At 31.7% G+C, this 144179-nt stretch overlaps 4 protein-coding genes across 12 annotated transcripts; 2 read left to right on the top strand and 2 right to left on the bottom strand.

Moving 5' to 3' along the window:
* Positions 1–16507: 16507 nt before the first annotated feature.
* On the bottom strand, positions 16508–40857 carry LOC139521796 (drebrin-like protein B). Of its 2 annotated transcripts, XM_071315426.1 has the most exons (13): positions 40258–40857; positions 34943–34998; positions 33910–34022; positions 31282–31356; positions 29889–30032; positions 29389–29466; positions 28827–28913; positions 25476–25595; positions 25037–25117; positions 24617–24723; positions 22206–22618; positions 19658–19825; positions 16508–18431 (listed from the first exon to the last, which is right to left on the bottom strand). In XM_071315426.1, exons 1-13 carry the CDS (start codon positions 40338–40340, stop codon positions 18292–18294), a joined length of 1665 nt encoding a protein of 554 aa, XP_071171527.1. In that variant the 5' UTR covers positions 40341–40857; the 3' UTR covers positions 16508–18291. The 2 variants fall into 2 exon arrangements, with proteins under 2 accessions (XP_071171527.1, XP_071171529.1); XM_071315428.1 differs by lacking the exon at positions 28827–28913 and having other exon boundaries at positions 40258–40776.
* Positions 40614–53578, top strand: LOC139521795 (rho-related BTB domain-containing protein 2-like). Of its 2 annotated transcripts, none has more exons than XM_071315424.1 (9): positions 40614–40739; positions 42148–42369; positions 43503–43606; positions 45438–45629; positions 46590–47410; positions 48488–48606; positions 50020–50259; positions 50821–50969; positions 51518–53578. In XM_071315424.1, exons 2-9 carry the CDS (start codon positions 42178–42180, stop codon positions 51693–51695), a joined length of 1995 nt encoding a protein of 664 aa, XP_071171525.1. In that variant the 5' UTR covers positions 40614–40739; positions 42148–42177; the 3' UTR covers positions 51696–53578. The 2 variants fall into 2 exon arrangements, with proteins under 2 accessions (XP_071171525.1, XP_071171526.1); XM_071315425.1 differs by having other exon boundaries at positions 40655–41222; positions 41310–42369.
* Positions 53579–74831: 21253 nt separating this feature from the next.
* LOC139519309 (SH3 and PX domain-containing protein 2B-like) lies at positions 74832–101893 on the bottom strand. 6 transcript variants are annotated; one of them, XM_071311288.1, is made up of 12 exons: positions 101680–101893; positions 100187–100267; positions 99786–99861; positions 96148–96224; positions 90838–90935; positions 84572–84717; positions 82441–82551; positions 81512–81629; positions 80184–80442; positions 78605–78721; positions 77673–77780; positions 74832–76969 (listed from the first exon to the last, which is right to left on the bottom strand). In XM_071311288.1, the coding sequence occupies exons 1-12, from the start codon at positions 101755–101757 to the stop codon at positions 74939–74941; spliced, it is 3300 nt and encodes a 1099-aa protein (XP_071167389.1). In that variant the 5' UTR covers positions 101758–101893; the 3' UTR covers positions 74832–74938. The 6 variants fall into 6 exon arrangements, with proteins under 6 accessions (XP_071167389.1, XP_071167390.1, XP_071167394.1 ...); XM_071311289.1 differs by lacking the exons at positions 99786–99861; positions 100187–100267; positions 101680–101893 and adding an exon at positions 96695–96736; XM_071311293.1 differs by lacking the exons at positions 96148–96224; positions 99786–99861; positions 100187–100267; positions 101680–101893 and adding an exon at positions 91186–91323.
* On the top strand, positions 88614–136948 carry LOC139519310 (uncharacterized). 2 transcript variants are annotated; one of them, XM_071311295.1, is made up of 15 exons: positions 88614–88687; positions 106859–107094; positions 108796–108894; positions 113317–113485; positions 115250–115478; positions 116118–116202; positions 118182–118265; positions 120051–120208; positions 121704–121759; positions 122884–123004; positions 126020–126172; positions 127489–127666; positions 129778–129885; positions 133664–134341; positions 136606–136948. In XM_071311295.1, exons 3-15 carry the CDS (start codon positions 108844–108846, stop codon positions 136636–136638), a joined length of 2103 nt encoding a protein of 700 aa, XP_071167396.1. In that variant the 5' UTR covers positions 88614–88687; positions 106859–107094; positions 108796–108843; the 3' UTR covers positions 136639–136948. The 2 variants fall into 2 exon arrangements, with proteins under 2 accessions (XP_071167396.1, XP_071167395.1); XM_071311294.1 differs by lacking the exon at positions 88614–88687 and adding an exon at positions 104361–104448.
* The last annotated feature ends 7231 nt before the right edge of the window (positions 136949–144179 follow it).

The following is a 144179-nucleotide window of genomic DNA, read 5'->3' as shown; positions in this document are numbered from 1 at the left end:
CAGCACATACAGTTTTGTTAATCATAATCTAATATACACTTTCCATATAATTGGGAACCAGTAGGCACATTATACAGACATACACACACAAATGTCTTAAAATTTAAAAAAACACCGTCATACAAAAACATTTGATAAAGACACCAACAAAAAAGTTTATGTCGTTAATATTACATACGATATTGTAATCAAGTTCCATTTGCACTTCCCTGATTAAATTAAAATTATGTAAAATAATTTAAAATACATTTGTACAAAAGTAAACAAATTGAAAGCACTTTAAAAAGTGCATGCGTCGAATCGTACTTCTGCACCCCTCCGCATTATGAACGCCTAAAAGCCAGGACCCGATAGCTAAACGCACTAATATCGAGTTACGTCAAAAGCGAAATGACCGTTATAAGAATTTATAAGTTCGGTGGTCAGTATTGCGATCGGACGTTTTACCTGTAACACATGAATATGTACGTTCCAAACACTAAAGCAAATATTAATTTTTAAACCAACGAAAAATTGTGTCAAACCGGGCTTTTAAATACTTGGGTTTTAGTGTTTCCGATTAAGGCTTATCCATTAAAACGTTTAAGACATGTTTTATTTTTCATTTACTATTCATATTGACTTTGAAGAAAGAGTCTTGTTGATAAAAGTAAATTTGTTTTCATTCGTCCTCTTAATGTGAGTCTTTTCATCTGACACAAGATTGTCTTTAAAGTATTTACTTTGATTCGCGCTTCAACAACACTTAGACCTTCATAACCCCTTGGAATAATGCACCGAAACAAACTAATTATTTATCAAATATGATAATAATTGAATTACTAATGACTCATTAATTCTGATAAATGGTTAAATCTAAAAAGCAGAAGTGTGTTTAAACTTATTTAGCATTTAAAAAACTAATTAATATTGTGTTCTGTATCAGTAGGAACTATCAAGTCTTTTTCTTAGAATCATGCAGAAGTCTCTATATAACCACTTTTAAGAAAAAAGAAACACAGATATAAAAAAGAAGATGTGGTATGATTGTCAATGATACAGCTGTCCACAAGAGACCAAAATGACACAGAAATTAACAACTATAGGTCACCATAAGGCATTCAACAATTAGCAAAGCCTATACCACGTAGTCAGCTATAAAAGGCCCCGAAATGACAATGTAAAACAATTCAAACGAGAAAACTGACGGCTTTATCTATATAAATAGATTAACATGACAATAAACGAAAAACAAATATGTAACACATAAACAAACGACAACCACTGAATTACAGGCTCCTGACTTGGGACAGGCAAATACATACATAATGTGGCGGGGTAAACATGTAAGCGAGATTCCAACCCCCTAACATTAGTTCAAGATTGAGTAAACATCGTACTATTCACGTTTTCATCATCCGAATTTTCAATCATTTAATCTTAGATTAATACTACTTTTACAATTTGAATAATTTCCTATAACACATCAATTCCTTGAATTATTCTCATCTACTATGAGAACTTCAAATTATCTTGTATTCATAGAATAATTGTAAGCATGGCTAGTATCAGAGATCTTAGCAAGTATGAAAAAATGGTAAAAATAAAATATTAAAGTGAAAATTAATAAAAATAAAAATAGATAAATAAATTAATGAACAAATAAATAAATTAAAAAATAAATAATAAAAAAATAAAAATAAATAAAAATAAATAAATAAATAAATAAATAAATAAATAAATAAATAAATAAATAAATAAATAAATAAATATTTTTTTAACATTACTTTCATGTCTTTGTAAGCGGTATGAAAATGCATAATTATTTGAATTTGTTCCTGATTATTTAATTATACACATGGGGTTTCTTGTTACTCTTAAAACATCCTAGTTAGTCTGATGTCTATCAAACACATTTTAAGAGACTTTTTACATTAGCTTCCTTTATCCACAGTATCTAAATTTAATCAAGTAGATCTCTTAAGAGTATCGTTCACTCTCCAATAATTTACCCTTAAACAGCTTAAAGATTCTCCACAACGACATCAATAAAGATCTTAGCATAATCTCCTTTCATTTTATATAGCAGTTAATATTTGGATTTTGTCCCCAGGGGAAACCAAAAAGCACTAAGTGCACAATTTTCTTTTGCTTTTAGATACGTTAAATCCAGGACACAGGGAAAACGTGCGAGATGAAAATACGTTCTGTCGATTTATGTTGAAAGTAAAGGATTGTTCTCGCCAAAAACCAATTAAATCGACATCCCCATTAAGTCCAATGACAGTTTCTTGATGTCCAGTTGTAGGCTTTCGTTGGAAAGCTCCCTTTAAGTTTAAGTATTATACAATTTGCTTCAGATAATTTTAAGTCGTATTTAATGCGCTATTGAACGCAATCAAACATTTTAATCTCGGTATTTGGTTGGGTTCATGTTGCTTTATCTTGAAGTTTTCTATGAAGTGTTTTTGTGGCTGTTGTTCTGACCATGCTCTGGTTTGCATTCATTGTCTCATTTTTTACTTTGTTTTGTATTCTTCAAAATGCAGAATGCCTTCTCAATATTGAATTGCTAAAAAAATAGAGGAACATGTCAGAATTCTTTCAATTATTAAATTTGAAAGTGAACAAGTATTTGTTGAATGATCTAAATCTTTTTGTGCATATAAGGGAGGAACAATTGACCCTATCATTCCATGATTGCCGTACATCATGGCGAGTTGAATGAACGATATATTTTATTGCCATTATGGTACGGTTCAAGGTGGCATAATTTTCATCCTTCATTATTTTCTTATTGTTCGATAAAACTGATATTTTATATTCCATTCTATTGGTGTAAAACTAAATTATCAACGGAGAATAATGAATCAAGAGAAGTAGAATCGTATTGGTTCGGAACATAACGGTACTTTAACATTTAAAAATTTTGCAATAAAAAGATGAAATTTAAGTACAAAATAATTAAGTGTAGTTTTCCCTTTTCCGACAATTTTCAACCATTATTGCTAGAAAATCAGGAGACTGGTTTTCGAAAGTATTTTATGACTTAGACATGTCTTACGGTGGTCGTAGTTAGATATGTTTCCGAAAGTGTCCCAAGGTACGATATATCATATCTTCCGTCGTAACCTTAGGACACCTCGCAAAATGACTTTTGATGGTCTAATAATTATCAACTACTTTTTTATTACCAGTTCTTTAGTTTATATTTATTTATATAGTGGATTGAAAACAAGTTATTGCAACTTATAAAAATTCCTTTTTCACTTTGCGGGTGCGAATTCTGCTTTGTAGAAAAAAAAACTCATCATAGATACCAGTACTAAATTTAGTATATACGCCAGACGCGCGTTTTGTCTACAAAAGACTCATCAAAAAAGTTAAAAGGCCAATAAAGTACGAAGTTGAAGAGCATTAACCTGCTCTTTTTCGAAATCTACTAGCCAAGGGTATCTTTTACGTGCAAGAGATATTGCTTTCTTAACACCGGTCAGCCATTTATCGTCCCCATCCCAGGGACTATCATCATTTCTCAAGACCATACTAGCAAAATGATAATTACTGGTTCTTGTCGTGTATAATTTCATATTCATTACATTTACAACAATAGTTGTGTTCCTCAGTCGGATAAATAGTAAATATTTGATCTTTTCCATCTCGTCAAAATCTCCTGCGACGTAAAATTTTGAGTCCTTTTTCTTATTTTGGATAATATACATATATTATTCTTATCCCTTTCCTTACATAAAACATTATTAAAAACGTTCGTGCACGGGTATTTCGTTAAGGGGGTACTTGATTTACGAATCTTAAAATAGTTAACAATGAAATAACACTTCATGAATACATGATAATGCATAAACTCTAAGTTCACGATTTATAAAATATATTTTTTTCCTCATATATATAGCTTCATGTTCATTATATGGAGAGAAAAAATATTAAAATATTCGTAAATAATAATTTTTTTAATAATTATTGTATTTATATTTATAATTTTTATATGTTTTTTTTTTTTTTTTTTTTTAATCATTATTAAATATAAATTTAAAATGTTTACTTATGACAGTCAAAGAGTTTCATAGGTATGTTTATCTTAGACCAGTTTTGATTAATATTCTATGACATATCAGATGATAGTCATTAGATGGTCATAAAATTTGTCCTAAAATAAATCTTACGACATATCTTAGGATATTTTCGAAAACCAGGCCCATAGTGACTATGATTTAACGAAAAATAAATTTGTAGAGCAAATATTTCGGATCAGCATTGCATGTTTTACTTTTGTTTGTATAAAATATTAAAAAAAAAACATTTACACAAAGGAAGTAAAATATAAGAATGATACAAATTATTGTCATAAATCTAAATGAATCTAGACAAAACCCTATAATAAGAATTTGTATCAAATAATGAAAAAAGTATTTTCAAAAATATCGAGGTCTAAGATCAATTAGAAGGAGGAAAGTCCATAAAACCAAATAAACGTTCTTTTATATCAACCAACGAAACGAATGGAAAACAACTACCACATGTGTCATATTCCTAACTTGTTTCAGGCTTTACCCCCAGGTTGGCTAAACCTGGTTTTATAGCTACCTTGACTTGAATGACAGTTTCAAATATTCTAGGTACGGATGTTGTTTATAATCTAATTACGTGATATAGTTTTATTTTATGTGTCTTTGTAAATTATTAACCTTTACTGTTTAATCCATTTTTTGTCGTAGCCTGATATCTACTTATCCCGCCATTTTTTGTTGTTGTTCTGTGGGTTCATTTTATGTATTCTTGTAATTCATTTTTGTGTGTGTGCATTGTCTATATGCCATTTTGTTTTTCTTATTTGACACATTTGTTTGTTTTTATAGTGATTATTATTACGGTTTATCCTGGGACTATTATAACATCTCATATGAGTATAATTGTTCCAGGTATATTACAACGTTGACTGCTGTAGCCCTATTTTTGACATTTTTACCTATGACGTCTGTTTGTTAAGACGGCGTGCACAAAGCTGAGTCCGCAAACGTAACGTCTTCAAATTACTAAAACCATTTACGACGACGGCATTTTCCCCAAGAAATCAAGCGCGTAACAAAAACACTGGACACTTAGTTTATTAAATAACTTTAAATATTTACGTTCAACATATTTCTTTTTTCTTTCGAACAAAAAAGTGCAGCAAATGCGCATTCTGGAAATATAAATGAATATATGCTAAGAGCAGTGAAATGAAATGATTAGCGACTATGTCGTTGACCCTTTTCAGAAAATAGCATTAAAACGTCATTTCTTTAGATTGTAACATAATAGCTGGACATTAAAAAAATGCAGGTCTTCAGTCTAAACAATCGAATCATTCATATTTTTCAGATTATTTTAAACCTCTGGTTATGCACATTTGGAATACCAAGTTATTTTGAAAATAAAAATATTGCAATTACATATTTTTCTTGCCGATTCTTCCATTTCGATTATTAGTCCTTCCAAATTACTACTTCTTACACATAACGAAGATCATTCCAAACTTATCTACCATGATCGTTTTTGATTGTTTTTGCGATGAATTTCGTGTGATGTGCGACTCCGAATCCGAAAAATTCTATTATACGAAAATACAGGAAAATACGTTGAATTTGTATAAGTTTTAGGTCAAGAACTCTAATTTATACTTATTTATGTTACAAGTTACACCGTATTTTTGCCGTTTTCTATATGTCCGTTTCATACTTTATAAATTAAATTTTAATTTACCTTACTAGTAATGTGGATTTTAATGGCATGCATTCATCATTTTATCATAAAAAAAAATCTTTTTCTTATTCTTATTCAAAAATATTTTAAACACGGTTGTATAAAACTATTTAAAAAGTGCATTTTATAGTTGCCGTCAATTTTGTGCACGCCGTCTATGTTTACACATAATTGTCAATATAATGGAATTTTATGTGACTGTATATTTCCAATTTCTATTATACAAGTGACAAGTTTGGCTAGCTATAAAACCAGTTTTAATCCACCACTTTCAACATAAGAAAATGCCCATACAAACAGTCGTTTTCTATTCGTTTTATGTGTTTGCCATTTGATAAGGGACTTTTTAATTGGAATTTTCCTTGGAGTTCGGTATAATTGTTGTTTTATCTTTTTTTTTCGTTATATTTACAAAAATGGCCGTTTGAAATAACATATTGAATATGAGAGGAAAATGACGAATTTGACGAAAAATGAGAAGGTAATATGAACTTCCTGAAGAAGGAGTAACATTGTTGTGTCGATCCGTCAAATAATGGTCTGCAACAATATTGTGTCGATCCGTCAAATAATGGTATGCAACAATAGTGTGTCGATCCGTCAAATAATGGTATGCAACAATAGTGTGTCGATCCGTCAAATAATGGTATGCAACAATAGTGTGTCGATGCGTCAAATGGTGATTTTCAACATTTTGTGTCGATGCGTCAAAGAATTGTATGCATGTGTTAATTAAATAATCAAAACCTTCTTGTACAAACACCAAAAATTATTTTTATTCGAAACAAAAATAATATTATATTTTAAAGTGGAGAATATTTAGCAAAGAAACAGTATTTTCCTATTCAATCAAACAAAATCCTATAATTTATCAAATTTACATCTACATTACTAATTTCTTCTTTCTCAAATCCTTGTTTTGGGAATATCTTTCCAAAATCTCTCCATAGATTAATAGTGTGGCATAACCCCACATCTAATAACCCACCTACACAAGCGCATACTGATTTCCATACTACATAGACATAAAATAAAAAATGAGCACATACACACATCGAAACAATCAACAACAACAAAACAAGGCTTATCGTTCTCATGAATCGTACAAAAAGTCCAAATCAATAGTACTATTAAGTATTTTTGTTTTTGTCTTAAAACCTAATTTTAACATTTATTTACGTTTGAAAAAAATAAAAAGGATTCCGTGAGTTGTTAATTGATTTCTATAAAAATGCTGAAGATTTACAAGAATTAATTGAATCATTACTTAAATGGTACGAAAACCCACAAACACCAGACAAGAGATAATAGCCTATTTAGTAGCCGATGAGTTGATCTAATTTCTCACTACATTGGATAATTTTCCTGTGTCAATGAGATTACAATCGTGACAAGTGTCAATTTGGAGCCAGAGAAGCCATGTTTATGCAATTTTCAAGCCGAAATATTTGTCACTTCCGATTTCCTGATCTTGAATTATCTAAAATCATTAATGACGTGTTTAAGAAGATTGTCTTTAAGTTATTCGATCATGAAGAAAAAGAAATTGCTCAAGGGCTTAAATGACTCTGATTTCATCAGCAGACGACATCCTTATTAGCAAACGATAAGGAATCTGTTAGTTGATGCAATTACACCATTTTATCAATTGTCAGAAAAGTTTTGACGGTAATTAAACTCGAAACAGCGCTAATCTCTCGGCTGGAGGATTTTTGGAGTTTCAATTAATCCATAAACTGGTAAAAGTTCATAAAGATGAAACGTCAGTTAAAGTCATTTGTGCTGACTTTTCAGTTGGTTGATTATCACGAACTTAGATAAACATCTTTGTCTGTATATGGGAATAACTGTTCTTGTTGAGCTATGCAACTATAACCATTCTTGTGTACTGATTTCATATTTCAAATATAAAATGATTTTTTTGTAGTTTATCGTAAACAGAAAAGGTATATATAAAGGATTAATTTGGATGTATTTTATTCCTCATGGACGAATATAAAGAGTACAACCATACAATATTAATTTTATTTGTATCATTTGAATTCCTTTCATATGATTGGTTACAAACGCTTCCGGTACTGATTGTTTTGGCCGGTTATTTTGTTCAGTCGAACAAGTTTCATAACCAAATAGACTATAAACAACATTGCGGCTTGAATCAATTATTTCCTCTTGTTCATGGTATTTTCTGTTTTTTTCTCCGACTTATACATTTTCTCTGCTTTTAACTTACAAATTCAAAACGACAGTTGCTAAAAACAAATAAGAAAAAAAAAAGTTTTTTCTGGAGTTGAATGATTTCTAAATTTGCCTATTCACTCACAACTTTTGACTTTTATTCATTTGTTTGTGAATAGGTCAAGCTTATAAAACAAATACAATCGGAAAATGCGCTTACACATATCACAAGTCACGTATAAATTCAATCGAGTATATATTTTTTTTTATATCACATGAACTCCAAAAAAAAACCGCGAGTTCCGGTACGTCGACATGACATCCCCTGCTGTGCAGGCTTGATCTGTTATTGAATTTTAATCATGACAAAATCAGTTATAATGTCGGAAGTATGATAATCCATGTGAAAAATGACAGTTTGCTAATGAAGACCTTTGGTTGCCAAACCAATACTGTTTAGTTTTTTCTTCATCATTTCAACTATTAACATTTGTTTTTATCTTATCTCCTATTGTTTTTGAAAGAACAGCCCAAAACAGCAAAACAACGTAATATCTACATGAATGGGGCAACAACTACAAAACAGTTTGTAAACTTTTCTAATTTTCTGATATATATTTATTAAATCTTGTCTTGCTGATTGTTTAAAACATATCTCTTAGCTAATACCTTGCTCCTATCTTTGACCATAAAAAAAAGTACAGAAATGGTGAAAATAAAATCATCATAGTTACCAGGACTAAACTTTGTATATACGCCAGACGCGCGTTTCGTCTACAAAAGACTCATCAGTGACGCTCGAATCCAAAAAAGTCAAAAAGGCCAAATAAAGTCCGAAGTTGAAGAGCATTGAGGACCAAAATTTCTAAGTTTTGCCAAATTCAGCTAAGGTAATCTATGCCTGAGGTAGAAAAGTATCTCAAAAATTCAATATTTTGTAAACAGTTAATTTATAAATGTAACCATATTAATGATAATTCATGTCAGCACAAAAGTGCTTACTACTGGGCTGGTGATACCCTCGGGGGAAATAAATCTCAATTGATAGTTCAGGAGCTATAACTCAAACCAGAGTTGGCTGATTTGTCTGGAAATTTCACGATAGACATATTATCATATGCTTATCTTTTTTTGCACTTACATGTTGAACTAAAACGGGTGGTTATTTTTCCAATTTAAGGGTAGCTACATCTTCTTTTTTTTTGCAATTACACATTTTACTAAGGTTATAAGTAAATAGTTTTAAAGATAATAGTGAAAAGCTGTAAGGGCAATAACTCTAAATGGGTCGACATATTTTTCAAAATCTTTTACGGTAGAAAGAGCTGGTCGTGTTTACAGTTTTTATCGTTTTTTTCCCCATTTCACCAAACAGATAAACTAATGATTATAGCCTTGTAAAATATAGGTTTATATAATCCTGGTATCTTTGATAACTATTTGCAACCTATTTTTGTTATGTTTTATAGATCCTTGTTAAAGATATATACTAACCTTAAGAGACTTCACCTGCATATAAGATATACATTTTCCGTTTGTTTTGTTTTTCAAGATCTTGCACATCCTCCTTAGACTTTGTAAAACGTCACCAATGTCTGAGCAGCAGGTTGATGAACAAGGGGTGTGTCAAATAACGTCTCGTCCTTTTTTCTTAACAACGTTCATCGGAAGGTACCAAGACCTTGTTGATAAATATTCCGTTTAAACTTCACAAATACCGGTAATACGCGATGGTCTTGAAATATAGATGCTGTGTACTGACGTTGTTTATCATCTTAATAACGGGTTATAGTAGTCGTTACTACTTTTACTGTTTAGTCTGGTTTTGTTTATATGATGTCCATTTGACGTGGCTCTGTATACATCCCGTCATTGTGTTATTTTTCTATGATAATTTTTGTTATTCTTGTGTTTCCTTTTTGTTAATGTGCTTTGTTATTATGACTTGTTTGTGTTTCTTTTAGGACATACAACATGGCTCTGTGCTTATACATCCCGTCATTGTGTAATTGTGCTATTGTAAATTATTGTATTCTTGTCTTTCATTTTTGCTAATGTGCTCTGTCTGTATGCCTTTTTGTGCTTCTTTGTTACATTTTTATAGTGATTTAGATTATAACATAAAGATGACTACTGTACCAATATTTTTGTCATTTTAACCTATTATGTCTGTTTATCTTGTTCACACGTCGTTGTCCATATAATGGAATTCGATGCAACTGCCATACGAGTGAGAGGTTAAGCTAGCTTTTAATCTAGGTTTAATCCAACATTTTCTACATGAGAAAATGCATGTACCAAGTCATTTATATATCCATTGTTATTCGTTCGTTTGATGTGTTTGAGCTTTTGATTTTCCCATTTGATTAGGGATTAAGGGAAGTTCTAAATTCTCTAATTATCAATTTGTCTTGAAAGTCAGTATTTTTGTTATGATTTTTACTAAATTGATTACGGCTATTCGAGTGCTGCACTTCTCTCTGTCTCACAAGCATTTTCAATACTATAAATTTCACTGGTTAAACTAATTGGTCATCAATTAGACGAGACGATCATCTTTGTCAAAGAGTGCAGTTATTTGACATATCGGGTACCCACTCTATTAGCTTTCGTTACATATCGCACTTCGTATCACAGTTAGTTTTGCTCTTTTTTTCAGATGAGTCATAATTAATACAACATGTATAGTTAAACCTTGAAGGCAATGATAACAAGACCCATGTGGATTATCTTAAATAATTTTCAAAAATTTACTAATGACAGATCAGGGGTTGGTTGGAGGTTGTTGATTACTTCATTGAGAAATTATTGGATTATTTGTGTTTATCGCCACTTTTAACGATATATGCTATTTCGTGGCTTCCTTTTTTATTGGTGGAGGAAGCTGGAGTGAACCACGACCATTGGGAGGAAAACTGACCATCCTAGTCAATTATGATTGAAGTTGATTTCACCTGCTACATTAAATAGGATTTGAACTCACAACCTCAGTGTTGCCTGGCTTGTTAAACAGAAGTTCGACTACCCGGCCATGGCCCCATATAATCGATTATTGACTAAATGTTCATAGTTACAATCTCAAATAAATTTTAGATATTTAATAAACAGTTGCGTCACCAGTTTCCCATTGTGTCCAATCTATCTTTGGAAAGCTAAAGTCCACTGTTAAAGGTTTACCTCTAAATTTCTAAAGTCGATATAATTTCTGCAAAAGGTCATTTGAATTTTCATTATCAGTTTAATCTGACGACGGGCTTTTAAATAAACAGCTTATCAGTAAAAAGTAGTCACAAAAATACGGAATCCGTTGCAAATTCAAAACGGGAAGTCCCTAACTAAATGTCAAAATCAAAAACTTAAACACTTCAACTATTTTGATATGAGGGTCACTGATGAGTCTTATGCAGACAAAACACGCGTCTGGCGTACTAAATTATAATCCTGGTACCTTTGATAACTATATTCAAACGAATGGATAACAACTAACTAGGTAAAGGCATTTTGTTAAGTAGAAAATGGTGTATTAAACCTGGTTTTATAGCCATCTAACATCTCTTTCCCGTATGACAGTCGCCACAAAATTCCATTCCATTTAAAACGATATGTGAACAAAACAAACAGACTTATTAACATTGTCTTTTAAACTAACATTATAGTAAAACCAATTTTAAATTGTTTTCATAGTTCAGACTGCTTCAGCTTTTTCTAATAATGCAGTTTCATTTATCTATGAGTGTATATCTTGGTGGACATAGACACACGTATATCTGGATAAACAGACACGGTAGTTGTTAATGTCTGTGTCATTTTAGTCTCTTGTGGACAGTTGTCTCATTAGCAATCATACCACATCTTCTTTTTTATATATTGTTACACATATTTCTGAATCAAAATATATGTATACATTTGATGAATAAACGAAAACTATATAATCACGATAGACAGACAAGGGTAAATATTGATGGAAAAACATGGATATGTATATTTCTGAATGGACAAACATATGTATCTGGATGGAAAATGGTCATCTATATACTAGTAGGCAGACATTTTTACACTTTTTTATATGTTCAAACAAAGTGTGATACATTTCAGGAATATGATCATTTGTTCACTTGGCCATTATATGTAAGCAAAATAATGTATTGGAAATCTCAAAGATTAGGTGTATTACCACCAAATCATAGTACGTCACATCCAGTTGCATACGAAAATAGGTCGATCAAGTGAAACTGTGAGCTTCTGCTCACTGATGATACCACCACCCAAATACTTGACGGTAAAAAGGAATTGTTGAGTGATGAATCTGATAACATATCACACGATAAAGCCGACTTGCATAAATCCGGAAACCAAGTTTCAGAAATCTTTGTTATGTAGTTCGTGAGAAAAATGTGACGAAAATTTTCAACTTGGATGCCATGTGTAAAATTAAATGATGTTAGTATTTAATATAATTGGTAAACAGGAAGTTGTTAAGGGATGAATCTGACAACGCAGATGTCATGTGTAAAATGATGTAAGTGTTCGGTAAACAGGAATTTGTTGAGAGATGAATCTGAAAACGAATCAAACGGTATAGCTGACTTATATAAACCCTGAACCATATTTCAGAAATCCTTGTAATGTATTTCCTGAGAAAATTGCGACGAAAAATATTCATGGGACGGACATAAGAATGGATTCACAGACAGAAGTAAAACAGTATACCCCCACTTTTTAAAGCGGGGGTATAAACAAATATTCTCTTGAATTTGATAGTTGTGGAAAATTTACCCTACGTTTCATTGCAGTAAAACATTTCTGGATCATAAAAATATATCTTGTGTTTTTCAAAGCTCCATTTTTTTTATTGGGGTTTTTATAGAATATGTTAAGGTTACATGGTTACTAATGCTTGTACACTATAGAATATGTTAAGGTTACATGGTTACTAATGCTTGTACACTATAGAATATGTTAAGGTTACATGGTTACTAAACCTTGTACACAAATAAAAAAGAAGTTAAATTTGATTGGTTACATTCCAGTGATGGTTATTATCTTATATGAAATGAAATGTTATGTAAAATTTTGTCTATAGTACTAGACAGGATAAAATTTTACTCATGCCGAGTATTTCTTTTTTTGACACAAAGATAAATTCTACACAATTTTCTGAAAAGTGAAAATTTAACAAAGACTAATAGGGGAAAATCAATGGGAGTATTACACCTTTATGAGTGATGAATGAAGTAACTCATCCCACAGTATAGCACACTCACATGAAGCATTACTAAATTTCAACAAGCACTGATAAGTAGTTCCTGTGAAAAATGCAACACAAATTGCATGGGACAGACAGACAGGCGGACGATGTAAATTAATTATTAATTACAATAGACATGCATTGTATTCACACAAGACTCATTCAATCCATAACACTTTGAAGGCCAAATCAATTGGGAAGTTCGAAAGCATTTAAATCCAAAATTGGCACTGACCTGGATAAGGAAATAAAATTTATACTAGATACTCTGAAACTCATTTAGCCTAAGTTTGGCTGAAATTGATACAGCAGTTTCAAAGGAGAAGATTTTTTAAAGTAAGTCAACATGATGAACAAATTGTGAAAAAAGTCTTTAAAGGGCAATAACTCCTTAAGGGGTCAATTGACAATTTTGGTCAAATTGACTTAATTGAAGATCTTACTTTGCTGAACATTATTGCTTTTTACAGTTTATTTCTATCTATAATTATATTCAAGATAATAAACAAAAACAGCAAAATTTCCTTAAAATTATCAATTCAGGGGCAGCAACCCAACAACAGGTTGTCTGATTCATCTGAAAATTTTAGGGCAGATAGATCTTGACCTGATAAACAATATTACCCAACGTCAGATTTGCTCTAAATGCTTTGGTTTTTGAGTTATAAGCCAAAAACTGCATTTGACCCCTATGTTCTATTTTTAGCAATGGCGACCATGTTTGTTGATAGATCATAACTTCGGATACAATTTACAAACAAGATACCCTAAGGAACATTCAGTTAAAGTTTGGAAGTATTTGGCCCAGTAGTTTCAGAGGAGAAGATTTTTGTAAAAGATTACTAAGATTTACGAAAAATGGTTAAAAATTGACTATAAAGGGCAATAACTCCTAAAGGGGTCAACTGATCATTTCCGTCATGTTGACTTATTTGTAAATCTTACTTTGCTGAACATTATTGCTGTTTACAGTTTATCTCTATCTATAATAATATTCAAGATAATAACCAAAAACAGCAAAATTTCTTTAAAATTACCAATTCAGGGGCAGTAACCCAACAACAGGTTGTCTGATTCATCTGAAAATTTCAGGGCAGATAGATCTTGACCTGATAAACAATATTATCCATGTCAGATTTGCTCTAAATGCTTTGGTTTTTGAGTTATAAGCCAAAAACTGCATTTGACCTCTATGTTCTACTTTTAGAAATGGCGACCATGTTTGTTGATAGATCACAACTTCGGATACAATTTACAAACTAGATACCCTAAGGAACATTCAATTAAAGTTTTGAAGTATTTGGCCCAGTAGTTTCAGAGGGGAAGATTTTTGTAAAAGATTACTAAGATTTACGAAAAATGGTTAAAAAACTACTGGGCCAAATACTTTCAAACTTTAACTGAATGTTCCTTAGGGTATCTAATTTATAAATTGTATCCGAAGTTTTGATCTATCAACAAACATGGTCGCCATTGCTAAAAATAGAACATAGGGGTCAAATGCAGTTTTTGGCTTATAACTCAAAAACCAAAGCATTTAGAGCAAATCTGATATGAGTAAAATTGTTCTTCAGGTCAACATCTATCTGCCCTGAAATTTTCAGATGAATCGGACATTCCGTTGTTGGGTTACTGCCCCTGAAATGGTAATTTTAAGGAAATTTTGCTGTTTTTGGTTATTATCTTGAATATTATTATAGATAGAGATAAACTGTTACAGCAATAATGTTCAGCAAAGTAAGAACTAAAAATAAGTCAGTATGACCAAAATAGTCAATTGACCACTTTAGGAGTTATTGCCCTTTATAGTCAATTTTTAACCATTTTTCGTAAATCTTAGTAATCTTTTAGAAAAATCTGCTCCTCTAAAACTACTGGGCCAAATTTAACCAAACTTAGCCATAATCATCATTGGGGTATCTAGTTAAAAAATGTGTCCAGTAACTTGGCCAACAAACCAAGATGGACGCCATGGCTAAAAATAGAACATGGGGGTAAAATGCAGTTTTTGGCTTATAACTCAAAAACCAAAGCATTAAGAGCAAATCTGACAGGAAGTAAAATTATTGATCAGGTCACGATCTATCTGCCCTTGAATTTTCAGATGAATCGGATAATTGGTTGTTAGGTTGCTGCCCCTGAATTGGTAATTTTGAGAAAATTTTGTTGTTTTTTTGTTATTATCTTGAATATTATTATAGATAGAGGTAAACTGTTAACAGCAATAATGTACAGCAAAGTAAGAACTAAAAATAAGTCAGAATGACCAAAATAGTCAATTGACCCCCTAAGGAGTTATTGCCCTTCATAGTCAATTTTTAACAATTTTCTTAAAATTTGAAGATTTTCAATAACATTTTCCACAGAAAGTACTGTTATAGATAGAGATAATTGTAGGCAGCAAGAATGTTTAGTAAAGTGAGATCTACAAACACATCACCATCACCAAAACACAATTTTGTCATGAATCCATCTGTGTCCATTGTTTAATATTCACATAGACCAAGGTGAGCGACACAGGCTCTTTAGAGCCTCTAGTTTCATCAGGAATTGGCTTGAAACAGTTTTAAAAATTTAAAACTTTTAATTATAACAAACCATTGTTTATTAGTTTATTTCCCATCAATCATTCTGTCCATTTTAGTCATTTGAATTTTTATTAGAAGTGAATATATATTTTTGCAATTAAGAAAGAATCCACATTACAATAAGATAAGTTTTTTAATTGGTTTACGTTGAAAAAGTACATTTTCAAAACCCTGTGTTGAAAAATACTTTAAAAATTGATCAAAAGGCACTCTAAAACGTTTTATCTTCAATGCCCTATAACCTCTGTTTCAACTTACAAAATGGCCCATAACAACATTTTTCAATTTTTTTTGTTGACACTTTAAAGTTTAAAGCTGTTGGTCCAGATTTATGTCTTACAAGGATAGTTGGTAACATTTACTAGAAGATTTTTTGCTTTTTTCTGTTTTTTTGAAACATGTTCAGAAACGGCAACATAATTTCGAAAACATATAAACTGCAGTTTAAATAAAATTGTGCAAATTAAGAGACCCATATTATTTAATTTGAGCTCATTTTATCCTCATACTGGAAAAGCAAGTTTCCTTCTAAAGACCTGTTGTAAATGCAATTTTCAACAATAGTGCTTTATAAATGTTCATTTTCCCCCACCATACCTTAATATGAAATTATTCAAACTACTCTTCTAATCTTTCCATGAGTGATTTCCATCACTTTGATTATTACTATGTGATCAAAGCTACTGGAAATGCAACATCCTCATAATACCACGAGAATCTGTATTTTTAGCAGCTTAAATATAAGACATAATACTTTACAATTCTTTATTTACAAAATCATCGTACTGGTTTTATCATACATCACTCACATACCATGTATTCTTAACAAATTAAATGTCTATGAAATTCTTTTAAAATGCACCAATTATTTATTTGCATAGAACATACATGTGTTTCAACATCTTCTCTTCAAGCTTTCAGTTAATATGAACTGATTATAAAAATAATACAAATTATGTATATATACCATAAAAAAAGAGTCAACAGGTATGATAAGCACTAACTTCTAAAGACTAAGACTATTTTCAAAAGGCTTTTATATAATGTTCTATCTTAATATGCAAAGTATAGATTTCTTTTGAACTAGTTGTATACAATCATACAATTTAAATACAACAACCATTAAAAAAAAAGTGCTGCAAATATTACTGAAATATCTTACACATGTTGATTTTTAACTGCAATTTGCAAACAACTAAAATTTTCATGTTTCCACAGTAAATATACTATCATTTAAACAGTTTAACCACATCAATTCTTCAATTATTTGGATCATATTCTATACAGTCAGCTTAATAAATATCAAATATAAAGTAGTTAAAACATACTTCTACATGCAAATCATGAAATCATAAAAAACATTCAACACCAAAAAAAAATCCCAATTTATGAGTATACCATTCCAAATGTGCTTACATTCAATCACCATAAATCTACTGATATAGTTTTCAGTAGTGCAACCATGACTTTCATTTATTTTATTCAAAATAATTTCAAAATTTACGTCATAATTCATTGAATTATGATAAAATATCTAAAAACAGAAAAAGAAAATCATACCTGAACTTTGTCAATGTGGATTTCAGTTAATGTTCATATTATAGGGCATCTCTTATTTCAGAAAACTGAAAAATCATTATGAACATAAAAACATACATTTATATCAAGTACATAAAAAGCTTGCCACAAAAAAAAATCCATAACAAATTAGGTTTTTTAAATGTACTGGTATACCAATTCTAAATCAAGAGTAAGAAACAAAATGAACTTGCTTAAAAATAAATCTGGTTATTTTAACTGTACTTTTAAATCTAATATGTAAGAAAAAGCCATTTAGATACATGGATTTGTTAATTCAATTGTGAATTATAACTTACATAAACAGTTTTTGTCACAAATGTAACTGTACTATCAAATCTCTGATATGTAAGAAAAGGCCATTTAAATAAATTCATGGATTTGTCATTTTAATAGTGAATTATAACTCACATGAATAGTTGTCACTAATCATATTGAGACGTAAACATTGAGTCAGTGTATAAAATGAAGCAACGCTTAATATAGCTATAAAATGAGCAAATGTTTATAAAGTAATCAATCCAGTTGATTTGGTCACATAATAAAATATAAAAGTACATGAAGGATCTCAAATATACAACTAACATCAACTTTGTGACAATAATCAAACCTAGATAGCTCTAGATAAAATTCTAAGTACTTCATGTGATATTATTGATATATTCTGATTTTACTTTGATAAGTTGGTTTTCAGTTAAAAATGCTCAATGAGAAATCTGATTTATTATTCAAATTTGAAATGAAGAAATTTAGGGAATAACTATAAAAAAATATGTTGAAATCCAAAACTGACAATATGACAAATAAATGGAAATTTATTGCAATGTCAGATTTCAATGCAATCTTGATTATAAATAAAAACCTGGTATTAAATTACTATACAGAATCCTGTTTTTAAAATAAATTTCCAATCTATGTGTTGATAATAAGTAATGAAACTTTTGCATTATATTAAATTTATTCCACGACTTCCACATAATTAGCAGGAAACATTCCAGTATGTCCACTTGGTCCTGTTCCTGTCCACCATCCTTCGTCAATCATTTCTACATTTGTTATAATATCACCAGGGTCAAAGCTTATCTCTGTGTCATCAGCTGTTAATAATAGAAACATAAACATTTGTAAAGTTAAACTTGGAACCATTACTTCATTTTCATTCTATTATATGGATATGCATACAATTTTTATAAAATTAAGGGAATGATAGGGGTTTGCTACTGTAAATTCAGAAATTATTGTGATGTTTTTATTATTGCGAAAAATGTGACAGGGTTATAATCGCAATAAATAAAACTAGCATTTTGAAACTTTTGATATGAACTAAAGAGGATTTTTCTGAATATCTCAAAAATTAAAATCGCATTTTAGTCTAAAATGACAAAATCGCAATAATTTATAATATATGCATGCAATGATTTCTGAATTTACAGTAATTAAATAGTCAACTTTCAATTTTTTTTTCTCATTCCTAGAGTATGAATAGAATAGAATAGAATAGAATATTTTTATTTACCAAATTAGGGCCCCAGGAGGGCATATAGCATAAAGACAATATTATTATTAAACAATAACATATGCAATACACAGACAATAAAAGATATGTAACAAGTGTTATAAAAATAATAAAATAAAATAATATACTACAGAAAATACACTCAACAAAATAGTAGCAGTGTATTAACATTCAATGAATACTATATTGACTATTATGTGATAGAGTTGTATAATTTCTTCAATAAATGTGTGTGTAGATAAGAAATATGATGTCTTTCTGCAGCAGGTGACAGCAATATTCTGAAACTTTTATATCTATTTCAATGGAAATTCTTATTTATTAATATATTGATCAATGTCCAAACTGGTCAACTGATCAGATGCATTTAATTTGTTTCCATATATATCCTACACTTGAAGCTAATTTTGTTTCCATATTTTAACTGCAACTCGGCTTTGCTCATCCCCTGTTTACAGTCATAATTTACTCTACATTCCACAAAACTGTTAAATAAAATTGAGACAGGAAATGGGGAATGTGTCAAAGAGACATCAACCCGACCATAGAACAGACAACAGCCAAAGGCCACCAATGGGTCTTAAATGCAGCGAGAAATTTCTGCATCCAGAGGCTTCCCTCAGCTGGACCCTAAACAAATATGTATACTAGTTCGGTGATAATGGATGTCATACTAAACTCCCAATTATAAACAAGAAACTAAAATAAAAAATCATACAAGACTAACAAACGCCAGAGGCTCCTGACTTTGGACAGGCATTAAATGTTCATTTAACCAGTAATCTGTTAATTATTATGTTTACTTACTTGCTTGATAGTCATACAGTGCTGTAACTGTTGCAGTGCCACCTGGTGTTCCTGCTGGTGCCCCTGTGTATTGTTGGTCGTCTGTAGGTTGTTCTTCTTGTTGATAGTTTTGTTCATCATATTGAACAGTTTCTTCATGTTGAACAGCTGGAATTGATGTTTCTGGCTCTAAAAATTAAAGCATTTATAATGTGTTAAACTGTTAAATTTAATAAATGCTGTTAAATTGTTCATACACTGTTATAAAATTCTCAACAAAAAAAGTCTTTAGTTCTAGGACCACATTATTTTTTAACCCCAAAAATTAGGTTCTGCTCTTACTCTCCTAAACAAATGGCCCATCACTCTGAGGTCAGTAAAATTTAAAGAACAAAAATTAAAAAACTGAAAATCTTTTTCTATTATACATTGTTTTCAAGATTTTTTTTTTTAAAGTTTAATAATATGGTGACATAATAAATTAATAAGAGAAGAAATTTATCAGGGTGTCTGCTGGCTGTTACAATTTTTTTCATTTTGCCAAAAAATTATAATTGTGGCAATTAAAATCATGACTGGTGAAAGAATTTGGTAAATGAAATAGAAATGTTCAACTTTGTCCATCTTGTAAATTTTGTTTCAGATTTCTCTAACTTTGAACTCGTCAGGGGTATCTATTTCGACAGAAATCAATAATCAGCTGATTGAATTTGATACAAATTGGCAACAAAGGTCTATTAATGTGATTATAATACTATTTTATGAAAATGAGAAGTAAAATGGTGTCACATGTCTACTTAAAGTTTCTTTTTCCAATTTGATAAAAAAAATAGTTTTGAAGAGGGTATGTTCTTTACTTCGTTTAATCTGCACACCTATCTTAAGCAACATTTTGGGTCTCCAGGGTTTTAGGTTTAAAAAATGGCTATCGCAAAGAAAACTGTTGTTTGAGGAAATTGGCCAAAAGTTAAAAGATTTATATAACTTGTCCTTTAATAAGGCAGGACATATCTAATATACTGAAGCTCTGAAGCTTGATCTTTAGTTCCCAGAAGTCAAATTTTACAGTATCATTAAAAAATCATGAGAAATTTTTGTTCTAATATAGTGGTCGTATATAACAATGTAGATTATGAAACAGATATGAAGAGTAATACTAAAAGAAACAACAATGCTGGAAACTTGATTTTTGTGTTAGCAAGAAGGAAAACAAGTCCTTAATAACAATCAGTTTATGTTACATATAGTTAGCAAAAAAAATTGAGAGTGGCAAACCAAATTTTGTTTAGGCGAAATAAAACATTGACCCTAGGAAAACCCTGAATACATATTTATTTATTTTAACAAGTTTCTAATAATCAACATAAAACATGTACAGACATTTGTTTTCCCTCCCCATGTAAAGACATGTACAGACATTTGTTTTCCCTCCCCATGTAAAGACATGTACAGACATTTGTTTTCCCTCCTTATGTGAAATACAATGTTTTCCCTCCCCATGTGAAATACAATGTTTTCCCTCCCCATGACAAATACAATGTTACCATCTAATAATCAACATAAAACATGTACAGACATTTGTTTTCCCTCCCCATGTAAAGACATGTACAGACATTTGTGTTCCCTTCCCATGTGAAATACAGTACAGACATTTGTTTTCCCTCCCCATGTAAAGACATGTACAGATATTTGTGTTCCCTCTCCATGTAAAGACATGTACAGATATTTGTGTTCCCTTCCCATGTGAAATACAGTACAGACATTTGTTTTCCCTCCCCATGTGAAATACAGTACAGACATTTGTTTTCCCTCCCCATGTAAAGACATGTACAAATATTTGTGTTCCCTTCCCATGTGAAATACAGTACAGACATTTGTTTTCCCTCCCCATGTAAAGACATGTACAAATATTTGTGTTCCCTTCCCATGTGAAATACATACAGACATTTGTTTTCCCTCCCCATGTAAAGACATGTACAAATATTTGTGTCCCCTTCCCATGTGAAATACAGTACAGACATTTGTTTTCCCTCCCCATGTGAAATACTAAAGACATTTGTGTTCCCTTCCCATGTGAAATACAGTACAGACATTTGTTCCCCCCCCCCCCCCCCCCATGTGAAATACATACAGACATTTGTTTTCCCTCCCCATTTGAAATACTAAAGACATTTGTGTTCCCTTCCCATGTGAAATACAGTACAGACATTTGTTTTCCCTCCCCATGTGAAATACATACAGACATTTGTTTTCCCTCCCCATGTAAAGACATGTACAAATATTTGTGTTCCCTTCCCATGTGAAATACAGTACAGACATTTGTTTTCCCTCCCCATGTGAAATACTAAAGACATTTGTGTTCCCTTCCCATGTGAAATACAGTACAGACATTTGTTTTCCCTCCCTATGTGAAATACTAAAGACATTTGTTTTCCCTCCCCATGTGAAATACTAAAGACATTTGTTTTCCCTCCCCATGTGAAATACTAAAGACATTTGTTTTCCCTCCCCATGTGAAATACATACAGACATTTGTTTTCCCCCTTCCCCATGTGAAATACAATCTTACCATCCTCCCATACATCCACATCTTGTTCTTCATCTGAATCTTGTCTCTGAGGCATTCCTTCTGCTAACAAATTTCTGGTTTTGGGTGTACTCTCTGTTGATGGGGGCGGTGATGTTTGTCTGGGTGGTGAAGGACTTCGGGGTGGTGGTGATGGCTCCCTGGGAGGGGGTGAAGGCTCTCTTGGTGGAGGTGATGGTTCCCTCCGTGGTGGTGATTGCTGTCGTGGAGGGGGTGATGGTTCTCTCCTTGGTGGTGATGGATCCCGCCGTGGTGGTGATGGCTGTCGCCTAGGAGGTGATGGCTGTCGACCAGGAGGTGGACTTCGCTCCTCTTCTCTTGGTAACTGTATTGGTTGTTTTCTGGTTGGTTGATCATTGTTTTCTCCTTGAGACAGGAAATCTCCTCTCAGCTTCCTATAAAAAGTAATAACACATGAATATTTCTTCAAGATGATTTCAGATATATCAATTTAAGTCCATACTTAAGGAGGCTCGCGGGCACAAGATTTTCAGAAAAAATTAAACATTAATTTTTCATTACAAATTTTATTGATTACCTTAAATAGCTGTTACTTTATCATATGGTACAAAAGTCATTCCAAAAAATCAATTCGTGTTGGCCCCAGCGGACTTTTAAAATGTAGATATCATTGAAAAAGCTTCAAATTATCTCCCTTTGGTGCAAAAATGCCATTTTTTGGCATAAAAATTGAAATATCTTTTTTAACTCATCGGTGACCTATATTTTTTATTGTTGTTTTCGAATAAGCTGTACATAGACTAAATAATTGTAAAATTTAAGCGAATTCTGTAATTTAGTTCTTTTTTTATTTCGATATTACCGCTATTTCTCCTATTAGTTCAACAGAAAAAAAGGACATTAACAAAAATGTATGCTCCTTTCGAAGGCAGATTGTGAGCGTAAATGAACGGTGACCCCATTTTTTTATTTCATTTTTCTATTACGTATAAGATAAAGTTCATTTATAGAAAAATATAGAGAAATCCTATATTAAATAAAAAATTTCATTTAGACCCGCGAGCCCCCTTAAATATATATAATTATCAAAATAATGTGTTTCATTTCATTTTTTTGTTTTAAATCATGACATAAACTATCTAAAATGATTGGAATGTTTGTTACAAGTAGTTTTTAAAAGAAACATTTATGGTACCTCGATTATACCATAATAACAAACAGCTACACAAGGAGCTTATGATACCTCCTTCTTTTGCATATAAAAAGAATAAAATGGCCCTGTAGAAAAAGTTGCCTGATAATAACTAAAGGCATATAAATATAACCTAAAATATTACTGTAAAAAGTTCCATAACTCTGGATAATTAGACTAGTAAGTTTTAGAAATCGAAAAGGAGCCAACATTCACTTATCCCAACAACAATCTTAATAAAGAGCTAAGTAGACTAAATGAGTGTTATCTGAAAAATTACCTTATATCTGAAATGATTAAAAGCTGATAATTCTGGAATATAATATCAATATTTTCAAAGTCAAAAGCTCTTCAATTCTCAAAAATTTTCCGGAACAGTTGTTGATTTTATTTATAATCAATGTGATTCATTTGGTCTCAGTTCTTTGTTGGTCAAAATTTAATTATGATGTCAATTTTCCTACAGTGACATCAAGAAAAAGGTGATCATGTCACATTTAAAGAACACATCCTTTAGCAGACATTTGAATGATAAAGTTAAAGATTGTCTACATATAATGGAAAATCGAAACAGATTCCTCCACCAAAACATGTTTGACACACTGTTTCTCCACACTTGACAATTGAATATTAAATATTTAAAAAGCTAGGCAATCCTCATATCATAAATATCTAAATTTAAGTGTCTTGAAAAGGGAAAATTGTATAAACAACAAGAATGTGTCCATAGTACACAGATTCCCCACTCATATTATCATTTTCTATGTTTAGTGGACTGTGAAATTGTGGTAAAAACTCTAATTTGGCATTTAAATTAGAAAGATCATATCATAGGAAACATGTATCCTAAGTTTCAAGTTGATTGGACTTCAACTTCATCAAAAACTACCTTGACCAAAAACTTTAACCTGAAGCGGGACAAACGGTTGAAAGGACGGACACACAGACCAGAAAACATAATGCCCCTCTACTATCGTAGGTGGGGCATAAAAATCACATCCTCTGGTTTAATCACTGCTAGATTTGCAAATTTTTACTTGGCTTATAAAATCTTTAAAAATGGGGATTTTTTTCATTTGAGGATTGCCACGAATGTTGGAAAATTCATCATTTCAAAGAAGCTTCATTTAGTAGTTTATCTTTTCACACAATAAACTTGTATATATTTGATTAGCAAAGAAGTGATAGAATAAATGCTTACAACAAAGAACTAGCTAACTAAAAGAAGTACATTTAATACCTTGGAGGTGGTGGTGCTCGCCTTGAATCTTCATCTGTTTGTGATTCTCGCCTCTTAAATAAATTTCTGGCATTGGAAGCTGATGTGGAAGCTAATTTAGTGGCCTCCTACAAAATTTTAGGTTCCTTATATTTTATGTGTACTGCTATGCATTATTGACTATACCAAATCTCTCATTTCATTAAAGTTCTTGTATATGACATTGTATTGTATAGGGAAACCAATATCAGGATCTTTCCATGTTTCTATAAAACTAATCTGAGTACAAAGTTCATTTGAATGTGTGTTCACTTTTAAAATTGTAGTTCTGATTGATTAACAGTTGATGCCTTCTTATTTTGCAATCTTCATAACTTATGGAATTGGAGAAAAAAATAAAATGTTCACAGACACAGTAATAATATAAATGTATGGACTTACTGCAGCTCTTTCCTTCCTCATTATTTCACTCCTATGAGCCCTTTCTTCTTCATCCTTCACCTGACTGCTCTGTTCAACTTCCTATAATAAATATATGAGCATTGTGAATAAGTTTCAAAACATTTGATTGAGACAAACTAAAGTTAAAGAAGAGAAACGAAAAATGCCAGCAATTTTTCTACTTGTAAAGGGACATAACTTTAGAATGGTAAAAGTGAGGCCACCAAAATTAAAACTTGACCTGTGTTGTGAGAAAATAAGCATTGTGTATAAGTTTCATAACATTTGGTTACGGCAAACTAAAATTAAAGACAGAAACCAATTTTGAGACATAAGGAGGGACAGACAGACAGACAAGGGTAAAACTTAATGCCTCCTTTGCCATGGAGGGGGCATAACAATATGTAAAACATTTAAGCATTTTCCAATAATTATTTACCCATCTTTTCTTTTCTTCTTCATTATCTATCTGACTAGCTCTTCTTTCTCTGACTTTTTGTTCATGAACTACTTTCATTCTCTCTTTCACCACTTTGTCCCTGTCTTCTGCCTCTTTTTTCTGAAGTTATAATAGTTTTTTTATTTATTTGACTGCATAATGGCAAACTATTGTGTTAAAGAATAGATACAAAAATGGATATAATACCTATTCTTAACCCATAAAATCTAGTCTTTCTATGGAAGATTGTTATTAGACAATATATAAAACATACAACAATCAAACATATATTTTCCTTACATTGAATATGTTTTCAAAATCTTTATTGCATTTATGAACTATTAAAGAACATATCATGTACATTTTATGCATATCGAAGTAACTTAGATAACAACTGCCATATTCCAGACTTGGTACAGGCATTATTCTTATGTCTCATTGTGGATAAAAAATCACTTTAAAAGTCATTATTTTTCAAAGGTTATGGCTGCAACAATTTCTTACTACATGTATATTATTTCTTAAAGAATACATATAAGTGTCATTATCAAACTGTTGATTCGTTTTTCAAAATTTTCTAGTTCAAGGTAATACATCTATAATCAACTTTTTTCCTCTCCGTCATAGACATGACTTTTTCTAATTCAAAATTTAATGTATGTCTCAAGAATAAATAAATCTAATAAAACTTTTTCAAAATCTAATAATTATGGCTAGACCAAAATCTCAGAAATTATGGCTAGACCAAAATCTCAGTAAAAAAGTAACTTGAATATTTATAGAAATCCAAGCATAATACTTCGTAATCACATGTTTTTAAAATTCTTTCTGAGTTGCTCAGTAAAAAGTATCAGTTAGTAAGACTTTCTAAATATAGATTTTAATCTTGTAATTATGAATAAATTGAGATCTGTGGTATGTTTCAATGAGTTGGTATTTCAACAACATGAAAAAAGTGTTCCAATATGACACCATGTCCTAATCCTGCTATCACATTTCAATGTCCATGAACTTGACAATCAAAGTCAAAAACCATGATTTGGCATATACCTTAAAAAGATTCACATCATAATTTACATGTGTTCTACATTTTAAGTTGATGTGACCAAAACTTCATCTTAAAGCAAATTTAACCTTAACTTTAACTTGATAAAGGACTAGCAAATGGATAGATGCTCGGTCCAGGAAATATATAGGCTCCCTATTGAGACTAAATGAAAATGTGGTGGTATATTAACTCACCTGAGCACTCAAATATAAAATCTGATTAAAAGGATATCTGGAGTCAAAGTGAATGAGAAAGAAACCTAGCAACACAAATTTAAGAATGCAAATAGAAATGCAATTTCTTGATATAGAAAAAATATCTATGTAAAGCTACGATGAACATCAAAACCATTTATAAAAAGAGGCATTCTTGTATTTTTCACACAATTGATCAGTAATGCTTTATACAGATATAAGAAGATGTGGTGTGAGTGCCAATGAGTCCATAATGAATTTGTACATTGTATATATAAGTAATATTGTATAAATTTGAAATAAGAAGACAGGTAAACAAATTTCAACATAAAACGAAACTTGATTATGGAATTTAAGTTCTGAGCATTAGATAACATGAGTCAATGGAAAATCGGTTTAAATAGCAAGGCATAAATTTCAAAGATTTTATGAAGTATTAATTGATGATGATGGTGCGCTAATAAATATAAGGCAAAATCAGTATTTTTTCCGTTTAAAAAGGAACCCAACTCAAAACAGTAAAAGTATAGCTACCGAAATTCAAATATGGTCTGTGTTTGTTAATAATGCGGATTGAGTAAATTCTTAGACAATTACTGTGATTCAAAGCATTGTGTTTTGTGTTTTATAAAATTTGCATGATTTTAACATAAGTAAGAGTAAGGAAACGAAATAATCTAAAAATTATAAAGGGGCATAACACTAGAACAGCGAGTAAATTACTCCAAAATGTGATCTCTGTAGGTGATTTTTGGTTCTCAGTTTTGTGTATGAGCTTTATAAAACTGGAATCAAACTTAAGTTGGAAATTCAGAAACAAAAATGGGACAGAGGGAAGGATGGATGTTCCAGGGTAACACTGTTAGCCCCCTTCACCTAGCAGGGGGCACTACAAATAGTTCAACAGCAAGTTACACTAGAAAATAAAATAAAGTTATAACAATATATTGTATAAATATGCATACATTAAAGAAGTAAATAGCCTCACTCAACTAGAATTCTACTTAAAAATACTGTATAAAGCTACACAAACAAAGATTACAGTTTCTAGGGCAAGCTTTCAAATTTTAGTTGAGAAAAAGAGGTAATTTTCATTTATTTTTCACTAAAAATTATATCAATACTTTTAACGTTTGTAAAAGAATTGATTAATTCTCAGACTTTGATGACTTTAGGATTTATTTTGTTCATTTGTACAATTACTTGATAAGTTAAATGGGGTATCAGTCTCTCAGAGACTGTGTATTATAGTTTTTTTTAATGATTTGACAATATGCTATGTCTGTAAGAATATAAATGTGGATAGATTCTAGATCTAAATAAATAAAAGATATGTGTAAAACATTTTTTTAAATTATTAGTCAGAAAAAAACCACAAAAATATCAAATTAGTAGTATTAGTAAAAATGACACCAGTAGTATATCATTAAAATCCTGGTATAATGTAAAATATTCATGCTAAATAATGAACTTAACATACAGAGATAAATTTTATCAGATATTAGTATTTGGAACATGTTAAACATGCATTCAAGATGTATTTATATCACTGAGAGAGAACATCATGTCAATAATAAATCACATAAAGTAAACAAGAAAATCAATCTTTTCTTTTTATAAATGCAGAAAACAATTAAATTCACACATAATATAAAAATATGCTCATGTATAAATTCTCATCATAATTACTGAAAAATTTGAATTTTTTGAGATTTAAATATCATTGCAAGAAATTGCCTTAGCAAAAATAAAAAATTGTATTTTAAATTTCTATAGTATATATTTGTATATAGTATATCTTAAAATTGCTATAATTAATATCACTTTTGTGTTTATTTTAATAAATGCATGCAAACATTATTGAATTTACAAATAAACAAAAATTTTATCTTTGTCACAGTAGTAAATTTTTTTAAGTAATCTTTTTATGAGTTGCATACATATATGAACAAATAATTGTATACAGTATAAGAAAGGAGACACCAAATAGATAGAAAAGAAGACCAAAGTACCTTGAATAAATTTCAAACAAAACAAGATAAGCATGCACTACATAAATAGGATACATCTACAAGAAACAAAGTGAAGCCGTTCAACACACTGTGTTACCTCACGTTCCCTCCTCTCTTGGTCAAGTCTCTTTTTTTCTAACCCTGATTTCTTCTTTTCTTCTTCAACTCTTCTTTGTTCTTCTTTCTGATCATTTATTGATGGACAGAACATTTTTAGATCAATTAACACATATATGTTTTCAGTATGTGCAAACCTTACCATTTTGTGGTACACTTTTCAGTATACGCAAACATTACCATTTTGGGGTACATTTTTCAGCAATTATCCAGTGTTTTCTTCAAGCACCACATGGGTGACGAGCAAATGATTTGTTTTAAACTTGTGTATAATGTCTTCCATGTGCTAAGGTTAAAGGTTTAATGTGTAGATGTAATACAGGTAAGGTATCTTTTTCTATTAATCAAGGTAAATCAGGAAGAAATGTGCACAGCTTTGAATAAAATGTTTTGGAAATGGTTTTGGCTTTATTGGGTGGTTTTTTTTCAAGACTCCAATTATATTGTGATAAAAAAAAATGGATCCTAGCATAAATGAACTGAGGAATGATCTTATTTTCAATAACAGTGTATTGAATTAAGGGAACATAAAATGATATTACCTCTTTTTCTGCCCAAAACTGATCTCTCTGTTTTGTGTTAATATCTCTAGCTGCAACTGTTCTCTGGTAAACTGATCCCTACAACAAGGAAATAAAATTGTATTTAAGAGCACTTCATTTTTTTTTTATTTCAAACTAAATGTTACGATACAAGAAGCATATATTTATAGATTATCTTTGATTTTCTAGCTTGAGCCAGTTCGGCAATCTTTTTGCAAATCATTCAAAAGGAAGGATTATATTTGTGTGCATATCTATAAAAAAATATTTACAGAAACAGATTCCACTACCAAATCTTGTGTAAAACAATATTTTTCCACTCTCAACATTTTTTTAATTTTAAATATTTCAAACGCTTGTGGAGCCTAGCATTTTAAATTTAAAATTTAAATGTCACGACTGGATAAATATCTTATCACACTAGTGACAGTGGTAAAATCTATATTTATCAAACATGATATCACAATTTCTACAGCATATTATATTAAAACAAAACAAACCACAGGTGCTGGACTATCATCTTTAGGTTTAGGTTTTTCTTTATGGAAGCTGTAGTTTGATCCTGAAGATTTTGCCACTTTCTTTGTCACATCATCTGGATCTATGTCTTCTTCTGTTCTGGCATTAATAACTACATGTATACCCTAGAAAATAGATCATTAATAACTACATGTCTACCCTAGAAAATAGAGCATTAATAACTACATGTCTACCCTAGAAAATAGAGCATTAATAACTACATGTATACCCTAGAAAATAGATCATTAACAACTACATGTATACCCTAGAACATAGAGCATTAATAACTACATGTACACCATAGAAAATAGAGCATTAATAACTACATGTCTACCCTAGAAAATAGATCATTAATAACTACATGTACACCATGAACATAGAGCATTAATAACTACATGTATACCCTAGAACATAGAGCATTAATTACATGTCTACCCTAGAAAATAGAGCATTAATAACTACATGTCTACCCTAGAACATAGAGCATTAATAACTACATGTCTACCCTAGAACATAGAGCATTAATAACTACATGTCTACCCTAGAAAATAGAGCATTAATAACTACATGTCTACCCTAGAAAATAGAGCATTAATAACTACATGTCTACCCTAGAAAATAGAGCATTAATAACTACATGTCTACCCTAGAAAATAGAGCATTAATAACTACATGTCTACCCTAGAAAATAGAGCATTATTTAATAACTACATGTATACCCTAGAAAATAGAGCATTAACAACTACATGTATACCCTAGAAAATAGAGATTTATTTAATAACTACATGTAACCCCTAGAAAAAGAAACATTACACAGACTATGAATTAGACTAAAAATTAAAATATGATTCAAATGATGTAGAAAAAATACTTCACTATTAGCAGTCAATTTCGTCAAAATAAGCTATAAAAGCAACGTTAATTTAATATTGACATGCAAGTCAATAAGACAAATCATTTGAATTAACAGAATTTCCCATGCATTGTTAATTGTTTCTTTTGGACTTTCGTAATTTTGATATATGTGAAAGTATGTTTTCAATTAAATATGATTTTTGTCAAATCAGTAAACATGATTTTGACAGCTAATGCCCCTTTTATAAATAAAAATCATTTTAACTAGAACATTGAAAACTATATGTATACCCTATAAAATAGAGCAATGAAAACTTTGTGTTTATCCTATAAAATAGAGCATTCATTTATATGTATATGCTCTAGACAATAAAGCATTTGAAACTTTGTGTAAGTGTTTCAATGTATGGTTAAGTTCTTTATGATTGGATTGTAATGTTAGATATATGAAGCTAACCAATATTAATCTGTGTGTATTGTGTACAATATTTATTCAGTTTTACCAAACACATTTCTTACCCTAAAAAATTTCTGAATATCTGGTAAATGGTTTGCACATTTAAACTTCATGGATTCTGGTGCTGCTTCACCTTGCTACAAATAGAATTATATAGATTTATTATCTGGCAGTATACATATAAAACAAGATTTCTTCTAAAAACTAGATATCCTGGTCATTCAATGGTCCATTAATATTTCTCTTAACCATGTTGACAGACAGGAATAAAATTCATAAATCAAGGTCAGGAAGCCCTTATATCAAAGATTTACCTAATACATATTTTTTTATCCTGAAATATCTTTATTTGGTGTATCTGTGATTTTTTTGGTGTTTGAGTTTTTGATTTTTCCATTTGATTAGAGAATTTCCATTTTGAATTTTCCTTTGAGTTCAGTATTTTTGTGATTTTACTTTTTAAATATTATTGGATTTCTAAATATTTTGAACCAATTATATCATCACATTGAGTTTTAAATGAAAATTGTTTTACATATGTTTAAGTGACAGAAATTGTGTATTATTGTGTAATGTCTCCACCTTATAATGGTAATATTGACAGATATAACATACATTCCTGGTAGAAGGTATGATAAGGTGATGACTTACCTATACTATAGCCTACAGCACAGTGTTATATGTCATGTAATATGTACTCAAAGTAGATTATCTTGTACTCTTACATGTATCATAATGTATCATGTATACAACACTCTATTTAATCAAATGGTATTTATAAAAGTATGAAATGTTTTTAATATTCATACTTAAAGCAATATGTGTAGCCTGTATAGTGTCAGAGATACATACATGTTATATACATGTATGCTTTCAACAAATGATACAAATGTATACATAATTTTTTTTTGCAGACACAAATGCAATATTTGTATACCTGCATAATTTAACTGATTAAAGAAAATTTTATAAAGGATGTAATTCATTTCTCAGACATGAATAAATGATCATAATGAAGAATATTTCCTTAACGTTTTTTGTTTGAAAATTACAGGAAATAGGGAATTACAACTAAAGAGAGATCTATTCAGAATTCTATGTAGTTTCCTTTCCTTTCAATTCAGTTTATGGTTTAATTAGATATTAGAAGATCAGGTATGAGTGTCAATGAGATAACTCTCTCATCCAAGCCCCAATTTGTAAAAGTAAAACATTAATAAGTACCCAGTTAAGAATACATAGACAATAAAAGTGATTTACTGATGACAATGAGTGCTTTGAGATACACATTGACAGTAATTGACAACTAGACATAATCTCAGTGTATTTACATGGACAAAGTAACAGAGTTGCCAATCTGGGGTATGATATTATCAGGTGTGCCTGTTTTTAATGTAATTGGATGGATGATTTGCAATAAGAGTACCCCACTCCAGCTTCGTACACCAATAAAAACTGTCTTCATGATGAAATAGCACAAAAGTGCAGGAAACAGCATTAATACCAATCAATCAATCAATACAAATAAGGATCCCCATTACCAGTGTGTTTTGTCTTAGTATTGTATGGTATTTTGTCTAGCTTAAATAATGCCTTACTTCAAAGTGTAAATATTCTAAGTTAATATTTTAGTATAACATATGAATCCTCTGGGAGTTACCTACTGAGGTCATGAATACATAATTTGATAGATTTATCCTATGTTCTAAGATACATGTACTTACCCAGTTAATGAGTACATATTTTGGTAGATTTGTATTGAGATCCAGTATGAGGTATTTATCCCCTAAATGAGTACATATTTTGGTAGATTTGTATTTGCACAGTCTATAAGATACTCACCCAGTTAATGAGTACATATTTTGTAGATTTGTATTGGGATCCAGTATAAGATACTCACCAAGTTAATGAGTACATATTTTGGTAGATTTGTATTGGGATCCAGTATAAGATACTCACCCAGTTAATGAGTACATATTTTGGTAGGTGGTTTTCTCCGGGCACTCAGGCTTCCGCCACCAATAAAAACTGGCTGCCACGAAATAGCCTAAATGCTGTGCTATAAAGAGGCGTTAAAACACCAAAAATCAAATCAAATCATATTTTGGTATATTTGCATTGGGATCCAGTGTAAGATACTCACCCGTTTAATGAGTACATATTTTGGTAGATTTGTATTAGGATCCAGTATGAGGTAATCACCAAAATAATGAGTACATATTTTGGAAGATTTGTATTGGGATCCAGTATGAGGTACTCACCCAATTAATAAGTACATATTTTGGTAAATTTGTATCGGGATCCAGTATAAAATACTCACCAAGTTAATGAGTACATATTTAGGTAGATCTGTATTGGGATCCAGTATGAGGTACATGTACTTACCCAGTTAATGGGTATATATTTTTGTAGATTTGTATTGGGATCCAGTATAAGATACTCACCAAGTTAATGAGTACATATTTTGGTAGATTGGTATTGGGATCAAGTATAGGATACTCACCCAGTTAATAAGTACAAATGAGTACATATTTTGGAAGATTTGTATTGGGATCCAGTATAAGATACTCACCCAGTTATTAAGTACATATTTTGGTAGATTCGTATTGGGATCCAGTATAGGATACTCACCCAGTGAATAAGTACATATTTTGGTAGATTCGTATTGGGATCCAGTATAAGATACTTACCCAGTTAATGAGTACATATTTTGGTAGATTTGTATTGGGATCCAGTATTTTGCAGTAAGCGTACATGATCTTGGAACCATTCAGACTATCCGACATCTCTTCAAGTCCACCTTCTACAATTTACAAATAAGCTATTTTCAAAACCTATAAAACATTTTGTAATTTTGCAAAAACTCCTTTCAATCATATAAAATAAAAGCTAAAGTAAACAATCCATGTATTGTGTACACATTTATTAACTGAGGTATCTAGTTATTGTTCAGTTAGGTTGTTGGGTGTCTGTTTCATTTACATTTACACACATCTCCTTTTTGTTGACAAAGCGATCCTACATTCCGTCGTCGTCAGCGTCCAAATATTCACTCTGTGGTTAAAGTTTTTGAAATTTTAATAACTTTCTTAATCTATCCTGGATTTCTACCAAACTTGGACAGAAGCTTGTTTATGATCATAAGATAGTGTCCAGAAATAAAATTCCTGTTTTTCCGTATTTTACTTGTAAATGGACTTTTCTTCCAGTTAACAGTTAACACTAGATACAGTCTGCAGTTAAAGCTTTTAAAACATTTATAACATTCATAAACTATTCTAAATTTTTAACAAACTTGGACAGAAGCATCTTACAATCAAAAGATAGTATTGAGATTATTTTTATTGATTTTTTTCCTCATTTTTGTTGAGCCTGCGATTAACAGCAAAAGTAGGCGAGACACTGGGTTAACCCCAGAACCCTTACGAAATTTTTATTCATATTTATCATGTTTATTGTATGACTAAATGGACCATGTTTCAGATATTTTTGTCATATTCAATGGTCCTTTCTTCTCATTGTATCATCAAATGAACCTTTACAACAGTACCTGTATATAGTTATGTTTAGTTAACACATCTATACTGATGGATTTTTATATCTTAATTTAGGTAACAAATGTGTCTATTTTATTTGAAATTGATATTCTTAATGATAATTCAAGCCATGGTAGCATTGTCAATGATTGTTAATTTTACTCTGTAAATACAAAATGTACTATACCTCCAGTTTCCACACATTTGAGGACTGGTGTCTGAACTTCATATCCAAAAACTGCCCTGCAAGATAAATTTGTGGTGACTTTAACCTTCCAGACATAAAATGGCCTGAGCAAAATATATCTGGCTCAATGTATTCTAAGGAGCTGAATGAAGCATTTATAGATATGCTGAACAACTTAGGCATTGAACAAATGGTTGATTTTCCAACTAGGAAAGATAATTACTTGACCTTTTCTGCACAAACCAACCTGCATTAATAACAAAAATAAAATCTATACCAGGTATATCTGACCATGATATTGTTTTAGTGGATGCAATCTGCAAGCCCAAAAGATCTAAACAATCACAACATAAAATTTATTTATGGAAAAAGGTAGATATTAAAAAGATAAAAGACGTAACAGCTAGTCAACTAAAGCCAATTGATGAGAATAGAGCTAAAAAATAACAAAAGAACGGAGTTGCAATGTCCACAATGTTGATAATATTTCAAATGTCCAAAGGCATTATAAACTAAACACATTTTGCTTTATAAATATTAAAGAGAAATGAAGGCTTTTGCCCAAAAGCAATGCAATTTCCAATATAATCAATTTTTCCAAGGTGCATACCTCTTTAAAATAACATTTTATCTGCACTGATTTTCAATATTGTCAGATACATTGTGTACATTTCTGATATAAACCATTATACATGTTGGCAAGAATTGTGCATGTGTAAGAGCTTATAATGTAATTTTCAAATAATAAGTACATTGTATTTCCAAGGGACATTACTTTTCATCAAAGAGCATGATTGCTCTGAGGGATACAATTCAATTGTCATTGTTTTCATTGATACATCATTTGTACATGTATTAGTATAATACTATTATTTTCAAAAATCAACTGCAAATGTAAAAAGATTACGTAATCTGAATAGTTATTCAACTTTAGCCCATCATCGATACAAGTGTATGAATAATGTAATTATTGTGTTCTATTTTTGAACTATCATTTCCAAGTTTACTTTCCACAGCAGTCACTGAGAGTGAGAGAAGGTATTTCACTTCGTACCTTATCGCCTCTTTTTCTATGTGAATTCTAGGAGGAATCCCATTTCTAACTCTTAAAATATTTAATTTCCTTTGGGTCAGTGGGCATTACTCCTTTTCGTACACATTCCTCTGTTTAAATTGCAATCGCGTTTAAATTGCAATTGCTTTTAATATAATATGACGTCTATCGACAGAACGAGTTAATCTTTCTCGACATATCGTCATATTTTGATTCAGAATTGACAAAAGTATAAGGGAGACACCTCGAAGTGATAATATGGAAGACTCCATTTCGGCTGACGGGGGTGTTCTAGTTACACCTTTACGTTGTGGACTACATTTACCTTAATTCAAATGATGCATATGATTTAAAATTATGCAACAACAATAACCCTCAATAGCAGACAGACATAGAAAGGATCTCATGAGTTTCAAATTAATCAATGAAGTTTGGAATCCAGAGCAATCATTCAATCTGATACCCCTTGAAGTCAAGAAAACTATACGCATGGGCATAATTACCTAAACAAACCCAAGACTTGTAATTTGTAGCAAGGATGTACATTCAATTTTAATTACACGACCTAGATGGTTTTCCATTTCTTTATGGAAGTACAATATCAAATATCAGTTTCATAACAGTGATATATAAGAAAACCAGATGCTCCGCAGGGCGTAGCTTTATACGACCGCAGAGGTTGAACCCTGAACGATTGGGGCAAGTATGGACACAACATTCAAGCTGGATTCAGCTCTAAATTTGGATTGTGATTAAATAGTTGACACAGCATAGGTTTCTGACACAGAATGAATGTGTTCTAATGAACTTAAAATTTTTGTTTTCTCTTAGAGCAATTCACTATGCTGTTGAATATTAATCCTCTCAAAAAAATGTTTGAAGAAATTTTCTTTTTTATTTATGAAATTTCAAATGAGAAAAATTGAACCCAATTTTTTTAATCACATCCCCCTTTCCCTTATTCCAAAACTAATCTCAATTAAAATTTCTAATGGAGTTTGCAACAATAACTACTCATTTAAATACATCATAAAATATTAAGATGTAAAAAAACTGCTTGTTATCACTGAATGGTAAAGATAATTTTAATTTATCAGTTGGTAGTAAAAAGTGAATATACATTGTATATTGTATATAACAAAGATTTAAGTTGATTCTGGACAAAGAAAGTTAACTCTAATTAAAAAAAAATCTTTCTATTGCACAATATTTTGCAATTAGATATTTCTTGCTTACTATTCTGGACAAAGAAAGATAACTCTAATTAAAAAAAAATTTGCTATTTCACAATATTGTGCAATTAGATATTTCTTGCCATTAGTTTAAACATATTTATTTATAGTGGATTGGGAAACAAGTTTTGCAACTTATATTAATCCCTTTCCACTTTGCGGGTGCGAGTGCTGCCTTGTAGCGGCATTAGCCTACTCTTTTTCGAAATCTACAAGGGTGTCTTTAACGTGCAAGAGATGTGGCTCTCTCTTAACACGGGTCAGCCATTTATCGTCCCTTTCCAACGGACTATCATCGTTTCCTCAAAACCATACTCTCAAATGGTGTCAAGGGAGAGCCGAAAATTGAGTTCCTGACATTTTCATCCCAAACGGGAATCGAACCAGGAACCTTTGTGTTAGTAGTCCGATGCACTAACCACTACACCACGGCTTTCTTGCCATTGCGCAATACTGTGCAATTGAAAAGACTTGCTATTGCACAATACTTAATATAATAATTTGAGATCCTGATTTGGACCAACTTGAAAACTGGGCCCATAATAAAAAATCTAAGTACATTTTTGGATTCAGCATATCAAAGAACCCCAAGATTTCAATTTTTGTTAAAATCAGACAAAGTTTAATTTTGGACCCTTTGGACTTTAGTGTAGACCAATTTGAAAACAGGACCAAAAATGAAGAATCTACATACACAGTTAGATTTGGTATATGAAAGAACCCCATTTATTCAATTTTAGATGAAATCAAACAAAGTTTAATTTTGGACCCCGATTTGGACCAACTTGAAAACTGGGCCAATAATCAAGAATCTACATTGTAAGTACATTTTTAGATTCAGCATATCAAAGAACCTAACTGATTCATTTTTTGTCAAAATCAAACTAAGTTTAATTTTGGACCCTTTGGACCTTAATGTAGACCAATTTGAAAATGGGACCAAAAGTTAAGAATCTACATACACAGTCATGACAGTTAGATTCGGCATATCAAAGAACCCCAATTATTCAATTTTGATGAAATCAAACAAAGTTTAATTTTGGACCCTTTGGGCCCCTTATTCTGTTGGGATCAAAACTCCCAAAATCAATACCAACCTTCCTTTTATGGTCATAAACCTTGTGTTTAAATTTCATAGATTTCTATTTACTTATACTAACGTTATGGTGCGAAAACCAAGAAAAATGCTTATTTGGGTCCCTTTTTGGCCCCTAATTCCTAAACTGTTGGGACCTAAACTCCCAAAATCAATACCAACCTTCCTTTTGTAGTCATTAACATTGTGTTTAAATTTCATTGATTTCTATTTACTTATACTAAAGTTATTGTGCGAAAACCAAGAATAATGCTTATTTGGGCCCTTTTTTGGCCCCTAATTCCTAAACTATTGAAACCAAAACTCCCAAAATCAATCCCAACCGTTCTTTTGTGGTCATAAACCTTGTGTCAAAATTTCATAGATTTCTATTAACTTAAACTAAAGTTATAGTGCGAAAACCAAGAAAATGCTTATTTGGGCCCTTTTTGGCCCCTAATTCCTAAAATGTTGGGACCAAAACTCCCAAAATCAATACCAACCTTCCTTTTGTGGTCATAAACCTTGTGTTAAAATTTCATAGATTTCCATTCACTTTTACTAAAGTTAGAGTGCGAAACCTAAAAGTATTCGGACGACGACGACGACGCCAACGTGATAGCAATATACGACGAAAATTTTTTCAAATTTTGCGGTCGTATAAAAACTACTTCAGTTACAGTAATAGATTTATCGGAATTCAGAGAACTCTCATATTTTATCAAAACTGGGGAATTCCCTCTGACTTGTTTCTAAATTTATAAAATCACTAAATATAAACAGGGGCATAGCTAGGTATTCAGTCAACTGTAGGCACCAAACGTAGGGGCCCTGGTAGGGGGTTCAGCGGGGCGATTAGCCCCCCGACTGAAAACGGTTTTCAGCGTTTTAGCTGCAAATTTTATGTACAAAAATATTGGTTATTTAATCATTATAATTATAATATACATGATGAAAAGCTCGAAGAATTATGAATAAACTATCAATCTTTTGAATCTTAAACCTTCACCTTAGCCACACAAACACATACAGACATAGTCGATGCCTAACAAAATTCAAGAAATTCGTATTTCTTTATATCCTCTACTGTAAAATCCCTACCTGCTTAGGAATTTTGAATAATTGTGGCCATTACACGCAGATTTGAGAGTACTCAAAATTACTGAAAGCCAGTTGATTGATTGATTTTTTTACAACCAGTGTCAATTATTTATGAGTTCAGGACCGTTGATTTTTTTTTTTTTACAATAAATACAACTTGGAGCTAGGTCCTGTAATAGGTGTCATCCAGGACTCAAAATATAGATATAATATATATATATACAAACTGATCATATTTAAACTGACATGACTGAGGACCCCTAGCACATTAAGCTATTCCCTCTTTGCAAGTAATCATATGAATGTAATCATAAAGAATCCTACAATAAATCATGATTACACCAATTTATACATTATAATCAATTACATTTTGATTCTGAACTTACATGATCATGATTACATATGATAACATTGTAAAATGTAATCGATTACAACTGATAATGATTAGTTAATATAATTTTCCCGCTCCTGCCCCACTACCAACTGAGGTAAAGGATTACACCGCCTGCCCAGCAAATAGAGGGCAGTTAATCACACATTACATTATAAATCTGTAGCCAGGCAATGATAGGTAAGGGGACACACTGATCATGCTGTTAGTGATACACAAAATATCTGCAGAATCTCTAAAAAAAAATATTTTCCAGTACGATTTTTATTTATCTACATAGTATTAAAATGATCAAAAGGACGATAAACCGTAAGGGAAAATTAATGCATGCATTGTATGAATAATATAATGAATCATCCGTCACTTCACGCGGAAGTCTTTTGATACTTTCACAGATATTTCAGTGTAATTGCATTAATTAGTAAACCTCTTTACAAAACATAAGAAAGTGTAAATGCTCACCAATCTACATTATTTTTATCACTGACTACTTCGTTATACGCCTGTAAAAGGGCTTCTTTATTTTTCCGCAAATCTATCGCCATCCTCCCTTTGCAGGTGCTTGTGTAATACGTCACCAATTTTGGGCTAACCAACGGAAATAGTTTTGGGCACTTCTTAGTTCACACAAAACGAAGTCTTTCAAAATGTTTTGTTCAATCCTTCTCTAAATTGTTCCTTTTAAGATTTTTTTTTCAAAATTTGCAATATTAATGCCGATACATTTTATAATTATCACCATAAATATTGTATTGTATAAATATTCAAATTTTAAATTTTGTTTATTGAAAATGCAGTAGGTAAACCGGAGTAAACCTAATTACAGAACAATTTCATATTTAAAGAATCAAGCGAAGCCTTTGTTGATAAATAATCCGACAACGAAATAAACAACGTTTTGTTTGAACACGTATAAATTTGATGCGAGGAAACAAAGATGACAGGTTTTATTTCAAACATTATCTTTTGATAAATACTGATTTACTCAGTATCTGATCAGATTATTTTGAATCTTTTGTTAGATGGTCACATCTTGCGATGATGAGTCACATAAAAGGAGAGGGAATAAAACGCATCCAAGCGTAAATTTATTTCCATATGTACATGTGACAACAACATGTATAGCTTTATATCAATATTAATTGTCTTTAATTAATCAAAGATGTACAATAAAATACATTATAAAAATGTTTCTGATTTGAAAGTTTACATTTCCTCATTGACATTGTGAGGTGGGGGGGGGGGGGGGGGGGGGTTCTTATCTCGGAACCTGCTTATTGTTTAGTGAGAATCCTGTATCCAGATTCTTGTTGCCATAAAAGCACATCTAACTTTCTGTGTCCATCCTGACTTTGTTTCCTGTTTACACACTTAATTATTTGACTTTCACATGTCACACTTAAAATTATCTGCCAATCCTGTGTCATGTACATGTATATAGCAACTCCCAAGTTACACCGTATGGTGGTGCGTCTGACAGAGGCGAAACTTACAGATTAGGTAACAGGTAACAGGCTAAGACCCTAATGTGACCCACCTCATTATGATTGACTTGGGAGAGTGCCTATGATGGAACATTTTGAAGTGATATATATATTAGGCTAGGAATGCCCACACTTTGTAGTGATACCTGAAATTATCAAGTCATCTTCTGGTTTTCTGATGAAACAAAGAAAAGACACAAATACAGCCTGACAAATCTGTAATCAGGTTAGCTTCATAATGACGAAAATATCAGCTGCTGGGCACAATGTGAAGGCTTTTTTATCTCGTTCGCTGATAATCAGTACATATTTGTCATGAATATTTCTGGGTAATCCCCATTATGACCATCTTATACAAATATATTTAATTTACAGTATGGACTTAACTTGTCATCCTGAATCTTAAGCAGTTATAATTAGAATATGAAATTAAAAAAGATACCTATTCCATGTATTCATGTACATTGTAAGTTGGGGACACCCTTAAAATACACGTATTTGTCTACTTTTAGAGCATAAAACTGTCTTCAGAAAATGCAATTATGCCTCTGCTTATGATGTGTGTTCTTAGAAAGCATCTAAATATAATGTCACTTAATTTTTTAAGGAAACAAGTGACATATTATGATCAAATAACCAACATAATGATGAAAAGGAAAACATTTTAAATGCATTTATGTTTATAAGTACATTGTACATGAACATGTATACTTTATTTTTTTGAACATTTTTTGCATTTAAATTTAACCACATATATACTTATTGTTGACTCAAATAACACTCCATGAAATCATTGAGAAACACAATAATTAGGGTTCATGTTATACATGTACATGTAAGTATAAATCTTTGCTTTTTTCATTGACAGGTTTAACAAGATAAACATTTGACTATAACAATGGTTCAAACAGCAAATCTACCAAAAGATAATTATGAGTTTGTGAAATGTGTGGTGGTTGGTGATGGAGGTGTTGGTAAAACTTGTCTGACATGTGCCTGGTCAGTTGGCACTACATACAAACTGGAAAGCCTGGTCAAGTCACATGTATCGACAGTGTTTGCTATTGATCATTTCATAAAAGATAAACAGGTATGCTGTTCTGTATATAAAATGAGAAAGTAGAAGGTACATGTACATTTTTGGGTTTATATGCATCTATAAACTTGAATAGAAAATTAAATGTGGATGGTGAGATTTTGAACATGCTTGATATTGACCTTTATGAAAGAGAAAATACCTGTTTAAAATGTATTAGGTGAATGCAATTTGACTGTAGGGTCATTGAAGTGATAGACATTTATCCAATTCTAGGAACAAACAAGACTAATAAAATTGAGAATGGAAATGGGGAATGGGGAATGTATCAAAGAGACAACAACCCGACCATAGAAAAAACAACAGCAGAAGGTCACCAACCGGTCTTCAATGTAACGAGAAATTCCCGCACCAGGAGGCGTCCTTCAGCTGGCCCCTAAACAAATATATACTAGTTCAGTGATAATGAACGCCATACTAATTTCCAAATTGTACACAAGAAACTAAAATTAAAATAATACAAGACTAACAAAGACCAGAGGCTCCTGACTTGGGACAGGCGCAAAAATGCGGTGGGGTTAAACATGTTTATGAGATCTCAACCCTCCCTTATACCTCTAGCCAATGTAGAAAAGTAAACGCATAACAATACGTACATTTAAAATTCAATTCAAGAGAATTCTGAGTCTGATGTCAGAAGATGTAACCAAAGAAAATAAACAAAATGACAATTATACATAAATAACAACAGACTACTAGCAGTTAACTGACATGCCAGATCCAGATGTCAGGAACAGTAAAGAACACATGCACCACCCAAAATTGTTTTTTAACTGCAAATATAGAAAATACTTTAATTATCTTTCCATACATGTGTAGCTGCTAATGAATAAAATATTTTAAAGTGAAATAGCAATCTTTAATTGAAAAACATACTGCAAACTTAAAAGATTAAAAGATAAAGTTTATTAAAGATATAATCTTCTTCCTCCTCCCCCAATGATCTTTTCAAGAAAAGAAGTACAGTATATTTTTTGTATCCAGATTTTTTTGTGTAAGATCAATTATTGTGTAAACTGTTATTTTAATAACATTTAGGTTTCTGATAGATCTTGGTTTAATTGTTTAAGATTTTGTATAGGTATCTTACAAGTCTTGTTATAACTGTTTTTAAAATATGTTTGTAGGTATCTGACAGATCTTGGTGTAATGTGGATGGGGTACCAGTTTGTTTACATCTCTGGGATACATTTGGTTACCATGATAAAGATAGGGGATTTGCTTATAAAGGGTATGTTTTGGAAAAAATAATAAAGAGAAGTTGTAGGATAAAAAGTTAAATATCGAGAAAATTTGATTAATAAAAGATAATTAATTATGATAGATTTGAACATTAAGATTCAACATATCTTACAAATTAACCATAATTTATCAACTGGTAAATGCTAAACAATGAATTGTTGTCATCAATTTTGTATATATATGTGGGTATAGCAATGCCTTATTACAAAAAAATCTTTATTTGAAATGAATTAATACACGTAGGATGAAAAAAGGTAAACATTCACAATATAAAAAGTTAGTGTTATGAATTGATGGAAGCATTTAGCATTTCATAAAAAAAGAAAACTTGGTCAACAATGTAGACAGCAAATTAAAGTGATCCTTATAATTTGTTGTAGCTGGTTTGATACACAAAAGATTCAAGATTTAACGACTGTAATTAGCAACTAATATGATAGCCAATTATTTTATACATGGGAGATAATTTTGCACAATTGCTCTGTTCTTTCATAAATTTAAAGTGATTGGCTACATTAATATTACATTGTTATACAATCCAGCAATTATGGTTAGATAAATTATTCAATCAACCATTGATACATGGTTGAAGGCAACATTTCAGGTTACATCCTAGGTTAATAAAATTGGAATATCAGGTTTTACAGAAGAATTTTAAAAGCACTTGAACTATTCAAAAATCAAATAGGGGAATATTGTACAGACTTTGATATGATTTATCTGTACTTCATTTTGTACTTATATTAGTGCTAGGAAAAGAAGAAAGTTTTGACAATATATGTATGGAAGATCATTTAGTATTCATTATAAAACATTCAATGTATAAGTGTAACAGCCACTATGTTCCGTCAGTTACTTTGTTCTGGCAGAACTTTTCAACAAGTTATTTCGTTCCGATGGAACTTTCCAACTACCGGTAGTTGTTTTATTCCGAGTGCAGTCGAAAAGTTCTGGAAAAAAGTAGCTAGTTGAAAAGTCCTGGAACAATGTAGCTAGTTAAATAGTTCTGGCCGAACAGAATTTCTAGTTACATCGTTTCGGAACAAATCAGCTAGTCTGGTATTTTAGATTTGTTATTGGTTGGAACAACAACTATATATAAACAGAACTGTGTGACTAGTTGATAAGTTCTGTTTGAACTTTTAAGCTAGTTTGCTATTTCCAGTTTGGGCTAATTCGCTGATGAAGGAGGAACTTTGTAGCTATTTGATAAGTTCCATTTGGCATTTGTGGCTATAGTGTCTTGTAGTCTCTTGGTTCAATGATGATATGTTCTTCCCTTTTTTAGTCAATTCTCTGAATGCAGCTGTCTGACTAGTTGATAAGTTCCGTTGGTAATTTTGACTTGTTTGTTAGTTTCACTATAGACTTATTTGGCAAAGAGGAACTTTGTGACCAGTTAATAAGTTCCGTTTGACTTTTGTGGCTAGTATCTTTTTTACCCTTTGAAAAGGTTCATAGACAATATTTCGCGCTTTAACTTTGCTTCAATTCTCCAAATGGAACTTTGTGACTGGTTGATAAGTTCCGTTGGAAATTTTGGTCAGTTTGTTAGTTCCGGTTTTGACTAATTTGGCAAAAAGGAACTTTTCCGTTGGAACATTTCAACTAGTCACTTTGTTCCGGTGGAACTTTTAAACCAGAGGAAGAACAAAGTAACTAGTTAATAAGTTCCTCTGGAACTTTTCAGCTAGTAAATAGTTATCAAAGGTACCAGGATAAAAATTTAACTAGACATATTTAACAAAAGAATCATACAAACATGGTTAATTCAAACTTAACTTGTATATTTTATCCATTTTCTGTCTCTTTATTTACAGGGCAGATGTAGTTTTGCTTTGCTTCAGTGTTGTCAAACCTTCATCTTTGGACAGTGTCATTAGATTTTGGGTTTCAGAGATAAAGTCAAAAAGTAGCACAACACCTATAGTGCTGGTTGGTACACAGGCTGACATGAGATACAATTGTTATGACGATGGCTACAAAGCTATGGACAAAGGTCTGGTGTACAAGTAAGTTGTGTGGGAGGTTGAAGGTTAACATAAATATATAACTTTACTGTTTGTAACATGTACTTGTGATACACTCGCAGATATGGATAGACTATTTACTACATATTTGAGAGAATCTATGTGCTGATGAAGATAATATGTGTGTCCAAAAATTTCTGATATAGACAAACTGTAAATTCAGAATTTAGTGGTTGAATTTAAAATGGGATTTTTCAAGAATTGACAAAAAAGGGAGATTAATTATTGCGATTTCAGAAAAATATGCATACAGATACATCTATCAGATATCAGAATGTAAGATCTTATTATTGCTATACTCACCCAGTCGCATTATTCGCATAAATTGAAACCTCGCAATAATTTCTGAATTTACAGTATTTCAAAATAATATCTCTGAAATTCGCCTCTTTCAGAATCTATAGGACTATGGGTAATCTTATTGTTTGTACACCTAAATGAAAATAATGTCACGTCATTCGTTGAATTTCAATTGTTTAGAATGTTTTTAGCCAATCACAACATTTTGGTGTATGCTTTTGAAAATATTACCCAGAATGCATTAGATTCTGAAACAGTGAATTGTATAAACGTAAAATTCTCACTGTACATTGTACGTAAGAAAAAAATGAAGAAGGAAACCTATATTTTTATGGTAAACTATTGGTAGAGTGTTCATCTATGATTTAAAAAGAGTTTCATTGACATATATAATGGATACACAAAAACTCTGTTCAGCAAAAACAAAAGAACAGCAAGACAAGAATTTTAACACAAACAAATTCCATTTAACCCAATAGTCTTATTGCATTAATTTATGACAATGATTATAATTAATGACAATGATTATAATTCATGACAATGATTATAATTCATGACAATGATTATGATAAATGACAATGTCAGATTATGATAAATGCAGCTATTGGTTGTATATGAAAAAAACAATATTTTTTTTTTTAGGGAAGTAAAACCAGAACATATTATTTTACCAGAAAAAGGGAGAACAGTTGCAAAGCAGATAGGTGCACCATACTATGAAACAAGTGTTTTAACACATCATGGTGTGGATGATGTCTTTTTTAATGTAATCAGGGCAGCCATGATTGAAAGAAGAAAGATAAAATTTTGGAGTCCACAACTACGCAGAATAAAATATCCACTTATCCAGAAGCCAATGGAATGGCCAATGAGATTGTTTCCAGAGATAAAAGTCCCTGAGAGTACAATAAATGAAGAACTAGCTGAGATACATACCAGACAAAACGTTGGAGATTTGTTGGTTAGTGTGCGGGATGTCTGTTTTACAGCTCATAGGGTAATACTGGCTTCCTCATGTCAAATAATTGAAGAAATTTTAATGGCAGACTATTGTAGTCATGACAACTCTGCTGTCAAAACTTCCGAGACAACACAGCAGACAGCATTTTGCCATGACATTAAATTACCAGGATTTGAAACTATTGAATACAAGCAGTGTCAGGACCCATTCAATAGGATGCATGGAGAAATGATAACTGTATTAACCATAGCAAGGGAAGTAACTCCTCTTGCTTTGCAATATGTTTTAGAGTATTTATATACTGGCACAGTAAAAGAAGACTTTGATATCTTACCAGAAGCAAAAAAAGCTGCTGAGCTTCTCCAGTTAAAGGATTTGCTTTTGCAGATTTCTAATCTTCAGTCAAATGAAGCTTTCCTGAACTCAAAATTACAAAAGCAATTTAGACATGATAGATGTGATGCTTTAAAAAGAATCGCTATTCACAAAGAAGCATTTACAGGTAACAATCTTGACATTACTTAAGAATGTTCGCTAGTCTGTTTTAGAATAACAAGTTTTTTAAAAACTGCTTTAAATTGATATTATATAAATAAAGAAACAAAAAAAAGCAGAAAAAGTTAAGGGTTCGTGTGCTTATTTTTGAGATCTACGCAATTTAAAATTTGGTGGCAAATAATTCTCTCTAGATTTTTCATACACTTAACATTGGTACCTTTCTTCTTTCAAAAAACAATGTAAAAATAACAAATGTTTAGTAATATTTTCTAAGATGACATTTTACACTATATGTAATCAAATTATGGAGACGAAGTAGAAGTTAGTAGGCTCAATTTCTAATGGCACTACATGTGCATGGATAAAACCTGAGGATTCCAAATATCTGACAAAGTATAATACTCTTCATAATTTTATCATCCTTTTTCTTACATTTGATCAAAACAGAGATATTAAATGTACAGTCTAGTATGGAAAATACAGTTTTCTCTCGTCTCAAAATTGGTTGACTTCAAATCCACATTAGTCAAAATAGTTTGCAGTACATGTACATAAGTTGAAATACAGTAATTTATATAAATTTATTCTGTGGGAGTAAAATTTAGAATTGTCCAAATTTCAACTGAATTAATTAAAAACATTTCACCGAATAATTTAATATGTGGTAACTGAAGAGAAAGCTACAGTTTTTCCAGTGATAATCATATACATATTTTATTGTTAAGCAAGATCAGATATAATCATTAAACCAATGTAAACTAACGATAGACTTGGGAAAATGGAGATGTTTTTAATATAGTTGTGTGCAAAGGAAGTCGAAAGATATCAAATTTATGGCCTAGAATCATTTGCCTCCCCCTTTTTTAGAAAACATTACTTCACTTTAAAAAAATGATCATTCTTTACTTGGGGTTATAGTTGATCCCCATTAGGTATCTTCTTTGCTTCCAAGGGAGGACAGGAGTGTATGACTCTGTTCATCTGTGTGTAACTTACATGTAGTAATGTATACAGTTCTTAAAGGATTTTAACGAAATTAATACATTTTTTTGTACATTATACATTGAAAACTTGTTTTCAGATGTGAAGTTTTCCTTGGATGATGATGTTGTAAGTGCCCACAAACCATTATTAATGGCACGTTGTGACATGATGGCTGCCATGTTTACAGCTAACTTCATGGAGGCTTCTGCTCCTGTGGTATGTTCAAGATTTTTTAATTAATATGATGCCATATAAAAAGTTTGCATTTACAATATGATGATACATGTATGTTACACCAATTACTAGAGACAGTAGATGACAACAGAACTGCTGACAATGTTTTTTTAAGTTTTTTTGAAAAAAGAAAACAACAATCAAAATGTAAATTGTGGACTGAACAGTCAAGAAAAGGATGTCTATTTAGAACCTTCAACAATAGAATCTATTGTGGAAATATGCAATTGCTCTATATTAAGTATAACATGAGGTGGTAAAATATTAGTCATCATTGTTTAATTAAATTCTGAAGAAAAATAGTCATTTACAAATTGTAATTTCTATACATGTACCTTGTTCCAGATGTTTAGTCAAAAGTTAACACATGTCTATCTGTTGTCGACAGGTGTGACTGTTGATGTGTTCCATTTCATTAAATTTCAGATCCCCTGATCCCGAAATCTTGGGCTTAAAAACATGAAATCCTGGGGTCCCGAAGTTAAAGAAATTTAAATCCTGACATCCCGAAATTGAAAAAAGAATTTCCTGGATCCCGAAAGGATCAATCTTGAAATCCTGAGCTTAAAAACACCTGATCCTGATGGCCCGAAAAAGGTCCTGCCCCCCCCCCCCCCTCTACCGTGTGTGACTGTTGATGTGTTCTATTTTCATTAAATTTCAGATCCCCTTACCAGGTGTGACTATAGATATGTTCACTGTTCATTCAATTTCACATCTCTTTACCAGGTGTGACTGTCACTGTTGATGTGTTTCATGTTTTATTAAACTTCAGATCCCCTTAAAAGATGCGACTGAAGATGTGTTCCATGTTCATTAAATTCCAGATCCCCTTACCAAGTGTGACTGAAGATGTGTTCCATGTTCATTAAATTCCAGATCCCCTTACCAAGTGTGACTGAAGATGTGTTCCATGTTCATTAAATTTCAGATCCCCTTACCAAGTGTGACAGTTGATGAGTTCAATTTTCATTAAATTTCAGATTCCCTTAGTAGGTGTGACTGTTGATATGTTCGATGTGATGTTCATTAAATTTCAGATCCACTTACCAGGTGTGACTGTTGATTTGTTCCATGTTCATTATATTTCAGATCCCTTTACCAGGTTGTGATGTGTTCCATGCTCATTAAATTTCAGATCCACTTACCAGGTGTGATTGTTGATGTGTTCCATGTTTATTTAATTTCAGGTCCCCTTAACTGGTGTGACTTGATGGGTTCCATGTTCTATTAGATCTCAGATCCCCTTACTAGATGTGACTTGATGTGCTCCATGCTCATTAAATTTCAGATCCACTTACCAGGTGTGATTGTTGATGTGTTCCATGTTCATTAAATTTCAGATCCCCTTACAAGGTGCGACTGTTTATGTGCTCCATTCTGATTAAATTTCAGATCCCCTTACCAGGTGTGACTGCTGATGTGTTCAAAGTTTTACAAGAGTTTCTGTACACTGGTTGTGTAACAAATGTAATGGATGTAGATTGTTTGGCCTTGATAGAAGTGGCCAACAGGTTCTGTCTTCCAAGGTTTGTCAAGTTGATAGAGAATGCCATTGTAGAACAGTTCCTGATGTGGGATGACCAGAAAGTCAACATTTTAGAAGATGTCATCTTGTTGATAGAACCATCACATGTAAGCAAGCAGTAGATATGTTTAATTATATAGAATATTGTTCTGCAATATTATGTGAGTCATCAAAATATCATGTTCTTTACTTAAGCTAGTGTAAGTAATTTTGTTAGACAACAGCAGGCCAAGCATTACTTCATACATGAGTGTAAATACATTGCTTTCAAGGTTTGTGATTCAAAATGTAATAGTGCACCATCACAATTTGTTCAAGATCAAATTCTCTATTAATTGTACCCTTCCCCTTTGCAGTTCTGATTTTTAAAAAGTCTATAATTATATATAGAAACAATATATTATAAATTTTCAGTATTAAAAAATTATGCAAAGTTAAAATGTTTGTCTTTGGGACCTAAGTGGTACTGCAGGATTGTAATGGACCTTGAAAGCTGAAGAATTCAAGGGAAACAGACCATTCACTTTTAAATTCTATCACAGAATTAAGTCCAACACTTATTGAACAAATGCAGACATCATGGACATTTTGCCCACATGTGTAATTTTCATTGTGAAGTCATTTGTCAGCAACCCTTGAAAACTGAGAGACTCTTTGTTTTTTTCCAGTTACACAACGCATACCAGCTTGCTGCCTGGTGTTTGGAATATGTTTGTCAACATTATCCAGAAGCATGGAAATACAACAAACACTACATGCAGGCATTATGCAAAGACAATCTGAAATTTTTGGAGAAAAACAGATGGCCTCCAGCATGGTAAATTAATATTTTATAAAAATATATTTAACGCAAATCTTCTGAATTATCAGTTAATTTAAGTGTCATTACTTCTAACTACAGCTCCTTGACAATGTATGGTATTGTAATCAACTATAATACCAGGATTCCAACCTTAGAATATATAGTTTTTTTTCTTTATACTTTTACCGGTACATTGTATTTAAATATTTCTTAAAGAACCATGTTTTTTTTATAAAGCATTATTAAAACATTATGAATTTTGAAATGTTCTCAAATACATACTACAGGCTGGCGAAAGGATGATTCAAGAATTTTAAATAGAGCTAAAACTTGCGGGGCTGACTGACTTCTTAGACAAGTCAAATCCCAATCAAATTCAGTATAAGGGAGACAATTTGTATTTCACATGTCGCACAGGTAATAAAAATGGTGACTGACAATGAAAATCAAGGTTTTGTTGAAACGTCACAGGACTAATACTGTCGACGATTTATTTATAAATATTACAATATGTATAATTTGAAAGAATCTAACTGTATGTATATCCAACATTAATTTTGCAGGTATGTAAATGAATATGAGTTGTATAACAATGCTATCAATGAAGACAGCAAGAAGAGACTAATACAGAGGCAGGCGCAGTTCACCCGATTACAGCGTTGTACAACATCATGTCTTTGCTTCAGACGACCTTCAAGATTTTCATTTGAAGATACTGATATAGAAGAAGTGCAGGGTTGAATATGAAAAAAGACTCCCTTTTTTTATGATAAAAGCCAGTTGATCAACAATAATAGCATTGCATTGGTTACCATTTGAGGTTTGCTCATCTGCAGTTTCCATGGCAACTGTATCTGGTGTGTTCAGCAAATGTTGTCATGGACCATTGTTATTATTTTAGAATTTTTAGCTTTAGAGATTTTATTAGCAACTATGTTAAATTTAAATACTCATTAAATACAATGTCCCTGTGGTTTAGATTATTTGATATCAGTGATATTAGGCCAAAATTTAAATTTAAGAAAAAAGCTAAATATCAAAACTAATTTTATAAAAAATATTAATCAAATAAAGATTATAAGCTGTCAATTTTTCTTTTTAAAGCAAATGACCACATACTTAACAGCATAGATTGATTAATGTATGTTAAATGGGCATGTTCTTGAAAGTTCTGTAACTAATGCAAGGGCTTTAACAATCAAACAAGAATATCTGTATTGAATATTATAAAGAACATGATAGTTTATGTATTTTTTTGTTAGTTACAATAAATTGATATAAAAATGTTTTTCTCAGGTTAAAAATCTGCTCTATAATGAGTTATTTGAATAAGGAATCTATTAATTTTGAAAATGACAAAACTTTTGGTCTGTATGAGTTCATACAATCATAAATTTCAAGCAATACTGCACATAAAATATAGTAGAATATTGCCACTTATAATATGTTATTTTTTCTGTACAATAAATTGAAAAATTGAATATTGAAATTTCTTAAAAGTTGAGTTGTAAAGTCAGTAACATGTAAAACAAATTTGTATGATATTTTTTTTATTTTTTTTTTTTATCTCTGCACTGTTTATCATGCTTATGAGGGTGAAATAAAGTTTGTGTTAGGGTATATATTTTTTGGGTTAAAGGCAATGTGCATTACTTGTAATTTTTGTTGGTTTATATAGTAAACAGCAATACTTTTACAGTTCCTATTTAAAAGGCCTTTATGACAAGCAATATTTTGCAGTTACTGTATATGTTTATAAAGCTTTTATGCCATTCAAATATTTATTTACTCTATTTCCAAAGTCATGTCAGGTCAAGGCCTTTTAAGTTATTTCCTTTTTAATTTGATTTTATACAAATATACATCTTACAAAATTAAAACACTAAAATTTAGTACACTAGTTTTAAAATAAAAGTTTTGTTACCAACATTCACATCTTTAAGAACTTTATATATATATTGATTCATAATTTATGAAATCTTTTTTTTTTACCTCTGTCTTAATTAGTGATACTTGTTGAAAGTCTGTTAATGCAAGTTTGTTGGTATTATTTTAGCAGGAATCCTACAACACACACATACACATATTTAACCATAACCTTTTGTAATGTCAAATATTACAAATAAAATATAAAGCTACCAACAATAAGGTTCCATAGTTCAATTTTCATTTTATATTTTTTTTAAAGTCTGAGAGATAGTTTTTTTTTTAATTTGAATGGCAAAATGCTTTTTACTGACTGTATATAAATCTATATATATACTTTGTATTAATTTATATGGTATTTGGTATTATTTATGTTATGCTGTTGTTCCTCATTCATACTGGCTTATCAGTCATGATTTCTGGTTCATATTTGTTGTCAGTGGTGAAATGTTGGCTATGTTGTTTCCTTTGTATGATTTTTATTTTAATTGTTTTTAATATCTGAATTTTATTTACTAAAGACAACATCTACATTTATTGACAAAGGTATGATGATAATCATATTGAGGACAAAAAATGAGTCCTGAGTGCTTTTTCTGTATTTTTTATAATGAATTTGAAATTCCAATGAGAGTGCTAATTTTTTCTCACAAATTTTGATAGTGCTTCTGTTTGCTCAAGTGCTAAAACTAACAAAACTTACATTGATAGAGCTTCTATCTGCTAAGTCCAAGTGCTTTAACTAACAATAATTAAATTGATAGTTCTTCTAATAAGTCTATGTGCTTTAACTAACAATAATTACATTGGTAGTGCTTCTATACTAGTGCTTCTTGGTCATTTAATAAAATAAAGTGCTTCTGTTAATAACTTTCTAAAGTCACAGAAAAAATGGAGATTTTTAGACATGAGACCAGAAATTTGTTGTTTTGAATGCCTGTACTCTGCCAGTACCAAATCAACTCAGAACTGGTGTGTTGTTATGATGTTATTCAGATGTTAAAGGAGTTGGTTCAGTAAGACCCCTTTTTGGCCCCAAAATATAACAGTTTTACAAAATTGTTAAAATGTAAACTTTTAGTTATCTATTGGAAAGTAGATTGCTTCAGCTACATAAGTATGGACTGTTTTTTACAATACAATGCACATATATCTGGTACTAGCATCATTAAGTCATGCTAAATTACTGAAATCTTCACATATTTAGCATTTTAGTTAAATTTTAGACGGTTTCTGTCTTAAATGAGAGTGGCTGCATCTGTGTTCATTCTTAATATTGAAATGCAAGTTGTATTTGATAATAATACATAGCATATATAAAGGTTGAGGATGAAAACGGATTCGGTCACTTTCATTTTTGACCAAAACCATCTGAAAAGTGACGTTTTGTTTGTGCATATTTGATAGATTATTCATATTTAAGCGTAAACCAGAGCGTTTTTAATGACTTAATCAGTTAAAGTCTTTCACATAAACTAATTGAATCAACTGAAATAGACATTTTATTGTTTAAAAAGTTTCCAAAACTTTTCTTCAGATGGACCTGAAATTTGAGGCCAAAATCTGCCCTTACCGGACCTACTCCTTTACTAGTGGATGTTTTTGAATTAGTGAAAAACAGTTTTGATATAAATGTGCCAATAAATTTGGTGTAGGTGTATTGTTACAATTTAAATACAGCTGTTAAATTTACTTGCCAATTTGTTTTTGATTAGTGATTTTTTTTTAAGTGTGCCAAAGGAATATAAATTAGTCTTTATCTGTAAACTTTTATCAAAAATCAAACATGATTGTTATTAACATTGATTTTTAGCGTTTTTACTGTTTTTTATCGTTGACATTTTTATTGACACCTGAAATATTTACCTTTGGATTAATGTTATTGAATCTTTTTATTGTTTTCTGAAAGAAAGACAATTATTGATGAACACTCTGATGAACAAATATATATCTTTCTTCTGATAAAGATGTGATATTTTAAAATTTGCTAGTTAAAAAATTAGGGAAACACAGGAGAAGTAATCAACCCAGTAATACATGATTAGGAATGTCCTGAGATTTATAATGTTCATTTAGATAAATTATAATCTGGTCAATTTGGTTTTAAACACTAAGCTTGCTACTCCCTTATGAAAGAATATTATCAATGGTTTTAGACCCTCTTTTCTTGTAGAACTGTTTTGGTCACAAAAGCTCTTGTAGACCTCCTTTGGTTACAACACCCTCTATGTATTTAATATTTGGGAATAACTTAGATCTGTGCTTCAATGTTTTTTGTTTGTTAGTCTTTGTTAGGTTTTTTGGGCTTCATGCAGATTTGATCTGCCAAGTCATTTAAAGCTTATTCTTATATTGTGCTATTTTACCACTGTTCCTGGTTGGGAAGGATTGGGCCTGATGGCAATATGTTAAACCCTGCCAACTCTAGTATGTGCCAGGCTCAAGTCATGACTCATAAAGTTTGTGATTCATAGGTTGTGTTTGGTTGCTGTCTGTCATATTTTTCTTCATTTATTGTTTTATCACCAATCAGGTTGTTGATTTTTCTTGTTGAATTTTCATGACTGGGCCTTTTATAGCGCCAAAGGGTATGGGTTTTTCTATTGTTGAAGGCTGTACAGTGAATTATAATAGCTTACATCCATACCATGTAGTCTCTGGTGGATAGTTGTCTCATTGCAACCAAACCAAATCATTTTTGATAGTATCTGTAATTTCCAAATTACTAGTATTTAAATTATGTTCTATTGCTTCGTCATTGTCAATCTTATTAAGTATTAATTTCAAGAAATAAAAGGTGTTTCCTCATAGAATGGTATGTTTATTTTAGTTTCAAGTCTCTTCACCATTAGATACATCTTTACATTTCTGTTTCGTTTTTTGTAAAGTTTTTGCAAGGAGGAAGAGACTTGTTACATGATATGTTTTTGGAACTTCAATGTTTGTGAACTTATTGATGATTTTAAGTCATTGGGTTGCTGTCTCATTGACCAATATATCACATCTCTGATTTGATTTATGTTCAATAAAAGGTTGTTATATTGTTTACAAATGTTTCTTTAATCAAATTAAAAAAATAAAATCTCTTGTGAATCTGGTCCTCAACCTATAGCCTTTATTATGTATTATATGTGAGACATGTAGTATATTGAACTGCAATTTTTTTTTTAATCAATTGTAGAAGACCTTTGGAAGCAAAATTTGCAACTCTTTTCTTATAAATGGTACTTGAATTGAAATGTTTAAATATAATTTGCATATTGTGTACTATTAAATAACTGTAATAAGCAATTTTCAACTTATTTACTTGTCAAATTTCGAAGGACATACATATCATAGTGCCCTTCTTATGTATGTAAGTTGAATTTTTGATTTTTTTAAAGTAATTTTCTCAATCTTGCATATTTTCAGTGAAATGTGTAGAAGACTCTGCATTAAAATACACTTTCAAATCATTGAGTTTAACCATTAGTAAGATTTTGACACCAGCCGGTGATTATATTAAATATCTAGTCAGTAGAAGGTTTGGATTAATGAAAGATTGTTCAAAGAAAATGTGCATTATAAAAAGATATGTAGAATATTGTAAGTTTTAGAAAGTTAAAGTGAATGGCTTTTGTTTGATTGTTATGGTAAGGGTAACTGCTAGATATAATTTTTATTCACCATTTGTCTTTCCAGCAATATTACTACTTTTAAAAATGTTATTGTTAATAGTTAATGACGATTTTTTTGAAAATAATCATTTTATTTCACAGATTATATTGTGATAATCCACTATATGTAGCTTAGAAGTAGAAATATAATCATTTCAATATCATGTATTCTTTATTTAGTTGGTATAGTTTTGATGGGCTAAGGATCAAAATTTGTGTTTTATATATAAAAAGTGATAGTTTTAGAAGAATGAAACAAATTATGACAAGATTTAGATAAAGGAAGTTATTCTATGATATTATTTTTTGTTATTTTATTTTCCTTGTTATATAAGGGTATTTCTTTATTTTATAAATCAGTCTTCTATTTATCATGTTTATGATATATTCTATATCTCACATAGCTTTGTCATTTTCTTTTGTCCACAGTTGGAGTAGGAACAGAAAGTGGGGTATTCTTCTATATGAAGTTCCCACCCCAGTGTTTAAAATGTATTTATAATCAGAAGAACTGAAAATATATGTAGTACCTTTGGAAACTGATTGAAATTATATACTAGTTATATGGAAGTACTGGACTAATCATGATTGACACGTTGAAGTTATTAGATAAGAGTGAAAGTACTGGACTAATCATGATTGACACGTTGAAGTTAGATTAGAGTGAAAGTACTGGACTAATCATGATTGACATGTTGAAGTTAGATTAGAGTGAAAGTACTGGACTAATCATGATTGACATGTTGAAGTAACAAAGTGTATCTAAGTTGAAGTGTAGGAAAACACATTGTGTTCATTGTAAGACAATCATTGTCATCTATCAAAACAACCATAGGTCTTCTTTTGTTTATGAATAGATGGGTTATCATCTGTCTCTTAGCAGTAATGAGGTATAGCAAGTCACTATAAAAAGTAACCAGCATTAATGAGATGATATCTTTTAATCATTATTATGTTTCTGGCTATCATCTGTCTCTTATAAGTACTAAGATGTAGAAAGTCATCATAGAAAGGGATATGTATAAAAGCATTAACGTTACAACTAAACATCTTTTAATCATTTTTATGTTTCTAGTCTTATTTATCCATGTAGCTTTGTTATGCTTATAATTTGTGATATATTCAATTAAACAAATAAAAGTATAATGCATTTTTTCTTTAGCCTATAAAATGTCAAATAAAGGCAACAGTAGTATACTGCTGTTCAAAACTCATAAATCTATGGACAAAAAACAAAATCGGGGTAACAAACTAAAACTGAGGGAAACGCATTAGATATTAGAGGAGAAAAACGACACAACATTAAAATGTAACACACACAGCAAAGGACTAAGCATTAGACAAAATCCGATGAAAATTACAAATATAACATCAAACTAAATACATGAATTTGGGATAGATAAGTACCGTAACACGTCTTATAGCAATGCGAACCCACACTCAGCAAAACAGTCACAATCGGGAATAAGTCACATTTGGTAATTAAAAGACTAGACGACGTTATGACAAACCACAATCTACCATGTGGTAAAAATGTCCTTAGCTAGTTTGGTCAAAGACACATCATATTGATCAACTAATTCGTGATGGTGTCCATAAAATTTACTGAGTGTCAATTTTAATCTGTCCTCCTCATAACTTTGTTGAAGCAGTTTCTGTGCAAGGAGCACACTTCTGTATATGCAGTCCGTATAGTGTGAACATGCACGAGAATAACGTATCAATTGTGATATGTAAACACCATACGAAGGGCCAGAGTCCAGGGCCGTAACTACATTGAGGCAAATGAGGCAAATGCCTCATGTTTTAAATTCCAAAAAAAAAAAACTAAAACAAAAGATTGTTTTCATATCAAATTTCCACGGAAAGTGTCTTGCAAGAAGCAAGTTATCTTGGTGACCTTCTGCTGTTGTTTTTTTGGTGGAAGAAGACGTCAAGTCTTCTGAAGACCTATGGGACCGACTTTAAACTCATTGAGCCTCCGTATGCCGCAATTGTTTCTGTGTATTACAATTTCATAACAACTTAAGATTCCTGACACCGATTTTACACATGATTAAGCCACTGAATCATTTAATTTGTAAATTAGGATTGAAAAACAATCACTATCGTAAATATGACCATCCACATGAAATCCATGAACGTTTTTTGTTTACTTGTAACCGGATGTTTTTACTGTAGATACTGTTACTGTTACTGTTACTGGTATGTTCCTCCTATCTAAGGAGCACTCCCGAAGGATAAGAATAAGAATATGAATATTTACATGTATATGAATATTTACAGGGACCTGTTAGTAGCACCATTACCCATATAAAAGTCATCACTCTGTACACAAGTTCTAATGTCCTGATTACTATATAACGACACATTCTCAATATATACAATGTCCTTTGATACTTGTTATTCCTTCAGAATATCCTTCACTTTAGATTGTCATTCTGATATTAAGTATAATGCTCTTATATATATATATATGTGATAAATTTTTAATCCAATCAAGCCTTGGTCTGATTTAATATAGTACGTTTTATATGAAGACTGTAACACAATGTTCTTGTAATAGCTTCAATATCTTTACAGTTTGATTTCTTTAGTTTGAATAGTTCTTTAAACTTTGTTGCTGATGGATTCAGAATAAATAGTACAAGCAATCCTTGTTCCTCTACTCTGTCAAATGTTCCAACCGGTGTGTTGTTTTTCAAGTAGGATTTAAGAACTGACAAATGTTTATCTCTCTCCATCTTAAATGCAGTACACGTTATCAGGAAGTGATGTGTATCTTCACGGCTAGTTTCACATAGCAGGCACTTGTCACTTTCTCGACCTCTTGTGAATTTTTCTCTGTCTGATTGTAATGTGTAAGTTCTTGTGATTAACCTTGCTTTAATTTCTGCCTTTTTCACTTCAATAGTTGTATTTGGTACTAGCTGCCAGATTTGATGTGGCTTTCCAATGGGTTGTTGATTTATATCAAGATATTGCATAGTGGTTTTATTTTCTTTCTCTACTAACCACTGTTTTTCCCAATGCATGTTTATTGCGTTTTTTACAGTCCTTTTCCAAATCTCTTTTGTTGGCTTACTGTCCATTATTTCTTGTGCCTTTGGTAGACCATATTTTTCCAAAATTTCTTTTAATCTATTTATAAAGTTGTTACTATTTAGTGGTGACATGCATAGTTGCCTTTCTTTGATCATAAATTCGATGCTAGCACTATCCTGAATAATGCCTCCGAAAAAAGTAAGGACAAGACGATCGACAGTTGCCTGTATTGGCTCCACCCCAAGCATAACATATGTGGCGGCGTTTGCTGTTCTGTTTGGCAATCCCTGAATTTGTCTACAGACCTGTTGTTGAAGTCTTTCAAGCTTTATAATGTCAGTTTTTGTATAATTCATGATCTCTATACCATACAAGCATCTTGGAATTGCATATGTTTGCCATACTTTAAGTGCTACTATAGGTGACATTCCTTTCCGTGCGTGAAGGCCTGGACCTAACATTGCGTATACAGTTTTCCTTGCGGTTTTCAACCTATCCTCGATATTCAGCTTATTTTTGGAGTCTCTGACTAGTCCTAGATGTTTTGTTTCTGACTTTTGATCTATAATATCATTTCCAAGTTGAACAGAGAAGTTTTCAAATATTTTGGCCACGAGCATCACTGAAGAGACATATTTTGTCGAAATGCGCATCTGGTGCAACAAAATTGGTACCGTTGATTTTATTTCACATTTTGTTGTTAATGGCACTAAATCAGACTTATTTGGATTTATTGTCACAAGGTCTCTCTTTGTGCTATCATGTACAATATCTAATAGTGCTTGAATCTCATGTTTATTACTAGCTAGCAGCGCTATGTCGTCTGCGCAAGTTGGTGCTACGACGCTTATGTTGCCTATTTTTGCTCCTATATCAGCCCGATCCAAAGCATCTAATATGTTGTTGTTGTATCTTTTGTAGAGTATCGTGGAAAGTTTTGCTCCTTGTCTTACCCCTTGTCTCTGAATAAATTGATCTGACAAAGTATTATCCCATTTCACTTTAACTGCAACATTTTTGTACATATTTCTAAGTAAAATCCAGATGTTGCCAGTTATGCCGTCATGGTACAGCTTATTGAAGAGAATCTCATGGTCTAATTTGTCAAATGCTTTCTGAGCATCTAATGTCAGGAGAACAAGTTGTACAAGTATTTCTTTGTAAAAATCTGCACTTTGGGTTACAATAAAGGCTGCATTGAGCGACGATGATTTTTCAGTAAATCCACGCTGAAGTTTACTTTGTTGTGGTAGAAGCTTGGGTTCTATTCTGTCCTTAAGTATACTTTCGATCAATGTGGAAAAGCAGTTAGTCACTGTTATGCCTCTGTAGTTTTCAGGATATATCTTATCTTTTCCACTCTTCAGTACAGGCGTAACGACCCCTTCTTTCACTTTTGAAGGTACATCCTTTTCTTTGAATATAAGGTTAATAATGTTAATGATATATTGTAGAAGTTCAGTTGGCATATTCTTAAGGTGTTCAGCTGAGATTCCATCTGCACCTGGACTCTTTCCAGTTTTAAGCTTTTGGATAGATAATGTAACTTCCTCTTCGTTAGCTTGTTTTATCTCTTCATTCCTATTGGTTTCTATTTGTTCAATAATCTCATTTTGCATAGTGGCGAGAATAAGCCTCTCGGTGTTGTATTTTGATTCGTTGTCAGTTTTGTGGCTTCTGTACAGATCTTCAAAGTAGTTTTTCCAACCTTCAAGTATGTCTTCAGGTTCTGCCTGTTCTTTTGCATTAAAAATCATAACGTCTGTATTCACTTTCTTGACACCCCTTTGATTTTGTATAAACTGATGAAATAGCTTGTTGTCGTTTTGGGAAGCCATCATAATCTGCTCTATGAAGGTGTTTTTCCTAGATGCATTAGCCCTTCGTTGTGCACTTCTTAATAGACGTTTGGCTTTTATCATTTCCTGCTTTTTCTCATGGTTTTGTCCATCCAATTTCCATTCATAAAATACATTTTTAGAGTGTTTTGAAGCCTGACTTATTTCTTCATTCCAAATACCATTTCCGATTGCTTTTGAGGTTACTTGTTTCCTGTAATTTGGTATGGAATCTGCCATATGCAATATGTTTGTTAATTTTTCTATTTCTTCAGCTGATGAGCTAAGATTTTGAATGTTAATTTCATCGAGGTTTTTGAGAATAGAGGCCTGATAACTGTTCTTGTCACACCTTTTCCAGTTTGGCCTTTTAATCACTTTTGTTGTTTTTCTCTTTGTTCTTACTACTTCTGCTTGTATAGTTGCATAGACGATTGTATGGTCTGAGACATTAAGCGGTTCCATATCTAAGATTTCCACTTTATAATCTAGCATTCCGAAGTTGCACTTGTGTAGAAAATAGTCTATCTGTGATTTGTACAGACCATTATGATGGTAGAAAGTGTTTTTGTTTGGAAAATTTTCTACTAATAGTAATTGGTTCTCATCTTTAAATTTTCTGAAGGTTGACTCTCTTGCTCCGTTATTCCTAACAAGAGAAGCATTCATATCTCCACATATCAAAATATCATAGTCTTTCTGGTATTTGTCTATTATTTCTTCAAGTTGACATAAGTTGTCTTTATATTGTTCATCACTATTTTTGTTCTCTGACGGCATATAGTTATTGATTATACATAAGGGTCTCTCTTTAATATTAAAAAGTAAAACTGTTGTCCTTTCATTTCCATCTGGCATAAATTTAATAGCATGATCCAGATCATTTCTCCAAAACACTGCGACTCCACCATAACCTCTATTTTTGATAAAAATTTCTGTGTCTGCTCTGTCGTCGACAGACTTTGCCTCTACGTTATGAAAAGATGAGAAATCATTTAATTTATCCTTTTCGAAAGTATATAGCCAGTGCTCCTGTATGCATAAAATGTCACATCTTTTTAACACTTGATTCACGTAAAGCTGATTTGAAATTGCATTTTGTACGTTAAGTGTTCCTATAACGATCTCCTTTTCGTCCCTTTGTTTGTGGAGGCTCGGCCGTGTTTTAAAAAATGCTCCCTGTTATTTTGACTGTTTCCTGCATTTGATTGATTGTTTTCAGGAGATTCCTTGGTCTCTACATGTTTACTTTGAGTTGTGTTTTTGTCTATCCTAGCTGAGGGTGCTTGCCTGGTTTCGTTGTGTACTTCACTAGTTGGTGCTCTCAGTTTGCTAATTTTGTTAGCTTTTTCTCTAGGAACCTTCTGGTTGATCTCATTAGACAACCTATTGTGGTCAACACTTTTATTTTGTTGATTGTTCTTGTATGGTTGAAGTACTTTGTAATTAGTGCTATTTCTTGCTATTTGAGTGGGGTGCCCTAATTGGTTTACATGATGGTTACCCTTTGCTAGGGATGCAGGATTTTGTACCTGTTGTCTGGTATAGTAGGCATATTGTTGTTCGTTGTTCTTCTTATGCATTAGTCGGTTTATATTTTGTTGGGGTAACACACGTGTGATGGTCTGATGTGTTGTTATAGGAGCCGCTGGTCTGATGAATCCAGGCTGTACGTATGGAGGAGGCCTTATGATTTGGTTATACAATGTTTGTGGTAGTATGTTGGGATATCCTGGTGTCCTCAGATTTTGATAATAGCCATGCATATTTTGCATAGTTGGTGGTACATTTGCATAGTTCAGTGTTTGTTGTACTGGAGGTGCCCAGGGGGCATTTGTATAGTTCGGTGTTTGTTGAACTGGAGGATGTTGTCCATATCCTTGAGAAAGTGCATTAATTTTTGTTTTAAGTTCATTTACCTCTATAAGGTGTTTCATGTTGAGCTCGTTAACGTGAAGTCTATGTTGCATCTCTATGTCCATGACATTTAATTTGTTAGAGACTGTATCTTCCAGCTTTTGCATTCTATAGTTCATGCTATGCATTTGCTCGTCGTTGTGTGGTTGAATCAGATTTGTCCTTTCCTCAGCTGTGGAGATGCACCTTTTCTTATGGAGTATATTAATAGTATTTGAAAAGTCTTTATTTTGTTCTTCAAGTATAATTATTCTTGCCTTAAATGCTGCAATCTGTTCGTCTTGTTGATTGGTATCCTTTTTCTTGGCCTTTTTTGCTCTTACTTTCTGGCAAGCTTGTGCGTTTGGACTTTGTTGTAGGTCACCTACAATTCTAGGTTCTTGTACTGTTGGTGTGTGCTGCACGAGAACAGTTTTAACAATTGTTTCATCACTTTTCTTGCTATTTGCCTTTGGTGTTTCAATAATAGCTGATTTTGCAAATGTTTCATCATTCAATATGCTAATATCTTTCAGATGCTCATGAGTTGTCTTTAAGTCATTTACGCATGCATGATCTTCGTCATCTTGTTCTTGTATATTATCTGAACTGACAGGATTTGTTTCTATGTTGGTATCCTCCTCATAATTGTCAATTGAGAGATCTAGTGGTGTATATGTTCCTTCTCTGTCCATATCCATTTCAGGTTTAAACATACTATTTTCTATTTCTTTGCAATCCAGATCCAGATTGTCACATAATACACATTTGTATACCATGTTTTCGTTGCTTGTTTGTTTCAGAAATTGCTTGTTTGATAAGTATGAGCATTCTTTATGGATCCACATGTTAAATGTACTACATTCTATGGAGTCACCATCGACCACCTTCTTTTCACAAATAGGACAGAGAATATGCGATGTATTTGCATTGTTAATGTTGTTTGATGATTTATCGTATATGACTACAGCGCAACCATCTGTTGTCTGAGGAGTATTAATTCCTTTTCGGCTCTCTTTTTTGGTCTTCTTATTTGGACTTATTGTCATATTTGGCGTTTCATTGTTTCTGCGGATTTCTACTTTAGTTCTACATGTATCTATGTTCTCAATGACAGACTCGCATAACTCCATAATTTTTGAGTTCATTTCATCTACCCCATCCATTTTGATTGTTTTGATAATTTGTGGGAGATCATATTCTATAAATGCTTGGTAAGATCGGCCATTAATGTCCATCTTGCTTGTGGTGTTGAACATGTTAATTCTATATTGCTGTCGTCTGTCTCCATGCGTGAATTTGGTATCTGGACAACTCGCCCTGTTTACAAGTTCGCCCTTGAAGTTACGAATTTAATAAATAAAAAGGATCTATTTCTTATTAAATTGGTGTCTTTATTCATTGTTTTCCTTGTCATGTGAAGTAGATGCCTTTCTACTTCAAATGGTTTGAATCTATTTATAAAATTATTCAAGACTGAGTTGACAAGAGCAGTACGTTACTGTTGGGAGAATTTGATTAAACTCTAAATGCTCATAGAATAAGAAATATAATTGAAACTGAATGTACCTCCTTCTGAATAATTTATTGCAATATAAATATAAATCACTTTTGACAAGAGAAATCTGACTTTTGTCAGAAATATTTTTTTCAAGGCATAAGGTTACCCCTCATTTGGAGTGTTGTTCCCAACCTGTTAAAGGTCCATCTTTGTGTGCATAATTCAAAATTGGAAATTTCAACAAGCATCTAATATTCTTACGCAAGAAAATAAACACTGATCTGCTAGCTTCATCTCTTCTACCGATTTAATAACTAGAATCATGCAAACAGATTTAAGAAAAAGGCATGTAAGTTCATCATACAAATATGACTTTTTCTAGACAATCCAGATCGTGTAAAATACTTCGCTTAAAATTGTAACCTTAAAATTGTTGTTGTGCACTAAAAACCCCCATGGGAACTTTCAAAAGTTGGCGGGTATGTAACAAACCTTACTATTTTTATGCTCCATTTATGGGCATTATGTTTTCTGGTCTGTCCGTTCGTCCTGCTTCTGGTTATAAAGATTATGGTCGAGGTAGTTTTTGATGAAGTTGAAATCCAATCAACTTGAAACTTAGTGCACATGTGTTCCTTATGATATGATCTTCTTAATTTTACTGCCAATTTAAAGATTTTACCTAATTTTCACAGTCCAGTGAACATAGAAAATGATTGTACGGATGGAAAATCCATGTACTTATGACCTTTTCTTGTTTGAAGAAAAAAAAATACATCATAACGATAATGGATCAAAGCAGCCTTGGTAAGTGGGGCTGCTTTTGTGGTAATTCAGGTTACCTTTTATTCACCTTCTTCCACCTCAGAGCTATCAGCTCTTTGATTGTTGTTTTTTTTCTATGGTCGGGTTGTTGTCTCTTTGGCACATTCCCCATTTCCATTCTCAATTTTATAAGTAAATGACAATGCCTGACATGAAGTTTGGGGCTAGATGAGCTAGATAGTAAACTTCTGTGTCATTCTATATCAATTATTTGAGAATATTTCCTCAAATGCAGGTCAAAGCAACAACAAAAAAATGGCTAGTATTAAAGAAATTAATATCATCAAAATAACGTTTGTGAGCATGCTTCAAAGACTCATAACTGCTACAGAAGTCAATGGTTTAAATTAAAGTAAGTTTACCAATTTCCCGGTATCAAATCATTTTTTGAAAAAAAACCATCAAAGTATTGCCATATAATCTTTTACATTTAAAGGTTAAATTTGCATTAAGTCCTGTTCAGACCCTTTATCAGACAATAACGGAATATGAAGTACACGTGCACGGGAGCTAATCGCACACAATGTCAATGTATAGAAAGAAAAAAACAAATGATCAATGGTCAAAGTTCTTATTCCTGTTCTTCATCTTGATAGTTGCTGGAGGGTCTTCAATAATGAAAGAATCATAAATACCGTAAAACAAAGTCAATATGAGGGGGAGGACAGGGGTAAGGGAGACAGGGAGAAAGGGGGTAGGAGAAAGGGGAAAGGGTTTGGGAGAAAGGAGAAAGGGGTAGGAGAAAGGAGAGGAAGGCTGGGAGAAAGGAGAAAACGTTGGAGAAAGGAGAAAAAATAAAATATCTCTGCTTATAAAAAATTTTCTAATATTTTAAGAAAACATTTCTCAAAAGGAGATGTTTTATTCTAATGGGAGAAAGGAGAACAGGGGTAGGAGAAAGGAGAAGAGGGTTGGGAGAAGGGAGAAGGGTACCCCCCTGTCCTCCCCCTCCAATATGGTCCCTATAGGGTAGACCTAAGCAGTACTAGTGCTTAAAGTACATTACTCAGACTGCACTGTCATTATATCTAAGTCTAGTCATACAAAAATCACAAGTCAGCACAATACAAGACAAGAACAGATAGACAGATCCGGTATTAATTATTATGAAAATTACGATCTTTGCTTTATCCTACAAATCGGTCTTTTAATGTTCTGCCTAAAACCTTAAAGTCTTAAATAACAATGAATCTATGTTTTTGCTTTGAGATCAGAATATTGTCGAAAAAATAGCTAAAAATTATTTGCGTTTCTTTGTAAGAAAGAGTCCGGGCATCGCTCAGAATGCGTTATTTTTCTCAGAGCTTCTGGGGGCCTTGAGCGGCCCCCAGACACCTCGCCAATAATTTTTCGCCTCGCTACGCTCGGCGAATATATTTTGCCTCACTATTTAAAGGGGCTAGTTACGGCCCTGCAGAGGATATGTTACTGCTGAGAAATGGGATATTAATAATTGGGAAGTTGAAATCGTCCCGTTTATCATAGATTTTCGTGTGAAGTCGTCCATCTGCGTCAATATTGAGGAAAAGATCAAGGTATGAAGCAGTACTTCTAGTATCAGTAGCATCCTTAATTTCAAGTTCGCTGGGATATATGAGATGTAAGTATTGGCTGAAATATGGGTTATTCAATGATAGAACATCATCAATATATCGGAAAGTAAAATTAAAGCATTTCGCAAGGTGCTTTTTCTTTTTGTCTTTTAGAAGGTTCTGAATGAATTCTGTTTCATACGAGTACAGAAACAAATCGGCCAGTAGGGTTGCACAATTAGTACCATTGGAATACCGACTGTCTGTTGAATATAAATCCTCCAAACTCAACAAATATATTGTCGATCAAAAAGTCCAGCATTTTGATGATATCATCTTCAGTATATTTTCTTGAAGATTCAATGTGATTCTTGACAAACTATGAATTAGTGTAACCCAAAACCAGAAATTTGTATCTACGATTCCTATTTTTATAGAAAAAACTCTGTTTTATGAGATGGTGAAGTCGATCTTTCAACTGAGCATGGGGAATAGTAGTGTATAGCGTAGAAAAATCAAAAGTCTTTATGTTGCTACAAAATTGCAAAGATTGTGATCGAAGAATAAGCAGTAGATCTTTCGAATTTTTGAGAATCCACATCTGGTTAACACCACTGGTAAAATATGTCTCATCACAATATTTTTGAAGCCCATCTTTAAGTGTAGAAAGAATAGTAGTCAGTACTTTAGAAAGATGTTTAGTCGAACATTTTGAAGAACCAGCTATGTATCGTTCTTTATGTGGAGTGTTGTGTAATTAAGGTATCCAGTATAAGGAAAAACAACTGAAATGTGAATGACAGACCTTGTAAAGCTTATAGCAAATTTCTAAATTTGAATTAACCGAATTGCAACAGTATCTATATGTTGATAATACCTATGGGTGAGGCAAACCACGATTAATTTTGGGTGAATAAGGTCACAAACGCTTTTGAATAGATCAAATGTGAAGGTCAATGTATTTTGAAATTTGAGTAAAAATTTTGGTTTTTGAATGTTCATTTGTCCAACCTTTAGGAAAAATATGGTTGAGGCAAAAAGAGGTTCCATTTGGGTGATGAAACATCATTGAGACAGGTTAAGGCAAAAAGAGTTTCCATTGGGCGAGGACGCCGCATTGGGGCAAAGGTTGAGGCAAAAAGAGGTTCCAGTGGACGATGTAGCCTTATTGGGAGAAAGGTTAAGGCAAAAAAGTGGTTCCATTGGGTGATGACGCCTCATTGAGATGAGGTAAGGCAAAAAGAGTTTCCATTGGACAAGGACGTCTCATTGGGGCAAAGGTTTAGGCAAAAAGAGGTTCAATTGGGTGAAAAGCATCATTGAAACAAAGGTTAAGGCACAAAGAGGTTTCAGTGGGCAATATAGTGTCATTGGGAGAAAGGTTAAGGCAAAAAGAATGCAGAAGTACTTGCCTTTGGAAAGATTACGCCATTACGGTATATATCCTTGTTATACCAACTCTAAAAGTGGAGGCTATGTTTCCTTCATATCACACTTTCAAACAGAAATATTGATATTTTGGCCGCGAGCATCACTGAAGAGACATGTATTGTCGAAATGCGCATCTGGTGCAAGAAAATTGGTACCGTTAATTTTTATTACTTCCACTGGGTCGATGCCTCTGCTGGTGGACTATTAGTATCACCAGCCCAGTAGCCAGTACCGAAGTACTGGCATGAAAATACGGATTTTTTTGTGTTATTAAAATCTGCTGTTACAAAATGATAGAAATTGTTATAAATTAAGGAATGTATCTCCCTCATGCAAAGCTCTGATTCCTTTCACGGATTTGGCTATACTTTTTTGACCTTTTGGATTATAGCTCTTCATCTTTTATAAAAGCTTTGGATTTCAAATATTTTGGCCACGAGCATCACTGAAGAGACATGTATTGTCGAAATGCGCATCTGGTGCAAGAAAATTGGTACCGTTAATTTGATTATTTATACATAATCAACAGCGTGCCAGTGATGAGTTGTAACGTGTAAGCGCTTTACTGGTCTTAATATACACCTGTTTGCCAATATCTTGATTTTTTTTAATATGTTGAATAAAATGAAGTTTTCCTCGCGGTCTTTTTCTTCTCAAAACACCAATTCAATATTAGCATTACTAGCTATAGACTTACTCATAGCCTGGTATCCTCAATTCCATATTAAACAATTTCGTCGTCATCTTTGATTTGGAACCATCGTTGCAATTGAATTGGTGTATTGCCAAGACAATGGGTTTTACTTTTCCAATTTTCAGTACGAATATAGGCTCTTGGTTTAGGAATGGAGCAAATGTTTTTATTTTAAGCAGAGTTGACGCCACAAGGGACAAGTTAAGGGATACATGAATATCAAAATTATAAAAGTCTTATCTTACTTGTGATTTATGTCTCACTCTAGCTGAATTTCACTGGCACTGCTACATAACAATCAAGAAATTTATTTACAATGATTATGGTCAATGACACATATGTCAGTATATGTTGAAACTGAAATCAGACTTATTTGAGGTAGATTTTTAAGTCCAGACCAAAAAGGTTTCAAGTAGGTAACTGTGGTTAACATGTCGAAATGAACTATTATCATTTATTGATGTATTTTCTGTCCTGAGTGTTCTTGCATTTATTTGTACTGTATTCTTGTCATGTAATGTTGTCATTTTAGCGCGGTATATTTAACATTGTCATGAAGCACAAGGTGTGGCTAGCCACAAAACCAGGTTCAACTAACCGTTTATTCTTAAAATGTCAAGAATATGGCATTTGTTTCTTATATCTAAAAGTTTGTTTCTATGTGTGTTGCATTGTCGTTTGTTTTGTTGCACTTCAGTGTTTCTGTTGTTTTCCTCTGATAGTTGAGGTGTTTCCCTCCGTTTTAGTTTGTAACCCGGATTTGTTTTCTCTCAATTGTTTTATGACTTTTGAACAGTGGTATACTTGTACTTTTGTTGCCTTTGTTTGAATTGATTTTTTCTCTTGTGCTATATATTTGTATTACATAACATACTTACACCGAACAATGAGTTTGAATAACATACAAACTAATATAAAATAAATATCAACGTAGTACCGATATATTCATTCCAAGAATCAATGAACCATGGAAAAGGCAGTCGAAAGATACCGAAGAGATATTTAAACATATAAATTGCAAACAAACTGGCATTGCCATGGTAAAAAACGATGACTGTTGAAAAGACAAACAACAGTTAACATAACATAGAAAACTAAATACGGAGCAACAAAAAACCCCACAAAAAAGTGTGTGTGTGTGTGATATCAGGTTTACCTGAATGGTCAGCAGATCCAACTTCACAGGTTGTACCCGGATACTTCAGTAGGTCACATTCAAGTAAAAGATGACTGAATTACGATTGCGACAATAGGAACACATGTGTTGTGTAACAGACAACCAACTTATAACGGCGTCAGTAAGTGATGATTTCAACTTCACTTGTGACTCTTGGTTCAATAGCTTTCTTGTATGTAGCAACCCTTTATCAAGGAAATGCCAGCTCAGGAATATCGTATCAACTGGCAGATAATACTCCAGATGCAGGCGCTAATGGAATATAGCTACATCGAAACGGAAACCTCACAAATGGAAAGCTGAAATCATCTCATGTGTCGTAAAGTTTTGCTCTTAACCGACTCTTATTGTCAATTTCTAGATGCAAGTCAAGATATGAGGCAGACTTAACTGTACCTGTTGTATCCGTTATTTTTAGTTCGATGGGATATACGTGTTCAACAAACTTTGAATTATTTAGTGAGAGGACAACATCAGTATAGCGAATCGTGGAGTTAAAACACAATGATAGCTTCTTTTCATTCTACTGAAGTTTGAACAACTTACAATTTCAGGATCATACCTCCGGTTATTGGATGTGTGAACAATTAGTGAAAGTGTGTACAATTCTTAGATTATATTTCTGTACAAGTGTTTGAACGTTTGTGCAATTCTTAGATTCACATATTTACAAGTGGATTAAAGTGTGTACAATTCTTTGATTATGATTCTATAATATATTCTGTACTTTGTACTTGTTTGGCTTTATAAATAATTTGATATGAGCGTCACTGATGAGTCTTATGTAGACGAAACGCGCGTCTGACGTACTAAATTATAATCCTGGTACCTTTGATAACTATACAACTAGATTAACGTTTGTACAATTCATTGATAAAATTCCTATAGATATAAGTGGTTGAACGTGTGTACAATTTTTGAATCCACTTTTATACTAGTGGTTTAACGTTTGTGCAATTCTTAGATTCACATCTATACAAGTGGATTAAAGTGTGCACAATTCTTTGATAGCATTTCTATACAAGTGGTTGAACGTGTGTACAATTCTTTGATTCCACTTCTATACAAGTGGTTGAACGTTTGTACAATTCATTGATAAAGTTCTATACAAGCGGTTTAATGTTTGTACAATTCTTTGTGACATTTTATACAAGTGGATTAATATTGTACAAAATGTCAATTCTTGGTTTCCACTTCTTTACTAGTGGTATTACTTTGTACAATTCTTTGATTATATTTCTTTACAAGTGGTTTACATTTGTACAATATAGGAGATAACTGTATTGTATTTTAAGCTCTGACCGCATCAATAGGTGATTTGATGGTTGCAAATTAAGTTTACTGGCGACGCGAAAACGAATGGATAACAACTGTCATATTGTCATATTCCTGACTTGGTATAGGACAAACAATTGTCATATACCCGACTTGGTACAGGACAAACAATTGTCTTATACCTAACTTGGTACAGGACAAACCATTGTCATATTCCTGACTTGGTTTCAGGACAAACCATTGTCATATTCCTGACTTGGTACAGGACATACAATTGTCATATTCATTTGAATGAATGATTATTTACAAACCATTCCATACACTAAATATAGTTGACCTATTGCTTATGGTATCTGCAAAACGGACTTGACCACAAAAACTCAACATTCATCACTGATCCATGAAATGAAGTCGAGGTCAGGTGAACCCTGTCTGACAGACCTGTAGACGTTGCTAGGATCCCCTATACCAAATATACTTAAACTCATCAATGAGTGTTCCACATGATAAAAAAATATAAAATTTTCAAGCAGTTGCTGAACAATAAAAAAAAATCATGGACAATGAACATATGGTCACAACTGCCGTATTGGTTTGTCAGCAGAGATGGAATTCAAAATTTTATTCTGAACTACCTACACATCATTAACATCAGTTTTGTTTGATTTTGATTAAGTAGTTTCAGAGAATATCTTTGGAAAAGTTTACTACAACAAACGGATGTTTACAAATCATTAATGCCAACTCAAGTAATGGCAAAAGCTCACATGTCCCGTAGTTCAAGTGAACTAAAATACTTAAGAATTGAATGCTTCTTTTTGTAAATTCATTGGGTTGTAAAAGCGTTGACCAAAGTACATTTTGTATGAAGCGCTGAAGTGCTTCATTCTAAAAATGTATGCAGGGTTAACGCCTTTACAACCCTATGAAATTACTAAAAGAAGCATTCAATAAAATTGAGAATGGAAATGGGGAATGTGTCAAAGAGACAACAACCCGACCAAATAAAAAACAACAGCAGAGGGTCACCAGGTCTTCAATGTAGCGAGAAATTCCCGCACCCGGAGGCGTCCTTCAGCTGGCCCCTAAACAAATATATACTAGTCCAGTGATAATGAACGCCATACTAATTTCCAAATTGTACACAAGAAACTAAAATACTTATAATTACATTTTTCGTGATTGACAGAAGATTATCACAAATACAAGTAACACATTTTTTTTAATTGTTTATTGTTTTATATCTTAGGCACTCAACAGTTTCAGTAACATGTGTATTAACATCAGAATATTTTGTCTTATTCATTTGTACAACCTAAACAGTTAACACAGCAATATCAATTAAGTTTGTAAACAACATAAATGCAAAAACTTCTGACTATGGCAAGTAAAATCTGGTTGGAAATTGCAAATATGTCAGATCCACAGATGATAAAAACTAATTATGGCTTCATTTCAAAGTTTTAATGATGGGGTATAAAAACCATTGAATAATGTTAGAACTATGAAAACTATTCTAAAATTGAGTACTTCATTAAAAAGTAAAATAACAAAAATACCAATCTCCAAGGAAAATTCAATACAGAAAGTCCATATAAATCAAATGGCAAAATCAAAAGCTCAAATACATCAAACAAATGGATAATAACTGTCACATTCCTGGCTTGAAGTAACAAGTTTTCATATCATTTCAGATCAAAAATGTTAAGTTTAAAAACAACTTAAGAAATGAACCTTGTACAGCAATATATTCTAATGAATTCATAACTGGAAAGTAGTATATAACCAGAGCGCAAACATATTTAGTATTTTTTTCCATTATTTTGAGTTTGTTGCTTTTTAATTTTTAATACTTTCAAATTTCCTAGTTGATAGCCATATGACGATAACTTAATTGACAAAAAATTCAATTTTCCAAATGCACATTATTATAAATCATATATCTGTGCATCTACTTTATTTCATTTTCTTGAAATTGTGTACTAGTCTAGTCAGTAGTCTTTTGCAGGTAAAAGGTTCAAATTAAAATCTAAATCATTTTGCTTTTAGTAAAATTATACATTGTATCATAATTAAGTTTCGTTGGAGACGTCATAAATGTTTCTTTTTGTTATATAAAAAGAAGGAAGCAATTATTAGCAGTTTGAAGCAATAATATCAAGACTACTGTGTGTAAAAATATATGTAATAAAAGTATTCAGTCAAAAGTATGTTGATGAGTGATGAATATGAAAATGCATCACCCTGTTTACCATGCTTTCATGAAGCTTGCTTCACAATTTCAGGAAGCTCTTTTGAAACCTTTTGAGGAAAAAAACAATTCATGGCACTTCAGATGAACTCGACATTAGACCCAGGGGTAACTAACAGCAATACACATAGACAGATGAAAACCAGAACACCCCCTACTTTGTGGCAGGCAATAATGATCTATGAGGCAATAACATGTTTAACTAAGAAATTGATTTACAATTATGTTTCAATTCAATATTTTAACAACTGGTCAACCTTTCAATAACTTCAAACTTAACAATACTTAGATTTAACATCTTTTCCTAATTGTGTTCTTATAAAAACAAAATATTCACCAAATGTCTAAAAATAGCAGCAGCCACATTTTCTATACATACAGGTTGTACAAAAAATAAATTCAAACTAAACAAATATATAATTCATCTTATGCAGATAGGTAATCTTAAAACAAGTTTTTGATAAACTGGTATCTGTAAACAGACTGAGGTCTACCTATAAAACAGATCTCTGTATCTGTAAACAGACTTAGGTCTACCTATAAAACAGATCTCTGTATCAATTGTGTTGTTCAATCAAAGAAAACAGTACTCTTCTGTCTTAAAAGGCTCTAACAGATTGACAACAACAGAATTAAAATGTCATGATAAAATACAAATTAAAATATATATACATGTGTTCAAATCTATCACAGTTTGTACTTTGTAGAACTTATATTTGGGTAGGAAGGCAATTTTTTTTCCATTTGAATAATTTAGACACTAAGTGTAAATGCAATATATCCTGATTATCAAAAATATTGATACTTTTTGTTGAGAAACTTGTGAGACAGTTAGTTAAATGCTTTTTATTGAGAAATTTATGAAAAATTAAATGAATCCAAAATATTGTGTATTTAGATATTGAGCAATATTTATAGACATTTGTAATCAACACTTTCACACCTTCTCCATGTATTCAGAAGGCGCCCAACCTTCCATTCTACCATTCCTAACTAACCACCATCCAGTGTCCGTTTCTTCTAAAACGTCCAAAATGTCACCATAATTCAAATCTATTTCACCCTCAGCCTCTGTAAAAAATTCTACAACTGCTCGATACTGTTGATGAAAGACCTCATCAAATTTTGTCGTTTCACAGTGTTCTATATATGATGCTGGAGCCCAACCCTCTTCTCCATGTACCTTTATAAACCACCATTCGTCTGTTTGTTCCAATACTTCAACATTCTCTCCTGATGTGAATCCAACTTCTCCTTCACTTTCCCCTATGTAATCACATAATGTTTTATATTGAGAAGACGTACACTTAGATAGAACTTCATAATCTTTTTGTGGTGGAGTTGGTGGTTCACTTTCTTCTTGGCTTGTAGTAGACTGTTTTCCATTTGCTAGTATCTTTGACACTTCAGTTATTCCCCTTTGTTTATCTCCCATTTCATTATGATTTTTATCCACATTAGATGGTTTTTGGGGTATGGCTAATTTAGGTCTTACCTTTTCTGTATTACTACTTGATGATTTAGCTGGTAAAGGTGGAGGGATTGATGTTTTGGGTTTTAATGGTTTATGAGGGATAACTGGCGTTGGTTTAGATTGATCCACTTTTGATTTTAACCACAATGGAGGTTGGTTTGAAGATAAATTGTTTGATCTTTGCACAGGTGACTTCAATAATGGTTTATCATTTTCAAAGTTAGACCGCACAGGTGGCTTTAAAAGTGGTTTATCACTTTCAAACTTTGAACTAATGGCAGCAATTCCTGATGCTTTACTGCTACCAGAACTTGTCTTGGCAACAAGTTTCTGCTTAGAAACCGGTTCTGAATTAGAATGTTCAAACATTGCTTTCAATGCACTAGTTTTAACACATGGTTTGTCATCAACTGTCGAAGATGAACTTTCAGAACTAATACTAGAGTTACTTTTATGCACATTCATCACTGTTTTTGGTTTTAATGGAGGTTTCTTGGATACCTCTGGTTGTTGTTTTTCAAATCTAGCTTTCAATTCACCCATAGATTTATTTACACTAGTTTCTTCCTCATGTTGTCTTGTTAAATCCTTTCCTGGAGTATGATTAAGTCTTTTTGGTGACATTGGAGACACATTTTTAGGGGGTGTTGCTGGTTTATGAAATGTCTTTGGGGGTAAAACAAAGCCCTTTGTCCCAGTGTCAGATTTAGGACTTGTTACAGGCGATATACTGTCATCAGAAGAATCTTGCCTTTTTCCAAACTTAGATTTTAACACTCCAACAAGAGATTCTTGTTGAGAAGCAGATTGTCTTTGATCCTTTGGAACAATGTCTGTATATTTGTAACGTTGCTGTCCTTGGGATAATAAGTTATCTCCCTTTCTTTCATCTCTCGGTTTTGTAAGTTTACTCTTCAGTTCAGCAAGAGGACTTTTATTCTGATCAGAAACATCTGAAGAATTATTTTGAAAACCTGAGCCAAGAGAAGCCGGTTTACTGTTCTTTGGAGGTGGTGGTGGTGGTTTGTCAGATGAATTTTTCGTTTTCAATACAGATTGAAAATTAGCACTTCCCATATTATCTTTTTTCGGTGGCAAATTTGGTTTGTCCTTACCCTTTTTAGGAGGAGGCGAAGGAGGTCCATTTGAAACCGTAGATTTAAAAGTTTTTTGAGACGATTTTTCATTATCCACATCAATTTCAACAGGTTTCATGGCCATTGGTGGAGGCGGGGGTTTTGAATTAGGTCTTTTTACAGCCCCTTTATCTGATATTCCATGTTTTGTATGACTAAGATCTGGTGGTTTAATCCTCATCTGTAATGCTGTGTTTATATCATTAAGTTTATTATTCACAGATTCCTCTCTTTTAATGTCATCTTTCACAGGATCAGGGATTTCATAATCATCACTATCATCATCCGTATCATCCTCGTTAAAACTATTATCAGCGTCTTCTGCAACTTCTCCTATGTCATGATACACATTTTCTTCCTGAAAAAATATAGTAATCTTTTTAAAAATACTGTAAATTCAGAAATTATTGCGTTATTTTTATTATTGTGAAAAATGTCATAGGATTATAAACTCGCATTTTGATTTTTTTTTATATGAATCAAACAGGATTTTTCTAAATATTGCAAAAATTAAAATCACACTTTAGTCTAAAATGTCAAAATCGCAATAATAAATGCAGGCAGTAATTTCTGAATTTACAGTACAGTCAACCTTTATACTCAGGACAAAATTAGAAAAGTCCTTTGTTACAAGGGGACAATATAGTATAGGTTTTGATCATTGCTGAAAGCCTTGTGTTGACCTGTGTTTAACTCTGAAGTTGGGTTTTACTGGAAAGCTTTCATATAAGCAATCGTACCACTTCTCCTTGGTTTTATATGCAAAAAAATTATTAGACTTAATGTGAAATTTAACTTCAATTCTCTTGAATTAATTTATAAACTAGGCTAAATGAAGAAATGTTTTTAGTCCACAATCTAATTTCATCTTTTCTAAAATGATTACCTTCTGTAATGTATTAGCTTTAATTTGATTCTTTAAATTTTGGCTATGAGCATACCTTATAGTTTGTCAAATTCTTGTTTTTAGCATACCTTATCATTCAAAATGTTGCATTTAGCAGATCTAAAGGTTTGCTATAGAAATCTATCCTTTAAACAGATTGGATCTTAATAATTACCTCTTCAATACCATTCATATGTGTCTTTCCTATGTAAGAGGCAGGAGCCCATCCTTCTTTACCATCTATTTTAACAAACCACCAGCCACTGTCTGACTTCTCCAAGACCTAAAATAGAACAAGCTATACATGTACTTTAAATCCTAGGAAAGGTGTAAAGCTACTTCTAATTTTAATTTTATTTAGTTCTGGCAAATTTCAGTAGTCTTCTCTTTGAAATGACCTCAATTACTTTGTTGTGTCAGTAACAGTTCAAAAGCATTCTCTATGAAGGACCTCAATTACTATGTTTGTTGGTGTTTGTTTCACTTCAGTGTTTGTGTTGTTCCTTTGTTATCCTTTCATAGTTGATGTGTTTCCCTTTGTTTTAAGTTGTAACCAGGATTTGTTTTCTCTCAATTGATTTATGCCTTTTGAAGAGCTGTAAACTACTGTTGGCTTTATTTGTCTCAGAAACTGGACAAAATGATTCTCGTAACAAACCTCAATTTTCTACTTTATATGTGGTACTGGACAACATCTAGTAGTCAAAGTTTTTTTGTATGTTTTTGTTGGTTTGCTGTTTCATTTAACTCCCATGTCTCCTTTCATTCATATTTATATGTACCTCTAAAACTCTGTTGTTATAAAAAAAAAATCTACTTGCTTTAACTTTTAAATTCAGGGTTTACCTATAGATTAGCCATGAAATTAAAAAATAATTGTTACTCTTATTACTAATGAAATAACCAGAGGCAGATTTAAAGGGGGGACCAGGGACCATTTTGTTTGACAATTCATTTGATTATATAGGGAAAACACTGAAGCATGACTGGAACAGGCCCCTCTTTAGTCAGTGCCCCCCCCCCCCCCCACCACACTTTTGAAAATCTCTGAATTCACCACTGTTAACAATAGCTAGATTAATATTTCTCTAATATATAAAAACAAACCTGGACAATTTCTCCTGTGCAAAATGATATTCCATCTCCAACATTGTCCTCAAACTCTGTGATGGTAACATAGTGATCATCTGTCTTTTTCAGTGCCCTCATCACCTCGTCCGATGCCTAAATAGAAGTAAGTTTATAGTTTGTTGTTGTTTTTACACTCAAGCATATTATTATACCAGTATTTACAAAGTTTTACTACATATTTGACTGTCTTTCTGATGACTGATACTCTAATATAAACTTTGATCAAATTATGTGGAAGTTTTCAGGCATTTAAATATGCAAAATTTAACTGTAAAGTGAAGCAAATATGAAATTGCATAGGATATGTTGGGAATATCTACTTTCTAATGACTTTTAGGCTATATGTAGGCAGATGTTACCTTTTTTTTCATGTTCTGCAAAAAGATAGTGTTTCTTTTTATGTGACGTCATTAGACATGATCTCCTTTTTCTTGATAAGAAACCCCAAATATTCAAGACTTTTAATTAAACCACATTGAAATTCATCAAGAAATAAGCAAAGGAGTAGGTCCGATAAGGACCGATTTTGGCCTCAAATTTCAAGTTTATCTTACGGAAGATTTTGACCACTTTTTAAACACTAAAGTGTCTATTTCATTTGAATCAATTAATTTATGTGAAAGATTTTAACTGATATAGTCATTAAAAACAACCCGATTCAAGCTCAAATATGAAAAATCTACCAAATATGCCGGAAAATGTCACTTTTCAGTTGATTTTTGTCAAAAATGAAAGTGGCCGCATCCGTGTTCATCCTCAACCTTTATATATAATATGTATTATCATAAAATACAACTTACATTTCAATATTAAGGATGAACACGAATGCGGCCACTTTCGTTTCACAAGAAAACTGTCTAAAATTTAACTAAAATGCTAGAATTGTGAAGATTTCAGTAATTTAGCATGACTTAATGGTGCTAGTACCCGATATATGTGCATTGTATTGCCAAAAACAGACCATATTTATGTAGCAGAAGCATTCTACTGTCCAATAAATAACTAAAAGTTTACATTTTAACAATTTTGTAAAACTGCTATATTTTGGGGCCAAAAAGGGGTCTTACTGAACCTACTCCTTTGTACAAAGTATTATAAATGTAATGTCATTGGGCTCTTTTTCTTAAGCAGTTTGAGCCATAACCCCCAAAATCAATCCCAACCTTCCTTTTGTTGCATGGAACATTGGAACCTTGTGGTACAATTTTATAGAGACCCCATAGACTTATAATCAAGTTAATGTTTGAAAACAGAAAATCCTATTCCCCTCAACCCTTTTTAGTCCATAAGGTTTTGGGCAATAACCCATGAACCTTCTATTTAATGTATGGAACCTTGTAGTACAATTTCCTAACATTATACAACTGCAAAACCATTTGAGGTTATTAAACAATATCCTTTCAGTTTTAAAGAAACTGATACCTTTGTTCTCAATATGTGTCATTTGAATCTTACAAATAAGAAATATAAGATTTTACTATTCTATATCCTAAACCTTACTTTAGAAACAGAGTTTATCCATAACAGAGTTTACCAATATATTTCCAGAACTAACCTTATTCACAGAGTTAAGTCTAGGTGGAGGTCGTAATGATCCTCCTCTTTCTAAAGATCTCTGTTTCTTTAGGATATGTTGGACACTGCCTTTTTTGTCAGTCACAGATTCTGAATGAGCGGAATGTTGAAGCAGATCACTGACATCACTCATACGACCAATGATTTGTACTCCTGAAGCACGGGCTACACGTTCTATGTGAGCTTTCTCTGTTTTCATTAGGTAAGTGCTTGGAGCTATACCTTCATTACCGTTGGACCTGTAAGACAATAAATATGATGTGTGTTCACTTATTTTCATCTTGAAAGTGCATAAAATACAAACAGCTCAATGAACAGATGAATTCAATGATCCTTGTGCATCAGCAGTTTCATTTAAAAAGTGATAGCATACAATTTTTATATGCTTTGATGATTAGATCATGAATAACATCCCATTGTTACTTTGTTAAATTAAATATTGAATTTTTCTTATATATTCTATTTCTAATTTGGTTAAAAAGAAATTTTGCAAGTACAAATCTAAGTTGAGGTTATCCATTTTGTGAAGTGTGGGCTTAACTAAACAAACATTTATCAACTTTGGCTTTGGTGTCTATATCAAACAAGGAACTGGTATTACTAATGACTCTAAAGAATGTTGTAAAACAAGCACTGATGGGCATGGTACATACTCCCATTGAACTAATTACTATGAAACAGGTCAGAAACAATAAGAACATAAGGTACATTTCTTTTAAATATTATTTTTTTTTCAATTAAAAACTCACTTTTATGATTATATTACACTATAAAACACATATTATGTCATAACTATTAATAAATGTTAAAAGTTTAATTTGCCTTTGGCAATGCACATATTTAAAAGTATGTAAGAGCCTTTGCTTGTTTTTTTCCTTTCAGGGAACATGACTTAATGTTTAACCACACAAACAATGATCATCAAACTGCCACATTGTTGACATATTTATAACATGTGGTATAAAAATTACACCATTATGTTATGCTATCTGTCTAACACATTGTCTGCTGCACCAAAAAACATTGGCTAGGTGGTCACAATGAAATTTTTCTTAGTTAGACACTGGTTTTACTTGGAATTTTTCTCCGAGATAAAAAATCCAAATATCTTAAATATTTTTGTAAAAAAACTGGACAAATGAATTCTCTAAAAAAAATATGTAAGGTCAGGTTTTTGCTGCCATTTGGTGTCAGATCAATTATTCTCTTCTCTACCTAACTATATATACTATTGGAAGATGGGGTCGTTAAGTAACAATTAACATTACAAAATTCCAGCTTTTTAAAGAAATAAGTGATCTCTCCTACCTAACAAACCACCATCCATCCAAGTTTTTCTCTAGAACCTCTACAACAGCTCCTTTCTCTAGGGCTATCTCATCACAGTTTTGTGGTGTGTAGTTTTCTGTACTTATGTAACGTTCATCTGGAATATTGAAATTTACCATAAACATAACAAATAGAAGTTGTTTGTAAACTATTATTAGAATCAAAACACAATGACACTAATGGGGCTACTCACAAAAAAAAATCAACAACTTGAAGCCTTTTTTAGGAGTGAAAAGTCAAAGCCTGTCATTTTTGCAAAAAACAGTGGAACTAATTCAAATGTAAACTTGATCTGTAACTCATCATTGTAGACACACTTATATTCAGCTCAATTCATTCATTTATGTAAAAAAGTCTATTAGAACTGTTCATTGCATATCAGCAGAATGGTAGAATGATAGAATGAGGGATAAGAGTAACACTGTTTGACCCCGTTCTAAGTAGTCAGGGCCATAGAAATGTTCTCTTTAATGTCAATCACCTGAAATTTCTTAGACATGTGTAAAGCAACAATTTCTTTTCTTCCTTTTTTTTTCACCGAAAGACATTTACTTTCACCAATATGTGTACAATTAAACTTATTTCCCAAAAAACATTTTATGTGTATAATAATTAGGCAGTAGATAAATCCCAGTTGGAACACCAATTGCCTTTAAAAATTGTCTGTCTTTTTAATCCTTGTTTTCAAAATTCCAATAGGGAACATACTTTATATAATTGTATCAATAAACCAATTTTTTGATATGTTTCGGCCATTGGCCTTCTTCAGTTCTTTATTTTTCCTCACTACTACATGGCTGAAATTACATTTGTATTTCCTTTTTCAATCATTGAAAAGATGTCTTTTTAAATTAAATTCAGAAACTTATTAATGGTACAACATTTCAGCCTAATCTGTATATCTGTACCTTCTCCTAAATTAGTCCTAATTGCTGTATTTTCCTTGAGTCCATCTTTCCTTTCCACATAAGAACTTGGTACCCATCCTTGTTTGTCATCAACATTAACAAACCACCAACCTGTAAACAAATCAAATCTGTCACTTCTCTGATATTATATATTTCTATTTCTATGTTTTATTTTTCACTGGCCATTGATGAAATATGAGTTTCTAACATCAAATCTTTTTTGTGCAGACGACATAAGTAATTGCCATCTTAAATATACTTCACACACAAATCTGAGCCATAACATTTTATATTATTTATCATAATACACCACTGAAATTACTTTCCCACTTTACGTATTATAACTGAACTTATGTTGAAAGTCTGTTATATGAAGCTTTACTTTAAATATTGCTTAAAATAAACATTATCAATGATCCATGCAAATGAGGTCAAGGTCAGAGGAACCCAGTGCCAGACAGACATGTACACCTTACTATCATTGTTTGTAATTATAAAACATGTCTGTAATTATTCACTGATGCTATGTGTGGCTCATGACATGTAATCATCATATGATTTGTCACATTTAGTGGCTAGTCATCAACAAGATTGTGTCAATGGTCATCTGGTCATCTGTCACAAATATTCTTTAATGGCAAACTAAATCATGATGAACAAAATATTTCAATGGTGTTTGTTAAAAAAAAAATAAAAAAATTTGAAGGTAGCCATTCAAAATTAAGTTTGGTATGGGAAGATGAAACATGTTATTATTAAGGCCTTGATAAAATGCCCCTGGTAGAATATCTTATGCAATCACAATTTTTGACAACTTGATGATTTGCTAGGTAGAATATTCACCAATAACAATTCCATAATTTGTTCTGAATTATTATGCAATGTAATATACTAGTACTCTGATCAGGCAAATATAAAAACATGGGATTGTAAACTCCTATACAGTATACATAAAAAAAAAAAAGCATTTAAAAAGTATCTAAAAGGCATCTAAATTTGATTAATGCAGTATTTTGCCCAAATCTTTTTGAAAGATAAACTAAATATTTCCTTAATATCAAATATTTACTTGCCATCTGATTCGTATTCCATAATCCCACTACTGACCCAGTCAGCCATATACAAACAACTCAATCAAAATAAGGAAGCAAGGAAATTAACAATGGTTTGTATTTTAAGAATCTAAAATTTTGCATCTCATGATATTTGTTCCTCATGTTTTAGGTCATACATGATGACAAATAAATTTGACAATATCAAGTATTGTACTTGACAAAAATAGATAAAAAATTATTATCATCTTTATCTTGTAAATATGGTGTGACATAGTATGTATACTATTATATATACATTTCTCTTTAAAAGGATATAAATTGTAAAAAGTTTATGCATATCTGTAAGTGTTCCTGTTTCATATCCACTGAATATAGGAAAATCTAAAGTAAATGTCTTAAAATCACTCCTGCCGCAACATAAGGAGTATAAAATATATCTACTTGGTGAAACTATTTAGTCATCAAAAGCAAGCTTAAATTAAATCCCCATAAATTTATTATATCTAATAGGGTCCAGAACACCTAAGGGAGTTAACTCTTTAAATATCAACTTTAAACAAACAAAGTTTTAATCAAAAGCTTTAACGAAAGAAAAATCAAGTTTCTAATGACCAAAACTGTTTGTCATTGCTATACATGTATATCCAATGAAACTATTCCTGTAAATGGTGTGGTTCAAATTTCTTGATTTATTAATCTTTTGTCAACAGGTCAAAGTAAATATTTTGTCAAAATTTTATAAAAACTAAATAAATCAAATCTATTTTAGGGAAATTGTTAATTACCCCTAAAGTACAAATTTCTAAAAGAAAAAAATCTGACAAGATACTAAAATCAGGCAAAGATAATTTTAACCCCCTCCATCCATACAAATCAATACAAGTTTAAAATCTATCTACTTGATCTACTAATTTAGTCAAATCAGGAGCTTCAAACTACTTATTTTATCACTAGACACTAGTAATAGAAAGAGCTCATACAGATAATAACATCTCTTTTAAAATTCCATTTTCCAATTCATATACCCCCCCCCCCCCCCCCCTTGACTTGTGATATATTTGTCTTATACAACTCACCACTGTCACTTTTCTCTATAACTTCTAACACCATTCCAGCCTTTAGATTTAAGTCCCATTTATCTGCTTTCTTGTAGTCTGCTATCACGATATATTGTTCGGCCAAAGTTGGACCAGAAATAGTCTCTGCTTTCTGCTTCTGTTTTCTGAAAGAAAGACAAAATTTATTAAGCAATATAACTCTGTATGGAAATGTGAATTTCTGAAATAATGCTTAACATCCAGTGGCAAATATTTCATCCTTATTCAAGAAAAAGATTGAAAGTATATACCAAAGATCACAGATGTGGCATAATAAATTCTACAAAAATCATATAAATTAGACATGAAAGAATCAAGATTAAGGTTAAGCCTGGGTATGACCCAAACAAGTTTGCTAATCAGAGCAAGGCAAACAAAAAAACTGACATGTTTGAATGATAATTGAATGAATAGGGAAAAGTAAAATGTATGTGCTTTGGGATTTCTGTGCCATTTTACAAGGCTGTCCAATTCATATGTTCTCCATTGAATGTTAACTTATGTAATAAAATCTAAATGGTGAAATAAATTTAAAGATGCATCAAACTTATTTATAGATTTTGGAATCTGAAATACAAATATGCTCAATGATATGTTGAGTGCTCATTGAATCATTTACTTATTTTGTGAAAACATTTCTCAGCAAGAAAGGGAGACTGGACTGTTCTCCACTATAATGTATTTCTTAAATAAACATGAAAGTTGTTTTTATTTTTTACTAAATTATACATGAACACAAAAATTTTATTTCCAAACCTAACATTCATTATCATTTTAAGAAATACTTGTTTTTGTTGGTTATTATCATTGCATAATTGAGCCAGTCAACACTGAGGTTGAAAAATTGAACCCTGCTCCTGTGGGTGCACTTGACTTCAATATTAACCGACTAGGATTGTCAGTTTTCCTATCAAAGGTCGTGATTTTCTCTGGGCACTCAGACTTCCTCCACAATTAAAAGCTGGCCGCCAGAAATTATCCCCAAAATGGTGCTTAAAAGTGGCATTTAAACACCAAAAATCAAAATAAAATCATTGCATTATCTGTTTACCATGTTTGACTTCTTCAACATTTTGGTTTGTGCATAGTGAACAGAGGAATTATAATATATACAACCAGATTAACATTGGTTTACTGTTGATGTAATATAGATAAATTACTTTGTTTTAGTCTTATTAGCACCTTTTGTGATACAATCATGAATTAAGTATCACAGATTCAAGAGAAATCTAAAACTAAACATTCTAAATACTGTATTTATAAAACATTTATCTGACAAATAACGATTAAATTCTTACCGTGAACATAAAGAGCTACACAGAACAAATGATAACATTTGAAAAATAGAAGAATCCTCACTCATTTTCATACTTCATCTCTGAAACGTGTATCTCTTCACTCTTACTATCCCTTTATTTAATTATAATTTCTTATTTTAAATTCACTTATTCGATGGTTGTGATGTATTCCCTTTATCCACAGGGCACGAGTATCCTACACAACATTTTTAGCGGTAAAAATGCACTTAATGATAACAAACTTCTGTAAAAGCTGTTTTCCCAGCGGTTTCAACCTGATCCAGGTATAGAGAAGGGTATATGTTCCTGGTGTTAATAAGTTATCCATCAGTCTGTCACAATACCACCCTCCAGACATCTCAAGTGACATAAACCATCATGTATTTAATAAATAAATCAGTCGATTACAGATAATCTGCAGATTATTAACACTGCTAATTTTGTAATTTTCATATATTGAATTTTTGTTATCTATGTGTTTTATGATATAATAAGTTTAGGTTTATTTGAAAATATTCAGTATTTCTTTATGTTTTGCCAGTTCAATTGGTCAACAGTTCTGTCATTTCTTAGAAAGAATATTATATACTTTGGTCAACATTTTAAATATTTGGTGACCGATACTGATAGAGGAGTTTTTAAAACATAAATACTGTTATTTAATCTTCTTATTTTAATAATTTTCCTTATCCTAATCATACATTATCTTTGCTATTTATATTATTGTTTTTCACTATATTATACATGTATAACAGTTTGATCATCTTTGACATTATTTTATATTTGTAAATTTATCTAGATAATTTTACATCAATTTAAAGTTACACAGACCTTTAGTTAAAAATCTAGATGTTTTTTATTCTACCTGAATTAATTATACTTAAAATGATTTACTAAATAAGAAAAGTTAGAAAAGGTCAAACGGTAATTTATATATCATATATCCCAGATTTGTAGGAGTGAATCAGTCAAAACAAGAACATACAAATCTATATTTGATCTTTTTTTGTTCCATTGTACATGTACATGATGATGTTAAACAAATGCTAGTTAGAAATTAAGTTATGAAAAAAAAAGATGCAAAAAATGGAACATTTGTACTCAGTCACAACTTTTCAAAGTGCAAACAAAGCTTTTTTTTCTTCAAATTCATGTTGTATACAAAAAGAAACTTTGAAAGTTTTCACCTGTATATAAAAACAAATCAAAGTCAAATTTGGTCTTTTTATCAACTAAACTTCAAAAGACTTCAAAAAGCTTCAAAGAGGAAAGGGTGTTGTGCATTGTCTAGTTTGTGTAAAAAATAAACCCAAATTGACAAATTGTATACATATTGTCATTTCTAACAATTTACTATAAAATCTCCATTACACACTAAATCTTATGTAAATAAATATTTATTTATCTGTTCTACCTAGCTGTCACAGGTAAAAATCACTTCCTTATGTAGATGACAAATTAAGATAAAATATAATGCAATTTCTGTGTATCCTTAACTTGGCCTAAAAATGATTTTACAAGGAGTAGATTATTATAATCCTAAATAACCTAGACAAGCCTTATAATATTAGCTAACCAATGACAAATACTTTGGACATGTATATATATAATGCTGAATCATTCTAGTCTCTTCTCAATGCATAATTAAAACATCAATGACCGTGTTTTTGATCAATGATGTTACTAATCTGTTCAAAATGGCCTCAAGACAACATTTGTTTTTTCTGTCTCACACATTTAGTCTATATAAAAGGAAAATAATGAATGCATACTGATAATCATATGGAAATATTAAAATTAAAATATTCTTAAAAAAATATTAAAGGGAATGATGAGGATAACCTTATATGGTATTGAGGAATGAACATTTTGATTATTGTGGAAATATCCTTAGGCCTAAATGAATTACATTTCTAATCAGAGTTCTAAAAGAAAAGAAATCTCATCATATACTAACATATTGATTGATTGATTGTTGGTTGCTTAACGTCCAGTGGCTATACTAATATAAAGCATCAATGAATTTTATATATCCCCTTCACAAACTCACACACCATTTTTCTGTTCAAAATAAGCCTCATCCTTATATATGCTGTATGCTGAATGTCTGGTTGGCAAATAAGATAAACATCTATATATTTTACCTAGTCATGCCAAGGACGCAGAGATCATTTAAAACAAGTAGTGATAATGAAAAACATTTGTCACTTTCTAATTCCACTGTGTTGTTAGATTGCTGTCTCATTGAAGTATGTCTATATTTTTTCTTTCAATGTTACCCCACACCCAATATTTGTCCATAAAAAAAAATGTTGTCTTCATAAATAATAATTTAGAACTTACATATCATTTTGATGAAGGGGATCATTTCCTCCCTCTTGAGGATGTTTTCCAGAAATTTTACACATAAATGCTTTTACTCCCTTCATTCTTTCGTCATGTTTACCTTAACTTCCTCACACATTTGTTTTTCATATTTACGATATATGAAGGCATGAAATATTGTAAAAACCACAATGTACAATGTATAATACACTGTTTACAATGGAGATTTCATAAACACTTCCTATTTACGCTACTTATCAGACTAAGACGTTATAATACTATGCTGTAAGTGTTTCCTCAGTATATAAAAGTATATTGTAGTGCTTCCTGACTGATTCAACATTTTTTCATGTACAACCTTCCCATTTTTATATATATTTTTTGGGGTAAAATCTTTAAAAGCTTTCAAGTTAATTGATTTATGTAACTTTCATACTAAGGAGGATATAAATTACACTTTTATTACATCACTGTAAGTTAACTGATCTGTCTTTACATCACGGAAAACATTGTTTTTAAAAGCATGACTGAATCAGATGTTTCTTTTCAAGATTAATAATCCTGTATCAGTGATAACAATTTTCACCTTTTAATAACTATCCCATTGACTCACTTAATGACCGAATTCAGTGAAAGTCATTTCTATTTATTAAATGCTTTATGTTTACAGGCAAAAGAAGACTTTAAATGTTGCAAAACTATATATAAATCATCTTTTTTTTTTCATTTCATTTCATTTCAACTTGAATTCAAGATCCCCTTCATTCATTTGTGTCATTTATAGCGTAATATTATTTACATCAAAATAATTGACCTCTTGCTTATTATTTAAGTCATGCAAACTTATATTTTTAAAATATAACTAAAATATCAAAGCATGTATTGTTAGTAAGAGAAACGTTTATTAAAGTTTTCTTTATACCCTAAACATGTATTTTGTGTTTTCTTCCCATAAATCATATTCACACTATAGTTTAGGCAATACAAACATTTACCTGCTATAGAATAATACATGATCTATATTAACAGAAATATATCTTTTACCATTTATATGTACATGTATGTGTAAAATCATCAAAGATAATAGTAATACAGGCTTATAAAAATTTTCATGTCAGTGCCGTTTATGGCGGACTATACTGTAAGGCTTTTTCTCATTGTTGAAGACTAGAGTGTTTTTAATGATTTTAACATTCATTAAAAGCACTCGTTTTTTTTAGCACCTTGCAAAGATTACCTTAATAACCAAAAATTTACATAAAAGGACTGAATCAATGATATTTCAAGTCAACATCAAAAAGTTTGATACCAGGGATACAAATAAATGAAAATTATTCCTAATGCAAAGTAAAATGTGTTTGCTTCTAAATAAAAATAAAAAAATATTTTTTTACAAGGACATTCAGATCCTTTTACTATTTCATATGCCAAATACAGATACATATATATACATATATATATATAAATATTTGCATTAACCTTGTATCTATATCACTCTTAGATCCAGTGGACATGTATATTGTATGGTTTGTCACTTGTTTAGACTTGTTTGTATATATATATATATATACACGAGTCTAAATTGAAAACTACGTTCAAACCTATGATTGCGTTGGATAAAAATTGCAATTTTTATACGTGTGCATGTAAAACAAATTTCGTTGTAGAAGGGTCTAAATACACCACAAACAACATTTTCCAAAAGACCAAAAAAGTGAAAAAGTATATTTAAACAAAGCGCATTTGACTAACAGGTTGAACAACTGATGTTCTTAAACCCTGCTGACTGCCATTGGCGATTGCCAAAAAAAATTGATCACGAGATGTAACAAAATGGATCTTAATATAAATTTAATACTAAACAGAAAACGATAAACTTGTGACCAAGATGTCATGCCACAAATACAAGGTGTCAATATTTTTTTTGTACACCAGATCTAGATTTCGACAATATATGTCTCTTCAGTGATGTTAGGGATCGAAACGGTATTTGGAAGGCCATATAATTTACCCTCAATTTCAGATAGACTCTTGAATTTTAACAGTCAATATAGGATGAACGGATCATATAAACCGGAGGGAAAATATGATACAAGCCCAAACGAAAAAATATAAACAAGTCTAAATTGAAAACTATGTTCAAACCATATATATATATATATATATATAAGTACGTCTGAGTCAGTGACAACCCTACAACAGATGTATCCATCGGATCGCCATCAATGATGGTGATACATGGCTGTGTACATAATGTATATACAACTCGTCTAAACATCAACCCAACAATGTTAGATCTGTAAATTTGCTTTTGCAAATTTTTGGTTCTTCCCTCGACGGGATTCGAACCCCGGCGAGGGAAGAACCAAAAATTTGCAAAAGCAAATTTACAGATCTCAGATTGTTGGGTTAATGTTTAGACGAGTTGTATATATATATATATATATATATATGCACTTTGCATAAGATGTACTATATTTTTATTTGAGATAAGGTCATCAGACTGGAGGTCAAAGTAAATTTTTAAATAATTTATAAACAATTTGGGGAATCTTGATAAGACATCCACTTAACTGCTAAATCAAGTTACTGAAACTAAACAGAAAAGGATTTTAAACTTACTGCTCAAGTTCATTTGGGTTGAGGTCATCAGGTTCAAGGTCAAAGAAATCTATCAACTCTTCATCCTCTGATATGTGTGGAGGAAGACTTATCAATGCCTGTAAAGAAAGCATTATAGAAAATTGTGAAACATTTATCTAGAATTTCCATTAGATGGATGGATAATTGTTAAATGTCCAGTTGCAAATTATAGGCATCTTCAGGACGAAATTTTCATAAGCGATAATAGACAATACAGAATACATTCAATGTTGTATGATCATTTTGACAACTGAATTTTATTTTTATCATTGTTAGTATGTAAAACCATTATCAGGACCTCAAATTAACAGTTCCAAATTGTTTTACCTGAAGATTCCTTAAAGGAATGTATCCATTTTACAAAAATAAGTAACGAATGGATAGAAATGGGTTTTGTTTTCTATGCGTTATAGATTTGTAATAGATGTAAACAAACAAGCACACAAAGGACTTTTTATATGTAGTATATATGCATGAATTGGTTTAATAATTTCATGATCACTATAATCACCAAAATCACGTTTCACATGACTTTAATTTTGTGGTTTTGCCAAAGTCATGATTCAAACCTTTAAAAATTATGTGCTTCATTGAACATTCAAATAAGTGGTTTACCTATAGTGTGAAATCCACCAAAATTGGTATCATATATTTATAATGAATCCCCAGTATGTTCATAAAGAAATCAAAATTCAGGTAAAATTAACAGAAAGAAAAAACAAAACAAACCATGTTAATCCCTGCCACTCAAATTAGCTACAAGTCGGAGTGAAATAAAAAATTAAAGCTAAAACTGAATACATAATAATATTACCAGGGTAAGAGCTATGGTTTGTCATCTGAAACAATGGATGATTTTGGCCTAAGGCTTTATAAGGGACTTTTATCACATTGTGCATACTGAAGTATGTTGGTGATCTCACTGTTTAATTCAAACTGGGATTATATCCCTCCCTGCAAGCACATCCTTATGAAGTGGTTTACATCTGTCAAAAGCTTAATCAATTTCCAATTTCCATTGGCGTTACGATGGAGTAATAATGCACAAATTTTGACCACCTTACTAATGATAATCCCCCCTTGCCAAAAATATAAGGTAATCAGAAAGTTGTTGGGTGATAAATCTGAAAATCTATCACACAGTATAGATGACTTATATAAACCATGAAACCTAATTTCAGAAGTCCTTGTAATGTAGTACCTGAGAAAGATGTGACAAAAAATATTTATGGGAATGGACAGACAGACTGACGAATGGACTGACAGACGAACCAATGGATGACAGTGATGGATGGACAAGCTGACAGACAGAGGTAAAACAGTATATCCCCACTTCGTATTAAAAGCTTTAAAGCAAGGGTATAGTTATTATTATTATTATATCATTATACAGATTATAAATACATTCACAGATACAAAAGTTATGGGAAATTATCAGATTATACATTCACAGATACAAAAGTTATGGGAAATTATCAGATTATACATTCACAGATACAAAAGTTATGGGAAATTATCAGATGGCCTTGACCCAAGTTATAAAAAAGGATGTTAAAAAAAAAGGCTCTCAAGATAAATTAACAGGATATAATCATGATAATAAATTGTACATATTGCATCATGTCATTTTTTCTCTATCAAACTCCACCCTTTCAGGAAATCAAACACTTAAATATTTATAAAACTTTTCAATTTAAACTATATAATTCTGGTCTTCTCCTTTTTGAAAATCATGAAAATTAAATTTAGAAACTGACATTCAACACTTTTATATTATTTCCTATCAAATGGTTAAAATTTTCAACTCAACCTTTTGTAATGAACCTTATTTTTATGCCCCATTTATTATGTCCCATTTATGGGCATTATGTTTTCTGGTCTGTGCGTCCGTTCGTCCGTTCGTCCCGCTTCAGGTTAAAGTTTTGGTTAAAGTTTTTGGTCGAGGTAGATTTTGATGAAGTTGAAGTCCAATCAACTTGAAACTTAGTATACATGTTCCTTATGATATGATCTTTCTAATTTTAATGCCAAATTAGAGTTTTTACCCCATTTTCACGGTCCACTGAACATAGAAAATGATAATGCAGATGGGGCATCCGTGTACTTGGGACACATTCTTGTTCACAATGTATTAGTGTTGCAATATTTTTTATCAAATTAATACTCATCAATAACAAAGCCTAAATAAAACAAACAGACAAATAAAATGTGATTTTCTATTTTCAATACTATCAGACATATATTGGGTTTAATGAGGATGTTGGGTTGATGTTCATTATTTCTAAATACCTCCCTTCTCATTTTGTATGCATATATTGACTACAACTTTAACAACAACAAAAATCTAGTCCAACATTATAACTCATTACAACTAAAGATCCTAGCAATTTATAAAAAAAAGTCATAATCTAAATAAATATATATGCAAGGAGCACAAACAATGTCTGTCTGTCCATATATAAGGGAAAGTATAAATTTCTTTGAGATTAAATATTTGTAGCTGAATGAACATAACAGTGTTTGTTAAGGATTTATGAGAAGAAAAATATTTGAGTTATTTGGAGACATCTGAAATACTGCCTAGTTATTTAGATATTAAATCTTATAACTCTGGAATGTCTAATCTAAAAATTATCTAAAATTAGAGAGGACAATATTTTTTGGAGCTATTAATCCAAGCAAAATCTTATACAAGGTTTAACAAATTTTAACATGGTGTTAAAAAAAAATTTTTATATTAAGGCTAAACAAATGAAACGATTCGCTGAGTGCAACCTTGTACGACAACAGAGGTCAAATCCTGAACAGATTGGGAAAATTTGGAAACAATATTCAAGCTAGCTTGATACTGTCTGAATTTTGATTATGATCAAATTTTTGACATACTATAGGTTTCTGACACAAAATAAACGTGGTCAAAGATCTTAAAAATCTATTGTGCAATACTGTGCAATTAAGATTTCTTCTTGAAACTTTTAAAAAATTTGAAATTTGAAAAATTGGGGGGGGGGGGGGGGGGAAATATGAAACCCTTAAAAAATTTGAAAAATATCCTCCCTATTTTGAACCCCATCTCCTTGGAGCAGTTACCCCTAAACTCAATCCCTTCCCTTTGAGGTATAGAACATTGTTGTACAATTTCAGAGAGATCCATACACTTAAACACAAGTTATTGTCTAGAGAAACTAGAAAAATGCTAGTTTTTACACCTTTTTTACCCCTTATTCCTGCATGTTTGCGGCAATAACCACCATTCTCATTCCAAGCATTCCCTATGTGATATGGTACATTGTGGTAAAATGTCAGAGACATCAACTTACACACAAATTATTTTTCGAAAAACTACAAAAATGCTTGTTTTTGGCCCCTAATTCCAAAACTGTTGGTACCATAACCCCTAAAATCAATCCTAATCTTCCTTTTGTGGTATTGAACCTTCTTGTAACATTTCATAGAGATTCCTCCACTTAAACTAAAGTAATTGTCCAAAAATCAAATGTGTCGTTTGTGGTCGTATAATAATGACCAAAAAAAATGTATATTGACTTCGTATCAACACCATGTTTCTTCAACTAAATCTTCATTATAGTTATACTTCCTGTTATATCTAACTATACAACAGTAGGGATATTGCTTATTATTGACTTCATTATCTATGCTAAACAAATGATCTTACTTGGCTTCTAATTAAATATTTTGCTTTCAAAAGCCCTATTAAGGTATGACTGTCCTTAGGCTGGCTTTATAACTCATACAAAAATACAATGTTCTATGCTCAAGGTCAATAAAACAGTCAACAAATGGAAGTTTTTAACAGTCAATAGAACGTTGGGTCAATTTTTTTTTTAGATCTTCACCTTTCCCTTACTTATTGAATATTGAAGTAAAATTTTCTACAAAAAAATAGTATTTGGTCATGACTTATACCATTTTCTATTCTTTTATTCATATTGTGTGAAAACCTAATTGTTATTTAGACCATTGAGCTGTGACATGTGTTCTGAAAACAATACAATTGAATGTCAAAATAATGAAAAAAAATCATGAATGAATAGAAATGTATCTTACTATGATGATACACCATAATACTGGTTATACATCTACTTCTGTCAAGGCCTTGTAAAGCTGACTATACAGTATGGGGTTTTGAATTGTGACCTGTAATTGCTTAAGGATGTACTTAGGTGAGGTTAGGTAAAAAATTAAGAAAATAAAATTGATACTATAAGCTGAACAGAACATGTGCTTTTATTATCTATTGCACCATGCCAATTTAATGAATCCAAATAAAAAATTCAACTGTTTTGATGATGGCTGATCTATTCTACAACTACATTCTCCATCATCTTAAATATATATTATGTCTATCTACACACTGAATGAATTGAAGCATTGTAATTACTGTGAGTCAGCCAATCGGAGGCAGAAATAAAAAAAAAACTTGTATTCTGGTTTTCAGAATCTACCCTATCTTTTTAAGCCTCAAAATAAAATTGAGAATGGAAATGGTTAACATGTTAAAGAGACAACAACTGAACCAAAGAGCAGATAACAGCTGAAGGCCACCAATTGGTCTTTAACACAGCAAGAAAATCCTGCACCCAAATGTCTACTCTTAAGATTTATTCTTTTAGTAAGATTTTTTTTAAATTGGAATTCTTTCCTGCCAAAGGTAACAATATTTAACAAACATATATATTAAGTAAAGCTGTGAGCAACTGCTGCTGACTTTTGTTAAAATTTAAATCCCCAGGAAAATGACAGAATATTTAAGTATTTAGCTATTAGGATATGATAAATAGAACCATGTATGATTATCAATCAGCATAATACAGTTATTACAATAGTCAATGATATTTACTTTTCATACAAATATCCACATTGTAATTACAGTATTCAATGTTACACAAATATCCACATTGTAATTACAGTATTCAATGTTACACAAATATCCACATTGTAATTACAGTTTTCAGTGTTAAACAAATATCCACATTGTAATTACAGTATTCAATGTTACACAAAATCCACATTGTAATTATAGTATACAATGTTACACAAATATCCACATCTAATTGTAGTATATTCAATGTTACACAAATATCCACATCTAATTGTAGTATATTCAATGTTACACAAATATCCACATCTAATTGTAGTATATTCAATGTTACACAAATATCCACATTGTAATTACAGTATTCAGTACACATTGTATTTATATTACAGAGCAGTTATTAATGATAAGTATGTACTTTGCTGAACATAAACTAAAGAGTGTGTACTTACGGAACAGTATTCACTAATCTGTACTTGTCTTTTCAGGGCTACTTCTCTTATATGACTTCTACCAAAAAATATTTTCCCTGCAAAATAATTATAAATTCTAAAATAAATAAATGGGGAATGTACAGATGATGCTCATGTTTGAATATAACATATATTAAAGGGACATAAGTCAGGGACTTTCTCCCATTATTTAAGAATGGTAAAAGTGCTGCCACCCAAATTCATACTTGATCTGCATTTTGTAATAATAAGCAGCATTGCATATAAGTTTCATAACATTTGGTTGAGGCAAAGTTAGATAACCTCAAGTTCCTAAGAACAACACACCACAATGAACCTAAATGATAATAAAATTGAAAAACAAATTATTTTTAAATATAATATTCAGATGACAATACAAGTATTAAATAAAGCTATTATGATTTAAACTCCAGGCTAGGGAGGATGATGTTTTCATAAAGTTGAAGGCTTGATTGCAAACAAAAAGATGATGAATTTGCCATATTCAACAAGTAATTCATATCCATAACAGTTAAAATGAACTTACAATTATTAGGCATTCTACTTCTACATAATAAACTAAACAAATGAAACAAATAAGAAAATAACTGTTGTGTTTTATTTGCTTTAGTTAATACAAGAGAGCCAATGGTAAAACACCAATTTACGTCAACACCAGATTTAATGGTGATCTGACCACAGACAATAGGTGTAAAATATGCCAATCAATTGGACAAAATAATGTCTTGTTATCGATGACCATAACCTGACAGGTTAACAACACCAATTAAACCTCTCAATAACTGACTGCTTACACAGTGTTTTTATTTGTTTTGTCATTACTATTATACAAGAAATGATAATTGGTATATAGACAGTGAAAAGGGGATCATCTTTTCATAATCTACCAAATGGTCATGATGGTGAACAGTATTAATCATCTGAGTCATCACTTAAAAGCACTTGATGATAAAGCTAAAATGCCTCTTCTCATACATGTAGCATGACAGAAAAAATGTATCCATTGAGGATGTACATGTATTTACAGTATAGCATTTTAAAAATACATGTAATTTCTTATTTCTTTTTAAGTATTCAATTTCTGAATGTGTCTTATAACCTCAAAAATATGTATATAGAACATTATATAATACTAATGAGATGACTGGTATGATTTCCTTTGAGACAACCAACCACCAGAGTATAAAATCACTTAGGACACCATGCCCTGTTTGCACTATCATATTTCAATGTTTAGTGAGGAGTGAAATTGGGGTAAAAGTGTCATTTCCAAAATAATTTTAAAAGATCAACTCAAGATGAACATGTATGTACCAAGAATCAATTTTATGTTACAAAACCTCATGATAAACTACCTTGAACAAAACCTTTAACCCTGATTGACAGACACACAGACCAAAAATAAATCGCCTCTACTGTTGTAGGTGGAGCGTTAAAATTCTTAAACACAATTTGTTAAAAAGGAAGTGGCAAAAAAAACCCATTAAAAATGAGTATCTAATTCGAAACTGATTGACTTGACTTTTCTGTTTATTCATCCCTAACCTCTTCAGCGAAACTTGTATATACAGTGTAACCTGCATTATCTGATACACTAGGGAACCAGAAAAAAAAAAGTCTGATTAAGCAGGATGTCGGAATTCTCAGGTTTTTTCTGCAAGGATTGGCATGTTTTAATTTAATGGGACCATGAAAATGTGTTTGTTAAAGCAGGATGTTGGAAAACTCAGGTTTTAAATTAGACAGGTTGCACTGTACATCATAAAACCCTTCCTTAAGAAAAAATCATATCACTTCTAAGAAATACATTGATATGAAAGTTGTTTTATGATAAATATAAGGATTTCCTATCTTCCTTCTTCATAAAGTTTTTATTTCCTTCTCCAGGAAAAATAAACAATTTACCCTACTATTTAGAATGTTAACTAAAGACAATGCAAAATCATCATATATGTGTTTTTGTACTTTTAATTAACAAATAATAAATAGATACGTTTATGCAGATATAGTTTCCAAAATAATTTTAAAAGATCAACTCAAGATGAACATGTATACCAAGAATCAATTTTATGTTACAAAACCTCATGATAAACTACCTTGAACAAAACCTTTAACCCTGATTGACAGACACACAGACCAAAAATAAAGCATTAAAATTCTTAAACACAATTTGTTAAAAAGGAAGTGGCAAAAAAAACCCATTAAAAATGAGTATCTAATTCGAAACTGATTGACTTGACTTTTCTGATTATTCATCCCTAACCTCTTCAGCGAAACTTGTATATACAGTGTAACCTGCATTATCTGACACACTAGGGAACCAGAAAAAAAAGTTGGATTAGGCAGGATGTCGGAATTCTCAGGTTTTTTCTGCAAAGATTGGCATGTTTTAATTTAATGGGACCATGAAAATGTGTTTGTTAAAGCAGGATGTTGGAATACTCAGGTTTCAAATTAGACAGGTTGCACTGTACATCATAAAACCCTTCCTTTATCAAAAAAAATATCACTTCTAAGAAGTACATTGATATGAAAGTTGTTTTATGATAAGTATAAGGATTTCCTATCTTCCTTCTCCATAAAGTTTTTATTTCACTGTGTTGAAGACCCATTGGTGGCTTTGTGATGTTTATTGTTCTTTGGTCGGGTTGTTGTCTCTTTAACACATTCCTAGTTTCCATTCTCAATTTAACGACCTTGAAGATAACCAACTCATGTGTACATACACATTAGTCAAGACAATCATTACATGTGCTGTGATTATTTTTTAATTTAATTGATATCATGAACATGATGAAGCTAAACCAGAATAATCAGATGCCTTCATGCTCTGAGCAAACATTCAAATATCAGAAGCCTTCATGCTCAGAAAATTCAAATATGCTTAAGAAGGAAACTTATCATTCTAATAAAGTACACATGTACTTTAAAGACATTTCACCATTTTGCACACATGTTTGTTATAGAAGATATTGAATCTTTATGTGCACATGAACTCTATGATATTGTATCATTATTAAGAAATTGACCCTTCATGTAAATATGTACATGAAGATAATATTTGACCTTTAGTTAATGTATATATGTACTTTACTATATTTCATCTTTATCATGTTTAAGTGCACACATACATTAAGATATTCCAACTTTAGATTCACAGTCATGTTCTATAAGATATTTAAGTTTTCAATGTTTCTGCAATTTCTTTATAATTCCAATCATTCTAATATAGTATCTTACTTAAAACAAGAATGTGTCCCTAGTACATGTACATGGATGCCCCACTCGTACTATTATTTTCTATGTTCTGTGGACCGTGAAATTGGGGTCAAAACTCGAATTTGGCATTAAAATTAGAAAGATCATATCATAGGGAACATGTGTACTAAGTTTCAAGTCCTTTGGACTTCAACTTCATCAAAAACTACCTTGACCAAAAACTTTAACCTGAAGGGTGACATACAGACCCACAGACTAGAAAACATAAATCCCCTCTTCTATCGTAGGTGGGGCATAAAAATACTCCAAAATCTTAACCATTGTTCACTAGGCATTTTAACAAGCAAATATAGCTTAACCTTTCTTTCACTTTTTTCCTTTGTTAATTTCATTCTTACCTGGAAGAAATGGTATAATTCTTCTCTGTGGATCAATAGATCCAGCTTCTATAGGAAACTTTTCCAACAGAGAAAGCTTAAAAAGAAAACATGTTAACTTGTGTGGATTGGTTTTTCATCATTGCTCTTTACCAACAATTAAATATAAAATACATTTGTAAAATACAGGGCTAACTTTATTATGGTGGCTTTCTAGATTTTCCCAGTGTCATAACCTGAAAGAGAGCATTTTGTTTTATTGCTTGTTTTTATTGTTAGCAAAAGATTGACAGTGTCCTCTAACTTAATAATGTAACATAATTGATGATTAATGTATATGTCCAAAACTGCAACTGACTTAGTAACCTTTATCTTTTGAACATGGACAAAATAATTATTAAGTAAACTTGAATAATATTTACCTGAAAGTCGAAAAATCTACTGTAACGTCTGTAAATAACATGTCTTGAGCCATCTGACCAGATAACTTTGATGACATAAACCTATTTTAACAGAAAAAAATAGTCTGTTAAAGAGCCTTAATTACTAATCTGCATTGTAGTGATATGTAAATAATAAATAAATCATTAATAGATATTCACATGATACTAAATAGCATCAGTGGCTGATTCAGAACTTTTTGTTTTGTCAAAGGGGGCTGGGGGGACTGAATAACTGACCTAAGGAGGGGGAATGGGGGGAATCCGGGTCCGTTCGCCCTGATTCATGTTCGCCCTGATACCTGTTCGCCCAGGGTCCATTCGCCCTGATTATTATTTTTTTCTAATTGTTGTCTAATCGCATTATTTTAAGTGTTTGAACAAATTATGTTAAAGTTTGTTGAAAAATTGACAGAATATTTATATTGCCGCAATCAATTTATCATTTTCCCTTTGATTTGCAGAGTAGAATACTGGAATACAATGTATTTATCTTTATTGATAACAAAATAATTGTAATCAGTCAATCACGAAAGTATGCAGTATAAATAAATGAACTTGTAAATCCGTTTCATAATTAACAGTTCGTACATCATTAGTTTTATTAATTTCAAGCTGAATATTTTATCAAAATAAAACGTTTGTTTTTATTATTAATCCATCAGAAGACAAGTTTCACAATAATCAGTTATCCGTATTATTTTGTAATTGAACAATTAATGATCAAAAACAAGCCATAAACTTTTAAATATTTCAATGTTTCCATAAATTTCAAGAATATACATGATATATATACCATAGAAATATCTGAATAAGTTTAATCAATTTCCAATGCCCTGAATATTAATATTTTTATAGTAGGGCGAACGGACTCTGGGCGAACGAACTCAGAGCGAACGGACCTAGGGCGAACATGTTATTAGGGCGAACGGTCCCGATACCGAATGGGGGTCCAGTCATGCTTCAGTGATTGCCTGTATAATCAACCATATTTTGTCAACAAAAGGCAACCCCCCCTCCCACTTAATCCACCTAGGCTATGACCATTCCCCCATTTGGATGCTTATAAAAGAAATCACAAAAGCATGACTGTAGCAGACCACCTCTTATTGGCAGTCAGTGCCCCCACTCCCTTATAAAAATTCTGGATCTGGTGCTGCTCAACTATATAATTGATTGAGTTCAAGTAAGAACAGTAACTGTTTAAATATACATGGATGGTATAATCTGAAGATACTACAACTGTGTTCAAGTAATCTTTAGTAATATCTTGACAGGTGTATCCCAAAATATAGTTTGTTCATGTATCAACATCAGTCTCTCAACAGTATATAAAAACTTTTCTAAAAATAAAATAGGACTTGATTTAACACCTAAGTTCTAAGTGTATAACAATTACAGCAATTGCATTGCATGTACTTGAAATGTTTGTTTACGATCTATCAAAAAATATAAGATATTTACGCTAAACTTACATAGTGTTTACTTGGATGTCGTCTCTTCTGAATATCATCCACTTGTATTTCTGTGATTTTTCTGTCTTGGGAAGCCATCACACTTCATTAGATGTGTTTTTAGTGAATGACATGATCAAATGTTGTTACAAATTAAAAAATAAATATACGATGATTCAGAATAGAAATTTACAGGTGTAAACCGGAAATGTACAATAACAAGGAAGGGAAATAATGTTGGTTACTCAAGTGTGGACACACAAAGATGTATTATAGTTCGGACAAGATGTAAAACCTTTTTTTTTTTTAAGTTTGATTGAAAATATAGGATGATTATCTATCAGAACAATTCAAAATACTGACTATAAAAGAATAACCATCAAATACACATTTAACGGTTCTTTATACATATCATCTGTATAACTTTACTTTTTTAACAAAACAAAACTGGGACTACTAACAAGTTATACTTTAGTATAATAGTCCCAGGACAAAGGGACTCGGTTAGCAGATTAAAATTTTGTTTATTAACGTTTTTCAAATCTGTGTTCGCATTTCCTGTCTATTTGTCGTTTTGAACGTTGGCACAGATGAGTCTTTGTTTTCCGAGTAGCAATGTAATGTGCAGTTTCCTATCAATATACGTATACTCGAGCGGAAAATCCTAGCTAACCGACGTTACAGGCTCCCTGTGGTTTTATAAGATACCAATTTATTCCAACACAAACGGTGTTGTTACGAATTATAGTAAAATCCAGATAAAATGAAAAACTCACAATATTATAAACTTTGAAAAACTTTTATATAAAAGATATTGTTGAAAACCTAGCAAGAGAAATAGAGGAGTAAAAGTAAAGAATTTGCCCGGGTAGGGTGACTGTTTCAATCCATTTTTACCGTGATCTCTTCTCGGAATGACAAGTCCCTTTCGAGATATATTTGCCGCCAGACGTAAAGCAGTCAACAATGAATCGAGCAATCAATAGCATTATTCAGTTATCATATTTGAATTTGGTAAAAGCGAGAACTATATGATAAATCAAATTCATATGTGACGATGGTCGAGTGGTCAAACAAGTTATCTACACTAGTGATTACTTGTCTGTCGACACTGAAGTTATGAGTTCTAACCTAAAAAAATTACTGCGTTTGGCTCCGATTTAACTTGACTAGAATATTGCCCGTTTCCTTGCGAAACATCTGTAGCTCGTTCAAGGTACACTCGCTTTCTCGATCAATAAACTTAACCGCTATGATATAGCAAGCAGCACGGTCGTACAAGTGGTGGTATACTGTAAGACATAATAGTGTCCTGTGAAAAAGTGTCCATGAGGACAGTTTTTTTTATAGAATTTTGGTATTTAATAATGTCCATTGCCATGGAATAGTGTCCCTCAAATGGACAGATTTTACTGCAAAAGATACAAAATAGTGTCCACCCACAGGACAAATTTGCATACGGTAGTTGCTATTAAATTGTGTCCTCCAAGGGAAGTAATACTAAGGGCAATTGTAAACCAATAAATAATGGATGGAAGTAAATAAATTGAAATTTAAGTTCTAAGAAATTTCCAGCAAATGGTAATGACAATGAAAAAATACCAATAAGAAGGAAGTGTAAAATTAAATCTGAAGGACTTTACTACATTTATTATGTCAGAGAAGAAGGCAATTCAAAATAAATTATGTTGATTGCCATGAAATATTGTCTCCTAAGTGGACAGCATTTTACAGCAACTTACAGTTATGAAATATGGTCCATCTACAGAACACATTTTTGTAGTAAATGTCATTAAATTGTGTCCTTCAAGGAAAATAATACTGTACAGCATCTGTTACTATTTGAGTTTGAGTATATAATTATACTTTTTTTTTAAATATGAAGATAAGCATGGTATATGAGTGCCAATGAAACAACCTTATGTCAATGTAACAATTATTTAAAATTTACAATTACAAGTAAAAGTTAAAACGCGGCAGTAATAACAAGGCAATGGATATCATTTAATCATATAAAAAAATGCCCTGGCGGACACAATGTCCTGTGAAAATATGTCCCCCATGACAATATTATGGTGAAAAAATGTCCCCCTGGACAATATTATGGTAGTGAATAATGTCCATGTTCATGGACACTTGTTCATACCTGAGGACATATTTTCATAGGAAATTGTGTCCAGGACACATTTAAATTAGTAAATATTGTCCATGGACAGTTTTACTATGAAAATGTGTCCAGTGGACATTTTTTCATGCGGACATTATTAAATCCTACAATACAACCTCAATGAACCGAATTTGAAGGGTCCAAATAATTTCGCCATTTCAGAATCTAATGCATTTCTGGTGAAACGTACACCAACGTATTTTGATTGGTTTAGGAACAATATAACGTATTTGCAATTGGCTAAAAATCGATTGTTTGTACACCAGAATTTCAAGAATAATCATTTTACCCATAGACCTTTAGTTTCTGAAACGGCGAATTGAAATGAAGTTCTTATACATTCTCTAATTTACTAGTATACTGATGAAGAAAGGTATCATTCAATTTGTATAAACTAAATAGTATCATCTGAAATCAATAAGTGAAGTTATTTATGATCTTTTTGTATTCTTGCGAATGCCACGATTTATTCATAGGCATGATATGAAATTCATTATACGATATGTTTATATATCCTGAATTATCAACACAACTAACTCTGCAGCAGTTAAGCATGAAACCTTTCCTAATTCTCTGTTATATAGGATGCACCCTAGGAAAATTAAAGCATGATTCAGGATCAGGTAATTTATATATTGTCTACTCAGAAAACTGTATATACTACGAATTTTATTATTCCACCGAAATCTAAAATTCCACGAAACGTTTGGAATTTTCCAAAACACACACACTGTATATTACTTTTACATAATCAGGGCCAAAAATGCCTTCAAACTTGTTCGAAGTTCAAGATGCACAAATTCTTATCTATGGCTAATATATTTTGCCACGTTTCAACCCGGCTGTATTTGGAGGACTCATTTCCCGGGATATCATCACGTCAGTAGTCAGTACTTCGGTATTGACATGATTTATAACAAACTCTATAAATTTAGAACTTACAAAAGAAACAACGGTTTCAGCTTCCTCTTGCAAAGATTACTTAAAATGGATTTGGTTTTTAATATTACAATACCCTTTTTGGGTCATATAGCTTTTTAACTGTTTTATTTCAAGAAATCTACATGTTATTAATCATGTAGGCATCAAAGCATAGCCTTTTGTGTTGGCGATCTCTCGACCGTGACTTGGATGCTGCAGTGCTGCAAAAGTGGTATCGACTCTTTAATTTAATTTATAATTTATCTAAAATTATAAATTAAGTGCGTACGAAGCATATTTCCAGTTTACCTCCACCAAAAATGCTTAAACACACTAAAGCTAAATGATATAAACATTACTGATAACACGAGGAGCTATCTAACAAAAATGGTCATAGAAAAACAAATTACTCAGGTCAAATTAGCCTAAAGGAGATAGGAACATATTTAGTTATGTTTAGTCTTTAAGTCAAATTTCACGTTTATCCAAAATGGTAAAACAGTACTGTCCAGACCATTCGCTTGCAGAAAGTTCATGAAGGGTTGAAATGGCCCTAAATTTTTCATGTTTTTTTAAATCCGGCCAAAAAATCTCAAATTTCACATAGAAATACTTGTGATAATACTATGAAGACAAATCTGGCACTTTCCTCACAACTTATGAAGCTTTGACCCCTTTTAAAAGTAAACATTATATGTATTTTAAGGTCAGTTTTGGTACTTTTTTGCCATAATTTTAATTGTTTTTGGCATAACTAACATTGGCCGCCATCCATGATCCAAAAAGTTTTTATATTGATGAATTCTGTATCGAAATTGGAATCTTTTGGTCACGACACGTTTTGGATCGTAGGTGGCAGCCAAAGTGTTTCTAAAGCTTTTAGGTCTGAAAATTGCACAAAATCATCATATTTTGACAAAATGTCCAAAATAGTCTTACTTTGGAGAATATTATATACTTTTGTGAACAGAACTGATGTAAGTAGCAATAAGACTTTTGAAATACACCCATTTACGAACCAAATGGTGACCTTTTTGGTGTTTCATGATTAATTGATATTTAATGCCATTTTGTGCCATAAGTGAACCTTGTCCTTTAAAAGCTCTGTCAACATTTTAATTTTCAGAAAATCTACTGAACTGTAATGATAAGATTATCTTCTCATCGCAGATACAAAACTTGGAATTATTATCACTAAAGACGCGTTTCGTCTACAAAAAAAAGCATCAGGCACGCTCGAAATAAGAAAGTTAAAAAGGTCTGATTAAGTACGAAGTTGAGGATCAAAAGGAGCCAAAGTTTCGAAAGGCTATAAATGCAAAATACAGCTTATGTAATCTATATCTGTGGTAGATAATCCGTAGTATTTAAAAAAAAAAGCATTCAAAATTGATTTATAATTATGACCATATCATTCATTGTCATTGCTAATCATGTAAACACAGAAGTGCTGACTACGGGGTTGGTGATACTCTCCTGTATGAACCTTCACCAGCAGTGTCATTGACCCAGTGGTTATTAATGCCATAAATACTAGTCTTAAAAGTTTTAACGCCAGCCGCGCTTTGAATGGAAAAAACAAATATTAATAATTTTATTCTTAACAACTTCCATGTTGTAGTTGCGTCATACCGCCCGCAAATTGTTGGCTGATCTGTCGTCTGGTACGAACACATTATTTTGTTTAATATTTTAAAATGTGATATGCTATTATCTACAATATGCATACATTTTATAGGAAGTGCACAAATCTCTCATTATTAAAAAGGTAACACATATTTAATACAAACGTATGAAAAAAATATAAACGATGATTTGTTTAAATGATTGAAGATGTTACTTTCTTTGGATAGTTTCATGAAATCAACATAAAAGAAGACAAGCGGTATCATTTTTCTTTTTTCCTTCTCCTTTTTTTTCTTGTTTTTAAAAATATGTTTTGGAAGTAAATAAACAAAATCGGGTATTATTTTCATTAATAAATCTATCGATGTTAAAAAAAAAACATTTTGCAAATGCTTGTAATTCTTTTTTGTACATTTAAGTTTGTAGGAAATAATGAACATTCTTGATTTCATTTTGTATACTCACATCCAGGCAACTATTTTTCAGACTATGCTTTCGTAGACTTATCCAATGTCTTAGAACATAAAACCAGACACAAAAGACAAACTGATGAAGCTCCATGCGATTTAAAGGAAGAGCTGTTTCTTCCTGTTTCTTATAAAAATCACAAGAAAACCTTACAACTAAAAAAGAATGACCAGTTTTCTCCAGAAACTATACCACTACTCATACAGGACGAAGTGGGGTATCTGGTCAAGAAGAAAAAAGTAAAAAAGGATGAGGTAGGAAAAAAAGTTTTAATGTAATTTTTGAGCAAATTCCTTTGGCAGGTCTGTCTTTTTGAAAAGAATGTCGAAAGATATCAGAGAGACATTACTAAGGCTTTTCTACCTCAGGAATTGATTACCTTAGCTGTATTTGGCAAAACTTTTAGGAATTTTGGTCCTCGATACTCTTCAACTTTGTACTTTATTTGGCCTTTTTTTTTAAATTTTGGATTCAAGCGTCACTGATGAGTCTTTTGTTGACGAAACGCGAGTCTGGCGTAAATACAAAATTTAATCCTGGTTTCTATGATGAGTTTATTTCAAACTCATAGATAGAAAATAAAATGAAAACGCCATGGCTAAAAAAGATAAAAGATAAACAGAAAAACAATAGAACACAAGACACAACATAGAAAATTAAAGACGAATTAACACAAAACCCACCAAAAACATGGGGAGATATCAGGTACTCCGAAAGGTAAGCAGATCCTGCTCCACATGTGATACCCGTCGTGTTGCTCATGTTATTACAAACCCGGTAAATAGTCTAATTCGGTAGGTTTACAAACCTTCGACTTTGAAACTTTTGGCTATTTGCGTTTTTAAAAGAAGTTTAAATTATGACAGTCGGTGACCATTGTACCAATACATACAGTAAAATATTTTTCCTCTTGGCATATTTTAATAAATTACCATTCTTGTTTGTGCATATTTCCCTAAAAATGATGTTTTCGCCAGAGGGAAATTTTATTATACTCATGATTTCTTTTTTTAAATGCATACAATCGAAGAGACTGTTCGTAGGCTATTTTGGAAATTTTAGTTATATATTCCTAGGGAAATGTCATATTTCGGACATCTATTGCAAAAGTGCGCAATTTGTGCAGTAAACATGTTATTTCAATGTACTAGTAAGTATTGTGAGGATATCTAAAAGTGAAATTATAATTTTCAATTCTAAGTGCATATTTTAAAACGGAACTTAATCTCAATGTGAGATTTGTAATGCGCAATTTAAGAATTCTTGCTCTCTTTTTGTTATTTCTTAACTACAGCAAGTTTGCAACGTATTTTTTTTAACGATTTCATAGATGTCTACAGAATATATTGAATGAATACTTTTTAATTTAAGTTTAAATGAAAATAATGATATATATAGAACATTCAGCCGCGGTTAACAATGTTTTTTCGGGGTAATAATCTCAGTGCTCTATCACCGTCTCAGCTATGTGTAATGTATCCAATGTCTAGTGTCTATACTCTTGGTACTGGGATGTTCTACCTAAAAATGTAAAGTTTCATACCTCATGTGATCTACTCAAGTATATTTACAAGAGAATACCACATAATCGCATTCAATACCAACTGGCATAAAGGACTAAAACTTCATGGCGAGCCTGAAGACAGCAAACTTCTTAAAAAAAAATAAAGTAAAATAAAACCTCAACTGAACATTCACAGTTATTTCAAATGTTTATTTCGAATAGAACACGAAAAAAAGTTTACGGAAAGAAACTAAAAAAAAACCCAACTTGTTAACAAGAAAAAACAAACTACCATTGGAGTTAAAGTAATAATATCTGATCAACAGTGCTTTAGTCTTCTTAGGCAGAATATATTCTGTAGACATCAAATAAAAGTTTAGGATTGTCATTTAGTAGACTATATAAGGCTAACTATTGTTGCATTTCATATATCTATATTTGTTAATGCTAGGTTACAGCACTTTATTATTACGAGGAGGATGGACTCAGATTTCCAATCATGGTAAAATGTCTCTTTAAAAAGGACTGTTCATCATCAAGATGCGAAATCGTAAGTCTTTAAATCTGTAGTAATTTTTACTTTCGTATAAACCAATTTTTAATATTTTTGCAGTATGGTTTTAATAGACAGTTTTAAATAATATTAATAAGCTGGGGTCACACATTCACGATTTTTACTGCCGTCCTTGACAGGACCATTCCCGATTAAAATTTGTCAAAAATCTGATCAAGATCCTGTGAATCGTGGATGGAAATTCGATTTGTATCTTTCGCCAGGTAAAATTCGACCGAGTCTGTCACGACTGCGTCCCGATTCTACCGAATGTAATCCGACAGAGATCAGATAGTGACAAGACAGTGAACCGACGCTGACGGAAGTTATCCGTTCGAAAACTGTCGGCATAATCGGGATGATCAGGAACTGTCGGAACGTAATCCTATCACGGTCCGCTCTATCGCATTGCAAACGGCTTTGTCTGGTCTCAGTCGTATTGTATTCTGTTATTGTCGGGACTTCTCCAGATCATTCCCGTTCCACAGGACACCGTCCCGAATACACAGAACATTGTTAGGAATTCGATCCGATACAGCAGAATCTGTCACGACATAGGCACGATTGTAATCCGACTAGACAAAATCGGCTGAGTTTCCCCGAATGTTACGGGACGCACCTAACTGTCGGGGTGCTTTGCCGAACTATTCGGACCCTTCCCGACCAGTAGGAATCTGTTACGAACTAAAACGACTGCGTTCAGACAATAATAGGACATTCCAGATAATTGAGGATACTAGTCCGACTTTTTCACTTTTCATGTCGTATCGCTGTCTGATCTCAAACGGGAGCAATAATCGGCAATGTGTGAACCCCGCATTAGTTATCATCAAAGGTACCAGGATTCAAATTTAGTTATTAGCCAGACGTTATCATTACTCCTTCATCATATATACAGACAAACATAACTCTCACTTGCAAATTTATTTTGGATATAAAACCATCCTTTGACTTAAACACATCTTGTACGAACAATGAATACATAAGTAAATTTAGTCTTTCAGTCAATTTTCAGACTTTCAGTCAATTTTCAGCCTTTCATTCAATTTCAGACTTATCCACTGCGGTATGTTCAGTAATATTAAGACTAATTGCAAAAGATCTTTACAGACATGTTCAGATCCGAGTGAATAAGTCTGGAAATTGATCGATGACCTGAACATGACTGAAACATTCATGGATCAAACTTTTCAGATGATGTGGAAAACACAATGCCCATTTAAAAGTAACACTCATCCAATAGCGTCTTTTACTTTCAGTCTATAAATCTTTTTTTTTTATAGATATAACCATTGAAAACTCGTATTCAAAGATCTCTCGTTATTTTCCTTAATGAGTACGCCGTCATCTTGTTTCTACTATACCTTTGAATATGTAACAAATAATTTCATGATATGAATCTATTTCCTGTCGCAATTTCAATAATATATCACTGAATCTCCTTTCTTTCCTCCCTGCAGTTTTCTGTTACAACTGTATAATATCTACAATCTGCTGTCACACTGTTCAAGTATGTACGAATAGTCCACTGTTACAATTTCCCCAGTAAACTTAGTCTAAGGCGATGTGTACAGTAAATAAACTCATCATAGCTACCAGGATTAAATTTTGTATTTACGCCAGACGCGTTTCGTCTTCGAAAGACTCATCCGTGATGCTCGAATAAAAAAAAAAGAAAAGGCAAAAATAGAACGAAGTTGAAGAGCACTGAGCAAAAATTCCTAAAAGTTTTGCCAAATTCAGCTAAGGTAATCTATTCCTGAGGTAGAAAAGCCTTAAGTATTTCAAAAAATTCAAAAGTTTGGATACAGTTAATCTATAATTATGACCATGTCAATGATAATTCATAAAAATAAAAATAAAACAGAGGTGCTGACTACTGGGCTGGTGATACGCTCGAGGAATTACAACTCCATCAGCAGTGGCATCGTCCCAGTGGTTGTTGATAAACTCATCATAGATACTAACAGGGGTTAAGAAATTTTGTTATAGCTCACTAGCCCAGGGCTAATTGGTAGCAGGATTTTACTAGCCCTGTTGGAAGAGCTACTGCCCAACAAAACTGACCTGTTAGCGCGAGTATGACTTACAAATTCAAAGTTTGCTGCAAAATACAATGAATTCTATAAACTTCACAATTTTTATCCGTTGTACAGTAGTTTTTTTAGCTAATTGGATAATCAAAACTATGTCAGAAAAAAATATCCCATTAGCAGATATATTCAATTCGTTGATACATGTGATAATTGAATATTCCTTGACTATTCTGTAATAATGAGTTGACCAAATCCCGATATAGTACAACTCTTGACCACTGCTATAGTATATTGGTATTTAAAAGGATTGGTGTGATTTTTATCAAATACATCATTACGTTTGTGTATTAAAAAGAATTATGAAATGCTCATATTTGTTTTCAGTTTTAAAAAATCTCTTTATTAAAATAAATCAAATGACCTCAAATATTTATGTGAATAAATATCACCATCCATAGTTTGTGTCTTTTATAATTGTTTTATAAAGGAAGTACAGTAATATTTATATATAAAATGTATGCATTTATCACGGGTAAGCTAATTGTAGGCTATAAATTGACTACAAACTGGGCATGAGTCTCTAAACTGAAATAGTATTTGTTAGAAATTTTATTTCTTTAAAATCGAATTCATTTGAATATCAATGAAGATAATCATGATTGATGAAATATTATTGCATCAAGTTTAAGTTTTCTGAAGACTTTAAATGTTTAGGTTATGGTTATGGAGGCTTCTTCAGTTTGTAAATAAAAACAAAATGGCGTTTATATCTGACAAAAGTCAGGTTTCTACTGTCAATAGGGATTCACATAAAATTGCAATAAATTATTAATCAGGTTACATTATATTTCCCTGGTTGCATAATCAATGTACAATACCCCCTGTAATGACAAATCGGTATTGAAAGTACGGGACCCACCCCAAGTTATTTGTTCTATTTTAAAACTTTTACAAAATCAGTTCAAACTCTGGGAATCCGGGATGACGTAGTCGAATCTGATTGGCTAAGATAGAATGGTGATGAGGGGATTTTTTACTTTCTATTTTGAAAACGCCAAGAATTTTTTGTTTCTAGTCCGTCGGGCATATTAAGTTACAAGTTTTGGTTGCCCGAGGCCCAAATGCTGTAGTCCCGGGCGCCGGGCTAGTGGATTTTTAAACCCCTGCCCCGAATACCATGATTAAATGTTTTGTACTTACGCCAGGCGCAATTATATCTTAATATATCTTTAGCAGTATGTTACCACTTCTCCAGTATATCTTTAGTCTGATGTTACCACTTTACCAATATATTTTAGCTTGATGTCATTTTTACTTTCCTAATGTATCTTTAAATTGATACCCGGAATATCTTTAACCCGATGTTACCACTTCCCCAGTATACCTCTAGCCCGATGTTACCACTACTTTTCTAATGTAATTTTAGCTTGATGATACCCCTACTTTCCTAATGAATATTGATTCTGATGATACCACTTTCCTAGAATATCTTTAGCCCGATATTACCACTTCCCAAGTATACCTTTAGCCTGATGTTACCACTTTATAAGTTTATCTTTAGCCTGATGTTACCACTTTTCTAGAAAATCTTGTGCATGATGTTACCATTTTCTTAATACATCTTCAACTTGATGTTGACTTCTTTCCCAATATATCTTTAGTCTGTTGTCAATTCTTTTCTAGGAGATCTTTAGCCTGAAGTTACCACACTCATAGAATATCTGTAGCCTGGTGTTACTTCTTTTCCAGGATATCCGTAGCCTATATATATTAAGCCTGATAGTTACTACTATATACGAATATACATAGAGTTCGTTATTATAAGAATACGGACATGTGGTAAGGTTTCCAATGAGTCAAATGTCCACCGGAGACTAAAAACAACTAACTCGATGTATCTATAGCCTGACATTGCTATTTACATATTTTCTGAAGTCCACTGTCTCCACTTTACTTATACATATATTTAGTCAGTTGTCACCACCCCCGTATTTGTCAATATTTTAACTTCATGGACATAAAAAAGAATGGTCGGTGATATATAGCATTTGTTCTTAAATGAAAATGCGCACACAGTAAGGTTGAAATGAGCAACTAGGCTCAAGTATTTTGTACGTCGAACAGAACTTTTAACTAATTGACAGTTTTGTGTGATGATGAATTGTTCCAGTAATAATGAAATTGTTTTAAAATAATTGAGTAACTTGTGATATGAACATGAAAAGCATGCATTTCCTTTGTGGTACATAATATGACAAACACCTAACTCGCATTCTCTTATCTTTTGCTACATCTATGTTTTAAGTGAAGTTTAGGCGAGCATCATTTCGAAAAATAAATGAATAAGTTAAAAATTGAGTTAAAGGACTTTTTTTTCATGTAGACCGGAGACTTATTAACACAAGATAAACTGATACAAATACTTGGATCTGCTGCTGACAAGAAAGCAGAATATGATAAAGCACTAGACGAGGTTCCCCATAATGTAGACGACTATCTCGGTGGAGAGGAGGATAATCTTCCTACTGGAACAGATGACCCGAGGGTACCAGGTTTGTTAATATACATATAGATGATGGTACCTTTAACAAAGTCAGAAATGCGTAGACGTCTTCGACAAATTAATCAATATAACTTGGCTTTTAACACAATTGTACAGAAAACATTTGTTTTATTTTGTATATTTAAAAAGTTCATACTAAACTATATTAATAAAAGTAAATACAAAGGGAGACAACTTTGAAATGTTAAAGAGCCATGATGCTTCACTTATATACATATCTTCAAGTTAGATTTGAGACAACAATAGTTTACCGATTCTCAAATCTTATTAACAAAAAAATCAATGACGGGGGGAAAAAAAACCTTGCACGACCCGCCATCCGAAAACTGTCGTAATCCAGAAAGTGTAAACAGTCGTCTAATTTGCAGACCAGACTACTAATTTGGTCTAGATATGTACGACATCCGAACCATTTCGCTACTGAGTTCAGACTAAGACACACGGTAATAGTTTAAGTCATATGAAACGACTGACTGGTGAAAAATAATGTTTATCCAATTCTTGAAACAATGCATGTATATATCATAAACTTAATAGTCTTCTGTGCATGATTTTATCATTTTTTTTGCAAATATGTCGTATAATCGTCAATTTTTTTTACTCTATGTCTGTTATGATTTAACAAATATGGCATCTCATTAAATGCGGTGTTTTGACTCCGAAGTTTAATGATTGTCACCTTATAGTAAACAACCAACAAAAAACATGGATATTGAGCACGTGTTTAACATGTACAATCAGGTTTATTTCAGTGACAGATCCATGCGTATTACGATCAACGGATTTTTACGAGAAGGTTCACGCTAAAGTCACTTTGCATACGGAAAATATGTCGGCGAATTGCTTCCTGGAAGCAAGCAATTATAAAGAAAAGTAAATTTCTTCTAAATGTGGACAAATTAAAAATTCCTCAGAAAAAAAGTATATGTACATAAGTTTAATAATGAAAACTATCCATTTTGTTCTAAAAAAAACCAACATATGCATACATTTTTTTTAATTTGAGGTTTCATATGACTTTAAAAATTTTGTGTTGATGATGATTATTGTAAACCTTCCTCATTACTTTGTTGGAGAAGTTTTTGTGTATAGGGGCACACTATTGTTAGTGAAGTCTGCAATGTATGAACATACACAAGCATAACATATAAATAAAGACTTTTGGACGGAGAGATTGATATTATACAGCCGAGGGTATGCAACTGCTCATTATGGGATTTGTCATAAATGTTAGTTTCAATATCGAGGAAAAAATATGATATAATGGAGAACTTATAGTTTCGTTAAATCTGTTATTTCAAGTTCACTGAAATATAGTAGATGTAAACATTCGTTTAACTTCCATCATTTTTATGTGGCAAATATGAACCTATTTAATAGTACCCGGAACAAATAATTGCAAAACTTTTAGGAATTTTTGGTCCTCAATGATTTTCAACTTCGTACTTTATTTGGCCTTTTAAACGGTTTTTTTTTATTCGAGCGTCACTGATAAGTCTTTTGTAGACGAAACGCGCGTCTAGCGTAAATATATTTTATTCCTAGTATCTAAGATGAGTTTATTTGAATAAAGGAAAATAAATGAAAGAGTAAAGATTTTGTAGTTTTATATATCGTGAAAGAAAAACTACTACTAAAAAGGGGTAATAGTCATATGCAGTGGTAGTTTATATATATATATTTTGTTTTATGTAAACAAATGTATCAATTCTTTATCAGCTAAGGCATGAAAATATCCTTCATTTAATAATAGGTTTAGATGCAGAAGGCAATCCCGATGCCAAACTACCACCTGTATTAAAATCAAATATGAAATTAAAAGTGGACGACATTTTATCTGAGGAGGCAATACATAAAATAGCAAATGAAAAACAGAAAAATAAGGGGAAGAGAAAGAAAAGACAAACAGAAGGACATCTATTTGGTGAAGAAGAAAACGTTATAGATTTGTTGTTGACAAATGATTTTCAATTTTATCAACAGTAAGCTATGATGTCATTCATTATTTTCTCATAGAAAGGTAGTTGAACCGTCTGATATAGAAACATTCATATACATGATTAAATCGCCGCAGGATAAGCATTTCTTTTTTTTGGCATTGTGAGACTTAAGTTGCAGAATAGAAAATAAACGAAAAACAAACATGGCAAAAGTTTCAAACGATATATATTACATTGCAAGCTCCTGACTTGGGATAAGCACAAAAAGAAAGGAAGGAGTTTAATTGTTTTGTGAGTGGAAGGTTCAATCTTTGAAAGTTTTCTTAATATTATTGTATTGGTGAAAGAATAGGAGCAGATATTTTATAAACAATACTTAATTAAAGACCATTTCAATTTTACTGAAGACACCGTTGATACAATTTATTTTTACCTAAAATTCATATTTTATTAATTTGTTGGTGTCATAATAAGATAGCCAAATGTCCAACAACAAAAAAGTAAAAATCAGTTGTTTGTGGTTGTGTATTTTTAGAAGCACTTCAACCTGTATTTTATTTTGATGACAAACGTTTTCCTACTGCATTATACCATTTTTCGAATTTCGGAAATCATTATTTCTGTTATATACTAGGGATCATTCTGTAGGTAAAAGGACTGACTGGTCACTTTTTATTAAAGGTTTAAAAATCTGGATGGCATTGAGAAGACAGAAGAGGAAGCTTTGGCATTGATGGTGGAGCAAGTAGCATTTTACGCCTGTTCTGTAAATATTAGAATTAGTTAAATCTTTGAAATCATGTATTAACTAGTATTATTAAGCTAAACTAAAGTGTCAAAGTAATTTATGTTAACTAAAAATAGATAAGTACATGTGGTATGGTAACAGATGGCACACCATTCCATTAACCAAAGAACTATAATGTTAACAATTACAGATCACCAACAGACATTTTTCAATGAGAAAAAACAATACCACAGGGTTAGCTATAACAAAATTCCGTCATTACAAAATGTGAAACAGTTTTAAAAAGAAAACACAAGGCCTGATCTATACTACAACAATAAGGCCTGATCTATACTACAGCAATAAGGCCTGATCTATACTACAACAATAAGCGAAAACAAATCAGGCAAACTACAATCAATGACAACCACAATATTACAGGTTTCGGCCAGAATGTGTCGGATTGGAAACTCTGTATCAACGATCAACTCACTCACTAACCTAGGACATTTTTGTTACAACACGAAACAAGAATAAATGGAAAAATCAGTTAGAAAGGACTTTATCTAATTTTTGTACTATTTTTACATTTCTTGAGCGGTGTCAGAAAGATATTTCTCGTCTCTAGTGAAATATCTGTTCTCAGCAAATATTTGGTCGAAATTTAATAATGACGTTTAATTTTTTTGTTTTCTTCATGAAAAAAGGTGACCATGCCTGATCACCTCACATATTAAGAAGAACACATATTTCTCTAAATCTTTGAAAAGGAAGGATAAAAAACATAAGACACACATATTTCACCACTATAACTCGTGTATTATAATATTTCTCCACTTTCAACAGTAAAATTTTAATTATTCAAAAAGCTTGGCAAGACTCGCACTTTAAATATTTATCTCGAGTGAAGAAATACCGTAACACACTTGTTGCAGTGATGGAATCTACAGTTACTATCAGTTTATATTCAATTGATTAAGTGTAAAGACGTCAATAAACATCTGAGAGGAGTATTAACTTTTACAATGCCAAAATATAGGTACAGATATAATGTAAAAACATATAAACTAGACCAATTAACACAACACCATGTGTTCAAAAAGGGTGAAACATCCTGCTTCAAATTTGCCATCCATTCTAATAAACGATAGGTTTAGGAGAATCATATAACTGCAAGTGTTATATTCTTGGAAATGTTTTGATATTTTTTGGTTATTATTTATTTCTACAGTTACAACCAAACTTCTGGAAATAATATTTGTATTGTTGACATAATTTAGTAAATATTTTCAGTTATTTGTGGTAACGAAATTCTTTTCGAATGATTTGTTTAATTAAAGATAGACATCTAGAGAATCACTTCCGACACCGGTATATCGAACAAGTTGTAAAAATATAAACTCGTGCAAGAGAGTAAAATTGCAAAAAAAAGTATCTGAGCAGAAAGTTGACGAACCTTTGTTTATGGAGTGTCTTTATGCCATTGTTTTTTAAATGATTATTTGTTTTTATATTGATCAATATTATGCCTATGATGTCTGTTTGTCACTCATTTTAGTCAATATATTCCAATTGTATGTGACGTTCATACAAGTGATTGATTCAGCTAGCTATAAAACTAGGTTTAATCAACCATTTTTTACTTAAACAATGCTTATACGTAGAATATGACAGTTGCTATCCATTCGTTTGATGTGTTTGAGTTTTTGATTTTGTCATTTGATTAGAGACTTTCTGTTTGAATTTTCCTATGTGTTAAATATTTTTTCCTATGTGTTAATATATTATGGTTGAAGCGTTGATAAGGAATGTGATTTTTTTCACAATTAAACGTGATAATGTAGCTGTCCACTTTGAAATGTAAGACAGACAAACAGACAGACAGACAGACTGACAGACTAACTAACTAATGATACACAGTTACAGTTACTATCTTTTTACATTCTGAAATTTACTCAGTATACTATAAATAAATACCAATAGTTATTCAATTAAATCATAAACAAAGTGTTTTACAGATGGATAATATATTTTTCAACATTAGAAAATATGCACCAGATATTAAACTGCGGTGTAGTCTTAATGCAATCATCCCTGTAATAGTGAGTATTGTTTATAAAACGTTAAACTTATGGGAATATGATACAGTTACAGGGGGAGGTTATGACGTTGCTTGCGTAAAATTTTATTTTCACGACGTCAAACTTTGACATATTAGGAAAAGATGCATTTTTCGACTGTTTTTTTATTTTTATATAATTATTTTAACTGATTTAACTTGAAAACGAGTACATTGGCCCATCTTTTTTTAATTATGTTTGATAACGTATGAAGATTATTTGTTCTAATTTTAATGAAAAACTCAACGATTCAACATTTGATGACTTTACCGCTAAAAATTAATTGTTGTCAAAGAATTGTTGTACATATTAAAAGCATATTTATGTGGAGAAGATATCCTAATTTTTGTCCAGCAATCCGCTTGTGTTTATCTGCTGAAATAAATAAAAGTTAGATGTGTCTATCCAAAGGATAGAAATGATAGAAAAACAACTACATTTTGAGTAAATGTCGAAAATTTCAACCTCATTATATCTGATAGTAACTAATGAAGGTATTTTTTTATTACGTATTTGATTGCTTAGGTGAAAAATAGCTTGTATGCAAATTTTCGTTAAATTTTTTTACCGGATGCCATTAAAAGACCTTCTCGTATTATCCTTTGAAATTGACCATTGAAGATCATCTTTTATAGACTTTTTAGGCCATATATTTCATAAAAAAAATATTTCCAGAGAAAGAAAAAGCTAAAGAAAAAAAATGGTCTTTATAACATTTTTTCCCGAGTTCCTTTTCAATATGATAGTCGGTCAAATCTTCTATATTTATCACTAAGAAGACTGAAACACAAACGTTTTTCACTTGACTAGTCTTCGAATGTCAAATTTGACCTATATTCATAATTGTAATTGTTTATTGCTATAATCTCCTGTTCGATAATATAAAATTCATAGGTTTTGCTCGAATCAAATATCTATGAATCAATTCTAAAGAAATTGGCATATATTTACATATACCCCTACATATTTGGAAATGAAGATTTAATTTTATGTTTGTTAGGGTGTTTTAACCCTGGTCAGTTGAATACCTTGTCAATATTTAGGTCAACAATCATCTAATAATTACACAAGATGTATGCTTCATTATAATACGTTATTCTAACTGGCTAACTGCAATCTCGCGTTATTTATCATTCATGATTACACGAGCTCCCACAATAAAGTGCACAGGTAAGTTATAAAAAAAACTTGATAAAAATCGTGTTTTCATGATCCTAGCTAAAAAATGTTATGATCAGTATTGAATGCTTCTTTTTGTAACTTCATAGGGTTGTAAAAAGGGTTGACCGTGCGCACATTTTTAGAATGAAGCGCTTTCGCGCTTCATACATAATGTACTTCGGTCATTGCTTTCAAATCCCAATGCAGTTACAAAAAGAAGCATTCAATTCTTAAATATTCGAAATATACTGTGAAATTCGAGGTTAATTCAAAAAAATAAAGTACGACATACTTAATTTATTCGAGTTTTTCATCGTTTAATCTTAAACATTTAAACAGACATCTTTACCAGCAAGCTGCATTTCAGTATATTCGCAGAGCAAAACATGCCAGGAAAAAGTTATCTGAATAATGTCAATAAAACTGAAAACGGTGATGTTTTGTTCATCAGATTGTTATTAAGAAAAAAAAAATATATTCAAAGCTAATTATTTTTACATATTTAAGGCTACAGTTAAAACATTTGATGATAATCTTCATAAATACAGTTAATGTTCCCTCCTCTGAAGCATGAAACATATGTATATGTATTATATATTATAATAGGCACACGAGGCCGCTGCAGCATGGTCAGAGAATCCAATTAAATTAACAGAAACAGAAATACACTTGGATGCTGATAAGGCACTTGATGCTCTTGTGAAATTTGTATACAATAACAGTTACATAATGTTAGATGTTGATCATGTGATGGCATTTACTGGGTAAATAAGCTTAGAATTATTCTATAAAAACATAGTAATCATCTAGATATCTTTTTTCTTTCTATAAAATTCTGAATTTTGATAATAGATCCTTGAATAGTTCTAAGTTATACAGAATGTTTATGCCTTATACCTATTGCATTGGTAAAATCAAACTAAGGCAATGTCGAGATTTGTTCAATGCTGATAGTTAGAAGATCACAAACCATTAACTATTAGCCTTAACAGAATGTCACAGCAAATTCCAGCCATCAGAATCAGGCAAGATTTGAAGTTTTGGAAATGACCAGCTATAAATATTTAAACCGAAGTGTAGGGTATCCTTTTCATTTCCATATTTGTTTTCACTAAAATTGCAATTTGCTATTTACGCCAGTTCTACCGACAGCTAAGTAGCATCCGCTACCGATATGGACGAGTCAAAAATTAGTAGGAAATACTGACCCCGTTCTCCTTCAAGATAGGGAAGTAAGGTCGATCGACCTGTAATGTCGCACACCTAGAGCAAGTTTTATCTATACTTGAGAGGAGAATATATTTCTACATGTAAATGATGTCGTCAGTAATCTTACCCACACTTTATTACCTACACATCAGCGATATTCGAGAAATAACCTACAACGTAAATCAGGAAACTAGGGAATGCATATTACCATATTATATTGTTTGGTAAAAAGATGAGAAAAATTGCAAATCAATTCGTTATAACAACAACTTACAAAAGATTTCCTTCAAGCATCGAAAAAAAGGCAAATGCACCTCATCTGCTTAAATAACATATTGCATTCCATTAGTTAGAACATCGATGGATGTAGCGGATTTCATCAAGTCAACATTTCAAAACAAACATATTTCAAATCTAAAATAAAACCAAAAAATTTACTGATCAATATCCGTTTTCCCCATTCCCCCTTTTTAAGTTACCAGTATATGGAACGCCGTTAGCGGCAAAAAATTTGGTAACTAGATAAGTTTCGTCGGTAAAACTCAAATCGGATACTTCTTGTTTTTAAATTATACACTAATAAGCTTGGAATGGAAAGGGAAAATGTGTCAAAGAGATAACTACTCGACTAAATAGCAGAACCAAACCCAAGATTGCCAATGGGTCTTCAACACAGAGAGAAAATACCGCAAGCGGAGGCTGCATTCAGCTGGCCTCTAAACAAAATAATAACTAGTTCAATGAACATGGACGTCACATCAAAATTTAAAAGAATGAACACATGGCGATTGAGAAGGTTAAACACAATATTAATTACAAATTGCACATTTAGATTGAACCTAAAAATTATAAAAAAAAATGTTTGCGATTTCTTGGTACATTTTTATGTACACAGATCGAAATAATGTACATTTGTACATATCAGACATATACTGGAGGCAACACATAGTGAACAATTTGAACCTCAGAATTTTCCCTCATTTAATATGTATACATTATATATATTTTTCTATAAACGATGAATGTGTTTCAAACGATGTATTCTATTAGGCAGGATTTGGTGCGGAACAACACACAGCTTAAAATTCTTCAAAGAGCAGTAAAAGGTAGGATCGTTATCTTTGTAGTACATATTAGAAAATCAACATTAAAACCACAATGAACAGAAATGTAAACTATCTATTGTACACGTAATGTGGTTGATGAGGCTGGGGCGATAATAGAACAAACGTCATATACTGGCAAATAGTATACTTATAATGATATAATCTTGCAGCTTTAAAAACTCTCTCCGCATGCTGTAAAGTCTAAGTAAGAAAAGGTTAAAGCTTTGTTAAGTCTACCAATTAATATCATGATATGACTATAATTGATATTCGTGTAAGATTTCTCAATGCTGAATTGTCGTTCATTCTTCTTTATATGTAGAAGTTCAAATCGACGTCTAATACTGTAAATAATCATCATATGTTTACAAGTGTATCATACATATCTAATATAACTCCTGATTTTAGAGTTTATAGATAGACGTTGCACATAGAGTTGATAGGTTTCACTATGAATTTCACTGAAAGGGGAATTCTAAGACGCGAGACTGCAAACAGAAAAGATATCGAATTAAGAAAAAACCCATTTACTAACAAACAACTGGAAAAACTATATCTTTTGAATATACACTTTTACATATAATCAATAAGATGACAATTAACATCGACAACATTTATCGGAAAGAAAGGAAAAAAATCAATCATTGTGGCCAATGTTTTTTGCTTTTAAAGATACATGTCAACGTTAATGCATTTAATATTACACAATATGACTACATTAGGACATGCATATATCATCCAAATGTTATTATTGACATTGGCAACAGAATCAGGTGAAACAATTGTATTTCCTTTTTAGACTCATATGAAACAAGACAGAAGCCGGAAAGTAATCCTCAAAAAGTTTATGGTATTCCAACTAAGGAAGAAGAAAGTAGTCCATTCTTGCTGGCTTCTTGTTATGTCCTCTCTAGGAAAACCTTTTTTCTCTGGTTGTAATTCCTTATAAACATTAGCTTACTAAATCTTTTTCTGTCATCATTTCATAAACTTTTTTCGTGCTTTTGGACCATTTTTTCTGCAAATAATGTAAAGAATCCACACCATGATTTTGTGGCACCCACTAACAATATACTGAAATAAAATGATTGCCTTTTATTAATTGTACAAGTGTTGAATTTTAGGATATACTTTTTTTGATAAAGATGGCATCATATGTAAACAACCTTGGTACGCCGTCTCGATCGTCGAGTCACCAGCAATAGGATTTGTTTCAAGAACTGCTGCACACGAATTAGCTCACAAGTAAGTCAAACACAGATATAACCTATCTTAAATGCAACTAACACTCGCTTGAAAGGCAAGTAAAGGTAAAGTATCATACATATCATATCTGCATAATATAGTGTTTAATTTTTTACAAAAACTGAATTTGCGCATTGGGAAGAATCAATCAAGCAAACTGCAAATTAAATAACATATTTGACCTTTTGGTAAATTTTTGTATGAAGTGATGCAAACAAAAACAAACAACTATAACAAAAGAGGGGCAAAAGATACTAGAGAGACACTCAAACTCATAAATCGAAAGCAAACTGACAACGCCATGGCTTAAAAAAACCAGCAGTACACAAGACACAAAACAAAATTAAAGGCTAAGCAACACGAACCCACCAAAACTAGGGGTGATCGCATGTGCTCCGGAAGGGGAAGCAGATCCTGCTCAACATATGGCACCCATCGTGTTGCTCATGTAATAACAAACCCTGGAAATAGATCAATTCGGTAGGTCACATTCGCGAAAAGGGAAATATGATATAATTTGTGATCAAATATTTGAAAACGGTAAACCAACTCATGATGGCGTCCGTAAAATTAACGTAGGGGTGATGTCAACTTCACCATATTGAAACCTTGGTTTAATAGCTTCCTTGTGAGCTTTGGAATATACACTCCGAATGCAGGCGCTGTTGTTATGTTGCTATATTGAAATGGAAAGTTTACAATTGGGAAGATGAAATCATCTCTTTTGTCGTAAAGTAAAATTTTCAACCGACCCTCCACTTTGAATTATTGTTTTAATTTAGTGACGTATATTGTATGGGTATTGTTTACTGTTCAAAGCAGTACGGTTACCTATATTTTATTAAATACATTTCATTTGGACTATGTTGGATAGCAGTCTCATTGGTATTATACAACAAATCATTTTATCTCATGCATATCCTTTTATCTATTTTAGAATTTGGTCTATTGCGCAGAGTTATCTCATTGGCCTTTCTAATTAGTTATCATGTACCAGGATTATGATTTAATACGACAGACGCGCTTTTCGTCTAAATAAGACTAACCAGTGACGCTCAGATCAAAACAGTTAAATAGTCAAACAAGTTCAAAGTTGAAGAGCATTGAGGACCCAAATTTCCAAAAAGTTGTGCCAAATACGGCTATGGTAATCTACTCCTGGGATAAAAAAGTCCATAGTTTTTCTTGAAATTCGAAGTTTTGTAAACAGGAAATTTATAAAAGTTACCATATAAGTGATATTCATGTCAACACCGAAGTGCTGACTACTGGCCTGGTGATACCCTCGGGGACTAAATGTCCACCAGCAGTGGCATCAACCCTGTGGTGTAAATAGTTATCAAAGGTACCAGGATTATAATTGAATACGCCAGACGAGCGTTTCGTCTACATAAGACTCATCAATGACGCTCAGATCAAAACAGTTAAAAAGCCAAACAAGAACAAAGTTGAAGATCATTGAGGACCCTAAATTCCAAAAAGTTGTGCCAAATACTAAACCTTTTTTATTCGAGCGTCACTAATGAGTCTTTTATAGACGAAACTTGCGTCTGGTGCAAATACTGAATTTCAATCCTGGTAGCTGTGATGGCGTTATTAGCAATCATACGACATTTTCTTTTTATATAACAGTAAAAAAGTAAACCTGAGAACACCAAACAATGTTGAATACGAGTTTCTACAGAGAATTATGATATATGTGTAAAGATTTCTTCTCCCCTTGATGTGATATACTATAACTAATGTTACTTAGAGTTACTGTAGGTTTTTAACAAAAATTTAATGGCCAAATAAACATGACATAGTACGAAATTGTAGATTGAATAACATTGAGGACCAACTATGATTATCTTTTCCTGTGATAGAAAATCTTTCGTATTTCGAACAATTCAAAGTATTACAAACAGTTGATTTATTTTTATATAACCATATCAAGACAACGACAATTCGTGTCAACACAAAAGATCAATGCACATACGTGCAATCGTAATGTCAAGATTTTTCAAAGTCTGGTTGATTCACGTTGTAGCTTTAAAAGAATACGTTAATCATCATTGTACATGCATAATAATGATTTGTTTTTGTGGGTAGAAAACATGTTGTCCATGCGCTGACCGCAAGCGCAACCCATTTCCACTAAATATCAAATCCGAGGTTGCATGGATACGGATTGAAAAAAGATTACCTATTATTTTATACATCAGCCATAATTGTTTGTGTATTTCTACAAAATTTGATCATACTGGCTGATTATAGGGAAATATTATTTCTTTAGTCCACATTTTATAAATATTTGAAGAAAAAAACAATAATATTTCAATGTTTTGTCTAATTTGGAGCAGATGTCTCGGTCAGCATTCAAAATACCAAATTACAGTTATTTTTTTTTCTCTCTTTATTTCATAACAATTCACTGATTGGCTTGAATTTCAAGGTATGTCATTGTTGCTTTAAATGTCAATATGAAATGAACCAATGGTGTCACTGTAAACTGTTATTTTTTTTAAATTGAAGAATGGGATGTGCCCATATTGTCACCGTATATTTATTTTCAGAATGAGTTGAACCCTTTATGACCCTGTAAACTGACGTAACATTGAGTTGCTAGACTTTGAATTTAAGTATGTGGTGTGCCCATATTGGCATTGCACATTTGTTTTCAGTGTGTATTTGTTCCTGAAAACTGATGAACGTGGTTTGCTAATATGGGCATTGTTTTTTGAATTTACGGCTCAGATGAACCCTGAATGTCCCTCTTTACTAATGAAACATGTGGTTGCTAGGATTTAAATTTAAGTGTTTTGTTCCCATATTATCATTGTATATATAATTACAGTATGAGTTGAACCCCAGATATCCATGTAAACTGACGTAACATTGAGTTGCTAGACTTTGTATTCAAGTACGTTGTGTGTCTATATTGCTACTGTATATTTAATTTAATATAAAAATGAGTAGAACCCTAGATATCCATGTTAACCAAAATAACATTGAACTCTTTGACTTTAATTTCAGTTTGAGGTGTTCCCATGATGTCACTCCCGGTTGTTCGACAGAGGAACAGTTCATAATGTCGCCAAACTTTAACGCTGCAAAATATACATATAAGAACAATCCATACAAATTTTCTCCATGCAGCATTGAAAGCATTCATGCGCACCTTAAGAAGTAACTATATTGTTGGCTAGTATAGATTTAAGATTAGATCTTAAAATGGCCTAGAAATGTAATGTAGGTGTACGAAAACCGTAAAGTTCACCAAGAAATTATATAACACGATGTGTTTATTTGTACATTTAATAAATGCGTACCGTAATTAATTACCAAATTAATCAAATAACTATGTAGAAATAGTCCGAATAAATATGCTATATCAAAATAAAGATTTTAAAAGATCTGATATTTGCCCGTGTTATAACTTTACATTTTCGGGAGTATGGGCATAATTAAATATACAAAAGTACTAAAATATATAAATCGATATTTGTTAAATTGTTAACTTTCAATGTAGAAACAAACACTCATCCTATTTTTTGTATGTTTCAATACAAAATTTCCTCTTTTTATGAAAATTTATTTTTATGTAGGGATTTTACACTTGTCTGTCCAATTCTTTAAATCAAGGACATGATGAAACAGACGTTAATCCCCTCCAACAAATACACTAAAACATATGTCATTACCGGCTCTCACAAAAAGAAAGAAGAATTTTTATGATAGCCAAACAATTGTAGATTTAACCTCGTTTTATAACTAGCCACACCTCTCACTTGTATGACAGTCGCATATATATATTGTGAACAATCTATGCACAAAACAAACAAAAATGTGGTGAAAATGACAAAAATAGGGGTGCAGTAATCAACATACTGCTATAATCTTAATCACTTTAAAACAAAGAAAACTGCCAAAAAGTAAGAATAAAAAATACATATAGACAAAACACACTAGCAAAAACGAAAGTCAAGAATACAAAAGTTTAACATACATGTATCACAGTAACAAAATTGACCGTTTCATTTTCCCTAGTAAAATTTATCCGAGCTATGGGTATTTTTATTTTAAACAGTATATAAAAAATAGTTAACATTACGGTCTCCTTTTTAGCGAGAGGTTTCGCTAGGTAGGAAAACCAGTTTAACACACTATTTTCTTTGGAAAATGCATTTACTTAGTCAGGGATTTAAACAGTTTTCATTTGATATATGTTAAGTATCATCAAGTTTAGCGATAAAACGTCATTTGGTGTTCTATTATGTACCTATGATAATAAGAATAATATCCTTATCTTGATTTGTCAAATGCAATATTTGTTTGTCTATAAATAATGGTTAGATCCTTGTGTAAAACCGGGAATACCCATATAATCATTTGGAAACCATGGCATTTACATATAGAAAAAAACGGGTTTTGAATTCTCAAATATTGATTCCCTATCTTACTATTCGCTATCAACATATATATTTTTCATCTCTTTCATTTAGCCTGAGTGGTTTGATATCGCACGAGACCACGTATGAACCTAAATATGAATGTTTAAAACATCATTCAGTGAATAGCGATTTTAGTTTTTTCGACAAATCTGTATTAGCCGGACAACGATATCAATTGAACGATCAGTGTAGATACTTAATGAAGGACCCATATTCTCGTACATGTTTGGTGAGTATTAAATATCATATATTATTGGGGAAACCAAAGTATTTTTTCAATTTAACTTGACTCTCAACGCTTCTTTAAGTATCATTAAAAACAACCACATTCACAATTCGTAAAACGTCATTAGATTAGTACGTACCAACTACATGTATCAGGCTGTCTGCAAATTGATATTGTTAGATATCAGCTGCGAGTCACAATATGAAGCTTTTTTTCTCGATTGAGCACAGCGAACGAGATCAAAATCTGCATATTGTGTCGAGCAGCTGATATTTTATAGTCTCAATATGCATATAACCTGATAATCGATTTATCGGCCTTGTTTGCGTTTTTTTAAGTGGTTTCTCTGTTTCACGAGCAAACCGTAAGATGACTTAGTACTTATGGTCAAACTTTTCATCGTTGTTTCAAACATGATGATGTCGCTGATATGTCCAAGTCAAAGTTTTTAAGACTAGGTCAACATATTTGTCACAAAGCCATAATATACTATTATATACTGCATCTGTGCTATTTGAGCAGTCAAATTGCATTGACCGTATATTCATGTGTGATATACAGTCACTGACCGTATATCACCCTGTTTACACAGGCACAGCCTCGCTTTCTACCTGTTTCTAAGCCTTGTACAAATAATATTGATATTTCGAGACAATGTATGGTTATTCTATATTGATTAAGAGCTGAGCAGAGTGATGTAGACAGTGGAGCGACTGATAGTGTTTAATATTTGATTTGTGTCAAAGGTAATAAAATGTCAGGCTCAGTGGCAGTAGAAGTAGTGAAATATAACGGTCGAATGTTTTCGAATTTAAGGGTAGAAGGAAGTAATATATTTGGGGCAGAGGTAGTGAAAGTTTGGGTCAGAAGTAGTAGAATATTTCAGATCAGTGGTAGAAAAATATTCATATCGCTGGAAGTAAACAATTGAGGTCGTCGAAGGTTTAAAAATATTTTAGGTCACCAGTTAAATTTTACAATCGATGGTAGAATAATAGGATAGAAGAAGTACTAGTATGATATAATGTTTTAGATAAACCTTAGGGTAATGTGTAGAAAAATTCTAGGCTCAGAGGAATTAAAATGTAACGACCAGAGAAAGTAGAATACTTGGGATTAGGGTTAAATACTTCCGGTCTCTGGTAGGAACATTAAGGGTATAAGGGATTCAAATATAAGGTATGGAGTAGAACATGTTAGGGTCAGCGGTGGTTAATTATTTGGGACAAGAGGTAATAAAATACAAGAATTAGTAATAGCTAATATTAGAGTGATTTGAAATTTGATATTAAGGTCAGAACTACTTAAACATTAGGATTATCGATAATATTGGTCAGTGATAATAAAATACATAGAATCAAAGGAGGTAAATGTGTATGGTTCGAGGTAGGAAATTAATTTGATCATAGGTTGTATAACATTAAAATGAAGGCAACAGATGTATACCGGTTTTCAAAGCCAGGGGTGAAACAGTAGGTCAGAGACAGTTAAATATTAGGATATGTTGAAATAGAAGACGTAGTGAAATCTAAGGGACATTTGTAGTAAAGTATATTGGAAAGTGTATGTAAGATTTTGCGGTAAGATGAAAAAATTATTAGGATAGGTTATATTAAAATTTAATCAATTATTCGAGATAAGTGGAAGTAAAATATTTGGATCAGATGACGTTAAATATAAGAGTCAAAGTACAGAAATATTAGATACAGGGTGGTAAAATATATGTTCAGTGGGCGTAAAATATGAGGACCTGGGATAGCAAAATATTAGGATCAAAGATGGTAAAAAATTAGTAAAAAGTTTAAGGTAGGAGAAAAACGTCAAATATAAGGGTCAGAGGTAGTAAAATATTAGACTCAGAGGTAGTAAATAATTAGAGTCAGTGGTTGCAAAATATAAGGGTCAGAGGTAATAAACTATTAGGGTCAGAGGTAGTTAGATATTAGAGTCAGATAACGTAAAATATTTGAGTTGATTGGACCAGCTGAAGTATATATTTGTAAGTCAGACGTAGTATTTCGTATCATTAAGGTCTATTATAAGTTTTGTATTAAAATCATTAAAATATTTTGATATACATACATTAGTATACAGAAATGTTCATTTTATTACAGCTTCCCAGTCCTTCGTACTGTTGGGATTTTTTATACTGTTTAAATTCAAAAGATGGTTATTGTTATGGTGTGTATGCATATAATGGAAGTCCATGTAATGCAACTGCTGTAAGTATGGATGATATTTATGTATAAACACTTTTCTATTTTAGTCATATTTCCATGAAAACCTAACATATCAAATGCTGATGAACAATAATTCACAATTTCATTAACTGATGACAAAATCTTTTGACGAAATGTTTGGATTGCAATGAAACTCTTAGACAAGTGATAAGTTTAGCTAGCATTTAAACCAGGTTTAATCAACAATGTTCGTCATAAGAACATACCTATACCAAGTCAGGAATATGACATTTGTTATCCATTCGTTTGATGTGATTGGGTTTTGATTTGGACATTTTAATAAGGAACTTTCCTATTCGAATTTTCCTCGGAGTTCAGTATTTTTGTGATTTTACTTTTTAGATATGCTAATCATTGAAACAAGGATTATAATTTTGTACACAAACAAGAGTTTCGTCTACAAAAGCTCACCACTGTCACTTGAATCTTAACTTTTAAAAAGGCAAAAAAAGGTACAAAATCGAAGACCATTGCAGATCCAAATTTCGCAAAAGTTTTGTCATATACAGCTAAGTAAAAATATTTACGGGGTAGAAAATCGTTAGTATGTCGAAAAATTCAAAGCTTTAAAACATTATAAACAGTAAATTCATAGTTATGACCATATCAATGATAATTAATGTTAACACATATGTGCTGAATACTGGGATTGTGGTACCCTCCGAGAGAAACGTTTACCAGTAGTGGCACTCGGACCAGTGTTTGTAAATACACATATCAGAACTCCAGAATTAAAGTTTTGTACACCACACGCACGTTTCGAAATTGTTACACGATGATGACTGCTGTACCCATATTTTGACTATTTTATTTATTATATCTGTTTAGGTCGCGCATCATTGTAAATTTACGGAATTTGATGAGACTGTCAACAAAGTGAGGGATTTAGCGCTATAAAAAAGGTTTTATCTACCATTTTCTACATTTAAAAATGCCTGAACCAAGTCAGGAATATGACAGTTCTTGTTCATTCGTTTTTGATGTGTTTTGTCATTTGATTTTGCAATGTGATTATGGACTTTCCGATTAGATTTTCCTCTGGGTTCAGTATTTTTGTGATTTTACCTTTTTTCAAAAGATTAAGACGATCAATTAAAAAAAATTAGTTTGTTTAAAACATAAAATGATATTATCAAATCTTTAAAAGCGCTTGTTCATTTTGACTAAGTATATTGTTGTAAAATCGTTATATTGCTTGCTACAGACTTGGAAAATACCAGAGGGACATTCATATTAAATATGAAAATAAACTGACAACGCCATGGATAAGAATGAAAAAGTACAATAGACAAACAGACATACAAACATACAGACAAACAATAGTACACAAACACTACATAGAAACAAGACTGAGAAACACGAGTCCACAAAAAACTGATACCCCGTTCACATTATGTCCTTTTAAACCGGGTTCGACCCGAATTAGTTAATCCGGGTTAAATTTAGTTAGTGTGAACGCCTTAAACCGGGGCGAACCCAGGTTAACATTACCCCTCATTTGAGGGGGAGTTAATGTGGGTGGACCGGGGTTAACTACCTCACTTCTAAATGTGAACGCAAAGTGAAGTTAATGTGAGGTTGTTGCTATAGTGACATATTTGAAGTTTACTTAAGTAAGTCTTCAATGTGACGTAACTATTACGTGAAATCATATTTATCGAATGACGTCATATTTTGACCGAAGTTCAGTTATAGTATTTTTTAAATGGGCCAATAATATATAACTCATATTTAAAAAACGGCAGCAAGCCCTTTGATTTAAGTTTATTTTATGCTAAAAAAGAAATGCAGATAATGAAAAACTATGAAACCTATATATTATTGCGTCTTTTTTGGGGCGAAAAATATGGTAGCAATTTGGATAAAGTGCCATTATTTTAAAACACTGAAAGTGGTTAATGGTGATCAAACTTCTCCAACGCGACCAGGAGTGTGTTAAATAGTTTCAGACTTTTGAATAATGTGAAAAAATATGGGAATATGTACAGTTGTCACAGTTGACAGATGCGGGTTACAATTTTTGCACTTACATTTCTATTTTTGTTGAGAGGGAACATCGCAAACCGGGTTAATTTTTTATTAAGTGTGAACTGGGGTTATTAATTCAGGTTGATTAACCCAGGTTCGACCTGGTGCTAATATTATAGTGTGAACACGGTATGAGAGGTGTTTCGGGGTAAGCAGATCATGCTCCATATCCGGAATCCGTCGTGTTACTCGTGTTAGAACAAATTAGGTGGAAACGGAACAATAACATAATTTAGAGAATGTTGCAAAACTTTGTTCTGTCTTAATTGTCAGGCAATTATATTGGTTAGACATCTTTTTACGGTTAACAGTGTACCTTTCTTAGCCTTGAAATGAACTAGGTTTTCAGGTTTAGTTTTACTAACGGGTTATCTAATTGTCAGATAATTTTAAGGGTCAAAAACCGTTGACGATAGACTTCATTAGTTGATTTTAAAACTGCTTAACTTAAAAAAACCAACACTATTGTTGTATGTATCATCTATAGAAATAAGTGTTCAACCTTTTTAAGTCTTCACTGTCACGAGACATTTTTATTTGCCCAAAACATCTAGTGCCCGAACAAGAAGATATAAAAAAGTCTGTATCATATTTGTCGTCCAGTGACGTTAGCCAATATTTACCATTTGTATTCCATTCAAGTGTTTCTAAATTAACAATACTGTACATACTTTTTAACTGTTTTGATTTATAAAGTCCCTTACGTTTAAAATTCATATCCCCTTTTCCTTTTGGTTTGGTTTGTTTTCCCTTCCCATGTATAAAACGGACCTTATAATATTAAATGTTTGTTTTTCGTATCTATCTGGAATACCTCTCATTTTCATTTCGTATCCAATCATAGACAGTAAAAGGATTTAATAATTAAAACTGTTCCCTAAATGTGAGATCTTTTGCTTTCCAAACCGCCATACATCTTTTATTTGTTTTTATTTTTCTAACCATTTTGATATAATTCAACCCCATAGCCGTCATGAACCAATAATGCTTACACAGGCCGCTTAGACCATTTGATTTGGTTAAATTTTGTATTTTTTTATTTCCCCACCTGTCTAAATACATACCCACACCACAGCCTTTTCCATATTCATTTAAGCCCTTGAAGCGGTTTCAAACAGTTTTAAAGTTTAAAATATTTCTTCTATAGACTACTCTTTTATATTTAAGAGTTGAGTATCGTCAGCAAACATATTAGGCTTGTCTCAATATATTCCCCTGTTCTGGTTTGAGGTTGTATTACTTGTATATTCGGGTTGTTTCCAATTGATGCTGCAAATGATTCTCCATTCAGAATATACAACATGGGATCGAGTGTGCATCCTTGACGAATAGAACAATTATGCTTACAAATCTAGAAGTAAACCCATTCGTTCGGATACACTTCTTAGCAATAATGAGCTATTCTACCTTACTCCCTAATTTTTCCCCAAACCCAAATTTTAATAAACAATAATTTATTCATTACCACCCTATCAAATACATTTTGATAGTCCAAGAATAAGATTGCACCTTCCTCACTTATTATTTCGCAAAAATCTATTATATCTTGCAGTAGTCTTTGCCTTGAAACATAAATCTGTATAATACCGTGGGTGAAAACAGATCCTGAAAAAGTATCAACCATTATGAAATGTCGATACATAATGTTAAATGTCTAAGAACTACTTTCTTTGATCATAATGCCCATGTTGATATGTTATAAATATGTTTTATGAAACACTCTTATATTCAGATATGCTACTTTGGCAATTGCATGCTCAAGAAATATATACTAAACATAACAACAACAGAAGCACCGTTTACAACATTTGTAACAAAATTAACAACAACCACAGAGGGACAATCTACACCGGAAGTTACATCAGAGAAAGAACCAACAACAGAGGAAGCTACACCAGGTGTAACGGAAGTAACAACAACAACTTCAGAGGTTTCACCTCTACCGGAAGTTACAACGGAGAAGGAATCAACAGAGGAAGTTACAACAACAACTTCAGAGGTTTCACCTCTACCGGAAGTTACAACGGAGAAAGAATCAACAGAGGAAGCTACAACAGGTGAAACGGAAGTAACAACAACAACTTCAGAGGTTTCATCTCTACCGGAAGTAACAACGGAAAAAGAATCAACAGAGGAAGCTACAACAGGTGAAACGGAAGTAACAGCAATAACTTCAGAGGTTTCACCTCTACCGGAAGTTACAACGGAGAAAGAATCAACAGAGGAAGCAACAGGTGCAACTCAACTAACAACAACAGAAGATCCTAACTTACCACAATGGTCTCAATGGACATTATGTAGTAAAAAATGTGACAGATTAAGGATCCGGTTATGTGGAATTAATGAAGAATGCAATGGACGAATCAAACAATATGAAGCTTGTACAAATGATTTTTGTGAAGAAGATACGGTAATTTTTTAAAACTACAGCTTTCGACTAAAAAATATTATGATTTCAAAAACTTTTACCATCTGTAAATCTCAACTTTTGAAATTTTATTTTATAAAAAGGACAATTACTTTTATTTTGAGACGCTAAGATTTTAGTTTTCAGTATATCCTTTGGTTCTAGAACTTTGAAAGTCATGTTTTATATTAAAGGAATATTTTTTTCATTGTTTTTTCTAAATTTAATTTATTAACGGGATGTGTATGTGTGTAACTGATAATTATTAATACGATATTCCAAGGCTGGTTTTATGATTTCCCCGATTGAGACTTGCTGCTCACAAGAAAGATAATAAACTAAGAGTTCCAAATGGTGAAGTTGAAATCATCCCTTCGTAAATTTTACGGACGCCATCACGATTTTATTGACCGTTATGGGATTTCAATTTCACAGATGATAGCGGATATGTTCCTTATGTTGTAACAACAATCCCATCCCTTATTCACGAATTTGAACTACCAAACTAGACTTTTTACCGGGTTTGTATTTACGTGAGCAACTCGACGGATGCCATATCTGTAGGTTATGTATCCAGAAAAGTGATGGAAGATCCTGTTCTTCATCTTTGGTCAAATTTCCAATTGAACATAGTACAGACCTATGGTTATCCAGGATTTCCTATTTAGTTATTGCAGTGGTGGTATATGTTCAGTTTTTTTTGAATGAATTGTCAATACCCAATTCATTAAAGGGGCACTAGCTGTCAAATTCATGTTCACCAATTTTGGTCAAATTCTTATGTTTGATTTTTAACAATGTAAAACATTTATCCATACTATTAAAAGTCTCAAATAAATGATTACCAGGGCACGGGCATGGAAATACGATTCTTCGTTTCGTGCGTATTTTAATCTGGACGTCATCTACTTAATTATCGAGTTGACCTCTAAAGTCATACAATGACCATATAAGCGATGTAAGCATACATATAGATATAAATAGATTAAGCAAACTCGTGCTGTTGGATTATTCTAGGTCTATTTAATTTCATATTATAGATGAAAATTAAATGTTTATCATCGTATCTGTATAAGAATGATTTTTTTGTGGATCGAATTAGTCAATCAAATGATTTACCTTTGCACTTTCAATGTTGACATTCTTTTCCTTTAAATAACTTTACACATACAGTTCACGTGTTATCCGCTCAAGCTAAGGAATTAAATTGAAGTTCACATGAATATGGATTCAATAAGGTCGAATTATTCACTTTCAAGTGAATAATTCATAATCAATGTTTTTTTTTTTTATTTTGACAAAAATGAACCATACTGGCTGCTAAAAGCGAATTATTATTTCACTCTTTGCATTTCATAAATGATTGAGCAAAATAAATAATATATTAGATCAGTGCCCCTTTAATCAATCATTAGAAAGGTGATTTACATACAAAAACGATGATGTTTGGAGCTTTATCTGCGGGGAAAACAACATATTATTAACGGAGGAAGGATTTTGCAACATTTCGGTCTTTAAAGATTGATGTAACATGGGTATTTATAGACCCATTCAGTTTTATAATCTTGATTTGTATTAACGACCTTACAGCCTTAATACATTCATTATGTTGCTAAGCCAATTGCCTGACATAGTCCTTGTTTAGTATGACAATCACAATTCCCTTAATGATATAGTGAAATAATACACCCTAACACTAGTGTGGAAATGGGGAATGTGCCAAAGAGACAACAACCTTTGGCACATTCCCCATTTCCATTCTCAATTTTATCATGTATATATACATGAACAACCACGCAGTTAAGAGTTATAGGAGGCATAGTAATTGAATTTTATTAAAATCATTTATAAAAAAAAGTTGCATTGTCACACACTAGTGTTAGGGTGTATTATTTCACTATATCATTAAGGGAATTGTGATTGTCATACTAAACAAGGACTATGTCAGGCAATTGGCTTAGAAATATATACATGAGGATGTTAATGATTTTCAAAAACGTGGTTTTATCAAAAAATCGTTGAATTTGTAGTACTGTTTAAAAGAAACAAATTTGATATCTAATTATGACCAGCAACTTTCAATCAAATTAATTTCTTGATGTTAATGATCATATTGTATCCTGCAAATTGGAGTATTATCATATCCTCTTCTTCGTTTAAAATCATCATATATCTCAGATCGAAAAAAAAAATAAATATGTTTTAATTAAGTGTGTGATAAACTTGATTGTCTTAACTTGTAGACCTTATACTTTACTCTTTTCTAGGCAAAAACAAAAAAAGACAAGCAACGACAATAGACGAGGATGAAGTTTAACAAAGGCGTATTTTTGTCATATACTGCTCCAATATTAAGCGTGCTATTAAATAGTAATTTATTTCATAAATGTGTTAGAACTTAGTTCAGTTTTACCAAAAGTATCGTTCAATATAGATGACTGGGAAAAGCTACATAACACTCATAGCATGTGTGAAGAGATCAAAATAAAAAAGTAGCTCTTCATCTTTAAAAGGTGTAAAAATCAAGTGTTTTCTTCGGTAACCATACAGATGGTTTTTTTTAATGTAAACAACGCTCGTACATTTTTAAATAAAAATTTGTTTATCTGTTGTTTGAAATATACACGCACACGTCTATTTTCTCATTTTCATTATTTATCGGAAAGTATTGCAAGTGAAGCTGTTAACGTGACAGCTGAGATGTTAATTGTGTCGGTGTTTTGATTAAACATCTATTGGTAAAATCTACCAATATATACATACACTAGATTCCTTTGCATGTTTCAGTGTCACAATGATCATAAATAAGAACATTTTGTATGAGTGCCAATGAGACTATCACTTAAAGTCAAAATGCATCAAAAGTTAACAATTTTAGGATAAAGTTTGGCATTCAACACGGAGTCTTGGCTTAAACAGTACCGCAAACCTAAAAAGGTCGCCTACTTTCCTAAGAAGAGGGGCGAAATTTACCAGAGTAACATTCAAACTCATAAAACTAATTAACAAACAATACTACACAAAACACAACATGAAAAACTAAAGACTGAGCAACACTATTCCAACCAAAACCTGGGTTATTATCAGGTGCTCTGGAAAGGGTAAGCAGATCATGCTCCATATGTGGCACCTATTGAGTTGCTCATGTTATTAAAAATAAAGGCAACAGTAGTATACCGCTGTTAAAAGTCATAGATCTGTTGAGAGAAAACAAATCCAGGTTACAAACTATAACATTATCCAAGAGAAACCTTAACAGAAACATTAAAATTTAATACATGAGTGTTGGATGTATAAAATACCAAGACATTCGTTCAACAATGAAAACTACACTCAATGACACAGTCATATTCGAGATTAGGTTACGTTCGGTACTTTGCAGACAGACGACAAAGATGTTAAACCACGATATAAGACGTGGTTAAAATGTCATTAGTAAGTTTAGAAACAGGCAAATCGTATAAATCAAACAATCAGTGATGGTGTCCTAAAAGTTTTCAGAGTGTATTTTTTTATTTTTCCTCTTCATAACTCTATTTGAGCAGTTTCTCCGTAAGGAGCACAATACTGTATATATGAAGTTCGTCAATTTAGATTTTTCAACACCGTATGACGGAGTTGAGGGTATGTTACTGCTAAGAGATTGGAAATTGATAATAAGGAATTTGAAATCATCCCGTTTGTCATAGATTTTAGTGTTAAGACGTCATTATTGAGTAAAAGATTAAAGTATGAAGCAATCCTTCTTGTATCAGTAGTATCCTTAATTCCAAGTCAACATGGATATCAGAGATGCAATTACTGACTGCAATATTAATTCCAAATAGAAGAAGGACAGATTTGTGATTTTGTAATATATCCCTTTTTGTGCTCCTTTGTAAAATATTTGTTTGATTTATTGTGATTAGGATTTTAACACAATGTTGACTGTTGTACCCTTATTTTGACATTTTTACCTAATGTTTATATAAAAAGGAAGATGTGATATGATTGCCAATGAAACAATTCTCAACAAGAGACCAAAATGACACAGATATTTTAAAACAACTATAGGTCACTGTACGGCATTGAACAATGAACAAAGCCTATACCGCATAGTCAGATATAAAAGGCATCTAAATGACAATGTAAAACAATTCAAACGAGAAAATGCCTGTATCAAGTTAGGAATATGACAGTTGTAATCCACTCGTTTGATGGGTTTGAGCTTTTGATTTTGCTTTTTGATTATGGACTTTCCCTTTTGAATTTTCCTCGGAGTTCAGTTATTTTTGTGATTTTAATTTTTAAGATTGTACAGTTGTGATGTTTATTTCAAGCTCTTTTGTGAGCCATTGCAAATAAATAATGTTTTTTACTCACGAAGACAATATTATTGGAGACTGCATCTGGCGAAGCAACGACATATTTTTCATATAAAGAGATTAACGCATCCACAACATCCGGGTTCTTGAGAGGGTTGGAAACCCTTGTGTTCATAGTACATCGTATTTTCTGAATGCGCAACTGAATGCTTGATTGAAAAGCTTTTATCTATTCAGACAAATTGTCCATTTCTGGTTCGTCTGGTTCAAGCTTTATTCATTTTCTACATAGTACTCAACTGGATTCTGAAGTTCTTTAACCAGTTGGTGGGCTGGGGAAGTCTTTGTGTTGGTCCATTGGCTACCAATTTCTTAGCTGTTCATTGGTAACTATGCCAATGTCAACAGTAAAAACATGACCAGCTGTATTACAATTGTATTTTGACGATGCACATGAGCAGGCCTCTAAAACCCCCATATGGTTGCACATATCGGTTATAATTTGTGTTACAGATATTCCATAGATATTACATTTTGTCTAGAAATTTCAATATAAAGAATAATTCCTTTTGTTAATATTACATTTTAAAACTTCTGTTCATATCTAATCACTAAAGGATTTTCTCATAAATATGCTTGTCCTTTAACACAATTTACACTTTCAACAAATTAATTAAGGATGTTTGCTGCTCAGTTTAAAAATAAATAACTTTCCATAAAACTAGTATATATTGATAGGGGAATAATTGATGAATCAAAAAAGCCAAAAAAATATAGGGGTCAATGTGCTTGTTTTCGAGATATTAGCAATTGGAATTTTGGCGGGAAAATGTTCTCTCTTGACTTTTCATAGCTTTATCATTGACCAGTTCAATTTCTCAAAAACTCTTAGAAAATAAATAAGATTTTATAAGACTTTTACAAATGGCTTATAATTATGCATGTAAAAGATTTATAAAAAGAAAATGGGGGTTCATGGGCACTTTTTTAAGGCATTCAAATGGATAAAATCAGAGGATTTCGAAAATCTGACAAAAATTCCAAACCATCTCAAGCAAACATCCTCAATGACATGTTTATCTTTTGTCATAAAAATTGATAATATCTAATAAAATTGGTAGATTTACTTAACAAAGTCGTTATATTTGAATAAAATTAAATTAATTTTAAGTGGAAAATTGTTTTAACTTTAATTATGCTATAATTCAAAATTGTTTGCTAGCCCCTCTCTGTGATTAATGTAAGATACCCCTGGTTTATTTTCCCAATATTTTATCATTATGGGGATATAATATAAATCGGTTTTCATTTATAGTCTTTTCCAATATAGTTAAAAATGTTTTATGTAGGTTTCAATTATAATTTTTCACTAAAGCATTTGACATAAGTTTGAAGTTTCTAAAATAAAGTGGTGGATATGTTGTTCTGTTTTTGTGTGTGTGTTTTTGTGTTAAGGGGGTGTTACACTTCTTTCATGTATTTGTCTTTAGGGATCGAGAAATGCAGATAAGTGGAGACAGCATATCTGCTTCATTTGAGTGATGACATATTGTATACACCATATTAAAGCAACATGTGCTTTAACAAGTAGCATGATCAATGCTGTTATGATGCATACCACATCTTGAAACAGTGTATTCTTTTTAAATTATTTCCAGAATATGGCTTTAAAAGAGAACAATTTCATGATTTCTCGGAAGGAATTATAGCCATTTCATACCCTAACCATTTCGTACCACCCATTTCGTACCCTGGGTAAAAAAATTCGTACCTCATGGAAGATTTACATGTATGTAATTTCGTACCTCATGTCAGATTTATATGGATGCCATTTCGAACCTCATGGAAGATTTATATGTTTACCTTTTCGTAATACCTCATGGAAGATTAATATGTATACCATTTCGTACCTCATGGTAGATTTATATGTAGGCCATTTCGTACCTCATGGAAAATTTATATGTATACCATTGCATAGATCATGGAAGATTTATAATTATGTATACCATTTCGAACCTCATGGAAAATTTATATTATATCATTTCGTACCTCATGGAAGATTTATATTATACCATTTCGTACCTCATGGAAGATTTATATGTATGACATTTCGTACCTCATAAGAGATTTATATGTATACTATTCGTACATCACTGAAGGTTTGTATGTATTTTATTTCGTACCTCATAGAAGCTTTATATTTGTTACATGTCTTGGTGAAAATTGTTTCTTAGACGTATACACCAAATACCATTAATAAAATTGGTAGATTTACTTATCAAAGTCGTTATATTTGAATAAAATTAAATTAATTTTAAGTGGAAAATTGTTTTAACTTTAATTATGCTATAATTCAAAATTGTTTGCTAGCCCCTCTCTGTGATTAATGTAAGATACCCCTGGTTTATTTTCCCAATATTTTATCATTATGGGGATATAATATAAATCGGTTTTCATTTATAGTCTTTTCCAATATAGTTAAAAATGTTTTATGTAGGTTTCAATTATAATTTTTCACTAAAGCATTTGACATAAGTTTGAAGTTTCTAAAATAAAGTGGTGGATATGTTGTTCTGTTTGTGTGTTTGTGTGTATGTGTGTTTGTGTTAAGGGGGTGTTACACTTCTTTCATGTATTTGTCTTTAGGGATCGAGAAATGCAGATAAGTGGAGACAGCATATCTGCTTCATTTGAGTGCTGACATATTGTATACACCATATTAAAGCAACATGTGCTTTAACAAGTAGCATGATCAATGCTGTTATGATGCATACCACATCTTGAAACAGTGTATTCTTTTTAAATTATTTCCAGAATATGGCTTTAAAAGAGAACAATTTCATGATTTCTCGGAAGGAATTATAGTCATTTCATACCCTAACCATTTCGTACTACCCATTTCGTACCCTGGGTAAAAAATTTCGTACCTCATGGAAGATTTACATGTATGTAATTTCGTACCTCATGTCAGATTTATATGGATGCCATTTCGAACCTCATGGAAGATTTATATGTTTACCTTTTCGTACTACCTCATGGAAGATTAATATGTATACCATTTCGTACCTCATGGAAGAATAATATGTATGCCATTTCGTACCTTATGGTAGATTTATATGTAGGCCATTTCGTACCTCATGGAAAATTTATATGTATACCATTGCATACATCATGGAAGATTTATAATTATGTATACCATTTCGAACCTCATGGACAATTTATATTATATCATTTCGTACCTCATGGAAGATTTATATTATACCATTTCGTACCTCATGGAAGATTAATATGTATGACATTTCGTACCTCATAAGAGATTTATATGTATACTATTCGTACATCACTGAAGGTTTGTATGTATTTTATTTCGTACCTCATAGAAGCTTTATATTTGTTACATGTCTTGGTGAAAATTGTTTTTTAGACGTATACACCAAATACCATTATTATACAATTACTCAATCATGAATAAATAAAAAACAAACAGACTTAATAATTATTTTATTTTACTGTAAAAATCCTGCAAACAGACAAAGTGTTATTATAACTATTGAAGTTTCCAAGTGCTGCTTAATCAAATCAATCATCGGTCTTTATAAAATTGTTACGTCTAGATGCATAATTTTATGTAATATGTTATATTAAAAAAAAAAAAAAAAAAAACATTTAATCACGAAAAACTTTACAAAAATATGGCACGAAATAGTAAACATGTATTTGAATTCCATGAGTTACGAATTGGTAAATGTATTTGGTCCATAGGGTAGGAAATTGATATTATCGTGGTTACGAAATTGCAAATTTGGGTACGAAATGGCAGAGGTAGAAATGGTAGAGGTACGAAATGGTCAATGTACGACATGACTTACTTCCCTTGGAAGAACATGCTCTATCTGTGATTTCAGAATAATTTGTCTCAACACACTAAGAAACTTAATGGTGATGAGGGTAGATCCGAACGACCTTCCACACTCTTGACGATCTAGCATGGTAGGGATAATCAAAAGTAACAAAAAAATATTTATAAGATAATAATAAAATAATTCTTTATGTTGGTATATATTAATTTTCTATCATTTCAAAACTAATCTTTGAACAGACCGACATGCGTGAAAACTTAACTGCGGAAAATTGGTAGATTTTTTGGAATTTATAATATACTACGGACTATGTGAATGGAAAGAGCATCACATTTTTCAAATATCTTATATCCATATTCAGCAAAGAATTTCCATTGGCAAGCCTCTATTTTATTTATCTCGTTAAAACTGAAAAAAGAGATTATGTATTTTATTTGTATATCTTAAATAAAATATTTTCAGACCTAATTTCTGAAATGTGTATGAATTAAATTACTTTTAATTGGTGTGGTTACCAAAACTATTGATTGTTTCGACTTTTCGCCTTTCTTTTGCTTTGTGTCGTCAATTTTACAAAAAGAGGGACGAAAGATACCAAAGTGACAGTCAAACTCATAAATCTAAAACAAACTGCGTATAGGCAAATTGAAAATAATAAAACTGTTAACTTTACATTATCTGTATTGAAGACATTTTAGATGATCAAGTTATGTTTGGAATATCTAATTGGTATTTTGAACGAATATTGTTTTCCTTTATATTAATGTTGTATACAGAAAATTTTGTCTTGCAATGAAGAAGAATAAGGAAATTGCGCTTTCTAAATTTGGTGTATCCAACACATTCAATTGCTATTTTTGTTAAACATAAAGGTGAATATCTACTTGAACATGTTATGATCTATATAACTAAAAGAAACGTAAAAAGAATGGCTAAAGACATCGAATGCTAAATTTGTCTAGATTATGTTGTACAATAATTATGTCAGTACTCACTGAGGTAAAGCTGATGACCGTAATTCGATTCACGGACATCCTAAGATGGCGGATAAAAAATCAGGTCAGTATATGTATTGTCTGTTAAAGTGTTTCTATATTATTTTCTGTACAAAGCATACATTGTATAAAAGATCCACACGGAAATCACAATTTACTACTGAGAAATGCGTATGAAACAGAAAATTCGATTTGAAAAAAAACGCTAAGATGACCGTAAATCAAAATCGAGTTGACCGTAACTGTATCAGCGATTCAAAACAAGGGTCCCCGTAATTGGTTTAAAGATGATCCTATTTGCAAAAGATTACCGTAATTTATAACATGGCATTCGACTTATATATAAATGGGGAACTAACCTAAGAGCAATAAGGAGGTTCATACTTGAGGTCGTCGATATTGAGATAACACATGTTCGTTATTAAAAGTTGAAGTTGCTACTGCTTTTGTACAGGGATAAGAAATGATAGTAACCCACTGATCTTTAAAGTACAGAGGTATATTTGGGCGACCTTATTTATGATGAAGCTAAGGATATTCCCCAAGTTAATGACATTGAGACCTTAATTTGTCGGCAAAGGACAGTTTAAAAAAAGATCTTCCCTCTTTTTAAATTTTTCCGATGCAAACTAGTTTGAAAACTCTTATACTTTCAATATCAAAGAATGTGTCAAAGAGACAA

Source organism: Mytilus edulis, chromosome 4, assembly GCF_963676685.1.
Source record: "Mytilus edulis chromosome 4, xbMytEdul2.2, whole genome shotgun sequence".
In the NCBI taxonomy this organism is placed as follows: domain Eukaryota; kingdom Metazoa; phylum Mollusca; class Bivalvia; order Mytilida; family Mytilidae; genus Mytilus; species Mytilus edulis.
The sequence above is the reverse complement of the archived record's forward strand: the minus strand, read 5'-3'. Positions and strand labels throughout refer to the sequence as shown.

Excerpts from the sequence above, each read along its gene's own strand:
- LOC139521796 (XM_071315426.1), bottom strand. The coding sequence starts at position 40,340 with ATGGCGATAGATTTGCGGAAAAATAAAGAAGCCCTTTTACAGGCGTAT. Across the intron at positions 24,724-25,036 it reads TGAGGAAGGAAAGAGCTGCA|GAGGCCACTAAATTAGCTTC; the intron begins GTAAGTCCATAC and ends AAAATTTTGTAG. Across the intron at positions 22,619-24,616 it reads CGAGCACCACCACCTCCAAG|GAAGCTGAGAGGAGATTTCC; the intron begins GTATTAAATGTA and ends TACTTTTTATAG.
- LOC139521795 (XM_071315424.1), top strand. The coding sequence starts at position 42,178 with ATGGTTCAAACAGCAAATCTACCAAAAGATAATTATGAGTTTGTGAAA. Across the intron at positions 45,630-46,589 it reads GACAAAGGTCTGGTGTACAA|GGAAGTAAAACCAGAACATA; the intron begins GTAAGTTGTGTG and ends TTTTTTTTTTAG. Across the intron at positions 48,607-50,019 it reads TGGAGGCTTCTGCTCCTGTG|ATCCCCTTACCAGGTGTGAC; the intron begins GTATGTTCAAGA and ends ATTAAATTTCAG.
- LOC139519309 (XM_071311288.1), bottom strand. The coding sequence starts at position 101,757 with ATGGCTTCCCAAGACAGAAAAATCACAGAAATACAAGTGGATGATATT. Across the intron at positions 96,225-99,785 it reads AATTATACCATTTCTTCCAG|GGAAAATATTTTTTGGTAGA; the intron begins GTAAGAATGAAA and ends ATTATTTTGCAG. Across the intron at positions 90,936-96,147 it reads AGATTAGTGAATACTGTTCC|GCATTGATAAGTCTTCCTCC; the intron begins GTAAGTACACAC and ends CTTTCTTTACAG.
- LOC139519310 (XM_071311294.1), top strand. The coding sequence starts at position 104,379 with ATGAAACCTTTCCTAATTCTCTGTTATATAGGATGCACCCTAGGAAAA. Across the intron at positions 113,486-115,249 it reads AGATGACCCGAGGGTACCAG|GTTTAGATGCAGAAGGCAAT; the intron begins GTTTGTTAATAT and ends ATTTAATAATAG. Across the intron at positions 116,203-118,181 it reads TAGCATTTTACGCCTGTTCT|ATGGATAATATATTTTTCAA; the intron begins GTAAATATTAGA and ends AGTGTTTTACAG.